Source organism: Lissotriton helveticus, chromosome 4_1, assembly GCF_964261635.1.
Source record: "Lissotriton helveticus chromosome 4_1, aLisHel1.1, whole genome shotgun sequence".
Classification (NCBI taxonomy): Eukaryota; Metazoa; Chordata; class Amphibia; order Caudata; family Salamandridae; genus Lissotriton; species Lissotriton helveticus.
Window position 1 is genome coordinate 970947238 of NC_136063.1, and position 141465 is coordinate 971088702.

The 141465-nt window shown below is 36.3% G+C and overlaps 62 non-coding genes across 62 annotated transcripts; all 62 read left to right on the top strand.

Moving 5' to 3' along the window:
• The first annotated feature begins 7395 nt into the window (after positions 1-7395).
• Positions 7396-7469, top strand: TRNAI-AAU (transfer RNA isoleucine (anticodon AAU)). Its single transcript has one exon. It is a non-coding gene; the product is annotated as a tRNA-Ile (tRNA).
• A 790-nt stretch (positions 7470-8259) lies between these two features.
• TRNAI-AAU (transfer RNA isoleucine (anticodon AAU)) lies at positions 8260-8333 on the top strand. The gene has a single exon. It is a non-coding gene; the product is annotated as a tRNA-Ile (tRNA).
• Positions 8334-8913: 580 nt separating this feature from the next.
• TRNAI-AAU (transfer RNA isoleucine (anticodon AAU)) lies at positions 8914-8987 on the top strand. Its single transcript has one exon. It is a non-coding gene; the product is annotated as a tRNA-Ile (tRNA).
• Positions 8988-9777: 790 nt separating this feature from the next.
• Positions 9778-9851, top strand: TRNAI-AAU (transfer RNA isoleucine (anticodon AAU)). Its single transcript has one exon. It is a non-coding gene; the product is annotated as a tRNA-Ile (tRNA).
• Positions 9852-13468: 3617 nt separating this feature from the next.
• Positions 13469-13542, top strand: TRNAI-AAU (transfer RNA isoleucine (anticodon AAU)). Its single transcript has one exon. It is a non-coding gene; the product is annotated as a tRNA-Ile (tRNA).
• A 789-nt stretch (positions 13543-14331) lies between these two features.
• TRNAI-AAU (transfer RNA isoleucine (anticodon AAU)) lies at positions 14332-14405 on the top strand. The gene has a single exon. It is a non-coding gene; the product is annotated as a tRNA-Ile (tRNA).
• Positions 14406-14985: 580 nt separating this feature from the next.
• On the top strand, positions 14986-15059 carry TRNAI-AAU (transfer RNA isoleucine (anticodon AAU)). The gene has a single exon. It is a non-coding gene; the product is annotated as a tRNA-Ile (tRNA).
• A 1444-nt stretch (positions 15060-16503) lies between these two features.
• Positions 16504-16577, top strand: TRNAI-AAU (transfer RNA isoleucine (anticodon AAU)). The gene has a single exon. It is a non-coding gene; the product is annotated as a tRNA-Ile (tRNA).
• Positions 16578-17367: 790 nt separating this feature from the next.
• TRNAI-AAU (transfer RNA isoleucine (anticodon AAU)) lies at positions 17368-17441 on the top strand. Its single transcript has one exon. It is a non-coding gene; the product is annotated as a tRNA-Ile (tRNA).
• A 580-nt stretch (positions 17442-18021) lies between these two features.
• TRNAI-AAU (transfer RNA isoleucine (anticodon AAU)) lies at positions 18022-18095 on the top strand. Its single transcript has one exon. It is a non-coding gene; the product is annotated as a tRNA-Ile (tRNA).
• A 789-nt stretch (positions 18096-18884) lies between these two features.
• Positions 18885-18958, top strand: TRNAI-AAU (transfer RNA isoleucine (anticodon AAU)). The gene has a single exon. It is a non-coding gene; the product is annotated as a tRNA-Ile (tRNA).
• Positions 18959-19538: 580 nt separating this feature from the next.
• Positions 19539-19612, top strand: TRNAI-AAU (transfer RNA isoleucine (anticodon AAU)). Its single transcript has one exon. It is a non-coding gene; the product is annotated as a tRNA-Ile (tRNA).
• A 790-nt stretch (positions 19613-20402) lies between these two features.
• Positions 20403-20476, top strand: TRNAI-AAU (transfer RNA isoleucine (anticodon AAU)). Its single transcript has one exon. It is a non-coding gene; the product is annotated as a tRNA-Ile (tRNA).
• A 3617-nt stretch (positions 20477-24093) lies between these two features.
• On the top strand, positions 24094-24167 carry TRNAI-AAU (transfer RNA isoleucine (anticodon AAU)). Its single transcript has one exon. It is a non-coding gene; the product is annotated as a tRNA-Ile (tRNA).
• Positions 24168-24956: 789 nt separating this feature from the next.
• TRNAI-AAU (transfer RNA isoleucine (anticodon AAU)) lies at positions 24957-25030 on the top strand. Its single transcript has one exon. It is a non-coding gene; the product is annotated as a tRNA-Ile (tRNA).
• A 580-nt stretch (positions 25031-25610) lies between these two features.
• Positions 25611-25684, top strand: TRNAI-AAU (transfer RNA isoleucine (anticodon AAU)). The gene has a single exon. It is a non-coding gene; the product is annotated as a tRNA-Ile (tRNA).
• A 1444-nt stretch (positions 25685-27128) lies between these two features.
• TRNAS-ACU (transfer RNA serine (anticodon ACU)) lies at positions 27129-27202 on the top strand. The gene has a single exon. It is a non-coding gene; the product is annotated as a tRNA-Ser (tRNA).
• A 1442-nt stretch (positions 27203-28644) lies between these two features.
• On the top strand, positions 28645-28718 carry TRNAI-AAU (transfer RNA isoleucine (anticodon AAU)). Its single transcript has one exon. It is a non-coding gene; the product is annotated as a tRNA-Ile (tRNA).
• A 790-nt stretch (positions 28719-29508) lies between these two features.
• Positions 29509-29582, top strand: TRNAI-AAU (transfer RNA isoleucine (anticodon AAU)). The gene has a single exon. It is a non-coding gene; the product is annotated as a tRNA-Ile (tRNA).
• A 580-nt stretch (positions 29583-30162) lies between these two features.
• Positions 30163-30236, top strand: TRNAI-AAU (transfer RNA isoleucine (anticodon AAU)). Its single transcript has one exon. It is a non-coding gene; the product is annotated as a tRNA-Ile (tRNA).
• Positions 30237-31025: 789 nt separating this feature from the next.
• On the top strand, positions 31026-31099 carry TRNAI-AAU (transfer RNA isoleucine (anticodon AAU)). The gene has a single exon. It is a non-coding gene; the product is annotated as a tRNA-Ile (tRNA).
• A 2962-nt stretch (positions 31100-34061) lies between these two features.
• TRNAI-AAU (transfer RNA isoleucine (anticodon AAU)) lies at positions 34062-34135 on the top strand. The gene has a single exon. It is a non-coding gene; the product is annotated as a tRNA-Ile (tRNA).
• A 1444-nt stretch (positions 34136-35579) lies between these two features.
• Positions 35580-35653, top strand: TRNAI-AAU (transfer RNA isoleucine (anticodon AAU)). The gene has a single exon. It is a non-coding gene; the product is annotated as a tRNA-Ile (tRNA).
• Positions 35654-38614: 2961 nt separating this feature from the next.
• TRNAI-AAU (transfer RNA isoleucine (anticodon AAU)) lies at positions 38615-38688 on the top strand. The gene has a single exon. It is a non-coding gene; the product is annotated as a tRNA-Ile (tRNA).
• A 1444-nt stretch (positions 38689-40132) lies between these two features.
• On the top strand, positions 40133-40206 carry TRNAI-AAU (transfer RNA isoleucine (anticodon AAU)). Its single transcript has one exon. It is a non-coding gene; the product is annotated as a tRNA-Ile (tRNA).
• A 2962-nt stretch (positions 40207-43168) lies between these two features.
• On the top strand, positions 43169-43242 carry TRNAI-AAU (transfer RNA isoleucine (anticodon AAU)). The gene has a single exon. It is a non-coding gene; the product is annotated as a tRNA-Ile (tRNA).
• A 580-nt stretch (positions 43243-43822) lies between these two features.
• TRNAI-AAU (transfer RNA isoleucine (anticodon AAU)) lies at positions 43823-43896 on the top strand. Its single transcript has one exon. It is a non-coding gene; the product is annotated as a tRNA-Ile (tRNA).
• A 790-nt stretch (positions 43897-44686) lies between these two features.
• Positions 44687-44760, top strand: TRNAI-AAU (transfer RNA isoleucine (anticodon AAU)). Its single transcript has one exon. It is a non-coding gene; the product is annotated as a tRNA-Ile (tRNA).
• A 3167-nt stretch (positions 44761-47927) lies between these two features.
• TRNAI-AAU (transfer RNA isoleucine (anticodon AAU)) lies at positions 47928-48001 on the top strand. Its single transcript has one exon. It is a non-coding gene; the product is annotated as a tRNA-Ile (tRNA).
• A 16522-nt stretch (positions 48002-64523) lies between these two features.
• TRNAI-AAU (transfer RNA isoleucine (anticodon AAU)) lies at positions 64524-64597 on the top strand. Its single transcript has one exon. It is a non-coding gene; the product is annotated as a tRNA-Ile (tRNA).
• A 580-nt stretch (positions 64598-65177) lies between these two features.
• On the top strand, positions 65178-65251 carry TRNAI-AAU (transfer RNA isoleucine (anticodon AAU)). The gene has a single exon. It is a non-coding gene; the product is annotated as a tRNA-Ile (tRNA).
• Positions 65252-66902: 1651 nt separating this feature from the next.
• TRNAI-AAU (transfer RNA isoleucine (anticodon AAU)) lies at positions 66903-66976 on the top strand. The gene has a single exon. It is a non-coding gene; the product is annotated as a tRNA-Ile (tRNA).
• A 580-nt stretch (positions 66977-67556) lies between these two features.
• On the top strand, positions 67557-67630 carry TRNAI-AAU (transfer RNA isoleucine (anticodon AAU)). The gene has a single exon. It is a non-coding gene; the product is annotated as a tRNA-Ile (tRNA).
• Positions 67631-70798: 3168 nt separating this feature from the next.
• TRNAI-AAU (transfer RNA isoleucine (anticodon AAU)) lies at positions 70799-70872 on the top strand. Its single transcript has one exon. It is a non-coding gene; the product is annotated as a tRNA-Ile (tRNA).
• A 1445-nt stretch (positions 70873-72317) lies between these two features.
• TRNAI-AAU (transfer RNA isoleucine (anticodon AAU)) lies at positions 72318-72391 on the top strand. The gene has a single exon. It is a non-coding gene; the product is annotated as a tRNA-Ile (tRNA).
• Positions 72392-76871: 4480 nt separating this feature from the next.
• Positions 76872-76945, top strand: TRNAI-AAU (transfer RNA isoleucine (anticodon AAU)). Its single transcript has one exon. It is a non-coding gene; the product is annotated as a tRNA-Ile (tRNA).
• Positions 76946-79907: 2962 nt separating this feature from the next.
• On the top strand, positions 79908-79981 carry TRNAI-AAU (transfer RNA isoleucine (anticodon AAU)). Its single transcript has one exon. It is a non-coding gene; the product is annotated as a tRNA-Ile (tRNA).
• A 2100-nt stretch (positions 79982-82081) lies between these two features.
• Positions 82082-82155, top strand: TRNAI-AAU (transfer RNA isoleucine (anticodon AAU)). The gene has a single exon. It is a non-coding gene; the product is annotated as a tRNA-Ile (tRNA).
• Positions 82156-85976: 3821 nt separating this feature from the next.
• On the top strand, positions 85977-86050 carry TRNAI-AAU (transfer RNA isoleucine (anticodon AAU)). The gene has a single exon. It is a non-coding gene; the product is annotated as a tRNA-Ile (tRNA).
• A 1444-nt stretch (positions 86051-87494) lies between these two features.
• Positions 87495-87568, top strand: TRNAI-AAU (transfer RNA isoleucine (anticodon AAU)). Its single transcript has one exon. It is a non-coding gene; the product is annotated as a tRNA-Ile (tRNA).
• A 1444-nt stretch (positions 87569-89012) lies between these two features.
• On the top strand, positions 89013-89086 carry TRNAI-AAU (transfer RNA isoleucine (anticodon AAU)). The gene has a single exon. It is a non-coding gene; the product is annotated as a tRNA-Ile (tRNA).
• A 5329-nt stretch (positions 89087-94415) lies between these two features.
• TRNAI-AAU (transfer RNA isoleucine (anticodon AAU)) lies at positions 94416-94489 on the top strand. Its single transcript has one exon. It is a non-coding gene; the product is annotated as a tRNA-Ile (tRNA).
• Positions 94490-102000: 7511 nt separating this feature from the next.
• On the top strand, positions 102001-102074 carry TRNAI-AAU (transfer RNA isoleucine (anticodon AAU)). Its single transcript has one exon. It is a non-coding gene; the product is annotated as a tRNA-Ile (tRNA).
• A 1444-nt stretch (positions 102075-103518) lies between these two features.
• Positions 103519-103592, top strand: TRNAI-GAU (transfer RNA isoleucine (anticodon GAU)). Its single transcript has one exon. It is a non-coding gene; the product is annotated as a tRNA-Ile (tRNA).
• Positions 103593-104172: 580 nt separating this feature from the next.
• Positions 104173-104246, top strand: TRNAI-AAU (transfer RNA isoleucine (anticodon AAU)). Its single transcript has one exon. It is a non-coding gene; the product is annotated as a tRNA-Ile (tRNA).
• A 787-nt stretch (positions 104247-105033) lies between these two features.
• On the top strand, positions 105034-105107 carry TRNAI-AAU (transfer RNA isoleucine (anticodon AAU)). The gene has a single exon. It is a non-coding gene; the product is annotated as a tRNA-Ile (tRNA).
• A 3618-nt stretch (positions 105108-108725) lies between these two features.
• On the top strand, positions 108726-108799 carry TRNAI-AAU (transfer RNA isoleucine (anticodon AAU)). Its single transcript has one exon. It is a non-coding gene; the product is annotated as a tRNA-Ile (tRNA).
• Positions 108800-110242: 1443 nt separating this feature from the next.
• On the top strand, positions 110243-110316 carry TRNAI-AAU (transfer RNA isoleucine (anticodon AAU)). Its single transcript has one exon. It is a non-coding gene; the product is annotated as a tRNA-Ile (tRNA).
• Positions 110317-111760: 1444 nt separating this feature from the next.
• On the top strand, positions 111761-111834 carry TRNAI-AAU (transfer RNA isoleucine (anticodon AAU)). Its single transcript has one exon. It is a non-coding gene; the product is annotated as a tRNA-Ile (tRNA).
• A 580-nt stretch (positions 111835-112414) lies between these two features.
• On the top strand, positions 112415-112488 carry TRNAI-AAU (transfer RNA isoleucine (anticodon AAU)). Its single transcript has one exon. It is a non-coding gene; the product is annotated as a tRNA-Ile (tRNA).
• A 1650-nt stretch (positions 112489-114138) lies between these two features.
• TRNAI-AAU (transfer RNA isoleucine (anticodon AAU)) lies at positions 114139-114212 on the top strand. Its single transcript has one exon. It is a non-coding gene; the product is annotated as a tRNA-Ile (tRNA).
• A 580-nt stretch (positions 114213-114792) lies between these two features.
• On the top strand, positions 114793-114866 carry TRNAI-AAU (transfer RNA isoleucine (anticodon AAU)). Its single transcript has one exon. It is a non-coding gene; the product is annotated as a tRNA-Ile (tRNA).
• Positions 114867-115653: 787 nt separating this feature from the next.
• On the top strand, positions 115654-115727 carry TRNAI-AAU (transfer RNA isoleucine (anticodon AAU)). Its single transcript has one exon. It is a non-coding gene; the product is annotated as a tRNA-Ile (tRNA).
• A 3618-nt stretch (positions 115728-119345) lies between these two features.
• Positions 119346-119419, top strand: TRNAI-AAU (transfer RNA isoleucine (anticodon AAU)). Its single transcript has one exon. It is a non-coding gene; the product is annotated as a tRNA-Ile (tRNA).
• A 1442-nt stretch (positions 119420-120861) lies between these two features.
• TRNAI-AAU (transfer RNA isoleucine (anticodon AAU)) lies at positions 120862-120935 on the top strand. The gene has a single exon. It is a non-coding gene; the product is annotated as a tRNA-Ile (tRNA).
• A 1444-nt stretch (positions 120936-122379) lies between these two features.
• Positions 122380-122453, top strand: TRNAI-AAU (transfer RNA isoleucine (anticodon AAU)). The gene has a single exon. It is a non-coding gene; the product is annotated as a tRNA-Ile (tRNA).
• Positions 122454-123033: 580 nt separating this feature from the next.
• TRNAI-AAU (transfer RNA isoleucine (anticodon AAU)) lies at positions 123034-123107 on the top strand. The gene has a single exon. It is a non-coding gene; the product is annotated as a tRNA-Ile (tRNA).
• Positions 123108-124757: 1650 nt separating this feature from the next.
• TRNAI-AAU (transfer RNA isoleucine (anticodon AAU)) lies at positions 124758-124831 on the top strand. The gene has a single exon. It is a non-coding gene; the product is annotated as a tRNA-Ile (tRNA).
• Positions 124832-127793: 2962 nt separating this feature from the next.
• On the top strand, positions 127794-127867 carry TRNAI-AAU (transfer RNA isoleucine (anticodon AAU)). The gene has a single exon. It is a non-coding gene; the product is annotated as a tRNA-Ile (tRNA).
• Positions 127868-131690: 3823 nt separating this feature from the next.
• Positions 131691-131764, top strand: TRNAI-AAU (transfer RNA isoleucine (anticodon AAU)). Its single transcript has one exon. It is a non-coding gene; the product is annotated as a tRNA-Ile (tRNA).
• A 2960-nt stretch (positions 131765-134724) lies between these two features.
• Positions 134725-134798, top strand: TRNAI-AAU (transfer RNA isoleucine (anticodon AAU)). Its single transcript has one exon. It is a non-coding gene; the product is annotated as a tRNA-Ile (tRNA).
• Positions 134799-137759: 2961 nt separating this feature from the next.
• Positions 137760-137833, top strand: TRNAI-AAU (transfer RNA isoleucine (anticodon AAU)). The gene has a single exon. It is a non-coding gene; the product is annotated as a tRNA-Ile (tRNA).
• The last annotated feature ends 3632 nt before the right edge of the window (positions 137834-141465 follow it).

The window sequence follows — 141465 nt, forward strand, 5'->3', positions numbered from 1 at the left end:
GGTCGTCCGGGCCCTAGAGCTCCGGTGGTCCAACCTCCGCCTGAGGCCCTGCCGGGGTCCAAGAGCCCTGCCTTGCGTGGGCAGGCAGTCAGGAACCCTACCGCGAAGGCTTGGGATGGATGGGGAGCTGGGAGTCCTTTCGATCCCGGCCATCTGGTCGCCCGCGATGCTTTCCAATGGGGCGACCAGATGGCCGGGCTTCCCTGTAAGTCCCGATGAGGTGCCATTCGCCTCCCGGATCCCAGCTAGGGCTCCATGAGGTCGGGTTCTTTTACGCCTTGGGTCCCCTCTGTCACCTCGCGTGCACGGATTGCAAGAAAGGGGGGTAATTTCCCTCTGGATTACTAGGGGCAGGGTACGCCCGGACACCCCTCCTGGGCTGGTGGTTCTCTGCCCGGGGGACCAGATGAGATATGCCTGGGCAACACCTCCCCCGGGCGTCTGGGGGCTCCATTCTCCGGGCCAACGGCATGGCTCAATGCCCAGGACGGGCTCCACGTGTCCCGGACAGACCTCCCCTGGGCGTCCGGGGCACCCATCTCCAGGAGGCCAAAGGGATGGCAAAGTACCCGGGAATGGCTCCACGGGTCCCGGGCAGCCTTCCCCCGGGCGTCCGGGGCTTCCACCTCCAGGCCGACGGCATGTCACACTGCCCAGGACGGGCTCCATGGGCCCCGGACAGACCTCCCCCGGGCGTCCGGGGCACCCATCTCCAGGAGGCCAACGGGATGGCAAAGTACCCGGGAAGGGCTCCACGGGTCCCGGGCAGCCTTCCCCCGGGCGTCCGGGGCTCCCACCTCCAGGCCGACGGCATGTCACACTGCCCAGGACGGGCTCCATGGGCCCCAGACAGACCTCCCCCGGGCGTCCGGGGCACCCATCTCCAGGAGGCCAACAGGATGGCAGAGTAACCGGGAAGGGCTCCATGGGTCGCGGGCAGCCCTCCCCCGGGCATCCGGGGCTCCCACCTCCAGGACGACGGCATGTCAAAGTGCCCAAGACGGGCTCCACGGGCCCCGGGCAGCCCTCCCCCCGGGCGTTCGGGGCACACATCTCCAGGAGGCCAACGGCGTTGCAAAGTACCCGGGAAGGGCTCCACGGGTACCGGGCAGTCCTCCCCCGGGCGTCCAGGGCACCCATCTCCATGAGGCCAACGGCATTGGCAAAGTACCCGGGAAGGGCTCCACGGGTCCCGGACAGGCCTCCCCCGGGCGTCCCGGGCACCCTCCTCCAGGCCGACGGCATGTCAAAGTGTCCAGGACGGGCTCCATGGGTCCCGGGCAGCCCGCTCCCGGGCGTCCGGGGCTCCCACCTCCAGGCCAACAGCATGGCTCAATGCCCAGGACGGGCTCCATGGGTCCGGGGAGGCGTCCCATGCGCCTCCGGGCTTGGGAGCCCCGGCTGGGTCCAGGGGCCCGGCCGGGCCCCGGGTCAGGTGCTCCAGCCCTGGTCCCTGTCTCCCAGCCTACCGCACTGCCAAGGGCCTAAGAAGGGGTTCCGTTGTGCCCGGGGAGCCTCCCCTTGCTTGTCTGGGTTCAGGAGCTCTGTCCGGGGCCCCTAGGGGCCCGGAGGAGGGCGGCCTCCCCACCCCGGGCTCTGTCCTTGGTCCTGCTGCGTGGCAGGGTGCCCGGGACGGGGTCCGGAGGGACCGGGGAGGCGTCCCATGCACCTCCGGGCTTGGGAGCCCAGGCTGCGACCAGGGGCCCGGCCGGGCCCCGGGTCGGGTGCTCCGGCCCTGGTCCCTGTCTCCCAGCCTGCCGCACTGCCAAGGGCCCGGGAAGGGGTTCCTATGTGCCCAGGGAGCCTCCCCTTGCTTGGCTGGGTTCAGGAGCAGTGGCTAGGGCCCCTGAGGGCCCGGGGAGGGCGGCCTCCCCACCCCGGGCTCTGTCCTTGGTCCTGCTGCGTGGCAGGGTGCCCGGGACGGGGTCCGGAGGGACCAGGGAGGCCGGGCCCCGGGTGGGGTGCTTGGGAGCCCCGGCTGGGTCCAGGGGCCCGGCCGGGCCCCGGGTGGGGTGCTCCGGCCCCGGGTCCTGTCCCCCGGCCTGCCGCACTGCCAAAGTCCCGGGACGGGGTTCCGTGGTGCCCGGGGAGCCTCCCCGTGCTTGGCTGGGTTCAGGAGCCCCACCCGGGGCCCCTGAGGGCCACGGGGAGGGTGGCCTCCCCACCCCGGGCTCCGTCCTGGGTCCTGCCGCGGGGCAGGGTGCCGGGGACGGGGTCCCGCGGGCCCGGGGAGGCTTCCCCTGCGCCTCCGGGCCTGGGAGCCTCGGGCTGGGTCCAGGGGCCCGGTCGGGGCCCCGGGTCGGGCGCTCCGGCCCTGGGCCCGGTCCCCCGGGCTGCCGCTCCACCCAGGGCCCAGGACAGGGGCCCGTCGGTCCCTTGCAGGCCTCCCCTGCTTGTCAAGGTGTAAGCGGGCCCCGGGTCGGAGGGCCCGCCGGCCCCTGGCAGCCTCCATGGCTGTGGCCCGGCTGGGGCCCCGGGCCTCCGGCCCGCCATGCCCCGGGCGCCCGCTCCCTCCTTCGTCGGGGCACGGGGCGACCAGATGGCGTCCCTTTCGTGCCCGGCCATCTGGTCGCCCGTATCCCCTCGGCCATCTGGTCGCTCCTCTCCCCTCGGCCATCTGGTCGCCCCTCTCCCCTCGGCCATCTGGTCGCCCGGATCGCCTCGGCCATCTGGTCGCCCGCAATGCTTTCCAATGGGGGCGACCAGATGGCCGAACTTCCCTGGAAGTCCCGATGAGGTGCCATTTGCCTCCCGGATCCCAGCGAGGGCTCCAGGAGGTCGGGTACTTTCGCGCCTTGGGTCCCCTCTGTCACCTCTAGTGCACGGATTACAAGAAAGGGGGGTAATTTTCCTCCGGATTACTAGGGAGAGGGTCAGTCAGACCTCCGTGTGGTCTGGCGATTCTGAATCAGGGGAAGGCAGGACCCGGGCCCTCTGAGCCAAGCTTTTGTCTCTCCCTCCGGGGCCGCGTGGGCGCCCGCGCACGCCCTCTTCCACCACACCCAGGGGTGGGTCCCTCTGCTGCCGGGCCGGCGGGAGGGACGCGGAGGGGGTAGCGTGGGCCCGCGGGAGGCTGCCTCCACCACGTGCCCTTGCGGCACGGGGGCCTCCCCCTCCCGTCCCTGCCCCACCGGGGAGCGGGGATGGGGGCCACATTCCTCTTGCAGGTCGGCGGGGTGACCAGATGGCCTGGGCCTGGGCCTGGGCCTGGTGCTCACGAGCAAGCCGGGCAGGGAGGCGTGCAGCAGCCACCCAGAGGAAGGAGCCTCCAGAGCGGCAGGCCTCGGGGCACCTAGCCACCCTCGCCGGACTGCTGGGGCGACTGGGTAGGGCACCCTTCTAGGCCATCCGGATGCAGGGTCGTCCCGGGCCATCTGGTCGCCCCGGCTGCGCGACCAGATGACCCTGCGGGCTGGGGCGACCAGATGGCCCTACGGACTGGGGCGACCAGATGGCCCTGCGGGCCGGGCGACCGATTGGCCCTGCGGGCTGGGTGACCAGATGGCCCTGCGGGCTGGCGGCCGGGCTAACTCCAACTTTTGTCCTTCCCCAAAGTTCTGTAAGCCCGTAGTGGGGGCTTAATAGTCGAGGAAAATGGGCTCCCCGGGCAGGCCGTCGGGGAGTGGATGTGGCCTGGGCTTAACCCTCCTTGGGTCCGGGCGCTGGGGACAGGGCACCACCGGGGCCCGGGGAGGCTCTCCCCAGCATGGCTAGGGTTCGGAAGGTGGGACCGGGCCCGGGACTTGAGCTCCGGCGGCCAGCCCCGGGGTGCGCGAGCCCCCCGTCCCGCAGGCCATCAGAGGGTCCAGGCGCCGGGGACGGGGCTCCACCGGGTCCCGGGGAGGCTCTCCCCAGCCTGGCTAGGGTTCGGAAGGTGGGACCGGGCCCGGGGCTTGAGCTCCGGCCGGCCGGCCCCGGGGTGCGTAAGCCCCCCGTCCCGCAGGCCACCAGAGGGTCCGGGCGCTGGGGATGGGGCTCCACCGGGGCCCGGGGAGGCTCTCCCCAGCCTGGCTAGGGTTCGGAAGCTGGGACCGGACCCGGGGCTTGAGCTCCATCTGGCCAGGCCCCGAGGGTGCTGGAGCCCCCTGTCCCGCAGGCCACCAGAGGGTCCGGGTGCTGGGGACGGGGCTCCACTGGGGCCCGGGGAGGTTCTCCCCAGCCTGGCTAGGGTTTCGGAAGGTGGGACCGGACCAGGGGCTTGAACTCCATCTGGCCAGGCCCCGAGGGTGCTGGTACCCCTCCGTCCTGCAAGCCGGCCGGGGGTCCGGGGCGCCTGGGATGGAGGGTCCACCGGGGGCCCAGGGGAGGCTCTCCCCGGCCCGGCCTAGGGTTCGGAAAGCCGGGACTGGGGCCGGGGACTGGGCCCGGGGTTTGAGCCCCGTCCGGCAGGGCCCGGTGGTGCGGGAACCCCCCCTCCGTCCTGCAAGCCGGCCGGGGGTCGGAGGCACCCAGGACGGAGGGTCCATCAGGGCCCGGGGAGGCCTGAAGCCCCGGAGCCCTGCAGCCCCAGAGACCTGCAGCTCTGCAGCCCCCGGAACCCTGCAGCCCCAGAGCCCTGCAGCTCCGGGGCAGGCAGATTGGCGTCATTTTGGTCCCGGCCATCTGGTCGCCCCTCTCGCCTCGGCCATCTGGTCGCCCTGGAAGTCCCGATGAGGTGCCATTCGCCTCCCGGATCCCAGCGAGGGCTCCAGGAGGTCGGGTACTTTCACGCCTTGGGTCCCCTCTGTCACCTCACGTGCACAGATTGCAAGAAAGGGGGGTAATTTCCCTCCGGATTACTAGGGGCAGGGTACGCCCGGACACCCCTCCGAGGCTGGTGGTTCTCTGCCAGGGGGACCAGATGGGCTATGCCTGGGTAACACCTCCCTAGGCCACCCGGGGCTTCCTTCCTCCAGGCCAACGGCTTGTCAAATTGCCCAGGACGGGCTCCATGGCTCTTGGGCAGTCGTCCCCCGGGCGCCCGGGGCTCCATCCCTGCCGACGGCATGGAAAAGTGCCCGGGACGGGCTCCATAAGTCCCGGGCAGTCCTCCCACGGGCGTCCGGGGCACCCATCTCCAGGAGGCCAACAGCATGGCAAAGTACCCGGGACGGGCTCCATGGGTCCCGGGCAGTCCTCCCCCGGGCGTCCGGGGCTTCCATCTCCAGGCCAACGGCAGGTCAAAGTGCCCAGGACGGGCTCCACGGGTCCCTGGCAGTCCTCCCCCCGGGCGTCCGGGGCTCCCTTCCCCAGGCCAACGGCATGTCAAAGTGCCCAGGATGGGTTCCACGGGCCTCGGGCGTCCGGGGCTCCCTTCCCCGGGCCAACGGCATGCCAGAGTGCCCAGGACGGGCTCCACGAGTCCCGGTCGTCCGGGGCTCCCTTCCCCGGGACAACGGCTACTCAGAGTGCCCAGGACGGGCTCCACGGTTCCCGGGCGTCCGGGGTTCCCTTCCCCGGGTCAGCGGCATGTCAGAGTGCCCAGGACGAGTTCCACGGGTCCCGGGCAGTCCTCCCCCGGGCATCCGGGGCTCCCTTCCCCGGGCCGACGGCAGGTCAGAGTGCCCATGACGGGCTCCACGGGTCCTGGGTATCTGGGACTCCCTTCCCTGGGCCAGCGGCATGCCGGAGTTCCCAGGACGGGCTCCACGAGTCCCGGGCAGTCCTCCCCCGGGCGTCCGGGGCTCCCTTCCCCGGGCCGACGGCAGGTCAGAGTGCCCATGACGGGCTCCACGGGTCCTGGGTATCTGGGACTCCCTTCCCCGGGCCAACGGCATGCCGGAGTTCCCAGGACGGGCTCCACGGGTCCCGGGCGTCCGGGGCTCCCTTCCCCGGTCCAACGGCTTGTCAGAGTGCCCAGGACGGGCTCCACGGTTCCCAGGCATCCGGGGTTCCCTTCCCCGGGTCAGCGGCATGTCAGAGTGCCCAGGACGGGCTCCACGGGTCCCGGGCAGTCCTCCCCCTGGGCGTCCGGCGCTCCCTTCTCCAGGCCGATGGCAGGTCAGAGTGACCAGGACGGGCTCCACGGGTCCCGGGCAGTCCTCTCCCGGGCGTACGTGGTTGTCTGACAGATTCGGGCGGATGTGCTTTTACGAACCGGATCGGAATCGGCCCAAATAATAATTTTAATATTCCACATTTGTAAAGTGCACAATCGCCCGTAAGGGTCTCTAGGCGCTAGGGGCCGTCGGGAAGATTAAGCAAGCTATTGCCCAGAGTCACATGGTGCTGGGCTAATCTGCCGCCGGTGCCGGGGATCGAACCGTGATCCCCAGATGGGGATATCCCAAAAATCTGGCATGGATACGGCCCGCCAGGACGGGTTTGGACACCCCTGGTTTAGTCTGTTAGAGCATGACGTTAAAAACGCCAAGGACATACTTTCAATCAGTCTCCAAGCCAATACTTGATGCTCCTTTAAATGTTGAAAATAGATGTATTTTATACTGTATCATGTTTATCTCTATATTTCCTTTGAGGAGAAGCTGATAAAATGATTAGATGAATCAATTCAATATAGGTGATGAATATTTATTTATTGCTTAACCACATGGAAAAAACGTTAATGTTCTAAGTTCTAACACTAAGTATGAAAATCTCTTTTGTATTGTAATTTTTTTTAAGTCATATTAGTTTCTTCATGTTGATAATTTATAACAATAACTTCATGGTAAACTGCTAAAATTAAGCTTTCCAAATCTCCTGGGTTAACTATCATTTGCCCTTCTTCATTTGCTGGACCTCCAGGTAGTTGTGCAAAATGGCCTGTTAGCTCAGATGATTAGAGCGTGGTGCTAATAACGCCAAGGTCACAGGTTCGATCCCTGTACAGGCCAAGTTTAATTGTTTGAAAAAAGATTAATTTTTCTAGTGTCTCATTTTGGAATGTTTATCTCCTTGAATCACACGCTGCTTGAAGGATTGGATGGAATCAGTAGCATTTCATCATCTGCTAATTCTTCAAAAATATTCTATATATTTAGTGAGCCTATTAGTTTAGTCTGTTAGAGCATGAAGTTAAAAACGCAAAGGACATAATTTCAATCAGTCTCCAAGCCAATACTTGATTCTCCTTTAATGTTGAAAATAGATGTATTTTCTTCTGTATCATGTTTACCTCTATATTTCCTTTGCGCAGAAGCTGATAGAATGATTAGATGAATCAATTGAATATAGGTGATGAATATTTATTTATTGCTAAACCACGTGGAAAAGACGTTAGTGGTTCAAAATTCTAACACTAAGTATGGAAATCTCTTTTGTATTGCAATTTTTTTGAAGTCATATTAGTTTCTTCATGTTGATAATATGAAAGTTAATTCATATTAAACAGCTGAAATTAAGCTTTCCAAATCTCCCGGTTGAACTATCATTAGCACTGCTTCCTGTGCTGGTCCTCCAGCAGATGTGCAAATTGGCCTGTTAGCTCAGTTGGTTAGAGTGTGGTGCTAATGACGCCAAGGTCACAGGTTCGATCCCTGTACAGGCCAAGTTTAATTCTTTGAAAAAAGATGAATATTTCTTGTGTCTCATTTTGGACTGTTTATCTCCTTGGATCAAACGCTGCATGAAGGATTGGATGAATACATTTGATATATTTATAGAATTAATTACTATTCTTAAAGCGCCTGGAATAACTATTAATGGTTCTAAGTTCTAACGCCAAGTAACTAAATCTCTTATTTATTGCAATTTATTGAGATCATTTTTGTTTAGTCTTGTTGATAATATATAAAGATACTATGAATGTAAACAGCTGAATATTAGCTTTCCAACTATCCAGGATTAACAATCAGTAGGACTTCATCATCTGCTTCATCTTCAGTAGTATGCTATATATTTAGTGACTCTATTAGTTTAGTCTGTTAGAGCATGAAGTTAAAAACGCCAAGGACATACTTTCAATCAGTCTCCAAGCCAATACTTGATGCTCCTTTAATGTTGAAAATAGATGTATTTTCTACTGTATCATGTTTATCTCTATATTTCCTTTGAGGAGAAGCTGATAAAATGATTAGATGAATCAATTCAATATAGGTGATGAATATTTATTTATTGCTTAACCACATGGAAAAAACGTTAATGGTTCTAAGTTCTAACACTAAGTATGAAAATCTCTTTTGTATTGTAATTTTTTTTAAGTCATATTAGTTTCTTCATGTTGATAATATATAACAATAACTTCATGGTAAACTGCTGAAATTAAGCTTTCCAAACATCCTGGGTTAACTATCATTTGCCCTTCTTCATTTGCTGGACCTCCAGGTTGTTGTGCAAAATGGCCTGTTAGCTCAGATGGTTAGAGCGTGGTGCTAATAACGCCAAGGTCACAGGTTCGATCCCTGTACAGGCCAAGTTTAATTGTTCGAACAAAGATGAATTTTTCTTGTGTCTCATTTTGGACTGTTTATCTCCTTGAATCACACGCTGCTTGAAGGATTGGATGGAATCAGTAGCATTTCATCATCTGCTAATTCTTCAAAAGTATTCTATATATTTAGTGAGCCTATTAGTTTAGTCTGTTAGAGCATGAAGTTAAAAACGCAAAGGACATAATTTCAATCAGTCTCCAAGCCAATATTTGAAGCTCCTTTAATGTTGAAAATAGATGTATTTTCTTCTGTATCATGTTTACCTCCATATTTCCTTTGCGCAGAAGCTGATAGAATGATTAGATGAATCAATTGAATATAGGTGATGAATATTTATTTATTGCTAAACCACGTGGAAAAAACTTTACTGGTTCAAAATTCTAACACTAAGTATGGAAATCTCTTTTGTATTGCAATTTTTTTGAAGTCATATTAGTTTCTTCATGTTGATAATATGAAAGTTAATTCATATTAAACAGCTGAAATTAAGCTTTCCAAATCTCCCGGTTGAACTATCATTAGCACTGCTTCCTGTGCTGGTCCTCCAGAAGATGTGCAAATTGGCCTGTTAGCTCAGTTGATTAGAGCGTGGTGCTAATAACGCCAAGGTCACAGGTTCGATCCCTGTACAGGCCAAGTTTAATTCTTTGAAAAAAGATGAATTTTTCTTGTGTCTCATTTTGGACTGTTTATCTCCTTGGATCAAACGCTGCTTGAAGGATTGGATGAATACATTTGATATAATTATAGAATTAATTACTATTCTTAAAGCGCCTGGAATATCTATTAATGGTTCTAAGTTCTAACGCCCAGTAACTAAATCTCTTATTTATTGCAATTTATTGAGATCATTTTTGTTTAGTCTTGTTGATAATATATAAAGATACTATGAATGTAAACAGCTGAATATTAGCTTTCCAACTATCCAGGATTAACAATCAGTAGGACTTCATCATCTGCTTCATCTTCAGTAGTATGCTATATATTTAGTGACTCTATTAGTTTAGTCTGTTAGAGCATGAAGTTATAAACGCCAAGGACATACTTTCAATCAGTCTCCAAGCCAATACTTGATGCTCCTTTAATGTTGAAAATAGATGTATTTTCTACTGTATCATGTTTATCTCTATATTTCCTTTGAGGAGAAGCTGATAAAATGATTAGATGAATCAATTCAATATAGGTGATGAATATTTATTTATTGCTTAACCACATGGAAAAAATGTTAATGGTTCTAAGTTCTAACACTTAGTATGAAAATCTCTTTTGTATTGTAATTTTTTTTAAGTCATATTAGTTTCTTCATGTTGATAATATATAACAATAACTTCATGGTAAACTGCTGAAATTAAGCTTTCCAAATCTCCTGGGTTAACTATCATTTGCCCTTCTTCATTTGCTGGACCTCCAGGTAGTTGTGCAAAATGGCCTGTTAGCTCAGATGGTTAGAGCGTGGTGCTAATAACGCCAAGGTCACAGGTTCGATCCCTGTACAGGCCAAGTTTAATTGTTTGAAAAAATATTAATTTTTCTAGTGTCTCATTTTGGACTGTTTATCTCCTTGAATCACACACTGCTTGAAGGATTGGATGGAATCAGTAGCATTTCATTATCTGCTAATTCTTCAAAAGTATTCTATATATTTAGTGAGCCTATTAGTTTAGTCTGTTAGAGCATGAAGTTAAAAACGCAAAGGACATAATTTCAATCAGTCTCCAAGCCAATACTTGAAGCTCCTTTAATGTTGAAAATATATGTATTTTCTTCTGTATCATGTTTACCTCCATATTTCCTTTGCGCAGAAGCTGATAGAATGATTAGATGAATCAATTGAATATAGGTGATGAATATTTATTTATTGCTAAACCACGTGGAAAAAACTTTACTGGTTCAAAATTCTAACACTAAGTATGGAAATCTCTTTTGTATTGCAATTTTTTTGAAGTCATATTAGTTTCTTCATGTTGATAATATGAAAGTTAATTCATATTAAACAGCTGAAATTAAGCTTTCCAAATCTCCCGGTTGAACTATCATTAGCACTGCTTCCTGTGCTGGTCCTCCAGAAGATGTGCAAATTGGCCTGTTAACTCAGTTGGTTAGAGCGTGGTGCTAATAACGCCAAGGTCACAGGATCGATCCCTGTACAGGCCAAGTTTAATTCTTTGAAAAAAGATGAATTTTTCTTGTGTCTCATTTTGAACTGTTTATCTCCTTGGATCAAACGCTGCTTGAAGGATTGGATGAATACATTTGATATAATTATAGAATTAATTACTATTCTTAAAGCGCCTGGAATATCTATTAATGGTTCTAAGTTCTAACGCCCAGTAACTAAATCTCTTATTTATTGCAATTTATTGAGATCATTTTTGTTTAGTCTTGTTGATAATATATAAAGATACTATGAATGTAAACAGCTGAATATAAGCTTTCCAACTATCCCGGATTAACAATCAGTAGGACTTCATCATATGCATCATCTTCAGTAGTATGCTATATATTTAGTGACTCTATTAGTTTAGTCTGTTAGAGCATGAAGTTAAAAACGCCAAGGACATACTTTCAATCAGTCTCCAAGCCAATACTTGATGCTCCTTTAATGTTGAAAATAGATGTATTTTCTACTGTATCATGTTTATCTCTATATTTCCTTTGAGGAGAAGCTGATAAAATGATTAGATGAATCAATTCAATATAGGTGATGAATATTTATTTATTGCTTAACCACATGGAAAAAACGTTAATGGTTCTAAGTTCTAACACTAAGTATGAAAATCTCTTTTGTATTGTAATTTTTTTTAAGTCATATTAGTTTCTTCATGTTGATAATATATAACAATAACTTCATGGTAAACTGCTGAAATTAAGCTTTCCAAATCTCCTGGGTTAACTATCATTTGCCCTTCTTCATATGCTGGACCTCCAGCTAGCTGTGCAAAATGGCCTGTTAGCTCAGATGGTTAGAGCGTGGTGCTAATAACGCCAAGGTCACAGGTTTGATCCCTGTACAGGCCAAGTTTAATTGTTTGAACAAAGATGAATTTTTCTTGTGTCTCATTTTGGACTGTTTATCTCCTTGAATCACACGCTGCTTGAAGGATTGGATGGAATCAGTAGCATTTCATCATCTGCTAATTCTTCAAAAGTATTCTATATATTTAGTGAGCCTATTAGTTTAGTCTGTTAGAGCATGAAGTTAAAAACGCAAAGGACATAATTTCAATCAGTCTCCAAGCCAATACTTGAAGCTCCTTTAATGTTGAAAATAGATGTATTTTCTTCTGTATCATGTTTACCTCTATATTTCCTTTGCGCAGAAGCTGATAGAATGATTAGATGAATCAATTGAATATAGGTGATGAATATTTATTTATCGCTAAACCACGTGGAAAAAACGTTAGTGGTTCAAAATTCTAACACTAAGTATGGAAATCTCTTTTGAATTGCAATTTATTTGAAGTCATATTAGTTTCTTCATGTTGATAATATGAAAGTTAATTCATATTAAACAGCTGAAATTAAGCTTTCCAAATCTCCCGGTTGAACTATCATTAGCACTGCTTCCTGTGCTGGTCCTCCAGAAGATGTGCAAATTGGCCTGTTAGGTCAGTTGGTTAGAGAGCGTGGTGCTAATAACGCCAATGTCACAGGTTCGATCCCTGTACAGGCCAGTTTTAATTCTTTGAAAAAAGATGAATTTTTCTTGTGTCTCATTTTGGACTGTTTATCTCCTTGGATCAAACGCTGCTTGAAGGATTGGATGAATACATTTGATATAATTATAGAATTAATTACTATTCTTAAAGCACCTGGAATATCTATTAATGGTTCTAAGTTCTAACGCCAAGTAACTATATCTCCTATTTATTGCAATTCATTGAGATCATTTTTGTTTAGTCTTGTTGATAATATATAAAGATACTATGAATGTAAACAGCTGAATATAAGCTTTCCAACTATCCCGGATTAACAATCAGTAGGACTTCATCATCTGCTTCATCTTCAGTAGTATGCTATATATTTAGTGACTCTATTAGCTTAGTCTGTTAGAGCATGAAGTTAAAAACGCCAAGGATATACTTTCAATCAGTCTCCAAGCCAATACTTGATGCTCCTTTAATGTTGAAAATAGATGTATTTTCTACTGTATCATGTTTATCTCTATATTTCCTTTGAGGAGAAGCTGATAAAATGATTAGATGAATCAATTCAATATAGGTGATGAATATTTATTTATTGCTTAACCACATGGAAAAACATTAATGGTTCTAAGTTCTAACACTAAGTATGAACATCTCTTTTGTATTGTAATTTTTTTTAAGTCATATTAGTTTCTTCATGTTGATAATATATAACAATAACTTCATGGTAAACTGCTGAAATTAAGCTTTCCAAATCTCCTGGGTTAACTATCATTTGCCCTTCTTCATATGCTGGACCTCCAGCTAGCTGTGCAAAATGGCCTGTTAGCTCAGATGGTTAGAGCGTGGTGCTAATAACGCCAAGGTCACAGGTTTGATCCCTGTACAGGCCAAGTTTAATTGTTTGAACAAAGATGAATTTTTCTTGTGTCTCATTTTGGACTGTTTATCTCCTTGAATCACACGCTGCTTGAAGGATTGGATGGAATCAGTAGCATTTCATCATCTGCTAATTCTTCAAAAGTATTCTATATATTTAGTGAGCCTATTAGTTTAGTCTGTTAGAGCATGAAGTTAAAAACGCAAAGGACATAATTTCAATCAGTCTCCAAGCCAATACTTGAAGCTCCTTTAATGTTGAAAATAGATGTATTTTCTTCTGTATCATGTTTACCTCCATATTTCCTTTGCGCAGAAGCTGATAGAATGATTAGATGAATCAATTGAATATAGGTGATGAATATTTATTTATTGCTAAACCACGTGGAAAAAACGTTAGTGGTTCAAAATTCTAACACTAAGTATGGAAATCTCTTTTGTATTGCAATTTTTTTGAAGTCATATTAGTTTCTTCATGTTGATAATATGAAAGTTAATTCATATTAAACAGCTGAAATTAAGCTTTCCAAATCTCCCGGTTGAAATATCATTAGCAGTGCTTCCTGTGCTGGTCCTCCAGAAGCTGTGCAAATTGGCCTGTTAGCTCAGTTGGTTAGAGCGTGGTGCTAATAACGCCAAGGTCACAGGTTCGATCCCTGTACAGGCCAAGTTTAAATCTTTGAAAAAAGATGAATTTTTCTTGTGTCTCATTTTGGACTGTTTATCTCCTTGGATCAAACGCTGCTTGAAGGATTGGATGAATACATTTGATATAATTATAGAATTAATTACTATTCTTAAAGCACCTGGAATATCTATTAATGGTTCTAAGTTCTAACGCCAAGTAACTATATCTCCTATTTATTGCAATTCATTGAGATCATTTTTGTTTAGTCTTGTTGATAATATATAAAGATACTATGAATGTAAACAGCTGAATATAAGCTTTCCAACTATCCCGGATTAACAATCAGTAGGACTTCATCATCTGCTTCATCTTCAGTAGTATGCTATATATTTAGTGACTCTATTAGCTTAGTCTGTTAGAGCATGAAGTTAAAAACGCCAAGGATATACTTTCAATCAGTCTCCAAGCCAATACTTGATGCTCCTTTAATGTTGAAAATAGATGTATTTTCTACTGTATCATGTTTATCTCTATATTTCCTTTGAGGAGAAGCTGATAAAATGATTAGATGAATCAATTCAATATAGGTGATGAATATTTATTTATTGCTTAACCACATGGAAAAACGTTAATGGTTCTAAGTTCTAACACTAAGTATGAAAATCTCTTTTGTATTGTAATTTTTTTTAAGTCATATTAGTTTCTTCATGTTGATAATATATAACAATAACTTCATGGTAAACTGCTGAAATTAAGCTTTCCAAATCTCCTGGGTTAACTATCATTTGCCCTTCTTCATTTGCTGGACCTCCAGGTAGATGTGCAAAATGGCCTGTTAGCTCAGATGGTTAGAGCGTGGTGCTAATAACGCCAAGGTCACAGGTTCGATCCCTGTACAGGCCAAGTTTAATTGTTTGAACAAAGATGAATTTTTCTTGTGTCTCATTTTGGACTGTTTATCTCCTTGAATCACACGCTGCTTGAAGGATTGGATGGAATCAGTAGCATTTCATCATCTGCTAATTCTTCAAAAGTATTCTATGTATTTAGTGAGCCTATTAGTTTAGTCTGTTAGAGCATGAAGTTAAAAACGCAAAGGACATAATTTCAATCAGTCTCCAAGCAAATACTTGAAGCTCCTTTAATGTTGAAAATAGATTTATTTTCTTCTGTATCATGTTTACCTCCATATTTCCTTTGCGCAGAAGCTGATAGAATGATTAGATGAATCAATTGAATATAGGTGATGAATATTTATTTATTGCTAAACCACGTGGAAAAAACGTTACTGGTTCAAAATTCTAACACTAAGTATGGAAATCTCTTTTGTATTGCAATTTTTTTGAAGTCATATTAGTTTCTTCATGTTGATAATATGAAAGTTAATTCATATTAAACAGCTGAAATTAAGCTTTCCAAAGCTCCCGGTTGAACTATCATTAGCACTGCTTCCTGTGCTGGTCCTCCAGAAGATGTGCAAATTGGCCTGTTAGCTCAGTTGGTTAGAGCGTGGTGCTAATAACGCCAAGGTCACAGGTTCGATCCCTGTACAGGCCAAGTTTAATTCTTTGAAAAAAGATTAATTTTTCTTGTGTCTCATTTTGGACTGTTTATCTCCTTGGATCAAACGCTGCTTGAAGGACTGGATGAATACATTTGATATAATTATAGAATTAATTACTATTCTTGAAGCGCCTGGAATATCTATTAATGGTTCTAAGTTCTAACGCCAAGTAACTAAATCTCTTATTTATAGCAATTTATTGAGATCATTTTTGTTTAGTCTTGTTGATAATATATAAAGATACTATGAATGTAAACAGCTGAATATAAGCTTTCCAACTATCCCGGATTAACAATCAGTAGGACTTCATCATCTGCTTCATCTTCAATAGTATGCTATATAATTAGTGACTCTATTAGTTTAGTCTGTTAGAGCATGAAGTTAAAAACGAAAGGGACATACTTTCAATCAGTCTCCAAGCCAATACTTGATGCTCCTTTAATGTTGAAAATAGATGTATTTTCTACTGTATCATGTTTATCTCTATATTTCCTTTGAGGAGAAGCTGATAAAATGATTAGATGAATCAATTCAATATAGGTGATGAATATTTATTTATTGCTTAACCACATGGAAAAAACGTTAATGGTTCTAAGTTCTAACACTAAGTATGAAAATCTCTTTTGTATTGTAATTTTTTTTAAGTCATATTAGTTTCTTCATGTTGATAATATATAACAATAACTTCATGGTAAACTGCTGAAATTAAGCTTTCCAAATATCCTGGGTTAACTATCATTTGCCCTTCTTCATTTGCTGGACCTCCAGGTAGTTGTGCAAAATGACCTGTTAGCTCAGATGGTTAGAGCGTGGTGCTAATAATGCCAAGGTCACAGGTTCGATCCCTGTACAGGCCAAGTTCAATTGTTTGAACCTGGATGAATTTTTCTTGTGTCTCATTTTGGACTGTTAATCTTCTTGAATCACACGCTGCTTGAAGGATTGGATGGAATCAGTAGCATTTCATCATCTGCTAATTCTTCAAAACTATTCTATATATTTAGTGAGCCTATTAGTTTAGTCTGTTAGAGCATGAAGTTAAAAACGCAAAGGACATAATTTCAATCAGTCTCCAAGCCAATATTTGAAGCTCCTTTAATGTTGAAAATAGATGTATTTTCTTCTGTATCATGTTTACCTCCATATTTCCTTTGCGCAGAAGCTGATAGAATGATTAGATGAATCAATTGAATACAGGTGATGAATATTTATTTATTGCTAAACCACGTGGAAAAAACGTTACTGGTTCAAAATTCTAACACTAAGTATGGAAATCTCTTTTGTATTGCAATTTTTTTGAAGTCATATTAGTTTCTTCATGTTGATAATATGAAAGTTAATTCATATTAAACAGCTGAAATTAAGCTTTCCAAATCTCCCGGTTGAACTATCATTAGCACTGCTTCCTGTGCTGGTCCTCCAGAAGATGTGCAAATTGGCCTGTTAGCTCAGTTGGTTAGAGCATGGTGCTAATAACGCCAAGGTCACAGGTTCGATCCCTGTACAGGCCAAGTTTAATTCTTTGAAAAAAGATGAATTTTTCTTGTGTCTCATTTTGGACTGTTTATCTCCTTGGATCAAACGCTGCTTGAAGGATTGGATGAATACATTTGATATAATTATAGAATTAATTACTATTCTTAAAGCGCCTGGAATATCTATTAATGGTTCTAAGTTCTAACGCCAAGTAACTAAATCTTTTATTTATTGCAATTTATTGAGATCATTTTTGTTTAGTCTTGTTGATAATATATAAAGATACTATGAATGTAAACAGCTGAATATAAGCTTTCCAACTATCCCGGATTAACAATCAGTAGGACTTCATCATCTGCTTCATCTTCAATAGTATGCTATATATTTAGTGACTCTATTAGTTTAGTCTGTTAGAGCATGAAGTTAAAAACGACAAGGACATACTTTCAATCAGTCTCCAAACCAATACTTGATGCTCCTTTAATGTTGAAAATAGATGTATTTTCTACTGTATCATGTTTATCTCTATATTTCCTTTGAGGAGAAGCTGATAAAATGATTAGATGAATCAATTCAATATAGGTGATGAATATTTATTTATTGCTTAACCACATGGAAAAAATTTTAATGGTTCCAAGTTCTAACTCTAAGTATGTAAATCTCTTTTGTATTGTAATTTTTTTTAAGTCATATTAGTTTCTTCATGTTGATAATATATAACAATAACTTCATGGTAAACTGCTGAAATTAAGCTTTCCAAATCTCCTGGGTTAACTATCATTTGCCCTTCTTCATATGCTGGACCTCCAGCTAGCTGTGCAAAATGGCCTGTTAGCTCAGATGGTTAGAGCGTGGTGCTAATAACGCCAAGGTCACAGGTTCGATCCCTGTACAGGCCAAGTTTAATTGTTTGAACAAAGATGAATTTTTCTTGTGTCTCATTTTGGACTGTTTATCTCCTTGAATCACACGCTGCTTGAAGGATTGGATGGAATCAGTAGCATTTCATCATCTGCAAATTCTTCAAAAGTATTCTATATATTTATTGAGCCTATTAGTTTAGTCTGTTAGAGCATGAAGTTAAAAACGCAAAGGACATAATTTCAACCAGTCTCCAAGCCAATACTTGATGCTCCTTTAATGTTGAAAATAGATGTATTTTCTTCTGTATCAGGTTTACCTCTATATTTCCTTTGCGCAGAAGCTGATAGAATGATTAGATGAATCAATTGAATATAGGTAATGAATATTTATTTATTGCTAAACCACGTGGAAAAAACTTTACTGGTTCAAAATTCTAACACTAAGTATGGAAATCTCTTTTGTATTGCAATTTTTTTGAAGTCATATTAGTTTCTTCATGTTGATAATATGAAAGTTAATTCATATTAAACAGCTGAAATTAAGCTTTCCAAATCTCCCGGTTGAACTATCATTAGCACTGCTTCCTGTGCTGGTCCTCCTGAAGATGTGCAAATTGGCCTGTTAGCTCAGTTGGTTAGAGCGTGGTGCTAATAACGCCAAGGTCACAGGTTCGATCCCTGTACAGGCCAAGTTTAATTCTTTGAAAAAAGATGAATTTTTCTTGTGTCTCATTTTGTACTGTTTATCTCCTTGGATCAAACGCTGCTTGAAGGATTGGATGAATACATTTGATATAATTATAGAATTAATTACTATTCTTAAAGCGCCTGGAATATCTATTAATGGTTCTAAGTTCTAACGCCAAGTAACTAAATCTCTTATTTATAGCAATTTAGTGAGATCATTTTTGTTTAGTCTTGTTGATAATATATAAAGATACTATGAATGTAAACAGCTGAATATAAGCTTTCCAACTATCCCGGATTAACAATCAGTAGGACTTCATCATCTGCTTCATCTTCAGTAGTATGCTATATATTTAGTGACTCTATTAGTTTAGTCTGTTAGAGCATGAAGTTGAAAACGCCAAGGACATACTTTCAATCAGTCTCCAAGCCTATACTTGATGCTCCTTTAATGTTGAAAACAGATGTATTTTCTACTGTATCATGTTTATCTCTATATTTCCTTTGAGGAGAAGCTGATAAAATGATTAGATGAATCAATTCAATATAGGTGATGAATATTTATTTATTGCTTAACCACATGGAAAAAACGTTAATGTTCTAAGTTCTAACACTAAGTATGAAAATCTCTTTTGTATTGTAATTTTTTTTAAGTCATATTAGTTTCTTCATGTTGATAATATATAACAATAACTTCATGGTAAACTGCTGAAATTAAGCTTTCCAAATCTCCTGGGTTAACTATCATTTGCCCTTCTTCATTTGCTGGACCTCCAGGTAGTTGTGCAAAATGGCCTGTTAGCTCAGATGGTTAGAGCGTGGTGCTAATAACGCCAAGGTCACAGGTTCGATCCCTGTACAGGCCAAGTTCAATTGTTTGAAAAAAGATTAATTTTTCTAGTGTCTCATTTTGGACTGTTTATCTCCTTGAATCACACGCTGCTTGAAGGATTGGATGGAATCAGTAGCATTTCATCATCTGCTATTTCTTCAAAAGTATTCTATATATTTAGTGAGCCTATTAGTTTAGTCTGTTAGAGCATGAAGTTAAAAACGCAAAGGACATAATTTCAATCAGTCTCCAAGCAAATACTTGATTCTCCTTTAATGTTGAAAATAGATGTATTTTCTTCTGTATCATGTTTACCTCCATATTTCCTTTGCGCAGAAGCTGATAGAATGATTAGATGAATCAATTGAATATAGGTGATGAATATTTATTTATTGCTAAACCACGTGGAAAAAACTTTACTGGTTCAAAATTCTAACACTAAGTATGGAAATCTCTTTTGTATTGCAATTTTTTTGAAGTCATATTAGTTTCTTCATGTTGATAATATGAAAGTTAATTCATATTAAACAGCTGAAATTAAGCTTTCCAAATCTCCCGGTTGAACTATCATTAGCACTGCTTCCTGTGCTGGTCCTCCAGAAGATGTGCAAATTGGCCTGTTAGCTCAGTTGATTAGAGCGTGGTGCTAATAACGCCAAGGTCACAGGTTCGATCCCTGTACAGGCCAAGTTTAATTCTTTGAAAAAAGATGAATTTTTCTTGTGTCTCATTTTGGACTGTTTATCTCCTTGGATCAAACGCTGCTTGAAGGATTGGATGAATACATTTGATATAATTATAGAATTAATTACTATTCTTAAAGCGCCTGGAATATCTATTAATGGTTCTAAGTTCTAACGCCCAGTAACTAAATCTCTTATTTATTGCAATTTATTGAGATCATTTTTGTTTAGTCTTGTTGATAATATATAAAGATACTATGAATGTAAACAGCTGAATATTAGCTTTCCAACTATCCAGGATTAACAATCAGTAGGACTTCATCATCTGCTTCATCTTCAGTAGTATGCTATATATTTAGTGACTCTATTAGTTTAGTCTGTTAGAGCATGAAGTTAAAAACGCCAAGGACATACTTTCAATCAGTCTCCAAGCCAATACTTGATGCTCCTTTAATGTTGAAAATAGATGTATTTTCTACTGTATCATGTTTATCTCTATATTTCCTTTGAGGAGAAGCTGATAAAATGATTAGATGAATCAATTCAATATAGGTGATGAATATTTATTTATTGCTTAACCACATGGAAAAAATGTTAATGGTTCTAAGTTCTAACACTTAGTATGAAAATCTCTTTTGTATTGTAATTTTTTTTAAGTCATATTAGTTTCTTCATGTTGATAATATATAACAATAACTTCATGGTAAACTGCTGAAATTAAGCTTTCCAAATCTCCTGGGTTAACTATCATTTGCCCTTCTTCATTTGCTGGACCTCCAGGTAGTTGTGCAAAATGGCCTGTTAGCTCAGATGGTTAGAGCGTGGTGCTAATAACGCCAAGGTCACAGGTTCGATCCCTGTACAGGCCAAGTTTAATTGTTTGAAAAAATATTAATTTTTCTAGTGTCTCATTTTGGACTGTTTATCTCCTTGAATCACACACTGCTTGAAGGATTGGATGGAATCAGTAGCATTTCATTATCTGCTAATTCTTCAAAAGTATTCTATATATTTAGTGAGCCTATTAGTTTAGTCTGTTAGAGCATGAAGTTAAAAACGCAAAGGACATAATTTCAATCAGTCTCCAAGCCAATACTTGAAGCTCCTTTAATGTTGAAAATATATGTATTTTCTTCTGTATCATGTTTACCTCCATATTTCCTTTGCGCAGAAGCTGATAGAATGATTAGATGAATCAATTGAATATAGGTGATGAATATTTATTTATTGCTAAACCACGTGGAAAAATCTTTACTGGTTCAAAATTCTAACACTAAGTATGGAAATCTCTTTTGTATTGCAATTTTTTTGAAGTCATATTAGTTTCTTCATGTTGATAATATGAAAGTTAATTCATATTAAACAGCTGAAATTAAGCTTTCCAAATCTCCCGGTTGAACTATCATTAGCACTGCTTCCTGTGCTGGTCCTCCAGAAGATGTGCAAATTGGCCTGTTAACTCAGTTGGTTAGAGCGTGGTGCTAATAACGCCAAGGTCACAGGATCGATCCCTGTACAGGCCAAGTTTAATTCTTTGAAAAAAGATGAATTTTTCTTGTGTCTCATTTTGAACTGTTTATCTCCTTGGATCAAACGCTGCTTGAAGGATTGGATGAATACATTTGATATAATTATAGAATTAATTACTATTCTTAAAGCGCCTGGAATATCTATTAATGGTTCTAAGTTCTAACGCCCAGTAACTAAATCTCTTATTTATTGCAATTTATTGAGATCATTTTTGTTTAGTCTTGTTGATAATATATAAAGATACTATGAATGTAAACAGCTGAATATAAGCTTTCCAACTATCCCGGATTAACAATCAGTAGGACTTCATCATATGCATCATCTTCAGTAGTATGCTATATATTTAGTGACTCTATTAGTTTAGTCTGTTAGAGCATGAAGTTAAAAACGCCAAGGACATACTTTCAATCAGTCTCCAAGCCAATACTTGATGCTCCTTTAATGTTGAAAATAGATGTATTTTCTACTGTATCATGTTTATCTCTATATTTCCTTTGAGGAGAAGCTGATAAAATGATTAGATGAATCAATTCAATATAGGTGATGAATATTTATTTATTGCTTAACCACATGGAAAAAACGTTAATGGTTCTAAGTTCTAACACTAAGTATGAAAATCTCTTTTGTATTGTAATTTTTTTTAAGTCATATTAGTTTCTTCATGTTGATAATATATAACAATAACTTCATGGTAAACTGCTGAAATTAAGCTTTCCAAATCTCCTGGGTTAACTATCATTTGCCCTTCTTCATATGCTGGACCTCCAGCTAGCTGTGCAAAATGGCCTGTTAGCTCAGATGGTTAGAGCGTGGTGCTAATAACGCCAAGGTCACAGGTTTGATCCCTGTACAGGCCAAGTTTAATTGTTTGAACAAAGATGAATTTTTCTTGTGTCTCATTTTGGACTGTTTATCTCCTTGAATCACACGCTGCTTGAAGGATTGGATGGAATCAGTAGCATTTCATCATCTGCTAATTCTTCAAAAGTATTCTATATATTTAGTGAGCCTATTAGTTTAGTCTGTTAGAGCATGAAGTTAAAAACGCAAAGGACATAATTTCAATCAGTCTCCAAGCCAATACTTGAAGCTCCTTTAATGTTGAAAATAGATGTATTTTCTTCTGTATCATGTTTACCTCTATATTTCCTTTGCGCAGAAGCTGATAGAATGATTAGATGAATCAATTGAATATAGGTGATGAATATTTATTTATCGCTAAACCACGTGGAAAAAACGTTAGTGGTTCAAAATTCTAACACTAAGTATGGAAATCTCTTTTGAATTGCAATTTATTTGAAGTCATATTAGTTTCTTCATGTTGATAATATGAAAGTTAATTCATATTAAACAGCTGAAATTAAGCTTTCCAAATCTCCCGGTTGAACTATCATTAGCACTGCTTCCTGTGCTGGTCCTCCAGAAGATGTGCAAATTGGCCTGTTAGGTCAGTTGGTTAGAGAGCGTGGTGCTAATAACGCCAATGTCACAGGTTCGATCCCTGTACAGGCCAAGTTTAATTCTTTGAAAAAAGATGAATTTTTCTTGTGTCTCATTTTGGACTGTTTATCTCCTTGGATCAAACGCTGCTTGAAGGATTGGATGAATACATTTGATATAATTATAGAATTAATTACTATTCTTAAAGCACCTGGAATATCTATTAATGGTTCTAAGTTCTAACGCCAAGTAACTATATCTCCTATTTATTGCAATTCATTGAGATCATTTTTGTTTAGTCTTGTTGATAATATATAAAGATACTATGAATGTAAACAGCTGAATATAAGCTTTCCAACTATCCCGGATTAACAATCAGTAGGACTTCATCATCTGCTTCATCTTCAGTAGTATGCTATATATTTAGTGACTCTATTAGCTTAGTCTGTTAGAGCATGAAGTTAAAAACGCCAAGGATATACTTTCAATCAGTCTCCAAGCCAATACTTGATGCTCCTTTAATGTTGAAAATAGATGTATTTTCTACTGTATCATGTTTATCTCTATATTTCCTTTGAGGAGAAGCTGATAAAATGATTAGATGAATCAATTCAATATAGGTGATGAATATTTATTTATTGCTTAACCACATGGAAAAACATTAATGGTTCTAAGTTCTAACACTAAGTATGAACATCTCTTTTGTATTGTAATTTTTTTTAAGTCATATTAGTTTCTTCATGTTGATAATATATAACAATAACTTCATGGTAAACTGCTGAAATTAAGCTTTCCAAATCTCCTGGGTTAACTATCATTTGCCCTTCTTCATATGCTGGACCTCCAGCTAGCTGTGCAAAATGGCCTGTTAGCTCAGATGGTTAGAGCGTGGTGCTAATAACGCCAAGGTCACAGGTTTGATCCCTGTACAGGCCAAGTTTAATTGTTTGAACAAAGATGAATTTTTCTTGTGTCTCATTTTGGACTGTTTATCTCCTTGAATCACACGCTGCTTGAAGGATTGGATGGAATCAGTAGCATTTCATCATCTGCTAATTCTTCAAAAGTATTCTATATATTTAGTGAGCCTATTAGTTTAGTCTGTTAGAGCATGAAGTTAAAAACGCAAAGGACATAATTTCAATCAGTCTCCAAGCCAATACTTGAAGCTCCTTTAATGTTGAAAATAGATGTATTTTCTTCTGTATCATGTTTACCTCCATATTTCCTTTGCGCAGAAGCTGATAGAATGATTAGATGAATCAATTGAATATAGGTGATGAATATTTATTTATTGCTAAACCACGTGGAAAAAACGTTAGTGGTTCAAAATTCTAACACTAAGTATGGAAATCTCTTTTGTATTGCAATTTTTTTGAAGTCATATTAGTTTCTTCATGTTGATAATATGAAAGTTAATTCATATTAAACAGCTGAAATTAAGCTTTCCAAATCTCCCGGTTGAAATATCATTAGCAGTGCTTCCTGTGCTGGTCCTCCAGAAGCTGTGCAAATTGGCCTGTTAGCTCAGTTGGTTAGAGCGTGGTGCTAATAACGCCAAGGTCACAGGTTCGATCCCTGTACAGGCCAAGTTTAAATCTTTGAAAAAAGATGAATTTTTCTTGTGTCTCATTTTGGACTGTTTATCTCCTTGGATCAAACGCTGCTTGAAGGATTGGATGAATACATTTGATATAATTATAGAATTAATTACTATTCTTAAAGCACCTGGAATATCTATTAATGGTTCTAAGTTCTAACGCCAAGTAACTATATCTCCTATTTATTGCAATTCATTGAGATCATTTTTGTTTAGTCTTGTTGATAATATATAAAGATACTATGAATGTAAACAGCTGAATATAAGCTTTCCAACTATCCCGGATTAACAATCAGTAGGACTTCATCATCTGCTTCATCTTCAGTAGTATGCTATATATTTAGTGACTCTATTAGCTTAGTCTGTTAGAGCATGAAGTTAAAAACGCCAAGGATATACTTTCAATCAGTCTCCAAGCCAATACTTGATGCTCCTTTAATGTTGAAAATAGATGTATTTTCTACTGTATCATGTTTATCTCTATATTTCCTTTGAGGAGAAGCTGATAAAATGATTAGATGAATCAATTCAATATAGGTGATGAATATTTATTTATTGCTTAACCACATGGAAAAACGTTAATGGTTCTAAGTTCTAACACTAAGTATGAAAATCTCTTTTGTATTGTAATTTTTTTTAAGTCATATTAGTTTCTTCATGTTGATAATATATAACAATAACTTCATGGTAAACTGCTGAAATTAAGCTTTCCAAATCTCCTGGGTTAACTATCATTTGCCCTTCTTCATTTGCTGGACCTCCAGGTAGATGTGCAAAATGGCCTGTTAGCTCAGATGGTTAGAGCGTGGTGCTAATAACGCCAAGGTCACAGGTTCGATCCCTGTACAGGCCAAGTTTAATTGTTTGAACAAAGATGAATTTTTCTTGTGTCTCATTTTGGACTGTTTATCTCCTTGAATCACACGCTGCTTGAAGGATTGGATGGAATCAGTAGCATTTCATCATCTGCTAATTCTTCAAAAGTATTCTATGTATTTAGTGAGCCTATTAGTTTAGTCTGTTAGAGCATGAAGTTAAAAACGCAAAGGACATAATTTCAATCAGTCTCCAAGCAAATACTTGAAGCTCCTTTAATGTTGAAAATAGATTTATTTTCTTCTGTATCATGTTTACCTCCATATTTCCTTTGCGCAGAAGCTGATAGAATGATTAGATGAATCAATTGAATATAGGTGATGAATATTTATTTATTGCTAAACCACGTGGAAAAAACGTTACTGGTTCAAAATTCTAACACTAAGTATGTAAATCTCTTTTGTATTGCAATTTTTTTGAAGTCATATTAGTTTCTTCATGTTGATAATATGAAAGTTAATTCATATTAAACAGCTGAAATTAAGCTTCCCAAATCTCCCGGTTGAACTATCATTAGCACTGCTTCCTGTGCTGGTCCTCCAGAAGATGTGCAAATTGGCCTGTTAGCTCAGTTGGTTAGAGCGTGGTGCTAATAACGCCAAGGTCACAGGTTCGATCCCTGTACAGGCCAAGTTTAATTCTTTGAAAAAAGATTAATTTTTCTTGTGTCTCATTTTGGACTGTTTATCTCCTTGGATCAAACGCTGCTTGAAGGACTGGATGAATACATTTGATATAATTATAGAATTAATTACTATTCTTGAAGCGCCTGGAATATCTATTAATGGTTCTAAGTTCTAACGCCAAGTAACTAAATCTCTTATTTATAGCAATTTATTGAGATCATTTTTGTTTAGTCTTGTTGATAATATATAAAGATACTATGAATGTAAACAGCTGAATATAAGCTTTCCAACTATCCCGGATTAACAATCAGTAGGACTTCATCATCTGCTTCATCTTCAATAGTATGCTATATAATTAGTGACTCTATTAGTTTAGTCTGTTAGAGCATGAAGTTAAAAACGAAAGGGACATACTTTCAATCAGTCTCCAAGCCAATACTTGATGCTCCTTTAATGTTGAAAATAGATGTATTTTCTACTGTATCATGTTTATCTCTATATTTCCTTTGAGGAGAAGCTGATAAAATGATTAGATGAATCAATTCAATATAGGTGATGAATATTTATTTATTGCTTAACCACATGGAAAAAACGTTAATGGTTCTAAGTTCTAACACTAAGTATGAAAATCTCTTTTGTATTGTAATTTTTTTTAAGTCATATTAGTTTCTTCATGTTGATAATATATAACAATAACTTCATGGTAAACTGCTGAAATTAAGCTTTCCAAATATCCTGGGTTAACTATCATTTGCCCTTCTTCATTTGCTGGACCTCCAGGTAGTTGTGCAAAATGACCTGTTAGCTCAGATGGTTAGAGCGTGGTGCTAATAATGCCAAGGTCACAGGTTCGATCCCTGTACAGGCCAAGTTCAATTGTTTGAACCTGGATGAATTTTTCTTGTGTCTCATTTTGGACTGTTAATCTTCTTGAATCACACGCTGCTTGAAGGATTGGATGGAATCAGTAGCATTTCATCATCTGCTAATTCTTCAAAACTATTCTATATATTTAGTGAGCCTATTAGTTTAGTCTGTTAGAGCATGAAGTTAAAAACGCAAAGGACATAATTTCAATCAGTCTCCAAGCCAATATTTGAAGCTCCTTTAATGTTGAAAATAGATGTATTTTCTTCTGTATCATGTTTACCTCTATATTTCCTTTGCGCAGAAGCTGATAGAATGATTAGATGAATCAATTGAATATAGGTGATGAATATTTATTTATTGCTAAACCACGTGGAAAAAACGTTAGTGGTTCAAAATTCTAACACTAAGTATGGAAATCTCTTTTGTATTGCAATTTTTTTGAAGTCATATTAGTTTCTTCATGTTGATAATATGAAAGTTAATTCATATTAAACAGCTGAAATTAAGCTTTCCAAATCTCCCGGTTGAACTATCATTAGCACTGCTTCCTGTGCTGGTCCTCCAGAAGATGTGCAAATTGGCCTTTTAGCTCAGTTGGTTAGAGCGTGGTGCTACTAACGCCAAGGTCACAGGTTCGATCCCTGTACAGGCCAAGTTTAATTCTTTGAAAAAGATTAATTTTTCTTTTGTCTCATTTTGGACTGTTTATCTCCTTGGATCAAACACTGCTTGAAGGACTGGATGAATACATTTGATATAATTATAGAATTAATTACTATTCTTAAAGCGCCTGGAATATCTATTAATGGTTCTAAGTTCTAACGCCAAGTAACTAAATCTCTTATTTATAGCAATTTATTGAGATCATTTTTGTTTAGTCTTGTTGATAATATATAAATATACTATGAATGTAAACAGCTGAATATAAGCTTTCCAACTATCCCGGATTAACAATCAGTAGGACTTCATCATCTGCTTCATCTTCAATAGTATTCTATATATTTAGTGACTCTATTAGTTTAGTCTGTTAGAGCATGAAGTTAAAAACGACAAGGACATACTTTCAATCAGTCTCCAAGCCAATACTTGATGCTCCTTTAATGTTGAAATAGATGTATTTTCTACTGTATCATGTGTATCTCTATATTTCCTTTGAGGAGAAGCTGATAAAATGATTAGATGAATCAATTCAATATAGGTGATGAATATTTATTTATTGCTTAACCACATGGAAAAAACGTTAATGGTTCTAAGTTCTAACACTAAGTATGAAAATCTCTTTTGTATTGTAATTTTTTTTAAGTCATATTAGTTTCTTCATGTTGATAATATATAACAATAACTTCATGGTTAACTGCTGAAATTAAGCTTTCCAAATCTCCTGGGTTAACTATCATTTGCCCTTCTTCATTTGCTGGACCTCCAGGTAGTTGTGCAAAATGACCTGTTAGCTCAGATGGTTAGAGCATGGTGCTAATAACGCCAAGGTCACAGGTTCGATCCCTGTACAGGCAAAGTTCAATTGTTTGAACAAAGATTAATTTTTCTTGTGTCTCATTTTGGACTGTTAATCTTCTTGAATCACACGCTGCTTGAAGGATTGGATGGAATCAGTAGCATTTCATCATCTGCTAATTCTTCAAAAGTATTCTATATATTTAGTGAGCCTATTAGTTTAGTCTGTTAGAGCATTAAGTTAAAAACGCAAAGGACATAATTTCAATCAGTCTCCAAGCCAATATTTGAAGCTCCTTTAATGTTGAAAATAGATGTATTTTCTTCTGTATCATGTTTACCTCCATATTTCCTTTGCGCAGAAGCTGATAGAATGATTAGATGAATCAATTGAATACAGGTGATGAATATTTATTTATTGCTAAACCACGTGGAAAAAACGTTACTGGTTCAAAATTCTAACACTAAGTATGGAAATCTCTTTTGTATTGCAATTTTTTTGAAGTCATATTAGTTTCTTCATGTTGATAATATGAAAGTTAATTCATATTAAACAGCTGAAATTAAGCTTTCCAAATCTCCCGGTTGAACTATCATTAGCACTGCTTCCTGTGCTGGTCCTCCAGAAGATGTGCAAATTGGCCTGTTAGCTCAGTTGGTTAGAGCATGGTGCTAATAACGCCAAGGTCACAGGTTCGATCCCTGTACAGGCCAAGTTTAATTCTTTGAAAAAAGATGAATTTTTCTTGTGTCTCATTTTGGACTGTTTATCTCCTTGGATCAAACGCTGCTTGAAGGATTGGATGAATACATTTGATATAATTATAGAATTAATTACTATTCTTAAAGCGCCTGGAATATCTATTAATGGTTCTAAGTTCTAACGCCAAGTAACTAAATCTTTTATTTATTGCAATTTATTGAGATCATTTTTGTTTAGTCTTGTTGATAATATATAAAGATACTATGAATGTAAACAGCTGAATATAAGCTTTCCAACTATCCCGGATTAACAATCAGTAGGACTTCATCATCTGCTTCATCTTCAATAGTATGCTATATATTTAGTGACTCTATTAGTTTAGTCTGTTAGAGCATGAAGTTAAAAACGACAAGGACATACTTTCAATCAGTCTCCAAACCAATACTTGATGCTCCTTTAATGTTGAAAATAGATGTATTTTCTACTGTATCATGTTTATCTCTATATTTCCTTTGAGGAGAAGCTGATAAAATGATTAGATGAATCAATTCAATATAGGTGATGAATATTTATTTATTGCTTAACCACATGGAAAAAATTTTAATGGTTCCAAGTTCTAACTCTAAGTATGTAAATCTCTTTTGTATTGTAATTTTTTTTAAGTCATATTAGTTTCTTCATGTTGATAATATATAACAATAACTTCATGGTAAACTGCTGAAATTAAGCTTTCCAAATCTCCTGGGTTAACTATCATTTGCCCTTCTTCATATGCTGGACCTCCAGCTAGCTGTGCAAAATGGCCTGTTAGCTCAGATGGTTAGAGCGTGGTGCTAATAACGCCAAGGTCACAGGTTCGATCCCTGTACAGGCCAAGTTTAATTGTTTGAACAAAGATGAATTTTTCTTGTGTCTCATTTTGGACTGTTTATCTCCTTGAATCACACGCTGCTTGAAGGATTGGATGGAATCAGTAGCATTTCATCATCTGCAAATTCTTCAAAAGTATTCTATATATTTATTGAGCCTATTAGTTTAGTCTGTTAGAGCATGAAGTTAAAAACGCAAAGGACATAATTTCAACCAGTCTCCAAGCCAATACTTGATGCTCCTTTAATGTTGAAAATAGATGTATTTTCTTCTGTATCAGGTTTACCTCTATATTTCCTTTGCGCAGAAGCTGATAGAATGATTAGATGAATCAATTGAATACAGGTGATGAATATTTATTTATTGCTAAACCACGTGGAAAAAACTTTACTGGTTCAAAATTCTAACACTAAGTATGGAAATCTCTTTTGTATTGCAATTTTTTTGAAGTCATATTAGTTTCTTCATGTTGATAATATGAAAGTTAATTCATATTAAACAGCTGAAATTAAGCTTTCCAAATCTCCCGGTTGAACTATCATTAGCACTGCTTCCTGTGCTGGTCCTCCTGAAGATGTGCAAATTGGCCTGTTAGCTCAGTTGGTTAGAGCGTGGTGCTAATAACGCCAAGGTCACAGGTTCGATCCCTGTACAGGCCAAGTTTAATTCTTTGAAAAAAGATGAATTTTTCTTGTGTCTCATTTTGTACTGTTTATCTCCTTGGATCAAACGCTGCTTGAAGGATTGGATGAATACATTTGATATAATTATAGAATTAATTACTATTCTTAAAGCGCCTGGAATATCTATTAATGGTTCTAAGTTCTAACGCCAAGTAACTAAATCTCTTATTTATAGCAATTTAGTGAGATCATTTTTGTTTAGTCTTGTTGATAATATATAAAGATACTATGAATGTAAACAGCTGAATATAAGCTTTCCAACTATCCCGGATTAACAATCAGTAGGACTTCATCATCTGCTTCATCTTCAGTAGTATGCTATATATTTAGTGACTCTATTAGTTTAGTCTGTTAGAGCATGAAGTTGAAAACGCCAAGGACATACTTTCAATCAGTCTCCAAGCCTATACTTGATGCTCCTTTAATGTTGAAAACAGATGTATTTTCTACTGTATCATGTTTATCTCTATATTTCCTTTGAGGAGAAGCTGATAAAATGATTAGATGAATCAATTCAATATAGGTGATGAATATTTATTTATTGCTTAACCACATGGAAAAAACGTTAATGTTCTAAGTTCTAACACTAAGTATGAAAATCTCTTTTGTATTGTAATTTTTTTTAAGTCATATTAGTTTCTTCATGTTGATAATATATAACAATAACTTCATGGTAAACTGCTGAAATTAAGCTTTCCAAATCTCCTGGGTTAACTATCATTTGCCCTTCTTCATTTGCTGGACCTCCAGGTAGTTGTGCAAAATGGCCTGTTAGCTCAGATGGTTAGAGCGTGGTGCTAATAACGCCAAGGTCACAGGTTCGATCCCTGTACAGGCCAAGTTCAATTGTTTGAAAAAAGATTAATTTTTCTAGTGTCTCATTTTGGACTGTTTATCTCCTTGAATCACACGCTGCTTGAAGGATTGGATGGAATCAGTAGCATTTCATCATCTGCTATTTCTTCAAAAGTATTCTATATATTTAGTGAGCCTATTAGTTTAGTCTGTTAGAGCATGAAGTTAAAAACGCAAAGGACATAATTTCAATCAGTCTCCAAGCAAATACTTGATTCTCCTTTAATGTTGAAAATAGATGTATTTTCTACTGTATCATGTTTACCTCTATATTTCCTTTGCGCAGAAGCTGATAGAATGATTAGATGAATCAATTGAATATAGTTGATGAATATTTATTTATTGCTAAACCACGTGGAAAAAACGTTAGTGGTTCAAAATTCTAACACTAAGTGTGGAAATCTCTTTTGTATTGCAATTTTTTTGAAGTCATATTAGTTTCTTCATGTTGATAATATGAAAGTTAATTCATATTAAACAGCTGAAATTAAGCTTTCCAAATCTCCCGGTTGAACTATCATTAGCACTGCTTCGTGTGCTGGTCCTCCAGAAGATGTGCAAATTGGCCTTTTAGCTCAGTTGGTTAGAGCGTGGTGCTAATAATGCCAAGGTCACAGGTTCGATCCCTGTACAGGCCAAGTTTAATTCTTTGAAAAAAGATAAATTTTTCTTGTGTCTCATTTTGGACTGTTTATCTCCTTGGATCAAACGCTGCTTGAAGGACTGGATGAATACATTTAATATAATTATAGAATTAATTACTATTCTTAAAGCGCTTGGAATATCTATTAATGGTTCTAAGTTCTAACACCAAGTAACTAAATCTCTTATTTATAGCAATTTATTGGGATCATTTTTGTTTAGTCTTGTTGATAATATATAAAGATACTATGAATGTAAACAGCTGAATATAAGCTTTCCAACTATCCCGGATTAACAATCAGTAGGACTTCATCATCTGCTTCATCTTCAATAGTATGCTATATATTTAGTGACTCTATTAGTTTAGTCTGTTAGAGCATGAAGTTAAAAACGACAAGGACATACTTTCAATCAGTCTCCAAACCAATACTTGATGCTCCTTTAATGTTGAAAATAGATGTATTTTCTACTGTATCATGTTTATCTCTATATTTCCTTTGAGGAGAAGCTGATAAAATGATTAGATGAATCAATTCAATATAGGTGATGAATATTTATTTATTGCTTAACCACATGGAAAAAATTTTAATGGTTCTAAGTTCTAACACTAAGTATGTAAATCTCTTTTGTATTGTAATTTTTTTTAAGTCATATTAGTTTCTTCATGTTGATAATATATAACAATAACTTCATGGTAAACTGCTGAAATTAAGCTTTCCAAATCTCCTGGGTTAACGATCATTTGCCCTTCTTCATATGCTGGACCTCCAGCTAGCTCTGCAAAATGGCCTGTTAGCTCAGATGGTTAGAGCGTGGTGCTAATAACGCCAAGGTCACAGGTTCGATCCCTGTGCAGGCCAAGTTTAATTGTTGGAACAAAGATGAATTTTTCTTGTGTCTCATTTTGGACTGTTTATCTCCTTGAATCACACGCTGCTTGAAGGATTGGATGGAATCAGTAGCATTTCATCATCTGCAAATTCTTCAAAAGTATTCTATATATTTAGTGAGCCTATTAGTTTAGTCTGTTAGAGCATGAAGTTAAAAACGCAAAGGACATAATTTCAATCAGTCTCCAAGCCAATACTTGATGCTCCTTTAATGTTGAAAATAGATGTATTTTCTTCTGTATCATGTTTACCTCCATATTTCCTTTGCGCAGAAGCTGATAGAATGATTAGATGAATCAATTGAATATAGGTGATGAATATTTATTTATTGCTAAACCACGTGGAAAAAACGTTACTGGTTCAAAATTCTAACACTAAGTATGGAAATCTCTTTTGTATTGCAATTTTTTTGAAGTCATATTAGTTTCTTCATGTTGATAATATGAAAGTTAATTCATATTAAACAGCTGAAATTAAGCTTTCCAAATCTCCCGGTTGAACTATCATTAGCACTGCTTCCTGTGCTGGTCCTCCAGAAGATGTGCAAATTGGGCCGTTAGCTCAGTTGGTTAGTGCGTGGTGCTAATAACGCCAAGGTCACAGGTTCGATCCCTGTACAGGCCAAGTTTAATTCTTTGAAAAAAGATGAATATTTCTTGTGTCTCATTTTGGACTGTTTATCTCCTTGGATCAAACGCTGCTTGAAGGATTGGATGAATACATTTGACATATTTATAGAATTAATTACTATTCTTAAAGCGCCTGGAATATCTATTAATGGTTCTAAGTTCTAACGCCAAGTAACTAAATATTTTATTTATTGCAATTTATTGAGATCATTTTTGTTTAGTCTTGTTGATAATATATAAAGATACTATGAATGTAAACAGCTGAATATAAGCTTTCCAACTATCCCGGATTAACAATCAGTAGGACTTCATCATCTGCTTCATCTTCAATAGTATGCTATATATTTAGTGACTCTATTAGTTTAGTCTGTTAGAGCATGAAGTTAAAAACGACAAGGACATACTTTCAATCAGTCTCCAAACCAATACTTGATGCTCCTTTAATGTTGAAAATAGATGTATTTTCTACTGTATCATGTTTATCTCTATATTTCCTTTGAGGAGAAGCTGATAAAATGATTAGATGAATCAATTCAATATAGGTGATGAATATTTATTTATTGCTTAACCACATGGAAAAAAATTTAATGGTTCTAAGTTCTAACACTAAGTATGTAAATCTCTTTTGTATTGTAATTTTTTTTAAGTCATATTAGTTTCTTCATGTTGATAATATATCACAATAACTTCATGGTAAACTGCTGAAATTAAGCTTTCCAAATCTCCTGGGTTAACTATCATTTGCCTTTCTTCATATGCTGGACCTCCAGCTAGCTGTGCAAAATGGCCTGTTAGCTCAGATGGTTAGAGCGTGGTGCTAATAACGCCAAGGTCACAGGTTCGATCCCTGTACAGGCCAAGTTTAATTGTTTGAACAAAGATGAATTTTTCTTGTGTCTCATTTTGGACTGTTTATCTCCTTGAATCACACGCTGCTTGAAGGATTGGATGGAATCAGTAGCATTTCATCATCTGCAAATTCTTCAAAAGTATTCTATATATTTATTAAACCTATTAGTTTAGTCTGTTAGAGCATGAAGTTAAAAACACAAAGGACATAATTTCAACCAGTCTCCAAGCCAATACTTGATGCTCCTTTAATGTTGAAAATAGATGTATTTTCTTCTGTATCATGTTTACCTCCATATTTCCTTTGCGCAGAAGCTGATAGAATGATTAGATGAATCAATTGAATATAGGTGATGAATATTTATTTATTGCTAAACCACGTGGAAAAAACGTTACTGGTTCAAAATTCTAACACTAAGTATGGAAATCTCTTTTGTATTGCAATTTTTTTGAAGTCATATTAGTTTCTTCATGTTGATAATATGAAAGTTAATTCATATTAAACAGCTGAAATTAAGCTTTCCAAATCTCCCGGTTGAACTATCATTAGCACTGCTTCCTGTGCTGGTCCTCCAGAAGATGTGCAAATTGGGCCGTTAGCTCAGTTGGTTAGTGCGTGGTGCTAATAACGCCAAGGTCACAGGTTCGATCCCTGTACAGGCCAAGTTTAATTCTTTGAAAAAAGATGAATATTTCTTGTGTCTCATTTTGGACTGTTTATCTCCTTGGATCAAACGCTGCTTGAAGGATTGGATGAATACATTTGACATATTTATAGAATTAATTACTATTCTTAAAGCGCCTGGAATATCTATTAATGGTTCTAAGTTCTAACGCCAAGTAACTAAATATTTTATTTATTGCAATTTATTGAGATCATTTTTGTTTAGTCTTGTTGATAATATATAAAGATACTATGAATGTAAACAGCTGAATATAAGCTTTCCAACTATCCCGGATTAACAATCAGTAGGACTTCATCATCTGCTTCATCTTCAATAGTATGCTATATATTTAGTGACTCTATTAGTTTAGTCTGTTAGAGCATGAAGTTAAAAACGACAAGGACATACTTTCAATCAGTCTCCAAACCAATACTTGATGCTCCTTTAATGTTGAAAATAGATGTATTTTCTACTGTATCATGTTTATCTCTATATTTCCTTTGAGGAGAAGCTGATAAAATGATTAGATGAATCAATTCAATATAGGTGATGAATATTTATTTATTGCTTAACCACATGGAAAAAAATTTAATGGTTCTAAGTTCTAACACTAAGTATGTAAATCTCTTTTGTATTGTAATTTTTTTTAAGTCATATTAGTTTCTTCATGTTGATAATATATCACAATAACTTCATCGTAAACTGCTGAAATTAAGCTTTCCAAATCTCCTGGGTTAACTATCATTTGCCTTTCTTCATATGCTGGACCTCCAGCTAGCTGTGCAAAATGGCCTGTTAGCTCAGATGGTTAGAGCGTGGTGCTAATAACGCCAAGGTCACAGGTTCGATCCCTGTACAGGCCAAGTTTAATTGTTTGAACAAAGATGAATTTTTCTTGTGTCTCATTTTGGACTGTTTATCTCCTTGAATCACACGCTGCTTGAAGGATTGGATGGAATCAGTAGCATTTCATCATCTGCAAATTCTTCAAAAGTATTCTATATATTTATTAAACCTATTAGTTTAGTCTGTTAGAGCATGAAGTTAAAAACACAAAGGACATAATTTCAACCAGTCTCCAAGCCAATACTTGATGCTCCTTTAATGTTGAAAATAGATGTATTTTCTACTGTATCATGTTTACCTCTATATTTCCTTTGCGCAGAAGCTGATAGAATGATTAGATGAATCAATTGAATATAGTTGATGAATATTTATTTATTGCTAAACCACGTGGAAAAAACGTTAGTGGTTCAAAATTCTAACACTAAGTGTGGAAATCTCTTTTGTATTGCAATTTTTTTGAAGTCATATTAGTTTCTTCATGTTGATAATATGAAAGTTAATTCATATTAAACAGCTGAAATTAAGCTTTCCAAATCTCCCGGTTGAACTATCATTAGCACTGCTTCGTGTGCTGGTCCTCCAGAAGATGTGCAAATTGGCCTTTTAGCTCAGTTGGTTAGAGCGTGGTGCTAATAATGCCAAGGTCACAGGTTCGATCCCTGTACAGGCCAAGTTTAATTCTTTGAAAAAAGATAAATTTTTCTTGTGTCTCATTTTGGACTGTTTATCTCCTTGGATCAAACGCTGCTTGAAGGACTGGATGAATACATTTAATATAATTATAGAATTAATTACTATTCTTAAAGCGCTTGGAATATCTATTAATGGTTCTAAGTTCTAACACCAAGTAACTAAATCTCTTATTTATAGCAATTTATTGGGATCATTTTTGTTTAGTCTTGTTGATAATATATAAAGATACTATGAATGTAAACAGCTGAATATAAGCTTTCCAACTATCCCGGATTAACAATCAGTAGGACTTCATCATCTGCTTCATCTTCAATAGTATGCTATATATTTAGTGACTCTATTAGTTTAGTCTGTTAGAGCATGAAGTTAAAAACGACAAGGACATACTTTCAATCAGTCTCCAAACCAATACTTGATGCTCCTTTAATGTTGAAAATAGATGTATTTTCTACTGTATCATGTTTATCTCTATATTTCCTTTGAGGAGAAGCTGATAAAATGATTAGATGAATCAATTCAATATAGGTGATGAATATTTATTTATTGCTTAACCACATGGAAAAAATTTTAATGGTTCTAAGTTCTAACACTAAGTATGTAAATCTCTTTTGTATTGTAATTTTTTTAAGTCATATTAGTTTCTTCATGTTGATAATATATAACAATAACTTCATGGTAAACTGCTGAAATTAAGCTTTCCAAATCTCCTGGGTTAACGATCATTTGCCCTTCTTCATATGCTGGACCTCCAGCTAGCTCTGCAAAATGGCCTGTTAGCTCAGATGGTTAGAGCGTGGTGCTAATAACGCCAAGGTCACAGGTTCGATCCCTGTGCAGGCCAAGTTTAATTGTTGGAACAAAGATGAATTTTTCTTGTGTCTCATTTTGGACTGTTTATCTCCTTGAATCACACGCTGCTTGAAGGATTGGATGGAATCAGTAGCATTTCATCATCTGCAAATTCTTCAAAAGTATTCTATATATTTAGTGAGCCTATTAGTTTAGTCTGTTAGAGCATGAAGTTAAAAACGCAAAGGACATAATTTCAATCAGTCTCCAAGCCAATACTTGATGCTCCTTTAATGTTGAAAATAGATGTATTTTCTTCTGTATCATGTTTACCTCCATATTTCCTTTGCGCAGAAGCTGATAGAATGATTAGATGAATCAATTGAATATAGGTGATGAATATTTATTTATTGCTAAACCACGTGGAAAAAACGTTACTGGTTCAAAATTCTAACACTAAGTATGGAAATCTCTTTTGTATTGCAATTTTTTTGAAGTCATATTAGTTTCTTCATGTTGATAATATGAAAGTTAATTCATATTAAACAGCTGAAATTAAGCTTTCCAAATCTCCCGGTTGAACTATCATTAGCACTGCTTCCTGTGCTGGTCCTCCAGAAGATGTGCAAATTGGGCCGTTAGCTCAGTTGGTTAGTGCGTGGTGCTAATAACGCCAAGGTCACAGGTTCGATCCCTGTACAGGCCAAGTTTAATTCTTTGAAAAAAGATGAATATTTCTTGTGTCTCATTTTGGACTGTTTATCTCCTTGGATCAAACGCTGCTTGAAGGATTGGATGAATACATTTGACATATTTATAGAATTAATTACTATTCTTAAAGCGCCTGGAATATCTATTAATGGTTCTAAGTTCTAACGCCAAGTAACTAAATCTTTTATTTATTGCAATTTATTGAGATCATTTTTGTTTAGTCTTGTTGATAATATATAAAGATACTATGAATGTAAACAGCTGAATATAAGCTTTCCAACTATCCCGGATTAACAATCAGTAGGACTTCATCATCTGCTTCATCTTCAATAGTATGCTATATATTTAGTGACTCTATTAGTTTAGTCTGTTAGAGCATGAAGTTAAAAACGACAAGGACATACTTTCAATCAGTCTCCAAACCAATACTTGATGCTCCTTTAATGTTGAAAATAAATGTATTTTCTACTGTATCATGTTTATCTCTATATTTCCTTTGAGGAGAAGCTGATAAAATGATTAGATGAATCAATTCAATATAGGTGATGAATATTTATTTATTGCTTAACCACATGGAAAAAAATTTAATGGTTCTAAGTTCTAACACTAAGTATGTAAATCTCTTTTGTATTGTAATTTTTTTTAAGTCATATTAGTTTCTTCATGTTGATAATATATCACAATAACTTCATGGTAAACTGCTGAAATTAAGCTTTCCAAATCTCCTGGGTTAACTATCATTTGCCTTTCTTCATATGCTGGACCTCCAGCTAGCTGTGCAAAATGGCCTGTTAGCTCAGATGGTTAGAGCGTGGTGCTAATAACGCCAAGGTCACAGGTTCGATCCCTGTACAGGCCAAGTTTAATTGTTTGAACAAAGATGAATTTTTCTTGTGTCTCATTTTGGACTGTTTATCTCCTTGAATCACACGCTGCTTGAAGGATTGGATGGAATCAGTAGCATTTCATCATCTGCAAATTCTTCAAAAGTATTCTATATATTTATTAAACCTATTAGTTTAGTCTGTTAGAGCATGAAGTTAAAAACACAAAGGACATAATTTCAACCAGTCTCCAAGCCAATACTTGATGCTCCTTTAATGTTAAAAATAGATGTATTTTCTACTGTATCATGTTTACCTCTATATTTCCTTTGCGCAGAAGCTGATAGAATGATTAGATGAATCAATTGAATATAGTTGATGAATATTTATTTATTGCTAAACCACGTGGAAAAAACGTTAGTGGTTCAAAATTCTAACACTAAGTGTGGAAATCTCTTTTGTATTGCAATTTTTTTGAAGTCATATTAGTTTCTTCATGTTGATAATATGAAAGTTAATTCATATTAAACAGCTGAAATTAAGCTTTCCAAATCTCCCGGTTGAACTATCATTAGCACTGCTTCGTGTGCTGGTCCTCCAGAAGATGTGCAAATTGGCCTTTTAGCTCAGTTGGTTAGAGCGTGGTGCTAATAATGCCAAGGTCACAGGTTCGATCCCTGTACAGGCCAAGTTTAATTCTTTGAAAAAAGATAAATTTTTCTTGTGTCTCATTTTGGACTGTTTATCTCCTTGGATCAAACGCTGCTTGAAGGACTGGATGAATACATTTAATATAATTATAGAATTAATTACTATTCTTAAAGCGCTTGGAATATCTATTAATGGTTCTAAGTTCTAACACCAAGTAACTAAATCTCTTATTTATAGCAATTTATTGGGATCATTTTTGTTTAGTCTTGTTGATAATATATAAAGATACTATGAATGTAAACAGCTGAATATAAGCTTTCCAACTATCCCGGATTAACAATCAGTAGGACTTCATCATCTGCTTCATCTTCAATAGTATGCTATATATTTAGTGACTCTATTAGTTTAGTCTGTTAGAGCATGAAGTTAAAAACGACAAGGACATACTTTCAATCAGTCTCCAAACCAATACTTGATGCTCCTTTAATGTTGAAAATAGATGTATTTTCTACTGTATCATGTTTATCTCTATATTTCCTTTGAGGAGAAGCTGATAAAATGATTAGATGAATCAATTCAACATAGGTGATGAATATTTATTTATTGCTTAACCACATGGAAAATTTTTTAATGGTTCTAAGTTCTAACACTAAGTATGTAAATCTCTTTTGTATTGTAATTTTTTTTAAGTCATATTAGTTTCTTCATGTTGATAATATATAACAATAACTTCATGGTAAACTGCTGAAATTAAGCTTTCCAAATCTCCTGGGTTAACTATCATTTGCCCTTCTTCATATGCTGGACCTCCAGCTAGCTCTGCAAAATGGCCTGTTAGCTCAGATGGTTAGAGCGTGGTGCTAATAACGCCAAGGTCACAGGTTCGATCCCTGTACAGGCCAAGTTTAATTGTTTGAACAAAGATGAATTTTTCTTGTGTCTCATTTTGGACTGTTTATCTCCTTGAATCACACGCTGCTTGAAGGATTGGATGGAATCAGTAGCATTTCATCATCTGCAAATTCTTCAAAAGTATTCTATATATTTAGTGAGCCTATTAGTTTAGTCTGTTAGAGCATGAAGTTAAAAACGCAAAGGACATAATTTCAATCAGTCTCCAAGCCAATACTTGATGCTCCTTTAATGTTGAAAATAGATGTATTTTCTTCTGTATCATGTTTACCTCCATATTTCCTTTGCGCAGAAGCTGATAGAATGATTAGATGAATCAATTGAATATAGGTGATGAATATTTATTTATTGCTAAACCACGTGGAAAAAACGTTACTGGTTCAAAATTCTAACACTAAGTATGGAAATCTCTTTTGTATTGCAATTTTTTTGAAGTCATATTAGTTTCTTCATGTTGATAATATGAAAGTTAATTCATATTAAACAGCTGAAATTAAGCTTTCCAAATCTCCCGGTTGAACTATCATTAGCACTGCTTCGTGTGCTGGTCCTCCAGAAGATGTGCAAATTGGCCTTTTAGCTCAGTTGGTTAGAGCGTGGTGCTAATAATGCCAAGGTCACAGGTTCGATCCCTGTACAGGCCAAGTTTAATTCTTTGAAAAAAGATTAATTTTTCTTGTGTCTCATTTTGGACTGTTTATCTCCTTGGATCAAACGCTGCTTGAAGGACTGGATGAATACATTTAATATAATTATAGAATTAATTACTATTCTTAAAGCGCTTGGAATATCTATTAATGGTTCTAAGTTCTAACGCCAAGTAACTAAATCTCTTATTTATAGCAATTTATTGGGATCATTTTTGTTTAGTCTTGTTGATAATATATAAAGATACTATGAATGTAAACAGCTGAATATAAGCTTTCCAACTATCCCGGATTAACAATCAGTAGGACTTCATCATCTGCTTCATCTTCAATAGTATGCTATATATTTAGTGACTCTATTAGTTTAGTCTGTTAGAGCATGAAGTTAAAAACGACAAGGACATACTTTCAATCAGTCTCCAAACCAATACTTGATGCTCCTTTAATGTTGAAAATAGATGTATTTTCTACTGTATCATGTTTATCTCTATATTTCCTTTGAGGAGAAGCTGATAAAATGATTAGATGAATCAATTCAATATAGGTGATGAATATTTATTTATTGCTTAACCACATGGAAAAAATTTTAATGGTTCTAAGTTCTAACACTAAGTATGTAAATCTCTTTTGTATTGTAATTTTTTTTAAGTCATATTAGTTTCTTCATGTTGATAATATATAATAATAACTTCATGGTAAACTGCTGAAATTAAGCTTTCCAAATCTCCTGGGTTTACGATCATTTGCCCTTCTTCATATGCTGGACCTCCAGCTAGCTCTGCAAAATGGCCTGTTAGCTCAGATGGTTAGAGCGTGGTGCTAATAACGCCAAGGTCACAGGTTCGATCCCTGTGCAGGCCAAGTTTAATTGTTGGAACAAAGATAAATTTTTCTTGTGTCTCATTTTGGACTGTTTATCTCCTTGAATCACACGCTGCTTGAAGGATTGGATGGAATCAGTAGCATTTCATCATCTGCAAATTCTTCAAAAGTATTCTATATATTTAGTGAGCCTATTAGTTTAGTCTGTTAGAGCATGAAGTTAAAAACGCAAAGGACATAATTTCAATCAGTCTCCAAGCCAATACTTGATGCTCCTTTAATGTTGAAAATAGATGTATTTTCTTCTGTATCATGTTTACCTCCATATTTCCTTTGCGCAGAAGCTGATAGAATGATTAGATGAATCAATTGAATATAGGTGATGAATATTTATTTATTGCTAAACCACGTGGAAAAAACGTTACTGGTTCAAAATTCTAACACTAAGTATGGAAATCTCTTTTGTATTGCAATTTTTTTGAAGTCATATTAGTTTCTTCATGTTGATAATATGAAAGTTAATTCATATTAAACAGCTGAAATTAAGCTTTCCAAATCTCCCGGTTGAACTATCATTAGCACTGCTTCCTGTGCTGGTCCTCCAGAAGATGTGCAAATTGGGCCGTTAGCTCAGTTGGTTAGTGCGTGGTGCTAATAACGCCAAGGTCACAGGTTCGATCCCTGTACAGGCCAAGTTTAATTCTTTGAAAAAAGATGAATATTTCTTGTGTCTCATTTTGGACTGTTTATCTCCTTGGATCAAACGCTGCTTGAAGGATTGGATGAATACATTTGACATATTTATAGAATTAATTACTATTCTTAAAGCGCCTGGAATATCTATTAATGGTTCTAAGTTCTAACGCCAAGTAACTAAATCTTTTATTTATTGCAATTTATTGAGATCATTTTTGTTTAGTCTTGTTGATAATATATAAAGATACTATGAATGTAAACAGCTGAATATAAGCTTTCCAACTATCCCGGATTAACAATCAGTAGGACTTCATCATCTGCTTCATCTTCAATAGTATGCTATATATTTAGTGACTCTATTAGTTTAGTCTGTTAGAGCATGAAGTTAAAAACGACAAGGACATACTTTCAATCAGTCTCCAAACCAATACTTGATGCTCCTTTAATGTTGAAAATAGATGTATTTTCTACTGTATCATGTTTATCTCTATATTTCCTTTGAGGAGAAGCTGATAAAATGATTAGATGAATCAATTCAATATAGGTGATGAATATTTATTTATTGCTTAACCACATGGAAAAAAATTTAATGGTTCTAAGTTCTAACACTAAGTATGTAAATCTCTTTTGTATTGTAATTTTTTTTAAGTCATATTAGTTTCTTCATGTTGATAATATATCACAATAACTTCATGGTAAACTGCTGAAATTAAGCTTTCCAAATCTCCTGGGTTAACTATCATTTGCCTTTCTTCATATGCTGGACCTCCAGCTAGCTGTGCAAAATGGCCTGTTAGCTCAGATGGTTAGAGCGTGGTGCTAATAACGCCAAGGTCACAGGTTCGATCCCTGTACAGGCCAAGTTTAATTGTTTGAACAAAGATGAATTTTTCTTGTGTCTCATTTTGGACTGTTTATCTCCTTGAATCACACGCTGCTTGAAGGATTGGATGGAATCAGTAGCATTTCATCATCTGCAAATTCTTCAAAAGTATTCTATATATTTATTAAACCTATTAGTTTAGTCTGTTAGAGCATGAAGTTAAAAACACAAAGGACATAATTTCAACCAGTCTCCAAGCCAATACTTGATGCTCCTTTAATGTTGAAAATAGATGTATTTTCTTCTGTATCATGTTTACCTCCATATTTCCTTTGCGCAGAAGCTGATAGAATGATTAGATGAATCAATTGAATATAGGTGATGAATATTTATTTATTGCTAAACCACGTGGAAAAAACGTTACTGGTTCAAAATTCTAACACTAAGTATGGAAATCTCTTTTGTATTGCAATTTTTTTGAAGTCATATTAGTTTCTTCATGTTGATAATATGAAAGTTAATTCATATTAAACAGCTGAAATTAAGCTTTCCAAATCTCCCGGTTGAACTATCATTAGCACTGCTTCCTGTGCTGGTCCTCCAGAAGATGTGCAAATTGGCCTGTTAGCTCAGTTGGTTAGAGCGTGGTGCTAATAACGCCAAGGTCACAGGTTCGATCCCTGTACAGGCCAAGTTTAATGCTTTGAAAAAAGATGAATATTTCTTGTGTCTCATTTTGGACTGTTTATCTCCTTGGATCAAACGCTGCTTGAAGGATTGGATGAATACATTTGATATATTTATAGAATTAATTACTATTCTTAAAGCGCCTGGAATATCTATTAATGGTTCTAAGTTCTAACGCCAAGTAACTAAATCTTTTATTTATTGCAATTTATTGAGATCATTTTTGTTTAGTCTTGTTGATAATATATAAAGATACTATGAATGTAAACAGCTGAATATAAGCTTTCCAACTATCCCGGATTAACAATCAGTAGGACTTCATCATCTGCTTCATCTTCAATAGTATGCTATATATTTAGTGACTCTATTAGTTTAGTCTGTTAGAGCATGAAGTTAAAAACGCCAAGGACATACTTTCAATCAGTCTCCAAGCCAATACTTGATGCTCCTTTAATGTTGAAAATAGATGTATTTTCTACTCTATCATGTTTATCTCTATATTTCCTTTGAGGAGAAGCTGATAAAATGATTAGAAGAATCAATTCAATATAGGTGATGAATATTTTTTTATTGCTTAACCACATGAAAAAAACGTTAATGGTTCTAAGTTCTAACACTAAGTATGAAAATCTCTTTTGTATTGTATTTTTTTTTAAGTCATATTAGTTTCTTCATGTTGATAATATATAACAATAACTTCATGGTAAACTGCTGAAATTAAGTTTTCCAAATCTCCTGGGTTAACTATTATTTGCCCTTCTTCATTTGCTGGACCTCCAGGTAGTTGTGCAAAATGGCCTGTTAGCTCAGATGGTTAGAGCGTGGTGCTAATAACGCCAAGGTCACAGGTTCGATCCCTGTACAGGCCAAGTTCAATTGTTTGAACAAAGATGAATTTTTCTTGTGTCTCATTTTGGACTGTTAATCTTCTTGAATCACACGCTGCTTGAAGGATTGGATGGAATCAGTAGCATTTCATCATCTGCTAATTCTTCAAAAGTATTCTATATATTTAGTGAGCCTATTAGTTTAGTCTGTTAGAGCATGAAGTTAAAAACGCAAAGGACATAATTTCAATTTGGGAGAGGTGTGGCGCCGCGGCCAGGGCGACTGACGCTGGAATCTGGGGACCACGGTTCGATCCCCGGCTCCGGCGGCAGGTTAGCCCAGCACCATGTGACTCTGGGCAATAGCTCGCTTAATCTTCCCGACGGCCCCCCAGCGCCTAGAGACCCTTACGGGTGATTGCGCGCTTTACAAATGTGGACTTTACTTTACTTTATCAGTCTCCTAGCCAATATTTGAAGCTCCTTTAATGTTGAAAATAGATGTATTTCCTTCTGTATCATGTTTACATCCATATTTCCTTTGCGCAGAAGCTGATAGAATGATTAGATGAATCAATTGAATATAGGTGATGAATATTTATTTATTGCTAAACCACGTGGAAAAAACGTTACTGGTTCAAAATTCTAACACTAAGTATGGAAATCTCTTTTGTATTGCAATTTTTTTGAAGTCATATTAGTTTCTTCATGTTGATAATATGAAAGTTAATTCATATTAAACAGCTGAAATTAAGCTTTCCAAATCTCCCGGTTGAACTATCATTAGCACTGCTTCCTGTGCTGGTCCTCCAGAAGATGTGCAAATTGGCCTGTTAGCTCAGTTGGTTAGAGCATGGTGCTAATAACGCCAAGGTCACAGATTCGATCCCTGTACAGGCCAAGTTTAATTCTTTGAAAAAAGATGAATTTTTCTTGTGTCTCATTTTGGACTGTTTATCTCCTTGGATCAAACGCTGCTTGAAGGATTGGATGAATACATTTGATATAATTATAGAATTAATTACTATTCTTAAAGCGCCTAGAATATCTATTAATGGTTCTAAGTTCTAACGCCAAGTAACTAAATCTCTTATTTATTGCAATTTATTGAGATCATTTTTGTTTAGTCTTGTTGATAATATATAAAGATACTATGAATGTAAACAGCTGAATATAAGCTTTCCAACTATCCCGGATTAACAATCAGTAGGACTTCATCATCTGCTTCATCTTCAGTAGTATGCTATATATTTAGTGACTCTATTAGTTTAGTCTGTTAGAGCATGAAGTTAAAAACGCCAAGGACATACTTTCAATCAGTCTCCAAGCCAATACTTGATGCTCCTTTAATGTTGAAAATAGATGTATTTTCTACTGTATCATGTTTATCTCTATATTTCCTTTGAGGAGAAGCTGATACAATGATTAGATGAATTAATTCAATATAGGTGATGAATATTTATTTATTGCTTAACCACATGGAAAAAACGTTAATGGTTCTAAGTTCTAACACTAAGTATGAAAATCTCTTTTGTATTGTAATTTTTTTTAAGTCATATTAGTTTCTTCATGTTGATAATATATAACAATAACTTCATGGTAAACTGCTGAAATTAAGCTTTCCAAATCTCCTGGGTTAACTATCATTTGCCCTTCTTCATTTGCTGGACCTCCAGGTAGTTGTGCAAAATGGCCTGTTAGCTCAGATGGTTACAGCGTGGTGCTAATAACGCCAAGGTCACAGGTTCGATCCCTGTACAGGCCAAGTTTAATTGTTTAAACAAAGATGAATTTTTCTTGTGTCTCATTTTGGACTGTTTATCTCCTTGGATCAAACGCTGCTTGAAGGACTGGATGAATACATTTGATATAATTATAGAATTAATTACTATTCTTAAAGCGCCTGGAATATCTATTAATGGTTCTAAGTTCTAACGCCAAGTAACTAAATCTCTTATTTATAGCAATTTATTGAGATCATTTTTGTTTAGTTTGGTTGATAATATATAAAGATACTATGAATGTAAACAGCTGAATATAAGCTTTCCAACTATCCCGGATTAACAATCAGTAGGACTTCATCATCTGCTTCATCTTCAATAGTATGCTATATATTTAGTGACTCTATTAGTTTAGTCTGTTAGAGCATGAAGTTAAAAACGACAAGGACATACTTTCAATCAGTCTCCAAGCCAATACTTGATGCTCCTTTAATGTTGAAAATAGATGTATTTTCTACTGTATCATGTTTATCTCTATATTTCCTTTGAGGAGAAGCTGATAAAATGATTAGATGAATCAAATCAATATAGGTGATGAATATTTATTTATTGCTTAACCACATGGAAAAAACGTTAATGGTTCTAAGTTCTAACACTAAGTATGTAAATCTCTTTTGTATTGTAATTTTTTTTAAGTCATATTAGTTTCTTCATGTTGATAATATATAACAATAACTTCATGGTAAACTGCTGAAATTAAGCTTTCCAAATCTCCTGGGTTAACTATCATTTGCCCTTCTTCATATGCTGGACCTCCAGCTAGCTGTGCAAAATGGCCTGTTAGCTCAGATGGTTAGAGCGTGGTGCTAATAACGCCAAGGTCACAGGTTTGATCCCTGTACAGGCCAAGTTTAATTGTTTGAACAAAGATGAATTTTTCTTGTGTCTCATTTTGGACTGTTTATCTCCTTGAATCACACGCTGCTTGAAGGATTGGATGGAATCAGTAGCATTTCATCATCTGCTAATTCTTCAAAAGTATTCTATATATTTAGTGAGCCTATTAGTTTAGTCTGTTAGAGCATGAAGTTAAAAACGCAAAGGACATAATTTCAATCAGTCTCCAAGCCAATACTTGATGCTCCTTTAATGTTGAAAATAGATGTATTTTCTTCTGTATCATGTTTACCTCCATATTTCCTTTGCGCAGAAGCTGATAGAATGATTAGATGAATCAATTGAATATAGGTGATGAATATTTATTTATTGCTAAACCACGTGGAAAAAACTTTACTGGTTCAAAATTCTAACACTAAGTATGGAAATCTCTTTTGTATTGCAATTTTTTTGAAGTCATATTAGTTTCTTCATGTTGATAATATGAAAGTTAATTCATATTAAACAGCTGAAATTAAGCTTTCCAAATCTCCCGGTTGAACTATCATTAGCACTGCTTCCTGTGCTGGTCCTCCAGAAGATGTGCAAATTGGCCTGTTAGCTCAGTTGGTTAGAGCGTGGTGCTAATAACGCCAAGGTCACAGGTTCGATCCCTGTACAGGCCAAGTTTAATTCTTTGAAAAAAGATGAATATTTCTTGTGTCTCATTTTGGTCTGTTTATCTCCTTGGATCAAACGCTGCTTGAAGGATTGGATGAATACATTTGATATATTTATAGAATTAATTACTATTCTTAAAGCGCCTAGAATATCTATTAATGGTTCTAAGTTCTAACGCCAAGTAACTAAATCTTTTATTTATTGCAATTTATTGAGATCATTTTTGTTTAGTCTTGTTGATAATATATAAAGATACTATGAATGTAAACAGCTGAATATAAGCTTTCCAACTATCCCGGATTAACAATCAGTAGGACTTCATCATCTGCTTCATCTTCAATAGTATGCTATATATTTAGTGACTCTATTAGTTTAGTCTGTTAGAGCATGAAGTTAAAAACGCCAAGGACATACTTTCAATCAGTCTCCAAGCCAATACTTGATGCTCCTTTAATGTTGAAAATAGATGTATTTTCTACTGTATCATGTTTATCTCTATATTTCCTTTGAGGAGAAGCTGATAAAATGATTAGATGAATCAATTCAATATAGGTGATGAATATTTATTTATTGCTTAACCACATGAAAAAAACGTTAATGGTTCTAAGTTCTAACACTAAGTATGAAAATCTCTTTTGTATTGTATTTTTTTTAAGTCATATTAGTTTCTTCATGTTGATAATATATAACAATAACTTCATGGTAAACTGCTGAAATTAAGTTTTCCAAATCTCCTGGGTTAACTATCATGTGCCCTTCTTCATTTGCTGGACCTCCAGGTAGTTGTGCAAAATGGCCTGTTAGCTCAAATGGTTAGAGCGTGGTGCTAATAACGCCAAGGTCACAGGTTCGATCCCTGTACAAACCAAGTTCAATTGTTTGAACAAAGATGAATTTTTCTTGTGTCTCATTTTGGACTGTTAATCTTCTTGAATCACACGCTGCTTGAAGGATTGGATGGAATCAGTAGCATTTCATCATCTGCTAATTCTTCAAAAGTATTCTATATATGTAGTGAGCCTATTAGTTTAGTCTGTTAGAGCATGAAGTTAAAAACGCAAAGGACATAATTTCAATCAGTCTCCTAGCCAATATTTGAAGCTCCTTTAATGTTGAAAATAGATGTATTTTCTTCTGTATCATGTTTACACCCATATTTCCTTTGCGCAGAAGCTGATAGAATGATTAGATGAATCAATTGAATATAGGTGATGAATATTTATTTATTGCTAAACCACGTGGAAAAAACGTTACTGGTTCAAAATTCTAACACTAAGTATGGAAATCTCTTTTGTATTGCAATTTTTTTGAAGTCATATTAGTTTCTTCATGTTGATAATATGAAAGTTAATTCATATTAAACAGCTGAAATTAAGCTTTCCAAATCTCCCGGTTGAACTATCATTAGCACTGCTTCCTGTGCTGGTCCTCCAGAAGATGTGTAAATTGGCCTGTTAGCTCACTTGGTTAGAGCGTGGTGCTAATAATGCCAAGGTCACAGGTTCGATCCCTGTACAGGCCAAGTTTAATTCTTTTAAAAAAGATGAATTTTTCTTGTGTCTCATTTTGGATTGTTTATCTCCTTGGATCAAACGCTGCTTGAAGGATTGGATGAATACATTTGATATAATTATAGAATTAATTACTATTCTTAAAGCGCCTGGAATATCTATTAATGGTTCTAAGTTCTAACGCCAAGTAACTAAATCTCTTATTTATTGCAATTTATTGAGATCATTTTTGTTTAGTCTTGTTGATAATATATAAAGATACTATGAATGTAAACAGCTGAATATAAGCTTTCCAACTATCCCGGATTAACAATCAGTAGGACTTCATCATCTGCTTCATCTTCAGTAGTATGCTATATATTTAGTGACTCTATTAGTTTAGTCTGTTAGAGCATCAAGTTAAAAACGCCAAGGACATACTTTCAATCAGTCTCCAAGCCAATACTTGATGCTCCTTTAATGTTGAAAATAGATGTATTTTCTACTGTATCATGTTTATCTCTATATTTCCTTTGAGGAGAAGCTGATAAAATGATTAGATGAATCAATTCAATATAGGTGATGAATATTTATTTATTGCTTAACCACATGGAAAAAACGTTAATGGTTCTAAGTTCTAACACTAAGTATGAAAATCTCTTTTGTATTGTAATTTTTTTTAAGTCATATTAGTTTCTTCATGTTGATAATATATAACAATAACTTCATGGTAAACTGCTGAAATTAAGCTTTCCAAATCTCCTGGGTTAACTATCATTTGCCCTTCTTCATATGCTGGACCTCCAGGTAGTTGTGCAAAATGGCCTGTTAGCTCAGATGGTTAGAGCGTGGTGCTAATAACGCCAAGGTCACAGGTTCGATCCCTGTACAGACCAAGTTTAATTGTTTGAACAAAGATGAATTTTTCTTGTGTCTCATTTTGGACTGTTTATCTTCTTGAATCACACGCTGCTTGAAGGATTGGATGGAATCAGTAGCATTTCCTCATCTGCTAATTCTTCAAAAGTATTCTATATATTTAGTTAGCCTATTAGTTTAGTCTGTTAGAGCATGGAGTTAAAAACGCAAAGGACATAATTTCAATCAGTCTCCAAGCCAATATTTGATGCTCCTTTAATGTTGAAAATAGATGTATTTTCTTCTGTATCATGTTTACCTTCATATTTCCTTTGCGCAGAAGCTGATAGAATGATTAGATGAATCAATTGAATATAGGTGATGAATATTTATTTATTGCTAAACCACGTGGAAAAAATGTTACTGGTTCAAAATTCTAACACTAAGTATGGAAATCTCTTTTGTATTGCAATTTTTTTGAAGTCATATTAGTTTCTTCATGTTGATAATATGAAAGTTAATTCATATTAAACAGTTGAAATTAAGCTTTCCAAATCTCCCGGTTGAACTATCATTAGCACTGCTTCCTGTGCTGGTCCTCCAGAATATGTGCAAAGTGGCCTGTTAGCTCAGTTTGTTAGAGCGTGGTGCTAATAACGCCAAGGTCACAGGTTCGATCCCTGTACAGGCCAAGTTTAATTCTTTGAAAAAAGATGAATGTTTCTTGTGTCTCATTTTGGGCTGTTTATCTCCTTGGATCAAACGCTGCTTGAAGGACTCGATGAATACATTTGATATAATTATAGAATTAATTACTATTCTTAAAGCGCCTGGAATATCTATTAATGGTTCTAAGTTCTAACGCCAAGTAACTAAATCTCTTATTTATAGCAATTTATTGAGATCATTTTTGTTTAGTCTTGTTGATAATATATAAAGATACTATGAAAGTAAACAGCTGAATATAAGCTTTCCAACTATCCCGGATTAACAATCAGTAGGACTTCATCATCTGCTTCATCTTCAATAGTATGCTATATATTTAGTGACTCTATTAGTTTAGTCTGTTAGAGCATGAAGTTAAAAACGTAAAGGACATAATTTCAATCAGTCTCCAAGCCAATACTTAATGCTCCTTTAATGTTGAAAATAGATGTATTTTCTTCTGTATCATGATTACCTCCATATTTCCTTTGCGCAGAAGCTGATAGAATGATTAGATGAATCAATTGAATATAGTTGATGAATATTTATTTATTGCTAAACCACGTGGAAAAAACGTTACTGGTTCAAAATTCTAACACTAAGTATGGAAATCTCTTTTGTATTGCAATTTTTTTGAAGTCATATTAGTTTCTTCATGTTGATAATATGAAAGTTAATTCATATTAAACAGCTGAAATTAAGCTTTCCAAATCTCCCGGTTGAACTATCATTAGCACTGCTTCCTGTGCTGGTCCTCCAGAAGATGTGCAAATTGGCCTGTTAGCTCAGTTGGTTAGAGAGTGGTGCTAATAACGCCAAGGTCACAGGTTCGATCCCTGTACAGGCCAAGTTTAATTCTTTGGAAAAAGATGAATTTTTCTTGTGTCTCATTTTGGACTGTTTATCTCCTTGGATCAAACGCTGCTTGAAGGATTGGATGAATACATTTGATATAATTATAGAATTAATTACTATTCTTAAAGCGCCTGGAATATCTATTAATGGTTCTAAGTTCTAACGCCAAGTAACTAAATCTCTTATTTATTGCAATTTATTGAGATCATTTTTGTTTAGTCTTGTTGATAATATATAAAGATACTATGAATGTAAACAGCTGAATATAAGCTTTCCAACTATCCCGGATTAACAATCAGTAGGACTTCATCATCTGCTTCATCTTCAATAGTATGCTATATATTTAGTGACTCTATTAGTTTAGTCTGTTAGAGCATGAAGTTAAAAACGACAAGGACATACTTTCAATCAGTCTCCAAGCCAATACTTGATGCTCCTTTAATGTTGAAAATAGATGTATTTTCTACTGTATCATGTTTATCTCTATATTTCCTTTGAGGAGAAGCTGATAAAATGATTAGATTAATCAATTCAATATAGGTGATGAATATTTATTTATTGCTTAACCACATGGAAAAAACGTTAATGGTTCTAAGTTCTAACACTAAGTATGAAAATCTCTTTTGTATTGTAATTTTTTAGTCATATTAGTTTCTTCATGTTGATAATATATAACAATAACTTCATGGTAAACTGCTGAAATTAAGCTTTCCAAATCTCCTGGGTTAACTATCATTTGCCCTTCTTCATATTCTGGACCTCCAGGTAGTTGTGCAAAATGGCATGTTAGCTCACATGGTTAGAGCGTGGTGCTAATAACGCCAAGGTCACAGGTTCGATCACTGTACAGGCCAAGTTTAATTGTTTGAACAAAGATGAATTTTTCTTGTGTCTCATTTTGGACTGTTTATCTCCTTGAATCACACGCTGCTTGAAGGATTGGATGGAATCAGTAGCATTTCATCATCTGCTAATTCTTCAAAAGTATTCTATATATTTAGTGAGCCTATTAGTTTAGTCTGTTAGAGCATGAAGTTAAAAACGCAAAGGACATAATTTCAATCTGTCTCCAAGCCAATACTTGATGCTCCTTTAATGTTGAAAATAGATGTATTTTCTTCTGTATCATGTTTACCTCCATATTTCCTTTGCGCAGAAGCTGATAGAATGATTAGATGAATCAATTGAATATAGGTGATGAATATTTATTTATTGCTAAACCACGTGGAAAAAACGTTACTGGTTCAAAATTCTAACACTAAGTATGGAAATCTCTTTTGTTTTGCAATTTTTTTGAAGTCATATTAGTTTCTTCATGTTGATAATATGAAAGTTGATTCATATTAAACAGCTGAAATTAAGCTTTCCAAATCTCCCAGTTGAACTATCATTAGCACTGCTTCCTGTGCTGGTCTTCCAGAAGATGTGCAAATTGGCTTGTTAGCTCAGTTGGTTAGAGTGTGGTGCTAATTACGCCAAGGTCACAGGTTCAATCCCTGTACAGGCCAAGTTTAATTCTTTGAAAAAAGATGAATGTTTCTTGTGTCTCATTTTGGACTGTTTATCTCCTTGGATCAAACGCTGCTTGAAGGACTCGATGAATACATTTGATATAATTATAGAATTAATTACTATTCTTAAAGCGCCTGGAATATCTATTAATGGTTCTAAGTTCTAACGCCAAGTAACTAAATCTCTTATTTATAGCAATTTATTGAGATCATTTTTGTTTAGTCTTGTTGATAATATATAAAGATACTATGAATGTAAACAGCTGAATATAAGCTTTCCAACTATCCCGGATTAACAATCAGTAGGACTTCATCATCTGCTTCATCTTCAATAGTATGCTATATATTTAGTGACTCTATTAGTTTAGTCTGTTAGAGCATGAAGTTAAAAACAACAAGGACATACTTTCAATCAGTCTCCAAGCCAATACTTGATGCTCCTTTAATGTTGAAAATAGATGTATTTTCTACTGTATCATGTTTATCTCTATATTTCCTTTGAGGAGAAGCTGATAAAATGATTAGATGAATCAATTCAATATAGGTGATAAATATTTATTTATTGCTTAACCACATGGAAAAAACGTTAATGGTTCTAAGTTCTAACACTAAGTATGAAAATCTCTTTTGTATTGTAATTTTTTTTAAGTCATATTAGTTTCTTCATGTTGATAATATATAACAATAACTTCATGGTAAACTGCTGAAATTAAGCTTTCCAAATCTCCTGGGTTAACTATCATTTGCCCTTCTTCATATGCTGGACCTCCAGGTAGTTGTGCAAAATGGCCTGTTAGCTCATATGGTTAGAGCGTGGTGCTAATAACGCCAAGGTCACAGGTTCGATCCCTGTACAGGCCAAGTTTAATTGTTTGAACAAAGATGAATTTTTCTTGTGTCTCATTTTGGACTGTTTATCTCCTTGAATCACACGCTGCTTGAAGGATTGGATGGAATCAGTAGCATTTCCTCATCTGCTAATTCTTCAAAAGTATTCTATATATTTAGTTAGCCTATTAGTTTAGTCTGTTAGAGCATGGAGTTAAAAACGCAAAGGACATAATTTCAATCAGTCTCCAAGCCAATATTTGATGCTCCTTTAATGTTGAAAATAGATGTATTTTCTTCTGTATCATGTTTACCTTCATATTTCCTTTGCGCAGAAGCTGATAGAATGATTAGATGAATCAATTGAATATAGGTGATGAATATTTATTTATTGCTAAACCAAGTGGAAAAAATGTTACTGGTTCAAAATTCTAACACTAAGTATGGAAATCTCTTTTGTATTGCAATTTTTTTGAAGTCATATTAGTTTCTTCATGTTGATAATATGAAAGTTAATTCATATTAAACAGTTGAAATTAAGCTTTCCAAATCTCCCGGTTGAACTATCATTAGCACTGCTTCCTGTGCTGGTCCTCCAGAATATGTGCAAAGTGGTCTGTTAGCTCAGTTTGTTAGAGCGTGGTGCTAATAACGCCAAGGTCACAGGTTCGATCCCTGTACAGGCCAAGTTTAATTCTTTGAAAAAAGATGAATGTTTCTTGTGTCTCATTTTGGGCTGTTTATCTCCTTGGATCAAACGCTGCTTGAAGGACTCGATGAATACATTTGATATAATTATAGAATTAATTACTATTCTTAAAGCGCCTGGAATATCTATTAATGGTTCTAAGTTCTAACGCCAAGTAACTAAATCTCTTATTTATAGCAATTTATTGAGATCATTTTTGTTTAGTCTTGTTGATAATATATAAAGATACTATGAATGTAAACAGCTGAATATAAGCTTTCCAACTATCCCGGATTAACAATCAGTAGGACTTCATCATCTGCTTCATCTTCAATAGTATGCTATATATTTAGTGACTCTATTAGTTTAGTCTGTTAGAGCATGAAGTTAAAAACGTAAAGGACATAATTTCAATCAGTCTCCAAGCCAATACTTAATGCTCCTTTAATGTTGAAAATAGATGTATTTTCTTCTGTATCATGATTACCTCCATATTTCCTTTGCGCAGAAGCTGATAGAATGATTAGATGAATCAATTGAATATAGTTGATGAATATTTATTTATTGCTAAACCACGTGGAAAAAACGTTACTGGTTCAAAATTCTAACACTAAGTATGGAAATCTCTTTTGTATTGCAATTTTTTTGAAGTCATATTAGTTTCTTCATGTTGATAATATGAAAGTTAATTCATATTAAACAGCTGAAATTAAGCTTTCCAAATCTCCCGGTTGAACTATCATTAGCACTGCTTCCTGTGCTGGTCCTCCAGAAGATGTGCAAATTGGCCTGTTAGCTCAGTTGGTTAGAGAGTGGTGCTAATAACGCCAAGGTCACAGGTTCGATCCCTGTACAGGCCAAGTTTAATTCTTTGGAAAAAGATGAATTTTTCTTGTGTCTCATTTTGGACTGTTTATCTCCTTGGATCAAACGCTGCTTGAAGGATTGGATGAATACATTTGATATAATTATAGAATTAATTACTATTCTTAAAGCGCCTGGAATATCTATTAATGGTTCTAAGTTCTAACGCCAAGTAACTAAATCTCTTATTTATTGCAATTTATTGAGATCATTTTTGTTTAGTCTTGTTGATAATATATAAAGATACTATGAATGTAAACAGCTGCATATAAGCTTTCCAACTATCCCGGATTAACAATCAGTAGGACTTCATCATCTGCTTCATCTTCAATAGTATGCTATATATTTAGTGACCTATTAGTTTAGTCTGTTAGAGCATGAAGTTAAAAACGCCAAGGACATACTTTCAATCAGTCTCCAAGCCAATACTTGATGCTCCTTTAATTTTGAAAATAGATGTATTTTCTACTGTATCATGTTTATCTCTATATTTCCTTTGAGGAGAAGCTGATAAAATGATTAGATGAATCAATTCAATATAGGTGATGAACATTTATTTATTGCTTAACCTCATGGAAAAAACGTTAATGGTTCTAAGTTCTAACACTAAGTATGAAAATCTCTTTTGTATTGTAATTTTTTTTAAGTCATATTAGTTTCTTCATGTTGATAATATATAACAATAACTTCATGGTAAACTGCTGAAATTAAGCTTTCCAAATCTCCTGGGTTAACTATCATTTGCCCTTCTTCATATGCTGGACCTCCAGGTAGTTGTGCAAATTGGCCTGTTAGCTCAGATGGTTAGAGCGTGGTGTTAATAACGCCAAGGTCACAGGTTCGATCACTGTACAGGCCAAGTTTAATTTTTTGAACAAAGATGAATTTTTCTTGTGTCTCATTTTGGACTGTTTATCTTCTTGAATCACACGCTGCTTGAAGGATTGGATGGAATCAGTAGCATTTCATCATCTGCTAATTCTTCTAAAGTATTCTATATATTTAGTGAGCCTATTAGTTTAGTCTGTTAGAGCATGAAGTTAAAAACGCAAAGGACATCATTTCAATCAGTCTCCAAGCCAATATTTGATGCTCCTTTAATGTTGAAAATAGATGTATTTTCTTCTGTATCATGTTTACCTCCATATTTCCTTTGCGCAGAAGCTGATAGAATGATTTGATGAATCAATTGAATATAGGTGATGAATATTTATTTATTGCTAAACCACGTGGAAAAAACGTTACTGGTTCAAAATTCTAACACTAGCAGCCTGATTCATGTACGGGCCGTTTTGCGTGTCCCTAATAGAGATTAATAGCGACTCGCTATTGAGGAAACGCAAAACGGCATTCATGTACTTTTCGGGGAAAAAATAGCGACTCGCACGCGGGCGCTAAAGCCGTTAGCGACCTACAAAAAACGCAGAAAAATCGCTATTTCCGGCTACCTGCGATCGGGATTGCGACTCGCAATCCCGATCGCACGGGATAGTGACTCGCAATCCCGATCGCACGGGATAGCGACTCGCAATCCCGTGCGATCGGGAATGCGAGTCGCAATCCTGCGGGATCTGGAAAACGGGAAGACGCATTCCGAGCACCGTGATGACATCACAACCAGGAAGCAGCCAAATCCCACCCCCAAACACCACAGTGACGCTATCGGTCGAGTGTTCACGACGGAAAGCTGCCGCTAAACCGCCGTTAGCGACTCCCGACCCCGCAGAAATAGCGACCGCCATGTCCGACGAACCTCAGCCAGGCCCCAGCAACAGCGCTGGCCGCAAGCGCAAACTGAAATTCTCCGAGCTGGAGAACCTTATAGAAGGGGTGGTGGCCAACCACGACCAGCTGTTTGGTGCCAACTCCCGGAGGGTCCCAGAGCAGGAGAAGCGGAGGATCTGGGTGGGGATTGCCTCCAGCTCCAACTCTGTGGGCGTTGCGGACAGGTCTCTGGAGGAGCTGAAAAAGCGGTGGTACGACCTCCGAGGGCGTGCCAAGGAGAGGGTGGCGGAGCGCCTTGGTGAGACATCAGGCACCGGAGGTGGTGGACCGACTGTCCCACCCAACACCCCCCTGGAGGACCAGGTAGAGGACACCTTGGAGAGGGAGGCGTGTGTTGGCGTGACCCCTCTGGACTCCTCCCGCCCCACCCAAGACACCCAAGGTAAGTGGCATGCGACTGCGACCCTGTCCCCTATGACCGCCCCTGACCAAATAGGCTCACTCATTGGCCCTTAGGCATGCCTATGTTGTGCATCAGGAAATGCCCTGAAGCATTGTGGGAGACGTAGTATGTCCACAATGTAGTAGTACCACAATGCGGCCAGAAAGGTTCCAAAGTGCGCAAATACACAGCCACCCAGGGAATGACACCCAGCATGCATGTAACATCTGCACGTCTGACAGTCACATGCACCTAATGAGTATCCACTTACCCTCACAGGTGCGGGTGATAGCAGTGACAGCGAGAGGCTGCTGATTGATGAGGAGGCCCAGGAGGAGGAATCCCTACCTGATACCCAGCCACCAGCCCCTGCGGCAGCGCCAACACCAGCAGCCAGGCCCCCCGCCTTACCTGCTGCAACATCTGCAGGCCCACCGGCTGCCAAGGCCAGGCCCCCCGCCTTACCTGCGGCAACATCTGCAGGCCCACCGGCTGCCAAGGCCAGGCCCCCCGCCTTACCTGCGGCAACATCTGCAGGCCCACCGGCTGCCAAGGCCAGGCCCCCCGCCTTACCTGCTGCAACATCTGCAGGCCCACCGGCTGCCAGAGCCAGGCACCCCACCAATGTGCCTCCAGTGCCTGCCGCACCTGCAACACCAGCTGCTACAACACCTGCAGCACGTCCAACAAGATCTGGGCCAGCCACATCCGCTACACAGCGGCCCAACAGCAGGAGGGGCAATGGGCATCTCCATGCCTGCATGAGCGTGGAGCGGCGCATGCTCCGAATACACCAGCGCCAGTCGCAGCAGCAAGGAGCCATCCAGCTCCAGCTGCATAAGATTGGCCGCAATGTGGCGGGAGTGGGCGAGCGGATGGACCGCATGACGGCGGCCATGGACCGCATGACGGCGGCTATGGAGGACAATACTGCAGCGCTGGTGAAGCACCGCAGTGTTGCAAGCAGGCGCCACCACCAGCTGCTGAGCCGGCTGTCCACCTATAGTCGCTCCAATTATGTGTCAGCAAATGCCACCACCCAGCTGGCGCGGCGCTCGTTGACCCAGCAGCACCAACTGGTCCAGTGCTGCGAGGACATTACCCGGGTGCTGGAGCACTTGACCACCGCCGTCACCGCACTGCATGCACCTGTGCTACCGGCCATTGTGGGGGGAGATGATGCGAGTGAGGGTGCCTCGAGTGTCAGCAGCCACTCTGCCACGCAGGCCCCCCCACCTAGGCGCAGCACCAGGGCTACGCCTGGTACAGCTGCCCAGGATGAGGAAGAGCCTCACAGGCGCCTGGGAATTGTGCGCCGGAGGCGCCAATGACATTGTGTCAGGGACACAGGCGCAGGCTGAAGCTAAGCCTGCCATGAACCGTCTCATGCAGTATGCAGGAATACTGCATTTTGTAAATAGTTGTTACCATGACCCTTTTTTCTTGTGAATCAAACAAATACATTTATTTTGCTGCACACATTCGCCTTGTGTAATCATTACATTTTGCATGCAATTGTGATATGTGGGGTGGGGGAAGGGGGTGGGCTAGAAATTGTTAGCTGTGATGTGGTTGCGACGTCTGTGGCCTTCAGCTGGGTTCTCCCCGCGTGCATGGTGCGCATGTGCTGGTGGCCGGTCGTCCCCCTCAGATTCACTGCCTGATATGTCAACTGGTATCCGGCGCTTGGTTGCAATGTTATGAAGCATTGCACAGACAGCCACAATGCGGCAGCACGCTGCAGGACTGTAATACATGGCCCCACCTGTCTTGTGCAGTATACGGAACCTGCTCTTGAGCAGGCCAAATGTCCTTTCAATACAGTTCCTTGTCCGGATGTGCGCAACATTGTAGCGGCGTTGCTGAGGTGTGGCAGGGTTGAGGTAAGGGGTCAGGAGGTATTCCCGTAGGGCGTAGCCACTGTCACCTGAATGAGAGGAGCAGATGTTGATTGCCTGTGCAGCGCAGTTACTTCATAGCAATGTGACATTGTCGACAAAGTGTACTTACCAAGTAGGTGTCCTTCCCCAAACTCTCCCCTGATCAGTCGTGTGTGGAGTCCGCTGTGCCTGAAGATAAAGGAGTCATGGGTACTCCCTGGGTACTGGGCCACAATGTCAGTGATGATGGTCTTGGCATTGCAGACCATCTGTATGTTGAGGGAGTGGTAGGACTTCCTGTTGCGGTACATATACTCCGTGCCAGCTGGTGGGCAGATGGCGACGTGGGTACAGTCTATGCAGCCGAGGACATGGGGAAAATGGGCAACATTATAAAATTGTAGTTTTGTCAGGTCCAATTCCTGTTGGCTCGTGGGAAATGTGATGTGCCGGTGGAGCTGGCTGAGCATGGCGTCAACAAAAGTGTGGAGGCAGCGTGACATGGTGGGCTGGGATATCCCCCCAGCAGCGGCTACTATGCCCTGGAAACTGCCGGAGGCCAGGAGGTGCAGGCTGCACAATACCTGCACATGTGTGGGCACAGAATTGTTTCGCCTTGTTGGGTGCTGCATGATGGGGTCGAGTTCTTGTATCAGCCAGGTGATTATTTCCCCATTCAGCCTGTATTTTGCATAAATCTGTTCTCTGGTCTGGCCCAGCAAGGTGACCCGCTGCCGGTAAATCCTTGCATGCCTCATGCGTCTCCTCCGTGCTGCTCGCTGTAGCCTTCGCCACCTCACCACCATGTACATCCCAGGCATTGTGGAACGCCTAATGCTGCTGCTGAATGTCCTTATGTGTGATTGGTCAGGCCTGGACCTGTTGGTGATTGGCTAACAGTTTTTCAAATGTTGGTTAATCATGGCTTTTATGGTTACCACCTGCTTTGAGTTGTCCTTAAATTGCGCCGCGCAAACGTGCGATTTAGCGCTTTTTCGCTAATGTATTTCTTTCATGAATGCCGATTGAGACAATATTGCGTTTCGCTATTGATTTCGCAGATTCCGTGGTTGGTCGCTATTTCCGTATCGCTATTGCTCGACTTCCCGGAGTCTGCGACTATTACAGCGTAATCGCTATTCCGATCGCTATTATTTTTTAGCGATTTCGCTATTTCGTACTTGAATGCCGATTCCGTGTTTTGCACCCGCAATTGCGTTTTCGCAGCCATTGCGGGCGCTATTTCGCTTCATGAATCAGGCTGTAAGTATGGAAATCTGTTTTGTATTGCAATTTTTTTGAAGTCATATTAGTTTCTTCATGTTGATAATATGAAAGTTAATTCATATTAAACAGCTGAAATTAAGCTTTCCAAATCTCCCGGTTGAACTATCATTAGCACTGCTTCCTGTGCTGGTCCTCCAGAAGATGTGCAAATTGGCCTGATAGCTCAGTTGGTTAGAGTGTGGTGCTAATAACGCCAAGGTCACAGGTTCGATCCCTCTACAGGCCAAACTTAATTCTTTGAAAAAAGATGAATTTTTCTTGTGTCTCATTTTGGACTGTTTATCTCCTTGGATCAAACGCTGCTTGAAGGACTCGATGAATACATTTGATATAATTATAGAATGAATTACTATTCTTAAAGCGCCTGGAATATCTATTAATGGTTCTAAGTTCTAACGCCAAGTAACTAAATCTCTTATTTATAGCAATTTATTGAGATCATTTTTGTTTAGTCTTGTTGATAATATATAAAGATACTATGAATGTAAACAGCTGAATATAAGCTTTCCAACTATCCCGGATTAACAATCAGTAGGACTTCATTATCTGCTTCATCTTCAATAGTATGCTATATATTTAGTGACTCTATTAGTTTAGTCTGTTAGAGCATGAAGTTAAAAAAGACAAGGACATACTTTCAATCAGTCTCCAAGCCAATACTTGATGCTCCTTTAATGTTGAAAATAGATGTATTTTCTACTGTATCATGTTTACCTTCATATTTCCTTTGCGCAGAAGCTGATAGAATGATTAGATGAATCAATTGAATATAGGTGATGAATATTTATTTATTGCTAAACCACGTGGAAAAAACGTTACTGGTTCAAAATTCTAACACTAAGTATGGAAATCTCTTTTGTATTGCAATTTTTTTGAAGTCATATTAGTTTCTTCATGTTGATAATATGAAAGTTAATTCATATTAAACAGCTGAAATTAAGCTTTCCAAATCTCCCGGTTGAACTATCATTAGCACTGCTTTCTGTGCTGGTCCTCCAGAAGATGTGCAAATTGGCCTGTTAGCTCAGTTGGTTAGAGAGTGATGCTAATAACACCAAGGTATCAGGTTCAATCCCTGTACAGGCCAAGTTTAATTCTTTGAAAAAAGATGAATTTTTCTTGTGTCTCATTTTGGACTGTTTATCTCCTTGGATCAAACGCTGCTTGAAGGATTGGATGAATAAATTTGATATAATTATAGAATTAATTACTATTCTTAAAGCGCCTGGAATATCTATTAATGGTTCTAAGTTCTAACGCCAAGTAACTAAATCTCTTATTTATTGCAATTTATTGAGATCATTTTTGTTTAGTCTTGTTGATAATATATAAAGATACTATGAATGTAAACAGCTGAATATAAGCTTTCCAACTATCCCGGATTAACAATCAGTAGGACTTCATCATCTGCTTCATCTTCAATAGTATGCTATATATTTAGTGACCTATTAGTTTAGTCTGTTAGAGCATGAAGTCAAAAATGCCAAGGACATACTTTGAATCAGTCTCCAAGCCAATACTTGATGCTCCTTTAATGTTGAAAATAGATGTATTTTCTACTGTATCATGTTTATATCTATATTTCCTTTGAAGAGAAGCTGATAAAATGATTAGATGAATCAATTCAATATAGGTGATGAATATTTATTTATTGCTTAACCACATGGAAAAAACGTTAATGGTTCTAAGTTCTAACACTAAGTATGAAAATCTCTTTTGTATTGTAATTTTTTTTAAGTCATATTAGTTTCTTCATGTTGATAATATATAACAATAACTTCATGGTAAACTGCTGAAATTAAGCTTTCCAAATCTCCTGGGTTAACTATCATTTGCCCTTCTTCATATGCTGGACCTCCAGGTAGTTGTGCAAAATGGCCTGTTATCTCAGATGGTTAGAGCGTGGTGCTAATAACGCCAAGGTCACAGGTTCGATCCCTGTACAGGACAAGTTTAATTGTTTGAACAAAGATGAATTTTTCTTGTGTCTCATTTGGGACTGTTTATCTCCTTGAATCACACGCTGCTTGAAGGATTGGATGGAATCAGTAGCATTTCCTCATCTGCTAATTCTTCAAAAGTATTCTATATATTTAGTGAGCCTATTAGTTTAGTCTGTTAGAGCATGAAGTTAAAAACGCAAAGGACATAATTTCAATCAGTCTCCAAGCCAATACTTGATGCTCCTTTAATGTTGAAAATAGATGTATTTTCTTCTGTATCATGTTTACCTCCATATTTCCTTTGCGCAGAAGCTGATAGAATGATTAGATGAATCAATTGAATATAGTTGATGAATATTTATTTATTGCTAAACCACGTGGAAAAAACGTTACTGGTTCAAAATTCTAACACTAAGTATGGAAATCTCTTTTGTATTGCAATTTTTTTGAAGTCATATTAGTTTCTTCATGTTGATAATATGAAAGTTAATTCATATTAAACAGCTGAAATTAAGCTTTCCAAATCTCCCGGTTGAACTATCATTAGTACTGCTTCCTGTGCTGGTCCTCCAGAAGATGTGCAAATTGGCTTGTTAGCTCAGTTGGTTAGAGAGTGGTGCTAATAACGCCAATGTCACAGGTTCGATCCCTGTACAGGCCAAGTTTAATTCTTTGGAAAAAGATGAATTTTTCTTGTGTCTCATTTTGGACTGTTTATCTCCTTGGATCAAACGCTGCTTGAAGGATTGGATGAATACATTTGATATAATTATAGAATTAATTACTATTCTTAAAGCGCCTGGAATATCTATTAATGGTTCTAAGTTCTAACGCCAAGTAACTAAATCTCTTATTTATTGCAATTTATTGAGATCATTTTTGTTTAGTCTTGTTGATAATATATAAAGATACTATGAATGTAAACAGCTGAATATAAGCTTTCCAACTATCCCGGATTAACAATCAGTAGGACTTCATCATCTGCTTCATCTTCAATAGTATGCTATATATTTAGTGACTCTATTAGTTTAGTCTGTTAGAGCATGAAGTTAAAAACGACAAGGACATACTTTCAATCAGTCTCCAAGCCAATACTTGATGCTCCTTTAATGTTGAAAATAGATGTATTTTCTACTGTATCATGTTTATCTCTAAATTTCCTTTGAGGAGAAGCTGATAAAATGATTAGATGAATCAATTCAATATAGGTGATGAATATTTATTTATTGCTTAATCACATGGAAAAAACTTTAATGGTTCTAAGTTCTAACACTAAGTATGAAAATCTCTTTTGTATTGTAATTTTTTTTAAGTCATATTAGTTTCTTCATGTTGATAATATATAACAATAACTTCATGGTAAACTGCTGAAATTAAGCTTTCCAAATCTCCTGGGTTAACTATCATTTGCCCTTCTTCATATGCTGGACCTCCAGGTAGTTTTACAAAATGGCCTGTTAGCTCAGATGGTTAGAGCGTGGTGCTAATAACGCCAAGGTCACAGGTTCGATCCCTGTACAGGCCAAGTTTAATTGTTTGAACAAAGATGAATTTTTCTTGTGTCTCATTTTGGACTGTTTATCTTCTTGAATCACACGCTGCTTGAAGGATTGGATGGAATCAGTAGCATTTCCTCATCTGCTAATTCTTCAAAAGTATTCTATATATTTAGTTAGCCTATTAGTTTAGTCTGTTAGAGCATGAAGTTAAAAACGCAAAGGACATAATTTCAATCAGTCTCCAAGCCAATATTTGATGCTCCTTTAATGTTGAAAATAGATGTATTTTCTTCTGTATCATGTTTACCTTCATATTTCCTTTGCACAGAAGCTGATAGAATGATTAGATGAATCAATTGAATATAGGTGATGAATATTTATTTATTGCTAAACCACGTGGAAAAAACGTTACTGGTTCAAAATTCTAACACTAAGTATGGAAATCTCTTTTGTATTGCAATTTTTTTGAAGTCATATTAGTTTCTTCATGTTGATAATATGAAAGTTAATTCATATTAAACAGCTGAAATTAAGCTTTCCAAATCTCCCGGTTGAACTATCATTAGCACTGCTTCCTGTGCTGGTCCTCCAGAATATGTGCAAATTGGCCTGTTAGCTCAGTTGGTTAGAGCATGGTGCTAATAACGCCAAGGTCACAGGTTCGATCCCTGTACAGGCCAAGTTTACTTCTTTGAAAAAAGATGAATGTTTCTTGTGTCTCATTTTGGGCTGTTTATCTCCTTGGATCAAACGCTGCTTGAAGGACTCGATGAATACATTTGATATAATTATAGAATTAATTACTATTCTTAAAGCGCCTGGAATATCTATTAATGGTTCTAAGTTCTAACGCCAAGTAACTAAATCTCTTATTTATAGCAATTTATTGAGATCATTTTTGTTTAGTCTTGTTGATAATATATAAAGATACTATGAATGTAAACAGCTGAATATAAGCTTTCCAACTATCCCGGATTAACAATCAGTAGGACTTCATCATCTGCTTCATCTTCAATAGTATGCTATATATTTAGTGACTCTATTAGTTTAGTCTGTTAGAGCATGAAGTTAAAAACGTAAAGGACATAATTTCAATCAGTCTCCAAGCCAATACTTGATGCTCCTTTAATGTTGAAAATAGATGTATTTTCTTCTGTATCATGTTTACCTCCATATTTCCTTTGCGCAGAAGCTGATAGAATGATTAGATGAATCAATTGAATATAGTTGATGAATATTTATTTATTGCTAAACCACGTGGAAAAAACGTTACTGGTTCAAAATTCTAACACTAAGTATGGAAATCTCTTTTGTATTGCAATTTTTTTGAAGTCATATTAGTTTCTTCATGTTGATAATATGAAAGTTAATTCATATTAAACAGCTGAAATTAAGCTTTCCAAATCTCCCGGTTGAACTATCATTAGCACTGCTTCCTGTGCTGGTCCTCCAGAAGATGTGCAAATTGGCCTGTTAGCTCAGTTGGTTAGAGAGTGGTGCTAATAACGCCAAGGTCACAGGTTCGAACCCTGTACAGACCAAGTTTAATTCTTTGGAAAAAGATGAATTTTTCTTGTGTCTCATTTTGGACTGTTTATCTCCTTGGATCAAACGCTGCTTGAAGGATTGGATGAATACATTTGATATAATTATAGAATTAATTACTATTCTTAAAGCGCCTGGAATATCTATTAATGGTTCTAAGTTCTAACGCCAAGTAACTAAATCTCTTATTTATTGCAATTTATTGAGATCATTTTTGTTTAGTCTTGTTGATAATATATAAAGATACTATGAATGTAAACAGCTGAATATAAGCTTTCCAACTATCCCGGATTAACAATCAGTAGGACTTCATCATCTGCTTCATCTTCAATAGTATGCTATATATTTAGTGACTCTATTAGTTTAGTCTGTTAGAGCATGAAGTTAAAAACGACAAGGACATACTTTCAATCAGTCTCCAAGCCAATACTTGATGCTCCTTTAATGTTGAAAATAGATGTATTTTCTACTGTATCATGTTTATCTCTAAATTTCCTTTGAGGAGAAGCTGATAAAATGATTAGATGAATCAATTCAATATAGGTGATGAATATTTATTTATTGCTTAATCACATGGAAAAAACGTTAATGGTTCTAAGTTCTAACACTAAGTATGAAAATCTCTTTTGTATTGTAATTTTTTTTAAGTCATATTAGTTTCTTCATGTTGATAATATATAACAATAACTTCATGGTAAACTGCTGAAATTAAGCTTTCCAAATCTCCTGGGTTAACTATCATTTGCCCTTCTTCATATGCTGGACCTCCAGGTAGTTTTACAAAATGGCCTGTTAGCTCAGATGGTTAGAGCGTGGTGCTAATAACGCCAAGGTCACAGGTTCGATCCCTGTACAGGCCAAGTTTAATTGTTTGAACAAAGATGAATTTTTCTTGTGTCTCATTTTGGACTGTTTATCTTCTTGAATCACACGCTGCTTGAAGGATTGGATGGAATCAGTAGCATTTCCTCATCTGCTAATTCTTCAAAAGTATTCTATATATTTAGTTAGCCTATTAGTTTAGTCTGTTAGAGCATGAAGTTAAAAACGCAAAGGACATAATTTCAATCAGTCTCCAAGCCAATATTTGATGCTCCTTTAATGTTGAAAATAGATGTATTTTCTTCTGTATCATGTTTACCTTCATATTTCCTTTGCACAGAAGCTGATAGAATGATTAGATGAATCAATTGAATATAGGTGATGAATATTTATTTATTGCTAAACCACGTGGAAAAAACGTTACTGGTTCAAAATTCTAACACTAAGTATGGAAATCTCTTTTGTATTGCAATTTTTTTGAAGTCATATTAGTTTCTTCATGTTGATAATATGAAAGTTAATTCATATTAAACAGCTGAAATTAAGCTTTCCAAATCTCCCGGTTGAACTATCATTAGCACTGCTTCCTGTGCTGGTCCTCCAGAATATGTGCAAATTGGCCTGTTAGCTCAGTTGGTTAGAGCGTGGTGCTAATAACGCCAAGGTCACAGGTTCGATCCCTGTACAGGCCAAGTTTACTTCTTTGAAAAAAGATGAATGTTTCTTGTGTCTCATTTTGGGCTGTTCATCTCCTTGGATCAAACGCTGCTTGAAGGACTCGATGAATACATTTGATATAATTATAGAATTAATTACTATTCTTAAAGCGCCTGGAATATCTATTAATGGTTCTAAGTTCTAACGCCAAGTAACTAAATCTCTTATTTATAGCAATTTATTGAGATCATTTTTGTTTAGTCTTGTTGATAATATATAAAGATACTATGAATGTAAACAGCTGAATATAAGCTTTCCAACTATCCCGGATTAACAATCAGTAGGACTTCATCATCTGCTTCATCTTCAATAGTATGCTATATATTTAGTGACTCTATTAGTTTAGTCTGTTAGAGCATGAAGTTAAAAACGTAAAGGACATAATTTCAATCAGTCTCCAAGCCAATACTTGATGCTCCTTTAATGTTGAAAATAGATGTATTTTCTTCTGTATCATGTTTACCTCCATATTTCCTTTGCGCAGAAGCTGATAGAATGATTAGATGAATCAATTGAATATAGTTGATGAATATTTATTTATTGCTAAACCACGTGGAAAAAACGTTACTGGTTCAAAATTCTAACACTAAGTATGGAAATCTCTTTTGTATTGCAATTTTTTTGAAGTCATATTAGTTTCTTCATGTTGATAATATGAAAGTTAATTCATATTAAACAGCTGAAATTAAGCTTTCCAAATCTCCCGGTTGAACTATCATTAGCACTGCTTTCTGTGCTGGTCCTCCAGAAGATGTGCAAATTGGCCTGTTAGCTCAGTTGGTTAGAGAGTGGTGCTAATAACGCCAAGGTCACAGGTTCGAACCCTGTACAGACCAAGTTTAATTCTTTGGAAAAAGATGAATTTTTCTTGTGTCTCATTTTGGACTGTTTATCTCCTTGGATCAAACGCTGCTTGAAGGATTGGATGAATACATTTGATATAATTATAGAATTAATTACTATTCTTAAAGCGCCTGGAATATCTATTAATGGTTCTAAGTTCTAACGCCAAGTAACTAAATCTCTTATTTATTGCAATTTATTGAGATCATTTTTGTTTAGTCTTGTTGATAATATATAAAGATACTATGAATGTAAACAGCTGAATATAAGCTTTCCAACTATCCCAGATTAACAATCAGTAGGACTTCATCATCTGCTTCATCTTCAATAGTATGCTATATATTTAGTGACTCTATTAGTTTAGTCTGTTAGAGCATGAAGTTAAAAACGACAAGGACATACTTTCAATCAGTCTCCAAGCCAATACTTGTTGCTCCTTTAACGTTGAAAATAGATGTATTTTCTACTGTATCATGTTTATCTCTATATTTCCTTTGAGGAGAAGCTGATAAAATGATTAGATGAATCAATTCAATATAGGTGATGAATATTTATTTATTGCTTAACCACATGGAAAAAACGTTAATGGTTCTAAGTTCTAACACTAAGTATGAATTTCTCTTTTGTATTGTAATTTTTTTTAAGTCATATTAGTTTCTTCATGTTGATAATATATAACAATAACTTCATGGTAAACTGCTGAAATTAAGCTTTCCAAATCTCCTGGGTTAACTATCATTTGCCCTTCTTCATTTGCTGGACCTCCAGGTAGTTGTGCAAAATGGCCTGTTAGCTCAGATGGTTAGAGCGTGGTGCTAATAACTCCAAGGTCACAGGTTCGATCCCAGGACAGGCCAAGTTTAATTGTTTGAACAAAGAGGAATTTTTCTTGTGTCTCATTTTGGACTGTTTATCTTCTTGAATCACACGCTGCTTGAAGGATTGGATGGAATCAGTAGCATTTCATCATCTGCTAATTCTTCTAAAGTATTCTATATATTTAGTGAGCCTATTAGTTTAGTCTGTTAGAGCATGAAGTTAAAAACGCAAAGGACATAATTTCAATCAGTCTCCAAGCCAATATTTGATGCTCCTTTAATGTTGAAAATAGATGTATTTTCTTCTGTATCATGTTTACCATCATATTTCCTTTGCGCAGAAGCTGATAGAATGATTAGATGAATCAATTGAATATAGGTGATGAATATTTATTTATTGCTAAACCACGTGGAAAAAACGTTACTGGTTCAAAATTCTAACACTAAGTATGGAAATCTCTTTTGTATTGCAATTTTTTTGAAGTCATATTAGTTTCTTCATGTTGATAATATGAAAATGAATTCATATTAAACAGCTGAAATTAAGCTTTCCAAATCTCCCGGTTGAACTATCATTAGCACTGCTTTCTGTGCTGGTCCCCCAGAAGATGTGCAAATTGGCCTGTTAGCTCAGTTGGTTAGAGAGTGATGCTAATAACACCAAGGTGTCAGGTTCGATCCCTGTACAGGCCAAGTTTAATTCTTTGAAAAAAGATGAATTTTTCTTGTGTCTCATTTTGGACTGTTTATCTCCTTGGATCAAACGCTGCTTGAAGGATTGGATGAATACATTTGATATAATTATAGAATTAATTACTATTCTTAAAGCGCCTGGAATATCTATTAATGGTTCTAAGTTCTAACGCCAAGTAACTAAATCTCTTATTTATTGCAATTTATTGAGATCATTTTTGTTTAGTCTTGTTGATAATATATAAAGATACTATGAATGTAAACAGCTGAATATAAGCTTTCCAACTATCCCGGATTAACAATCAGTAGGACTTCATCATCTGCTTCATCTTCAATAGTATGCTATATATTTAGTGACCTATTAGTTTAGTCTGTTAGAGCATGAAGTTAAAAACGCCAAGGACATACTTTCAATCAGTCTCCAAGCCAATACTTGATGCTCCTTTAATGTTGAAAATAGATGTATTTTCTACTGTATCATGTTTATCTCTATATTTCCTTTGAGAAGAAGCTGATAAAATGATTAGATGAATCAATTCAATATAGGTGATGAATATTTATTTATTGCTTAACCACATGGAAAAAATGTTAATGGTTCTAAGTTCTAACACTAAGTATGAAAATCTCTTTTGTATTGTAATTTTTTTTAAGTCATATTAGTTTCTTCATGTTGATAATATATAACAATAACTTCATGGTAAACTGCTGAAATTAAGCTTTCCAAATCTCCTGGGTTAACTATCATTTGCCCTTCTTCATATGCTGGACCTCCAGGTAGTTGTGCAAAATGGCCTGTTAGCTCAGATGGTTAGAGTGTGGTGCTAATAACGCCAAGGTCACAGGTTCGATCCCTGTACAGGCCAAGTTTAATTGTTTGAACAAAGATGAATTTTTCTTGTGTCTCATTTTGGACTGTTTATCTTCTTGAATCACACGCTGCTTGAAGGATTGGATGGAATCAGTAGCATTTCCTCATCTGCTAATTCTTCAAAAGTATTCTATATATTTAGTTAGCCTATTAGTTTAGTCTGTTAGAGCATGAAGTTAAAAACGCAAAGGACATAATTTCAATCAGTCTCCAAGCCAATATTTGATGCTCCTTTAATGTTGAAAATAGATGTATTTTCTTCTGTATCATGTTTACCATCATATTTCCTTTGCGAAGAAGCTGATAGAATGATTAGATGAATCAATTGAATATAGGTGATGAATATTTATTTATTGCTAAACCACGTGCAAAAAACGTTACTGGTTCAAAATTCTAACACTAAGTATGGAAATCTCTTTTGTATTGCAATTTTTTTGAAGTCATATTAGTTTCTTCATGTTGATAATATGAAAGTTAATTCATATTAAACAGCTGAAATTAAGCTTTCCAAATCTCCCGGTTGAACTATCATTAGCACTGCTTCCTGTGCTGGTCCTCCAGAAGATGTGCAAATTGGCCTGTTAGCTCAGTTGGTTAGAGAGTAATGCTAATAACGCCAAGGTCACAGGTTCGAACCCTGTACAGACCAAGTTTAATTCTTTGGAAAAAGATGAATTTTTCTTGTGTCTCATTTTGGACTGTTTATCTCCTTGGATCAAACGCTGCTTGAAGGATTGGATGAATACATTTGATATAATTATAGAATTAATTACTATTCTTAAAGCGCCTGGAATATCTATTAATGGTTCTAAGTTCTAACGCCAAGTAACTAAATCTCTTATTTATTGCAATTTATTGAGATCATTTTTGTTTAGTCTTGTTGATAATATATAAAGATACTATGAATGTAAACAGCTGAATATAAGCTTTCCAACTATCCCAGATTAACAATCAGTAGGACTTCATCATCTGCTTCATCTTCAATAGTATGCTATATATTTAGTGACTCTATTAGTTTAGTCTGTTAGAGCATGAAGTTAAAAACGACAAGGACATACTTTCAATCAGTCTCCAAGCCAATACTTGTTGCTCCTTTAACGTTGAAAATAGATGTATTTTCTACTGTATCATGTTTATCTCTATATTTCCTTTGAGGAGAAGCTGATAAAATGATTAGATGAATCAATTCAATATAGGTGATGAATATTTATTTATTGCTTAACCACATGGAAAAAACGTTAATGGTTCTAAGTTCTAACACTAAGTATGAATTTCTCTTTTGTATTGTAATTTTTTTTAAGTCATATTAGTTTCTTCATGTTGATAATATTGTAACAATAACTTCATGGTAAACTGCTGAAATTAAGCTTTCCAAATCTCCTGGGTTAACTATCATTTGCCCTTCTTCATTTGCTGGACCTCCAGGTAGTTGTGCAAAATGGCCTGTTAGCTCAGATGGGTAGAGCGTGGTGCTAATAACGCCAAGGTCACAGGTTCGATCCCTGTACAGGCCAAGTTTAATTGTTTGAACAAAGATGAATTTTTCTTGTGTCTCATTTTGGACTGTTTATCTTCTTGAATCACACGCTGCTTGAAGGATTGGATGGAATCAGTAGCATTTCCTCATCTGCTAATTCTTCAAAAGTATTCTATATATTTAGTTAGCCTATTAGTTTAGTCTGTTAGAGCATGAAGTTAAAAACGCAAAGGACATAATTTCAATCAGTCTCCAAGCCAATATTTGATGCTCCTTTAATGTTGAAAATAGATGTATTTTCTTCTGTATCATGTTTACCATCATATTTCCTTTGCGAAGAAGCTGATAGAATGATTAGATGAATCAATTGAATATAGGTGATGAATATTTATTTATTGCTAAACCACGTGCAAAAAACGTTACTGGTTCAAAATTCTAACACTAAGTATGGAAATCTCTTTTGTATTGCAATTTTTTTGAAGTCATATTAGTTTCTTCATGTTGATAATATGAAAGTTAATTCATATTAAACAGCTGAAATTAAGCTTTCCAAATCTCCCGGTTGAACTATCATTAGCACTGCTTCCTGTGCTGGTCCTCCAGAAGATGTGCAAATTGGCCTGTTAGCTCAGTTGGTTAGAGAGTAATGCTAATAACGCCAAGGTCACAGGTTCGAACCCTGTACAGACCAAGTTTAATTCTTTGGAAAAAGATGAATTTTTCTTGTGTCTCATTTTGGACTGTTTATCTCCTTGGATCAAACGCTGCTTGAAGGATTGGATGAATACATTTGATATAATTATAGAATTAATTACTATTCTTAAAGCGCCTGGAATATCTATTAATGGTTCTAAGTTCTAACGCCAAGTAACTAAATCTCTTATTTATTGCAATTTATTGAGATCATTTTTGTTTAGTCTTGTTGATAATATATAAAGATACTATGAATGTAAACAGCTGAATATAAGCTTTCCAACTATCCCAGATTAACAATCAGTAGGACTTCATCATCTGCTTCATCTTCAATAGTATGCTATATATTTAGTGACTCTATTAGTTTAGTCTGTTAGAGCATGAAGTTAAAAACGACAAGGACATACTTTCAATCAGTCTCCAAGCCAATACTTGTTGCTCCTTTAACGTTGAAAATAGATGTATTTTCTACTGTATCATGTTTATCTCTATATTTCCTTTGAGGAGAAGCTGATAAAATGATTAGATGAATCAATTCAATATAGGTGATGAATATTTATTTATTGCTTAACCACATGGAAAAAACGTTAATGGTTCTAAGTTCTAACACTAAGTATGAATTTCTCTTTTGTATTGTAATTTTTTTTAAGTCATATTAGTTTCTTCATGTTGATAATATTGTAACAATAACTTCATGGTAAACTGCTGAAATTAAGCTTTCCAAATCTCCTGGGTTAACTATCATTTGCCCTTCTTCATTTGCTGGACCTCCAGGTAGTTGTGCAAAATGGCCTGTTAGCTCAGATGGGTAGAGCGTGGTGCTAATAACGCCAAGGTCACAGGTTCGATCCCAGGACAGGCCAAGTTTAATTGTTTGAACAAAGAGGAATTTTTCTTGTGTCTCATTTTGGACTGTTTATCTTCTTGAATCACACGCTGCTTGAAGGATTGGATGGAATCAGTAGCATTTCATCATCTGCTAATTCTTCTAAAGTATTCTATATATTTAGTGAGCCTATTAGTTTAGTCTGTTAGAGCATGAAGTTAAAAACGCAAAGGACATCATTTCAATCAGTCTCCAAGCCAATATTTGATGCTCCTTTAATGTTGAAAATAGATGTATTTTCTTCTGTATCATGTTTACCTCCATATTTCCTTTGCGCAGAAGCTGATAGAATGATTTGATGAATCAATTGAATATAGGTGATGAATATTCATTTATTGCTAAACCGCGTGGAAAAAACGTTACTGGTTCAAAATTCTAACACTAAGTATGGAAATCTCTTTTGTATTGCAATTTTTTTGAAGTCATATTAGTTTCATCATGTTGATAATATGAAAGTTAATTCATATTAAACAGCTGAAATTAAGCTTTCCAAATCTCCCGGTTGAACTATCATTAGCACTGCTTTCCGTGCTGGTCCCCCAGAAGATGTGCAAATTGGCCTGTTAGCTCAGTTGGTTAGAGTGTGGTGCTAATAACGCCACGGTCACAGGTTCGATCCCTCTACAGGCCAAGCTTAATTCTTTGAAAAAAGATTAATTTTTCTTGTATCTCATTTTGGACTGTTTATCTCCTTGGATCAAACGCTGCTTGAAGGACTCGATGAATACATTTGATATAATTATAGAATGAATTACTATTCTTAAAGCGCCTGGAATATCTATTAATGGTTCTAAGTTCTAACGCCAAGTAACTAAATCTCTTATTTATAGCAATTTATTGAGATCATTTTTGTTTAGTCTTGTTGATAATATATAAAGATACTATGAATGTAAACAGCTGAATATAAGCTTTCCAACTATCCCGGATTAACAATCAGTAGGACTTCATCATCTGCTTCATCTTCAATAGTATGCTATATATTTAGTGACTCTATTAGTTTAGTCTGTTAGAGCATGAAGTTAAAAACGACAAGGACATACTTTCAATCAGTCTCCAAGCCAATACTTGATGCTCCTTTAATGTTGAAAATAGATGTATTTTCTACTGTATCATGTTTATCTCTATATTTCCTTTGAGGAGAAGCTGATAAAATGATTAGATGAATCAATTCAATATAGGTGATGAATATTTATTTATTGCTTAACCACATGGAAAAAACATTAATGGTTCTAAGTTCTAACACTAAGTATGAAAATCTCTTTTGTATTGTAATTTTTTTTAAGTCATATTAGTTTCTTCATGTTGATAATATATAACAATAACTTCATGGTAAACTGCTGAAATTAAGCTTTCCAAATCTCCTGGGTTAACTATCATTTGCCCTACTTCATATGCTGGACCTCCAGGTAGTTGTGCAAAATGGCCCTTTAGCTCAGATGGTTAGAGTGTGGTGCTAATAACGCCAAGGTCACAGGTTCGATCCCTGTACAGGCCAAGTTTAATTGTTTGAACAAAGATGAATTTTTCTTGTGTCTCATTTTGGACTGTTTATCTTCTTGAATCACACGCTGCTTGAAGGATTGGATGGAATCAGTAGCATTTCCTCATCTGCTAATTCTTCAAAAGTATTCTATATATTTAGTTAGCCTATTAGTTTAGTCTGTTAGAGCATGAAGTTAAAAACGCAAAGGACATAATTTCAATCAGTCTCCAAGCCAATATTTGATGCTCCTTTAATGTTGAAAATAGATGTATTTTCTTCTGTATCATGTTTACCATCATATTTCCTTTGCGCAGAAGCTGATAGAATGATTAGATGAATCAATTGAATATAGGTGATGAATATTTATTTATTGCTAAACCACGTGGAAAAAACGTTACTGGTTCAAAATTCTAACACTAAGTATGGAAATCTCTTTTGTATTGCAATTTTTTTGAAGTCATATTAGTTTCTTCATGTTGATAATATGAAAATTAATTCATATTAAACAGCTGAAATTAAGCTTTCCAAATCTCCCGGTTGAACTATCATTAGCACTGCTTTCTGTGCTGGTCCCCCAGAAGATGTGCAAATTGGCCTGTTAGCTCAGTTGGTTAGAGAGTGATGCTAATAACGCCAAGGTGTCAGGTTCGATCCCTGTACAGGCCAAGTTTAATTCTTTGAAAAAAGATGAATTTTTCTTGTGTCTCATTTTGGACTGTTTATCTCCTTGGATCAAACGCTGCTTGAAGGATTGGATGAATACATTTGATATAATTATAGAATTAATTACTATTCTTAAAGCGCCTGGAATATCTATTAATGGTTCTAAGTTCTAACGCCAAGTAACTAAATCTCTTATTTATTGCAATTTATTGAGATCATTTTTGTTTAGTCTTGTTGATAATATATAAAGATACTATGAATGTAAACAGCTGAATATAAGCTTTCCAACTATCCCGGATTAACAATCAGTAGGACTTCATCATCTGCTTCATCTTCAATAGTATGCTATATATTTAGTGACCTATTAGTTTAGTCTGTTAGAGCATTAAGTTAAAAACGCCAAGGACATACTTTCAATCAGTCTCCAAGCCAATACTTGATGCTCCTTTAATGTTGAAAATAGATGTATTTTCTACTGTATCATGTTTATCTCTATATTTCCTTTGAGAAGAAGCTGATAAAATGATTAGATGAATCAATTCAATATAGGTGATGAATATTTATTTATTGCTTAACCACATGGAAAAAATGTTAATGGTTCTAAGTTCTAACACTAAGTATGAAAATCTCTTTTGTATTGTAATTTTTTTTAAGTCATATTAGTTTCTTCATGTTGATAATATATAACAATAACTTCATGGTAAACTGCTGAAATTAAGCTTTCCAAATCTCCTGGGTTAACTATCATTTGCCCTTCTTCATATGCTGGACCTCCAGGTAGTTGTGCAAAATGGCCTGTTAGCTCAGATGGTTAGAGTGTGGTGCTAATAACGCCAAGGTCACAGGTTCGATCCCTGTACAGGCCAAGTTTAATTGTTTGAACAAAGATGAATTTTTCTTGTGTCTCATTTTGGACTGTTTATCTTCTTGAATCACACGCTGCTTGAAGGATTGGATGGAATCAGTAGCATTTCCTCATCTGCTAATTCTTCAAAAGTATTCTATATATTTAGTTAGCCTATTAGTTTAGTCTGTTAGAGCATGAAGTTAAAAACGCAAAGGACATAATTTCAATCAGTCTCCAAGCCAATATTTGATGCTCCTTTAATGTTGAAAATAGATGTATTTTCTTCTGTATCATGTTTACCATCATATTTCCTTTGCGAAGAAGCTGATAGAATGATTAGATGAATCAATTGAATATAGGTGATGAATATTTATTTATTGCTAAACCACGTGGAAAAAACGTTACTGGTTCAAAATTCTAACACTAAGTATGGAAATCTCCTTTGTATTGCAATTTTTTTGAAGTCATATTAGTTTCTTCATGTTGATAATATGAAAGTTAATTCATATTAAACAGCTGAAATTAAGCTTTCCAAATCTCCCGGTTGAACTATCATTAGCACTGCTTCCTGTGCTGGTCCTCCAGAAGATGTGCAAATTGGCCTGTTAGCTCAGTTGGTTAGAGCGTGGTGTTAATAACGCCAAGGTCACAGGTTCGATCCCTCTACAGGCCAAGCTTAATTCTTTGAAAAAAGATGAATTTTTCTTGTGTCTCATTTTGGACTGTTTATCTCCTTGGATCAAACGCTGCTTGAAGGACTCGATGAATACATTTGATATAATTATAGAATTAATTACTATTCTTAAAGCGCCTGGAATATCTATTAATGGTTCTAAGTTCTAACGCCAAGTAACTAAATCTCTTATTTATTGCAATTTATTGAGATCATTTTTGTTTAGTCTTGTTGATAATATATAAAGATACTATGAATGTAAACAGCTGCATATAAGCTTTCCAACTATCCCGGATTAACAATCAGTAGGACTTCATCATCTGCTTCATCTTCAATAGTATGCTATATATTTAGTGACCTATTAGTTTAGTCTGTTAGAGCATGAAGTTAAAAACGCCAAGGACATACTTTCAATCAGTCTCCAAGCCAATACTTGATGCTCCTTTAATGTTGAAAATAGATGTATTTTCTACTGTATCATGTTTATCTCTATATTTCCTTTGAGGAGAAGCTGATAAAATGATTAGATGAATCAATTCAATATAGGTGATGAATATTTATTTATTGCTTAACCACGTGGAAAAAACGTTAATGGTTCTAAGTTCTAACACTAAGTATGAAAATCTCTTTTGTATTGTAATTTTTTTTTAAGTCATATTAGTTTCTTCATGTTGATAATATATAACAATAACTTCATGGTAAACTGCTGAAATTAAGCTTTCCAAATCTCCTGGGTTAACTATCATTTGCCCTTCTTCATTTGCTGGACCTCCAGGTGGTTGTGCAAAATGGCCTGTTAGCTCAGATGGTTAGAGCGTGGTGCTAATAACGCCAAGGTCACAGGTTCGATCCCAGGACAGGCCAAGTTTAATTGTTTGAACAAAGAGGAATTTTTCTTGTGTCTCATTTTGGACTGTTTATCTTCTTGAATCACACGCTGCTTGAAGGATTGGATGGAATCAGTAGCATTTCATCATCTGCTAATTCTTCTAAAGTATTCTATATATTTAGTGAGCCTATTAGTTTAGTCTGTTAGAGCATGAAGTTAAAAACGCAAAGGACATCATTTCAATCAGTCTCCAAGCCAATATTTGATGCTCCTTTAATGTTGAAAATAGATGTATTTTCTTCTGTATCATGTTTACCTCCATATTTCCTTTGCGCAGAAGCTGATAGAATGATTTGATGAATCAATTGAAAATAGGTGATGAATATTCATTTATTGCTAAACCACATGGAAAAAACGTTACTGATTCAAAATTCTAACACTAAGTATGGAAATCTCTTTTGTATTGCAATTTTTTTGAAGTCATATTAGTTTCTTCATGTTGATAATATGAAAGTTAATTCATATTAAACAGCTGAAATTAAGCTTTCCAAATCTCCCGGTTGAACTATCATTAGCACTGCTTCCTGTGCTGGTCCTCCAGAAGATGTGCAAATTGGCCTGTTAGCTCAGATGGTTAGAGCGTGGTGTTAATAACGCGAAGGTCACAGGTTCGATCCCTCTACAGGCCACGCTTAATTCTTTGAAAAAAGATGAATTTTTCTTGTGTCTCATTTTGAACTGTTTATCTCCTTGGATCAAACGCTGCTTGAAGGACTCGATGAATACATTTGATATAATTATAGAATTAATTACTATTCTTAAAGCGCCTGGAATATCTATTAATGGTTCTAAGTTCTAACGCCAAGTAACTAAATCTCTTATTTATAGCAATTTATTGAGATCATTTTTGTTTAGTCTTGTTGATAATATATAAAGATACTATGAATGTAAACAGCTGAATATAAGCTTTCCAACTATCCCGGATTAACAATCAGTAGGACTTCATCATCTGCTTCATCTTCAATAGTATGCTATATATTTAGTGACTCTATTAGTTTAGTCTGTTAGAGCATGAAGTTAAAAACAACAAGGACATACTTTCAATCAGTCTCCAAGCCAATACTTGATGCTCCTTTAATGTTGAAAATAGATGTATTTTCTACTGTATCATGTGTATCTCTATATTTCCTTTGAGGAGAAGCTGATAAAATGATTAGATGAATCAATTCAATATAGGTGATGAATATTTATTTATTGCTTAACCACATGGAAAAAACGTTAATGGTTCTAAGTTCTAACACTAAGTATGAAAATCTCTTTTGTATTGTAATTTTTTTTAAGTCATATTAGTTTCTTCATGTTGATAATATATAACAATAACTTCATGGTAAACTGCTGAAATTAAGCTTTCCAAATCTCCTGGGTTAACTATCATTTGCCCTTCTTCATATGCTGGACCTCCAGGTAGCTGTGCAAAATGGCCTGTTAGCTCAGATGGTTAGAGCGTGGTGCTAATAACGCCAAGGTCACAGGTTCGATCCCTGTACAGGCCAAGTTTAATTGTTTGAACAAAGATGAATTTTTCTTGTGTCTCATTTTGGACTGTTTATCTTCTTGAATCACACGCTGCTTGAAGGATTGGATGGAATCAGTAGCATTTCATCATCTGCTAATTCTTCTAAAGTATTCTATATATTTAGTGAGCCTATTAGTTTAGTCTGTTAGAGCATGAAGTTAAAAACGCAAAGGACATCATTTCAATCAGTCTCCAAGCCAATATTTGATGCTCCTTTAATGTTGAAAATAGATGTATTTTCTTCTGTATCATGTTTACCTCCATATTTCCTTTGCGCAGAAGCTGATAGAATGATTTGATGAATCAATTGAATATAGGTGATGAATATTTATTTATTGCTAAACCACGTGGAAAAAACGTTACTGGTTCAAAATTCTAACACTAAGTATGGAAATCTCTTTTGTATTGCAATTTTTTTGAAGTCATATTAGTTTCTTCATGTTGATAATATGAAAGTTAATTCATATTAAACAGCTGAAATTAAGCTTTCCAAATCTCCCGGTTGAACTATCATTAGCACTGCTTCCTGTGCTGGTCCTCCAGAAGATGTGCAAATTGGCCTGTTAGCTCAGTTGGTTAGAGAGTGATGCTAATAACGCCAAGGTGTCAGGTTCGATCCCTGTACAGGCCAAGTTTAATTCTTTGAAAAAAGATGAATTTTTCTTGTGTCTCATTTTGGACTGTTTATCTCCTTGGATCAAACGCTGCTTGAAGGATTGGATGAATACATTTGATATAATTATAGAATTAATTACTATTCTTAAAGCGCCTGGAATATCTATTAATGGTTCTAAGTTCTAACGCCAAGTAACTAAATCTCTTATTTATTGCAATTTATTGAGATCATTTTTGTTTAGTCTTGTTGATAATATATAAAGATACTATGAATGTAAACAGCTGAATATAAGCTTTCCAACTATCCCGGATTAACAATCAGTAGGACTTCATCATCTGCTTCATCTTCAATAGTATGCTATATATTTAGTGACCTATTAGTTTAGTCTGTTAGAGCATGAAGTTAAAAACGCCAAGGACATACTTTCAATCAGTCTCCAAGCCAATACTTGATGCTCCTTTAATGTTGAAAATAGATGTATTTTCTACTGTATCATGTTTATCTCTATATTTCCTTTGAGAAGAAGCTGATAAAATGATTAGATGAATCAATTCAATATAGGTGATGAATATTTATTTATTGCTTAACCACATGGAAAAAATGTTAATGGTTCTAAGTTCTAACACTAAGTATGAAAATCTCTTTTGTATTGTAATTTTTTTTAAGTCATATTAGTTTCTTCATGTTGATAATATATAACAATAACTTCATGGTAAACTGCTGAAATTAAGCTTTCCAAATCTCCTGGGTTAACTATCATTTGCCCTTCTTCATATGCTGGACCTCCAGGTAGTTGTGCAAAATGGCCTGTTAGCTCAGATCGTTAGAGTGTGGTGCTAATAACGCCAAGGTCACAGTTTCGATCCCTGTACAGGCCAAGTTTAATTGTTTGAACAAAGATGAATTTTTCTTGTGTCTCATTTTGGACTGTTTATCTTCTTGAATCACACGCTGCTTGAAGGATTGGATGGAATCAGTAGCATTTCCTCATCTGCTAATTCTTCAAAAGTATTCTATATATTTAGTTAGCCTATTAGTTTAGTCTGTTAGAGCATGAAGTTAAAAACGCAAAGGACATAATTTCAATCAGTCTCCAAGCCAATATTTGATGCTCCTTTAATGTTGAAAATAGATGTATTTTCTTCTGTATCATGTTTACCATCATATTTCCTTTGCGAAGAAGCTGATATAATGATTAGATGAATCAATTGAATATAGGTGATGAATATTTATTTATTGCTAAACCACGTGGAAAAAACGTTACTGGTTCAAAATTCTAACACTAAGTATGGAAATCTCTTTTGTATTGTAATTTTTTTTAAGTCATATTAGTTTCTTCATGTTGATAATATATAACAATAACTTCATGGTAAACTGCTGAAATTAAGCTTTCCAAATCTCCTGGGTTAACTATCATTTGCCCTTCTTCATATGCTGGACCTCCAGGTAGTTGTGCAAAATGGCCTGTTAGCTCAGATGGTTAGAGCGTGGTGCTAATAACGCCAAGGTCACAGGTTCGATCCCTGTACAGGCCAAGTTTAATTGTTTGAACAAAGATGAATTTTTCTTGTGTCTCATTTTGGACTGTTTATCTTCTTGAATCACACGCTGCTTGAAGGATTGGATGGAATCAGTAGCATTTCATCATCTGCTAATTCTTCTAAAGTATTCTATATATTTAGTGAGCCTATTAGTTTAGTCTGTTAGAGCATGAAGTTAAAAATGCAAAGGACATCATTTCAATCAGTCTCCAAGCCAATATTTGATGCTCCTTTAATGTTGAAAATAGATGTATTTTCTTCTGTATCATGTTTACCTCCATATTTCCTTTGCGCAGAAGCTGATAGAATGATTTGATTAATCAATTGAATATAGGTGATGAATATTTATTTATTGCTAAACCACGTGGAAAAAACGTTACTGGTTCAAAATTCTAACACTAAGTATGGAAATCTCTTTTGTATTGCAATTTTTTTGAAGTCATATTAGTTTCTTCATGTTGATAATATGAAAGTTAATTCATATTAAACAGCTGAAATTAAGCTTTCCAAATCTCCCGGTTGAACTATCATTAGCACTGCTTTCTGTGCTGGTCCCCCAGAAGATGTGCAAATTGGCCTGTTAGCTCAGTTGGTTAGAGAGTGATGCTAATAACGCCAAGGTGTCAGGTTCGATCCCTGTACAGGCCAAGTTTAATTCTTTGAAAAAAGATGAATTTTTCTTGTGTCTCATTTTGGACTGTTTATCTCCTTGGATCAAACGCTGCTTGAAGGATTGGATGAATACATTTGATATAATTAAAGAATTAATTACTATTCTTAAAGTGCCTGGAATATCTATTAATGGTTCTAAGTTCTAACGCCAAGTAACTAAATCTCTTATTTATTGCAATTTATTGAGATCATTTTTGTTTAGACTTGTTGATAATATATAAAGATACTATGAATGTAAACAGCTGAATATAAGCTTTCCAACTATCCCGGATTAACAATCAGTAGGACTTCATCATCTGCTTCATCTTCAATAGTATGCTATATATTTAGTGACCTATTAGTTTAGTCTGTTAGAGCATGAAGTTAAAAACGCCAAGGACATACTTTCAATCAGTCTCCAAGCCAATACTTGATGCTCCTTTAATGTTAAAAATAGATGTATTTTCTTCTGTATCATGTTTACCTCCATATTTCCTTTGCGCAGAAGCTGATAGAATGATTAGATGAATCAATTGAATATAGTTGATGAATATTTATTTATTGCTAAACCACGTGGAAAAAACGTTACTGGTTCAAAATTCTAACACTAAGTATGGAAATCTCTTTTGTATTGCAATTTTTTTGAAGTCATATTAGTTTCTTCATGTTGATAATATGAAAGTTAATTCATATTAAACAGCTGAAATTAAGCTTTCCAAATCTCCCGGTTGAACTATCATTAGCACTGCTTCCTGTGCTGGTCCTCCAGAAGATGTGCAAATTGGCCTGTTAGCTCAGTTGGTTAGAGAGTGGTGCTAATAACGCCAAGGTCACAGGTTCGATCCCTGTACAGACCAAGTTTAATTCTTTGGAAAAAGATGAATTTTTCTTGTGTCTCATTTTGGACTGTTTATCTCCTTGGATCAAACGCTGCTTGAAGGATTGGATGAATACATTTGATATAATTATAGAATTAATTACTATTCTTAAAGCGCCTGGAATATCTATTAATGGTTCTAAGTTCTAACGCCAAGTAACTAAATCTCTTATTTATTGCAATTTATTGAGATCATTTTTGTTTAGTCTTGTTGATAATATATAAAGATACTATGAATGTAAACAGCTGCATATAAGCTTTCCAACTATCCCGGATTAACAATCAGTAGGACTTCATCATCTGCTTCATCTTCAATAGTATGCTATATATTTAGTGACCTATTAGTTTAGTCTGTTAGAACATGAAGTTAAAAACGCCAAGGACATACTTTCAATCAGTCTCCAAGCCAATACTTGATGCTCCTTTAATGTTGAAAATAGATGTATTTTCTACTGTATCATGTTTATCTCTATATTTCCTTTGAGGAGAAGCTGATAAAATGATTAGATGAATCAATTCAATATAGGTGATGAATATTTATTTATTGCTTAACCACATGGAAAAAACGTTAATGGTTCTAAGTTCTAACAATAAGTATGAAAATCTCTTTTGTATTGTAATTTTTTTTAAGTCATATTAGTTTCTTCATGTTGATAATATATAACAATAACTTCATGGTAAACTGCTGAAATTAAGCTTTCCAAATCTCCTGGGTTAACTATCATTTGCCCTTCTTCATTTGCTGGACCTCCAGGTAGTTGTGCAAAATGGCCTGTTAGCTCAGATGGTTAGAGCGTGGGGCTAATAACGCCAAGGTCACAGGTTCGATCCCAGGACAGGCCAAGTTTAATTGTTTGAACAAAGAGGAATTTTTCTTGTGTCTCATTTTGGACTGTTTATCTTCTTGAATCACACGCTGCTTGAAGGATTGGATGGAATCAGTAGCATTTCATCATCTGCTAATTCTTCTAAAGTATTCTATATATTTAGTGAGACTATTAGTTTAGTCTGTTAGATCATGAAGTTAAAAACGCAAAGGACATCATTTCAATCAGTCTCCAAGCCAATATTTGATGCTCCTTTAATGTTGAAAATAGATGTATTTTCTTCTGTATCATGTTTACCTCCATATTTCCTTTGCGCAGAAGCTGATAGAATGATTTGATGAATCAATTGAATATAGGTGATGAATATTCATTTATTGCTAAACCACGTGGAAAAAACGTTACTGGTTCAAAATTCTAACACTAAGTATGGAAATCTCTTTTGTATTGCAATTTTTTTGAAGTCATATTAGTTTCTTCATGTTGATAATATGAAAGTTAATTCATATTAAACAGCTGAAATTAAGCTTTCCAAATCTCCCGGTTGAACTATCATTAGCACTGCTTCCTGTGCTGGTCCTCCAGAAGATGTGCAAATTGGCTTGTTAGCTCAGTTGGTTAGAGCGTGGTGTTAATAACGCCAAGGTCACAGGTTCGATCCCTCTACAGGCCAAGCTTAATTCTTTGAAAAAAGATGAATTTTTCTTGTGTCTCATTTTGGACTGTTTATCTCCTTGGATCAAACGCTGCTTGAAGGACTCGATGAATACATTTGATATAATTATAGAATTAATTACTATTCTTAAAGCGCCTGGAATATCTATTAATGGTTCTAAGTTCTAACGCCAAGTAACTAAATCTCTTATTTATAGCAATTTATTGAGATCATTTTTGTTTAGTCTTGTTGATAATATATAAAGATACTATGAATGTAAACAGCTGAATATAAGCTTTCCAACTATCCCGGATTAACAATCAGTAGGACTTCATCATCTGCTTCATCTTCAATAGTATGCTATATATTTAGTGACTCTATTAGTTTAGTCTGTTAGAGCATGAAGTTAAAAACGACAAGGACATACTTTCAATCAGTCTCCAAGCCAATACTTGATGCTCCTTTAATGTTGAAAATAGATGTATTTTCTACTGTATCATGTGTATCTCTATATTTCCTTTGAGGAGAAGCTGATAAAATGATTAGATGAATCAATTCAATATAGGTGATGAATATTTATTTATTGCTTAACCACATGGAAAAAACGTTAATGGTTCTAAGTTCTAACACTAAGTATGAAAATCTCTTTTGTATTGTAATTTTTTTTAAGTCATATTAGTTTCTTCATGTTCATAATATATAACAATAACTTCATGGTAAACTGCTGAAATTAAGCTTTCCAAATCTCCTGGGTTAACTATCATTTGCCCTTCTTCATATGCTGGACCTCCATGTAGTAGTGCAAAATGGCCTGTTAGCTCAGATGGTTAGAGCGTGGTGCTAATAACGCCAAGGTCACAGGTTCGATCCCTGTACAGGCCAATTTTAATTGTTTGAACAAAGATGAATTTTTCTTGTGTCTCATTTTGGACTGTTTATCTTCTTGAATCACACGCTGCTTGAAGGATTGGATGGAATCAGTAGCATTTCATCATCTGCTAATTCTTCTAAAGTATTCTATATATTTAGTGAGCCTATTAGTTTAGTCTGTTAGAGCATGAAGTTAAAAACGCAAAGGACATCATTTCAATCAGTCTCCAAGCCAATATTTGATGCTCCTTTAATGTTGAAAATAGATGTATTTTCTTCTGTATCATGTTTACCTCCATATTTCCTTTGCGCAGAAGCTGATAGAATGATTTGATGAATCAATTGAATATAGGTGATGAATATTCATTTATTGCTAAACCACGTGGAAAAAACGTTACTGGTTCAAAATTCTAACACTAAGTATGGAAATCTCTTTTGTATTGCAATTTTTTTGAAGTCATATTAGTTTCTTCATGTTGATAATATGAAAGTTAATTCATATTAAACAGCTGAAATTAAGCTTTCCAAATCTCCCGGTTGAACTATCATTAGCACTGCTTCCTGTGCTGGTCCTCCAGAAGATGTGCAAATTGGCCTGTTAGCTCAGTTGGTTAGAGAGTGGTGTTAATAACGCCAAGGTCACAGGTTCGATCCCTCTACAGGCCAAGCTTAATTCTTTGAAAAAAGATGAATTTTTCTTGTGTCTCATTTTGGACTGTTTATCTCCTTGGATCAAACGCTGCTTGAAGGACTCGATGAATACATTTGATATAATTATAGAATTAATTACTATTCTTAAAGCGCCTGGAATATCTATTAATGGTTCTAAGTTCTAACGCCAAGTAACTAAATCTCTTATTTATAGCAATTTATTGAGATCATTTTTGTTTAGTCTTGTTGATAATATATAAAGATACTATGAATGTAAACAGCTGAATATAAGCTTTCCAACTATCCCGGATTAACAATCAGTAGGACTTCATCATCTGCTTCATCTTCAATAGTATGCTATATATTTAGTGACTCTATTAGTTTAGTCTGTTAGAGCATGAAGTTAAAAACGACAAGGACATACTTTCAATCAGTCTCCAAGCCAATACTTGATGCTCCTTTAATGTTGAAAATAGATGTATTTTCTACTGTATCATGTGTATCTCTATATTTCCTTTGAGGAGAAGCTGATAAAATGATTAGATGAATCAATTCAATATAGGTGATGAATATTTATTTATTGCTTAACCACATGGAAAAAACGTTAATGGTTCTAAGTTCTAACACTAAGTATGAAAATCTCTTTTGTATTGTAATTTTTTTTAAGTCATATTAGTTTCTTCATGTTGATAATATATAACAATAACTTCATGGTAAACTGCTGAAATTAAGCTTTCCAAATCTCCTGGGTTAACTATCATTTGCCCTTCTTCATATGCTGGACCTCCAGGTAGTTGTGCAAAATGGCCTGTTAGCTCAGATGGTTAGAGCGTGGTGCTAATAACGCCAAGGTCACAGGTTCGATCCCTGTACAGGCCAAGTTTAATTGTTTGAACAAAGATTAATTTTTCTTGTGTCTCATTTTGGACTGTTTATCTTCTTGAATCACACGCTGCTTGAAGGATTGGATGGAATCAGTAGCATTTCATCATCTGCTAATTCTTCTAAAGTATTCTATATATTTAGTGAGCCTATTAGTTTAGTCTGTTAGAGCATGAAGTTAAAAATGCAAAGGACATCATTTCAATCAGTCTCCAAGCCAATATTTGATGCTCCTTTAATGTTGAAAATAGATGTATTTTCTTCTGTATCATGTTTACCTCCATATTTCCTTTGCGCAGAAGCTGATAGAATGATTTGATGAATCAATTGAATATAGGTGATGAATATTTATTTATTGCTAAACCACGTGGAAAAAACGTTACTGGTTCAAAATTCTAACACTAAGTATGGAAATCTCTTTTGTATTGCAATTTTTTTGAAGTCATATTAGTTTCTTCATGTTGATAATATGAAAGTTAATTCATATTAAACAGCTGAAATTAAGCTTTCCAAATCTCCCGGTTGAACTATCATTAGCACTGCTTCCTGTGCTGGTCTTCCAGAAGATGTGCAAATTGGCCTGTTAGCTCGGTTGGTTAGAGTGTGGTGCTAATAACGCCAAGGTCACAGGTTCGATCCCTCTACAGGCCAAGCTTAATTCTTTGAAAAAAGATTAATTTTTCTTGTATCTCATTTTGGACTGTTTATCTCCTTGGATCAAACGCTGCTTGAAGGACTCGATGAATACATTTGATATAATTATAGAATGAATTACTATTCTTAAAGCGCCTGGAATATCTATTAATGGTTCTAAGTTCTAACGCCAAGTAACTAAATCTCTTATTTATAGCAATTTATTGAGATCATTTTTGTTTAGTCTTGTTGATAATATATAAAGATACTATGAATGTAAACAGCTGAATATAAGCTTTCCAACTATCCCGGATTAACAATCAGTAGGACTTCATCATCTGCTTCATCTTCAATAGTATGCTATATATTTAGTGACTCTATTAGTTTAGTCTGTTAGAGCATGAAGTTCAAAAAGACAAGGACATACTTTCAATCAGTCTCCAAGCCAATACTTGATGCTCCTTTAATGTTGAAAATAGATGTATTTTCTACTGTATCATGTTTATCTCTATATTTCCTTTGAGGAGAAGCTGATAAAATGATTAGATGAATCAATTCAATATAGGTGATGAATATTTATTTATTGCTTAACCACATGGAAAAATCATTAATGGTTCTAAGTTCTAACACTAAGTATGAAAATCTCTTTTGTATTGTAATTTTTTTTAAGTCATATTAGTTTCTTCATGTTGATAATATATAACAATTACTTCATGGTAAACTGCTGAAATTAAGCTTTCCAAATCTCCTGGGTTAACTATCATTTGCCCTACTTCATATGCTGGACCTCCAGGTAGTTGTGCAAAATGGCCTGTTAGCTCAGATGGTTAGAGTGTGGTGCTAATAACGCCAAGGTCACAGGTTCGATCCCTGTACAGGCCAAGTTTAATTGTTTGAACAAAGATGAATTTTTCTTGTGTCTCATTTTGGACTGTTTATCTTCTTGAATCACACGCTGCTTGAAGGATTGGATGGAATCAGTAGCATTTCCTGATCCGCTAATTCTTCAAAAGTATTCTATATATTTAGTTAGCCTATTAGTTTAGTCTGTTAGAGCATGAAGTTAAAAACGCAAAGGACATAATTTCAATCAGTCTCCAAGCCAATATTTGATGCTCCTTTAATGTTGAAAATAGATGTATTTTCTTCTGTATCATGTTTACCATCATATTTCCTTTGCGCAGAAGCTGATAGAATGATTAGATGAATCAATTGAATATAGGTGATGAATATTTATTTATTGCTAAACCACGTGGAAAAAACGTTACTGGTTCAAAATTCTAACACTAAGTATGGAAATCTCTTTTGTATTGCAATTTTTTTGAAGTCATATTAGTTTCTTCATGTTGATAATATGAAAATTAATTCATATTAAACAGCTGAAATTAAGCTTTCCAAATCTCCCGGTTGAACTATCATTAGCACTGCTTTCTGTGCTGGTACTCCAGAAGATGTGCAAATTGGCCTGTTAGCTCAGTTGGTTAGAGAGTGATGCTAATAACACCAAGGTATCAGGTTCAATCCCTGTACAGGCCAAGTTTAATTCTTTGAAAAAAGATGAATTTTTCTTGTGTCTCATTTTGGACTGTTTATCTCCTTGGATCAAACGCTGCTTGAAGGATTGGATGAATACATTTGATATAATTATAGAATTAATTACTATTCTTAAAGCGCCTGGAATATCTATTAATGGTTCTAAGTTCTAACGCCAAGTAACTAAATCTCTTATTTATTGCAATTTATTGAGATCATTTTTGTTTAGTCTTGTTGATAATATATAAAGATACTATGAATGTAAACAGCTGAATATAAGCTTTCCAACTATCCCGGATTAACAATCAGTAGGACTTCATCATCTGCTTCATCTTCAATAGTATGCTATATATTTAGTGACCTATTAGTTTAGTCTGTTAGAGCATGAAGTCAAAAATGCCAAGGACATACTTTGAATCAGTCTCCAAGCCAATACTTGATGCTCCTTTAATGTTGAAAATAGATGTATTTTCTACTGTATCATGTTTATCTCTATATTTCCTTTGAGGAGAAGCTGATTAAATGATTAGATGAATCAATTCAATATAGGTGATGAATATTTATTTATTGCTTAACCACATGGAAAAAACGTTAATGGTTCTAAGTTCTAACACTAAGTATGAAAATCTCTTTTGTATTGTAATTTTTTTTAGTTTCTTCATGTTGATAATATATAACAATAAGTTCATGGTAAACTGCTGAAATTAAGCTTTCCAAATCTCCTGGGTTAACTATCATTTGCCCTTCTTCATATGCTGGACCTCCAGGTAGTTGTGCAAAATGGCCTGTTATCTCAGATGGTTAGAGCGTGGTGCTAATAACGCCAAGGTCACAGGTTCGATCCCTGTACAGGACAAGTTTAATTGTTTGAACAAAGATGAATTTTTCTTGTGTCTCATTTGGGACTGTTTATCTCCTTGAATCACACGCTGCTTGAAGGATTGGATGGAATCAGTAGCATTTCCTCATCTGCTAATTCTTCAAAAGTATTCTATATATTTAGTGAGCCTATTAGTTTAGTCTGTTAGAGCATGAAGTTAAAAACGCAAAGGACATAATTTCAATCAGTCTCCAAGCCAATACTTGATGCTCCTTTAATGTTGAAAATAGATGTATTTTCTTCTGTATCATGTTTACCTCCATATTTCCTTTGCGCAGAAGCTGATAGAATGATTAGATGAATCAATTGAATATAGTTGATGAATATTTATTTATTGCTAAACCACGTGGAAAAAACGTTACTGGTTCAAAATTCTAACACTAAGTATGGAAATCTCTTTTGTATTGCAATTTTTTTGAAGTCATATTAGTTTCTTCATGTTGATAATATGAAAGTTAATTCATATTAAACAGCTGAAATTAAGCTTTCCAAATCTCCCGGTTGAACTATCATTAGCACTGCTTCCTGTGCTGGTCCTCCAGAAGATGTTCAAATTGGCCTGTTAGCTCAGTTGGTTAGAGAGTGGTGCTAATAACGCCAATGTCACAGGTTCGATCCCTGTACAGGCCAAGTTTAATTCTTTGGAAAAAGATGAATTTTTCTTGTGTCTCATTTTGGACTGTTTATCTCCTTGGATCAAACGCTGCTTGAAGGATTGGATGAATACATTTGATATAATTATAGAATTAATCACTATTCTTAAAGCGCCTGGAATATCTATTAATGGTTCTAAGTTCTAACGCCAAGTAACTAAATCTCTTATTTATAGCAATTTATTGAGATCATTTTTGTTTAGTCTTGTTGATAATATATAAAGATACTATGAATGTAAACAGCTGAATATAAGCTTTCCAACTATCCCGGATTAACAATCAGTAGGACTTCATCATCTGCTTCATCTTCAATAGTATGCTATATATTTAGTGACTCTATTAGTTTAGTCTGTTAGAGCATGAAGTTAAAAACGTAAAGGACATACTTTCAATCAGTCTCCAAGCCAATACTTGATGCTCCTTTAATGTTGAAAATAGATGTATTTTCTTCTGTATCATGTTTACCTCCATATTTCCTTTGCGCAGAAGCTGATAGAATGATTAGATGAATCAATTGAATATAGTTGATGAATATTTATTTATTGCTAAACCACGTGGAAAAAACGTTACTGGTTCAAAATTCTAACACTAAGTATGGAAATCTCTTTTGTATTGCAATTTTTTTGAAGTCATATTAGTTTCTTCATGTTGATAATATGAAAATTAATTCATATTAAACAGCTGAAATTAAGCTTTCCAAATCTCCCGGTTGAACTATCATTAGCACTGCTTTCTGTGCTGGTCCCCCAGAATATGTGCAAATTGGCCTGTTAGCTCAGTTGGTTAGAGAGTGATGCTAATAACGCCAAGGTGTCAGGTTCGATCCCTGTACAGGCCAAGTTTAATTCTTTGAAAAAAGATGAATTTTTCTTGTGTCTCATTTTGGACTGTTTATCATCTTGGATCAAACGCTGCTTGAAGGATTGGATGAATACATTTGATATAATTATAGAATTAATTACTATTCTTAAAGCGCCTGGAATATCTATTAATGGTTCTAAGTTCTAACGCCAAGTAACTAAATCTCTTATTTATTGCAATTTATTGAGATCATTTTTGTTTAGTCTTGTTGATAATATATAAAGATACTATGAATGTAAACAGCTGAATATATAAGCTTTCCAACTATCCCGGATTAACAATCAGTAGGACTTCATCATCTGCTTCATCTTCAATAGTATGCTATATATTTAGTGACCTATTAGTTTAGTCTGTTAGAGCATGAAGTTAAAAATGCCAAGGACATACTTTGAATCAGTCTCCAAGCCAATACTTGATGCTCCTTTAATGTTGAAAATAGATGTATTTTCTACTGTATCATGTTTATCTCTATATTTCCTTTGAGGAGAAGCTGATAAAATGATTAGATGAATCAACTCAATATAGGTGATGAATATTTATTTATTGCTTAACCACATGGAAAAAACGTTAATGGTTCTAAGTTCTAACACTAAGTATGAAAATCTCTTTTGTATTGTAATTTTTTTAAGTCATATTAGTTTCTTCATGTTGATAATATATAACAATAACTTCATGGTAAACTGCTAAAATTAAGCTTTCCAAATCTCCTGGGTTAACTATCATTTGCCCTTCTTCATATGCTGGACCTCCAGGTAGTTGTGCAAAATGGCCTGTTAGCTCAGATGGTTAGAGCGTGGTGCTAATAACGCCAAGGTCACATGTTCGATCCCTGTACAGGCCAAGTTTAATTGTTTGAACAAAGATGAATTTTTCTTGTGTCTCATTTGGGACTGTTTATCTCCTTGAATCACACGCTGCTTGAAGGATTGGATGGAATCAGTAGCATTTCCTCATCTGCTAATTCTTCAAAAGTATTCTATATATTTAGTGAGCCTATTAGTTTAGTCTGTTAGAGCATGAAGTTAAAAACGCAAAGGACATAATTTCAATCAGTCTCCAAGCCAATACTTGATGCTCCTTTAATGTTGAAAATAGATGTATTTTCTTCTGTGTCATGTTTACCTCCATATTTCCTTTGCGCAGAAGCTGATAGAATGATTAGATGAATCAATTGAATATAGTTGATGAATATTTATTTATTGCTAAACCACGTGGAAAAAACGTTACTGGTTCAAAATTCTAACACTAAGTATGGAAATCTCTTTTGTATTGCAATTTTTTTGAAGTCATATTAGTTTCTTCATGTTGATAATATGAAAATTAATTCATATTAAACAGCTGAAATTAAGCTTTCCAAATCTCCCGGTTGAACTATCATTAGCACTGCTTTCTGTGCTGGTCCCCCAGAAGATGTGCAAATTGGCCTGTTAGCTCAGTTGGTTAGAGAGTGATGCTAATAACGCCAAGGTGTCAGGTTCGATCCCTGTACAGGCCAAGTTTAATTCTTTGAAAAAAGATGAATTTTTCTTGTGTCTTATTTTGGACTGTTTATCTCCTTGGATCAAACGCTGCTTGAAGGATTGGATGAATACATTTGATATAATTATAGAATTAATTACTATTCTTAAAGTGCCTGGAATATCTATTAATGGTTCTAAGTTCTAACGCCAAGTAACTAAATCTCTTATTTATTGCAATTTATTGAGATCATTTTTGTTTAGTCTTGTTGATAATATATAAAGATACTATGAATGTAAACAGCTGAATATAAGCTTTCCAACTATCCCGGATTAACAATCAGTAGGACTTCATCATCTGCTTCATCTTCAATAGTATGCTATATATTTAGTGACCTATTAGTTTAGTCTGTTAGAGCATGAAGTTAAAAACGCCAAGGACATACTTTCAATCAGTCTCCAAGCCAATACTTGATGCTCCTTTAATGTTGAAAATAGATGTATTTTCTACTGTATCATGTTTATCTCTATATTTCCTTTGAGAAGAAGCTGACAAAATGATTAGATGAATCAATTCAATATAGGTGATGAATATTTATTTATTGCTTAACCACATGGAAAAAATGTTAATGGTTCTAAGTTCTAACACTAAGTATGAAAATCTCTTTTGTATTGTAATTTTTTTTAAGTCATATTACTTTCTTCATGTTGATAATATATAACAATAACTTCATGGTAAACTGCTGAAATTAAGCTTTCCAAATCTCCTGGGTTAACTATCATTTGCCCTTCTTCATATGCTGGACCTCCAGGGAGTTGTGCAAAATGGCCTGTTAGCTCAGATGGTTAGAGCATGGTGCTAATAACGCCAAGGTCACAGGTTCGATCCCTGTACAGGCCAAGTTTAATTGTTTAAACAAAGATGAATTTTTCTTGTGTCTCATTTTGGACTGTTTATCTCCTTGAATCACACGCTGCTTGAAGGATTGGATGGAATCAATAGCATTTCCTCATCTGCTAATTCTTCAAAAGTATTCTATATATTTAGTGAGCCTATTAGTTTAGTCTGTTAGAGCATGAAGTTAAAAACGCAAAGGACATAATTTCAATCAGTCTCCAAGCCAATACTTTTTTTTTTTTTTTTTTTTAAAACCTTTATTGGAGTAAGCAAGAAAATACAAGGATGGGCCTACAACCACACGGGCTGGCCGCTAAAGAGGGTTCGGAATACAAGATACCTGCCCGCAGAGGCAACAATCGACCAACAATGCAATACTCCCCACGAAATACAGGACAAAACAGATTTTATTTTATATGAAAGAACAAGCACACAAAAAGGCGAAAGTATAGTACTGTCAGTCAGCCCAAAGGACGTAAAGGGGGTATAGCAGCAGGAGAACATAAACGGAGCTCCAAGCTCCAAGGAGATCGGGGGGGGGGGGAGGGGCGAGGAGATCAGAGGGGAGAACCGGAAACACCAGTACAACCCCTATATGAAAGGTTCCAGGAACGCTCGCCTAGGGAGACAGGGTAATCTCAGCAGTGCCTACAAGGGGAGGAGTACAAATGTCGCCACGGTAGTCATTCCATTGACCCCAAACCTTCGTCCACGCCCTGGGTCTGCCCCTGGCCACATAGACAGTCTTCTCACGGAACATGGACCAGTCCATATTATCCTCCCATTTCGAGACGTCAGGGGGCCTAGAGGCCCCCCAGAGTTGCGCGATATCCCGCTTCGCAACCATATAACCCAGGGTGGCCCATCTGGTCTGGGCCACCGAATAGTCGGTGGGTTCCCAAACATTCAAAAGACAGCGACGAGGTTCCGGACGCAAGGACACACCTGTCACCACAGCCATCACTTCAAGCACAGCCGTCCAATAAGCAGCCACCATCGGGCACTCCCAAAGAATATGCAAAAAAGTTGCACTCAAACCACAGCCACGCTTGCAGAACCCGTCGGAGGAAAATCCCATCACCACCAGACGCGGTCCCGTAACATACACCCGATGAAGGATCTTAAGTTGAACCAGACGGAGACGAGCCGGAATAGCCACCTCCTTCGGGGAGGAGAGGGCCGATTGCCAGTCCTCATCATCAAGTTCCAACCCATCGCCCACCCACGCTTCCCGAAGTCGGACCAGTAGGTCGGCCCGATTATTAATCAACTTTTTATAGATCAGGGAGATAGTGCTATCAGGAAGATGCCCGTCAAGGATACGGTCTTCAAGGGGGGAAGAATCAGGCGGAATCTCACCAGGAGCAATTACCGAAGCAAGGGCGTGTCTGACCTGTAGATAACGAAAGAATTCCCGACCATTCAGGCCATAGTCAGCCTGGAGGGCCTGAAACGACCGCACAGAACCCTTAGTGTATACATCCCCCACCTTACAAATCCCAATCACATCCCAACGGTCGAAACCCTTGGTAGACCAGAGACCGCCCAGACGTTCCGAAGCATAAAGCGGTGTCGCCAACGTCAAGCGATCTTCCCAGCCCAAGCTCACATTCGCAGCGCGCCACACAGTCAAAGCAGTCAATGTAGGTCCCACAAGATGGCGCCCAGCGGAGCGAGAGTAAAGCACTCTGTTAAAATCACCTCCCGGAAGCTGAAGTTTATCCATCTCGAACGCCGGATTACGACCCGGCGAAAACATAACGTGATTGATAGCAGACAGGTGGGAGGCCCAATAATATCTCTTAATGTCGGGGAGCGCCATGCCCCCGTCATACCACGGGATGGAAAGTTTCGCGAGAGCAATGCGCGGACGCCCATCCCAAATAAGCTGTCTCTGAAGACTCTCAATCTCCCGAAAATAGGTCTTAGGGATAGGATCATAAAAGTTCTGGAGAGCGTAGAGAAATCGCGGCAATGACATCATTTTAAACAGGGCCGCCCGACCCATAGGAGATAAGGGAAGTTTACGCCAGCGGGCAACGTCCAAACGTAGTCTAAGCAACGGGGGAAGGAGATTACGATCAAAGCGAAGGGACGAGTCCAAAGTAACAAAAATCCCCAAGTATTTGAAGCCATCCTGGGCCACCTGAATGGGAAGTCTACTCGGCAACGGAGGCAAGACACCAGATAAAACATATACACAGGACTTGGTCCAGTTAATTACAAGGCCCGAGTTAGCACCAAAGGACGCGAGAACGTCAAATAAAATGGATAAAGACTTACGAGGGGAGGTAAGATACAAGAGGATATCGTCCGCATAAAGCGAGACACGGTCTTCAAAGTCCGGGGCCCAACGAATCCCTTTAAGGGACGGTTCCCACCGAAGCCAGGCCGCCAATGGTTCAAGAGCGAGTGCAAACAGCAGCGGAGACAAGGGGCAACCCTGGCGGGTGCCCCTGCCCAAGGAGAAGGGAGCCGACACCCTACCATTCACCACAACTTGCGCCAGAGGTTCCGCGTACAACAATTTAATCCAGCTAATAAACTCGCACCCGAATCCGAATTTCTCAAGAGTCGCCCATAAATAGGGCCACTCCACAGTATCGAAGGCCATAGAGGCATCCAAAGACGCCAAAATGGCCGGTTCCGTCAACAGCCCCGCCCTCGCTATCACGCCGTGAAGGCGACGTAGATTCAAAGCAGTGTTGCGATGCGGGATAAAGCCAGATTGATCTGGATGGACCAGGTCACCAAGAACCGACAGAAGACGGGACGCCAAAAGTTTCGCCAAAACCTTGGGTTCAACATTTAACAGGGATATAGGCCTATATGAGGAACAAAGGTCCCGCGGTTTACCATCTTTGGGGATGACGACTATCGTCGCCAGACGCTGATCGTAGGGAAGGATGTTCCGCTCTCGGGATTCTAAAAACATATCGCGGAGATACGGCGCCATCTTATCGGGACGTAACTTGTACAACTCAATAGGCAACCCGTTCGGGCCCAATGCTTTGCCCGAGCGGAGCGAACGGATAGCAGTAGCTATCTCATCAGCCATAAAAGGGGAGTCCAAAGCAATACGGTCCAAGTCGGAGACACAGGGCAGAGTTATATCACGCAACAGAAGGCGAGAATCAGCCACATCCCTCACAGACACGGGAGCATACACAACACGGAAGTATTCGGCAAAACGGTCAACAATGGCAATCGGGTCAGTCACATTCTCACCACTCGCAGACTGAATCACGGGCACCACACGATTAACTCTTTCTTTCTTGTCCAACCACGCTAGGAGTTTACCCGCTTTATCACCCACATCATATAACCTGCCTTGTTGTTCTCGAAACATCACCTTTGCAGCGTCCGTGACCAGGGATTTATAGGCAAATTGTTTCAAACCCAGGGCGTGAAGTTTCTCAGGCGTGACACCAGAGTCCAGTTCGTCCTCCAAAGCCGAAATCTCCCCCTCAAGGTCTACCACCTCCCTCTTCCCGGCTTTCTTAGCTTCAACAATCAAGGAAAGGGCCTGTCCACGAATCACCGTTTTAAAAGCTTCCCACAGGGACACAGCCGAAGAGACCGACCCCTCGTTGTCCAGGAAATACGCATCCATGGACTTGAGCAAGAGGCTACGGGTCTCAGGGGAGGAAAGGTACCATGGGTTAATGGGAGCTACTCGGCCCGCTGCCTCTACCCCAACCTCAAAACGAAGCCAGAGCGGCGAGTGGTCAGAGATACCCCTTGGCAAATGCAAAATCTCACTGACCGCCGACGACTGGGCCGCGGGCATCAGGAAATAATCCAGCCGAGACAAACTGCCATGTGCCCCAGAGTGGAATGTGTATTGAAGCTGAGTGGGATGCAACAGTCGCCAGCAGTCCACAAGGCCAAAGGTATCTAGAAACCCACCCAACCACTGCTGAGCAGCCGGAGTATCCCTAGGGGGATGGCGATCATGAAGGCCGGAAAGCACCGAATTAAAATCACCGGCCAGGAAGAGAGTACTATTAGGGAGATCTAACAAGACGCGGCCCAAATCAGTGAAAGTAGAAGTCTGCAAACCCGGGGGGACATAAACATTGAAGAGAGATAGGGTGCGGCCCTCATATCTACCCACCAAGACCGCATACCTCCCTCGGTCATCTTGAATCACCTCATCAATTGCCAGGGGGAGGGAGGTTCGAACAAGGATACCCACACCCCTGGAACCAGAGGTAAACCCCGAGTGTGCCACAAGGCGGTAGCCCCACCTATTCATTGCATAACAAACATTTCCAATCAAATGAGTTTCTTGCAGGAAAACAATGTCCGGTGATAAACGTCGTATACATTTCAAAACCACACTGCGCTTAATACGATCTCCCAGACCGTTAACGTTCCAGGAAACGAATTTTAACCCTCTACCCCCCATCCCATCCACCCGAGCCAAGACCCCACGTCCATGAGCACGACATCAGAAACAGCAGCAAACACAGGAGCAATCCGCCTTGAAAACAACACACAGAAAAGAAAGAACTTCCCAACCCCCCTCCCCCAAACTGAAAAGGAACACCCCCCACCCTGCACCCCTGCAAAAAGCTAAAGAGCCACCCCAACCTGCAGTGTGCCTGTCGCCCTAGGACCCCTATTCTACACAAAGACCCCGGAGGAGGAAAGGCCCCCGTTCCACCCGCCCCCCGACCACACCAAGAACTAAAAGGAACAAACTAAAGACAAAATAATTATGCTGTAGAGGAACGCCGGCCAACACTCCTGAAAACGTATTCAAAGTAAGACATGAGAGCCGAACAGTCAGATCTCCGCACCACCTTCGGCACCACCAGGGTGAGCGGCGGGCTCAGTCTCAGGAGGACGGTCAGGCAAGGAGTCCAGCCAGTCATTAACAACATCTGGTCGATCAAAGAAAAGGGTACGCTCGTTATACTCGACCCGAAGCCTGGTGGGAAAGAGCATAGCATAGCGTAGGCCCCGGTCCCGAAGACGTTTCTTGGCACCACGAAATTCCATCCGTTGTCTCTGAACTTGTTGGGAAAAGTCCGGGTAAAAGTTCACCGTGGCATTTTCAAAGGCCACCGGGCCCTTCACCCGCGAAGCCTGCAGGATAGCGTCCCGGTCTCTATAGTGGAAAAGCTTCGCCACAATAGGTCTCGGCGGGGCTCCCGGCTTACCTTTGCCCCCCGGAACACGATGTGCACGTTCCACTGTGAAAAACTTAGTAAGACCAGAAGGGGCAAGATGGTTCAAGACCAGATCTTCAACCAGGAGATCCACCGAGTGGGGTTCTGGGTTCTCCGGTACACCAACCAGACGGACATTGCAGCGACGTGCCCTATTTTCAAAATCCTCCAGGCGTCGGGTCATGAAGTCGTTCACCCGACGGAGATTCCCAACCTCCGTCTGGAGCTCCGATACGTCCTTCGTGAGGCTGGATGATTTAATATCCAATGATTGTACCCTTTCATTCGTCTTGCCGAGATCAGCACGAATCAGATTCACTTCAATAGCCACAGTGTCAAGTTTATGGGCCAAGGCCTCGTACTGCAGGCCAATGGATTCCCTCACGCCCGAAATGGCGCCCATAATGTCCTGCAGGGAGGGCTCCGCTGACTCCTCCAAAACTCGATCGGACGCTGTAATAGGACCAGGCAGGGCAGCTCCGGGGGACCCCTTAGAATGGGTATAGCGGTCCATAACATTTGTTTGAACCGGAGCTCCGCGCAGAGGTGTTTTCGTCTTGCGCGTCTCCCTGTCCCCTCTGCCCGCCATTTTGAAGATGCGTCACAAGGCGAGCCACCAGGGTCAACGGGCCCGACACCCAAATCGCAGGACCAAAGGTTCCAAAAAGGGCACCACTCGGGTAGAGGTCGCCAAACCAGCAAATAGTCCACAGGAAGGCCCAATAGCCGATCTGCCTCCAAGTATCAGCCCCTGCACGACACGCACACTGTCGGCCCAAGTCGAAACAGAATCAAAACCGAAACTTAGGAGGGGGACCCACAAGGCTAGTTCTCCTGCCGCTGTTGTTCAATTCCAGGACGGCCACAGAACCGCACCCCGTCCCGGGCGCACCTCAAGGGCGGAGCCCAAAAGTTCAGATCACCATATCTCAGGAATCAAATGTCCAAATCGATTTCTGAAAAGTGCCAGGGTCATCAGCCAAACGTCCTCCACATGAATTCTTGCAGGAAATCAGGATTCAGTCAGGATAAAACGCCGGGAGCGGCGAGGGTCCGGAGAGCGCTGTGCTCAAGCGGCCATCTCGGATGCCCGCCAAGCTCCTCCCCTCCAAGCCAATACTTGATGCTCCTTTAATGTTGAAAATAGATGTATTTTCTTCTGTATCATGTTTACCTCCATATTTCCTTTGCGCAGAAGCTGATAGAATGATTAGATGAATCAATTGAATATAGTTGATGAATATTTATTTATTGCTAAACCACGTGGAAAAAACGTTACTGGTTCAAAATTCTAACACTAAGTATGGAAATCTCTTTTGTATTGCAATTTTTTTGAAGTCATATTAGTTTCTTCATGTTGATAATATGAAAGTTAATTCATATTAAACAGCTGAAATTAAGCTTTCCAAATCTCCCGGTTGAACTATCATTAGCACTGCTTTCTGTGCTGGTCCTCCATAAGATGTGCAAATTGGCCTGTTAGCTCAGTTGGTTAGAGAGTGATGCTAATAACACCAAGGTATCAGGTTCAATCCCTGTACAGGCCAAGTTTAATTCTTTGAAAAAAGATGAATTTTTCTTGTGTCTCATTTTGGACTGTTTATCTCCTTGGATCAAACGCTGCTTGAAGGATTGGATGAATACATTTGATATAATGATAGAATTAATTACTATTCTTAAAGCGCCTGGAATATCTATTAATGGTACTAAGTTCTAACGCCAAGTAACTAAATCTCTTATTTATTGCAATTTATTGAGATCATTTTTGTTTAGTCTTGTTGATAATATATAAAGATACTATGAATGTAAACAGCTGAATATAAGCTTTCCAACTATCCCGGATTAACAATCAGTAGGACTTCATCATCTGCTTCATCTTCAATAGTATGCTATATATTTAGTGACTCTATTAGTTTAGTCTGTTAGAGCATGAAGTTAAAAACGCAAAGGACATAATTTCAATCAGTCTCCAAGCCAATACTTGATGCTCCTTTAATGTTGAAAATAGATGTATTTTCTACTGTATCATGTTTATCTCTATATTTCCTTTGAGGAGAAGCTGATAAAATGATTAGATGAATCAAGTCAATATAGGTGATGAATATTTATTTATTGCTTAACCACATGGAAAAAACGTTAATGGTTCTAAGTTCTAACACTAAGTATGAAAATCTCTTTTGTATTGTAATTTTTTTTAAGTCATATTAGTTTCTTCATGTTGATAATATATAACAATAACTTCATGGTAAACTGCTGAAATTAAGCTTTCCAAATCTCCTGGGTTAACTATCATTTGCCCTTCTTCATTTGCTGGACCTCCAGGTAGTTGTGCAAAATGGCCTGTTAGCTCAGATGGTTAGAGCGTGGTGCTAATAACGCCAAGGTCACAGGTTCGATCCCTGTACAGGCCAAGTTTAATTGTTTGAACAAAGAGGAATTTTTCTTGTGTCTCATTTTGGACTGTTTATCTCCTTGAATCACACGCTGCTTGAAAGATTGGATGGAATCAGTAGCATTTCATCATCTGCTAATTCTTCAAAAGTATTCTATATATTTAGTGAGCCTATTAGTTTAGTCTGTTAGCGCATGAAGTTAAAAACGCAAAGGACATAATTTCAATCAGTCTCCAAGCCAATACTTGATTCTCCTTTAATGTTGAAAATAGATGTATTTTCTTCTGTATCATGTTTACCTCTATATTTCCTTTGCGCAGAAGCTGATAGAATGATTAGATGAATCAATTGAATATAGGTGATGAATTTTTATTTATTGCTAAACCACGTGGAAAAAACGTTACTGGTTCAAAATTCGAACACTAAGTATGGAAATCTCTTTTGTATTGCAATTTTTTTGAAGTCATATTAGTTTCTTCATGTTGATAATATGAAAGTTAATTCATATTAAACAGCTGAAATTAAGCTTTCCAAATCTCCTGGTTGAACTATCATTAGCACTGCTTCCTGTGCTGGTCCTCCAGAAGATGTGCAAATTGCCCTGTTAGCTCAGTTGGTTAGAGCGTGGTGCTAATAACGCCAAGGTCACAGGTTCGATCCCTCTACAGGCCAAGCTTAATTCTTTGAAAAAAGATGAATTTTTCTTGTGTCTCATTTTGGACTGTTTATCTCCTTGGATCAAACGCTGCTTGAAGGACTCGATGAATACATTTGATATAATTATAGAATTAATTACTAGTCTTAAAGCGCCTGGAATATCTATTAATGGTTCTAAGTTCTAACGCCAAGTAACTAAATCTCTTATTTATAGCAATTTATTGAGATCATTTTTGTTTAGTCTTGTTGATAATATATAAAGATACTATGAATGTAAACAGCTGAATATAAGCTTTCCAACTATCCCGGATTAACAATCAGTAGGACTTCATCATCTGCTTCATCTTCAATAGTATGCTATATATTTAGTGACTCTATTAGTTTAGTCAGTTAGAGCATGAAGTTAAAAACGACAAGGACATACTTTCAATCAGTCTCCAAGCCAATACCTGATGCTCCTTTAATGTTGAAAATAGATGTATTTTCTACTGTATCATGTTTATCTCTATATTTCCTTTGAGGAGAAGCTGATAAAATGATTAGATGAATCATTTCAATATAGGTGATGAATATTTATTTATTGCTTAACCACATGGAAAAAACGTTAATGGTTCTAAGTTTTAACACTAAGTATGAAAATCTCTTTTGTATTGTAATTTTTTTTAAGTCAAATTAGTTTCTTCATGTTGATAATATATAACAATAACTTCATGGTAAACTGCTGAAATTAAGCTTTCCAAATCTCCTGGGTTAACTATCATTTGCCCTTCTTCATTTGCTGGACCTCCAGGTAGTTGTGCAAAATGGCCTGTTAGCTCAGATGGTTAGAGCGTGGTGCAGATAACGCCAAGGTCGCAGGTTAGAACCCTGTACAGGCCAAGTTTAATTGTTTGAACAAAGATGAATTTTTCTTGTGTCTCATTTTGGACTGTTTATCTCCTTGAATCACACGCTGCTTGAAGGATTGGATGGAATCAGTAGCATTTCATCATCTGCTAATTTTTCAAAAGTATTCTACATATTCAGTGAGCCTATTAGTTTAGTCTGTTAGAGCATGAAGTTAAAAACGCAAAGGACATAATTTCAATCAGTCTCCAAGCCAATACTTGATGCTCCTTTAATGTTGAAAATAGATGTATTTTCTCCTGTATCATGTTTACCTCCATATTTCCTTTGCGCAGAAGCTGATAGAATGATTAGATGAATCAATTGAATATAGGTGATGAATATTTATTTATTGCTAAACCACGTGGAAAAAACGTTACTGGTTCAAAATTCTAACACTAAGTATGGAAATCTCTTTTGTATTGCAATTTTTTTGAAGTCATATTAGTTTCTTCATGTTGATAATATGAAAGTTAATTCATATTAAACATCTGAAATTAAGCTTTCCAAATCTCCCGGTTGAACTATCATTAGCACTGCTTCCTGTGCTGATCCTCCAGAAGATGTGCAAATTGGCCTGTTAGCTCAGTTGGTTAGAGCGTGGTGCTAATAACGCCAAGGTCACAGGTTCGATCCCTGTACAGGCCAAGTTTAATTCTTTGAAAAAAGAGGAATTTTTCTTGTGTCTCATTTTGGACTGTTTATCTCGTTGGATCAAACGCTGCTTGAAGGATTGGATGAATACATTTGATATAATTATAGAATTAATTACTATTCCTAAAGCGCCTGGAATATCTATTAATGGTTCTAAGTTCTAACGCAAAGTAACTAAATCTCTTATTTATTGCAATTTATTGAGATCATTTTTGTTTAGTCTTGTTGATAATATATAAAGATACTATGAATGTAAACAGCTGAATATAAGCTTTCCAACTATCCCGGATTAACAATCAGTAGGACTTCATCATCTGCTTCATCTTCAATAGTATGCTATATATTTAGTGAGACTATTAGTTTAGTCTGTTAGAGCATGAAGTTAAAAACGCCAAGGACATACTTTCAATCAGTCTCCAAGCCAATACTTGATGCCTCTTTAATGTTGAAAATAGATGTATTTTCTACTGTATCATGTTTATCTCTATATTTCCTTTGAGGAGAAGCTGATAAAATGATTAGATGAATCAATTCAATATCGGTGATGAATATTTATTTATTGCTTAACCACATGGAAAAAACGTTAATGGTTCTAAGTTCTAACACTAAGTATGAAAATCTCTTTTGTATTGCAATTTTTTTGAAGTCATATTAGTTTTCTCATGTTGATAATATGAAAGTTAATTCATATTAAACAGCTGAAATTAAGCTTTCCAAATCTCCCGGTTGAACTATCATTAGCACTGCTTCCTGTGCTGGTCCTCCAAATGATGTGCAAATTGGCCTGCTAGCTCAGTTGGTTAGAGCGTGGTGCTAATAACGCCAAGGTCACAGGTTCGATCCCTGTACAGGCCAAGTTTAATTCTTTGAAAAAAGATGATTTTTTCTTGTGTCTCATTTTGGACTGTTTATCTCCTTGAATCACACGCTGCTTGAAGGATTGGATGGAATCAGTAGCATTTCATCATCTGCTAATTCTTCAAAAGTATTCTATATATTTAGTGAGCCTATTAGTTTAGTCTGTTAGAGCATGAAGTTAAAAACGCAAAGGACATAATTTTAATCAGTCTCCAAGCCAATACTTGATGCTCCTTTAATGTTGAAAATAGATGTATTTTCTTCTGTATCATGTTTACCTCCATATTTCCTTTGCGCAGAAGCTGATAGAATGATTAGATGAATCAATTGAATATAGGTGATGAATATTTATTTATTGCTAAACCACGTGGAAAAAACGTTACTGGTTCAAAATTCTAACACTAAGTATGGAAATCTCTTTTGTATTGCAATTTTTTTGAAGTCATATTAGTTTCTTCATGTTGATAATATGAAAATTAATTCATATTAAACAGCTGAAATTAAGCTTTCCAAATCTCCCGGTTGAACAATCATTAGCACTGCTTTCTGTGCTGGTCCTCCAGAAGATGTGCAAATTGGCCTGTTAGCTCAGTTGGTTAGAGAGTGATGCTAATAACACCAAGGAATCAGGTTCAATCCCTGTACAGGCCAAGTTTAATTCTTTGAAAAAAGATGAATTTTTCTTGTGTCTCATTTTGGACTGTTTATCTCCTTGGATCAAACGCTGCTTGAAGGATTGGATGAATACATTTGATATAATTATAGAATTAATTACTATTCTTAAAGCGCCTGGAATATCTATTAATGGTTCTAAGTTCTAACGCCAAGTAACTAAATCTCTTATTTATTGCAATTTATTGAGATCATTTTTGTTTAGTCTTGTTGATAATATATAAAGATGCTATGAATGTTAACAGCTGAATATAAGCTTTCCAACTATCCCGGATTAACAATCAGTAGGACTTCATCATCTGCTTCATCTTCAATAGTATGCTATATATTTAGTGACCTATTAGTTTAGTCTGTTAGAGCATGAAGTTAAAAATGCCAAGGACATACTTTGAATCAGTCTCCAAGCCAATACTTGATGCTCCTTTAATGTTGAAAATAGATGTATTTTCTACTGTATCATGTTTATCTCTATATTTCCTTTGAGGAGAAGCTGATAAAATGATTAGATGAATCAATTCAATATAGGTGATGAATATTTATTTATTGCTTAACCACATGGAAAAAACGTTAATGGTTCTAAGTTCTAACACTAAGTATGAAAATCTCTTTTGTATTGTAATTTTTTTTAAGTCATATTAGTTTCTTCATGTTGATAATATATAACAATAACTTAATGGTAAACTGCTGAAATTAAGCTTTCCAAATCTCCTGGGTTAACTATCATTTGCCCTTCTTCATATGCTGGACCTCCAGGTAGTTGTGCAAAATGGCCTGTTATCTCAGATGGTTAGAGCGTGGTGCTAATAACGCCAAGGTCACAGGTTCGATCCCTGTACAGGCCAAGTTTAATTGTTTGAACAAAGATGAATTTTTCTTGTGTCTCATTTGGGACTGTTTATCTCCTTGAATCACACGCTGCTTGAAGGATTGGATGGAATCAGTAGCATTTCCTCATCTGCTAATTCTTCAAAAGTATTCTATATATTTAGTGAGCCTATTAGTTTAGTCTGTTAGAGCATGAAGTTAAAAACGCAAAGGACATAATTTCAATCAGTCTCCAAGCCAATACTTGATGCTCCTTTAATGTTGAAAATAGATGTATTTTCTTCTGTATCATGTTTACCTTCATATTTCCTTTGCGCAGAAGCTGATAGAATGATTAGATGAATCAATTGAATGTAGGTGATGAATATTTATTTATTGCTAAACCACGTGGAAAAAACGTTAATGGTTCTAAGTTCTAACACTAAGTATGAAAATCTCTTTTGTATTGTAATTTTTTTTAAGTCATATTAGTTTCTTCATGTTGATAATATATAACAATAACTTCATGGTAAACTGCTGAAATTAAGCTTTCCAAATCTCCTGGGTTAACTATCATTTGCCCTTCTTCATTTGCTGGACCTCCAGGTAGTTGTGCAAAATGGCCTGTTAGCTCAGATGGTTAGAGCGTGGTGCTAATAACGCCAAGGTCACAGGTTCGATCCCAGGACAGGCCAAGTTTAATTGTTTGAACAAAGAGGAATTTTTCTTGTGTCTCATTTTGGACTGTTTATCTTCTTGAATCACACGCTGCTTGAAGGATTGGATGGAATCAGTAGCATTTCATCATCTGCTAATTCTTCTAAAGTATTCTATATATTTAGTGAGCCTATTAGTTTAGTCTGTTAGAGCATGAAGTTAAAAACGCAAAGGACATCATTTCAATCAGTCTCCAAGCCAATATTTGATGCTCCTTTAATGTTGAAAATAGATGTATTTTCTTCTGTATCATGTTTACCTCCATATTTCCTTTGCGCAGAAGCTGATAGAATGATTTGATGAATCAATTGAATATAGGTGATGAATATTCATTTATTGCTAAACCACGTGGAAAAAACGTTACTGGTTCAAAATTCTAACACTAAGTATGGAAATCTCTTTTGTATTGCAATTTTTTTGAAGTCATATTAGTTTCTTCATGTTGATAATATGAAAGTTAATTCATATTAAACAGCTGAAATTAAGCTTTCCAAATCTCCCGGTTGAACTATCATTAGCACTGCTTCCTGTGCTGGTCCTCCAGAAGATGTGCAAATTGGCCTGTTAGCTCAGTTGGTTAGAGGGTGGTGTTAATAACGCCAAGGTCACAGGTTCGATCCCTCTACAGGCCAAGCTTAATTCTTTGAAAAAAAATGAATTTTTCTTGTGTCTCATTTTGGACTGTTTATCTCCTTGGATCAAACGCTGCTTGAAGGACTCGATGAATACATTTGATATAATTATAGAATTAATTACTATTCTTAAAGCGCCTGGAATATCTATTAATGGTTCTAAGTTCTAACGCCAAGTAACTAAATCTCTTATTTATAGCAATTTATTGAGATCATTTTTGTTTAGTCTTGTTGATAATATATAAAGATACTATGAATGTAAACAGCTGAATATAAGCTTTCCAACTATCCCGGATTAACAATCAGTAGGACTTCATCATCTGCTTCATCTTCAATAGTATGCTATATATTTAGTGACTCTATTAGTTTAGTCTGTTAGAGCATGAAGTTAAAAACGACAAGGACATACTTTCAATCAGTCTCCAAGCCAATACTTGATGCTCCTTTAATGTTGAAAATAGATGTATTTTCTACTGTATCATGTTTATCTCTATATTTCCTTTGAGGAGAAGCTGATAAAATGATTAGATGAATCAATTCAATATAGGTGATGAATATTTATTTATTGCTTAACCACATGGAAAAAACATTAATGGTTCTAAGTTCTAACACTAAGTATGAAAATCTCTTTTGTATTGTAATTTTTTTTAAGTCATATTAGTTTCTTCATGTTGATAATATATAACAATAACTTCATGGTAAACTGCTGAAATTAAGCTTTCCAAATCTCCTGGGTTAACTATCATTTGCCCTACTTCATATGCTGGACCTCCAGGTAGTTGTGCAAAATGGCCTGTTAGCTCAGATGGTTAGAGTGTGGTGCTAATAACGCCAAGGTCACAGGTTCGATCCCTGTACAGGCCAAGTTTAATTGTTTGAACAAAGATGAATTTTTCTTGTGTCTCATTTTGGACTGTTTATCTTCTTGAATCACACGCTGCTTGAAGGATTGGATGGAATCAGTAGCATTTCCTCATCTGCTAATTCTTCAAAAGTATTCTATATATTTAGTTAGCCTATTAGTTTAGTCTGTTAGAGCATGAAGTTAAAAACGCAAAGGACATAATTTCAATCAGTCTCCAAGCCAATATTTGATGCTCCTTTAATGTTGAAAATAGATGTATTTTCTTCTGTATCATGTTTACCATCATATTTCCTTTGCGCAGAAGCTGATAGAATGATTAGATGAATCAATTGAATATAGGTGATGAATATTTATTTATTGCTAAACCACGTGGAAAAAACGTTACTGGTTCAAAATTCTAACACTAAGTATGGAAATCTCTTTTGTATTGCAATTTTTTTTAAGTCATATTAGTTTCTTCATGTTGATAATATGAAAATTAATTCATATTAAACAGCTGAAATTAAGCTTTCCAAATCTCCCAGTTGAACTATCATTAGCACTGCTTTCTGTGCTGGTCCCCCAGAAGATGTGCAAATTGGCCTGTTAGCTCAGTTGGTTAGAGAGTGATGCTAATAACGCCAAGGTGTCAGGTTCGATCCCTGTACAGGCCAAGTTTAATTCTTTGAAAAAAGATGAATTTTTTTTGTGTCTCATTTTGGACTGTTTATCTCCTTGGATCAAACGCTGCTTGAAGGATTGGATGAATACATTTGATATAATTATAGAATTAATTACTATTCTTAAAGCGCCTGGAATATCTATTAATGGTTCTAAGTTGTAACGCCAAGTAACTAAATCTCTTATTTATTGCAATTTATTGAGATCATTTTTGTTTAGTCTTGTTGATAATATATAAAGATACTATGAATGTAAACAGCTGAATATAAGCTTTCCAACTATCCCGGATTAACAATCAGTAGGACTTCATCATCTGCTTCATCTTCAATAGTATGCTATATATTTAGTGACCTATTAGTTTAGTCTGTTAGAGCATGAAGTTAAAAACGCCAAGGACATACTTTCAATCAGTCTCCAAGCCAATACTTGATGCTCCTTTAATGTTGAAAATAGATGTATTTTCTACTGTATCATGTTTATCTCTATATTTCCTTTGAGAAGAAGCTGATAAAATGATTAGATGAATCAATTCAATATAGGTGATGAATATTTATTTATTGCTTAACCACATGGAAAAAATTTTAATGGTTCTAAGTTCTAACACTAAGTATGAAAATCTCTTTTGTATTGTAATTTTTTTTAAGTCATATTAGTTTCTTCATGTTGATAATATATAACAATAACTTCATGGTAAACTGCTGAAATTAAGCTTTCCAAATCTCCTGGGTTAACTATCATTTGCCCTTCTTCATATGCTGGACCTCCAGGTAGTTGTGCAAAATGGCCTGTTAGCTCAGATGGTTAGAGCGTGGTGCTAATAACGCCAAGGTCACAGGTTCGATCCCTGTACAGGCCAAGTTTAATTGTTTAAACAAAGATGAATTTTTCTTGTGTCTCATTTTGGACTGTTTATCTCCTTGAATCACACGCTGCTTGAAGGATTGGATGGAATCAGTAGCATTTCCTCATCTGCTAATTCTTCAAAAGTATTCTATATATTTAGTGAGCCTATTAGTTTAGTCTGTTAGAGCATGAAGTTAAAAACGCAAAGGACATAATTTCAATCAGTCTCCAAGCCAATACTTGATGCTCCTTTAATGTTGAAAATAGATGTATTTTCTTCTGTATCATGTTTACCTCCATATTTCCTTTGCGCAGAAGCTGATAGAATGATTAGATGAATCAATTGAATATAGTTGATGAATATTTATTTATTGCTAAACCACGTGGAAAAAACTTTACTGGTTCAAAATTCTAACACTAAGTATGGAAATCTCTTTTGTATTGCAATTTTTTTGAAGTCATATTAGTTTCTTCATGTTGATAATATGAAAGTTAATTCATATTAAACAGCTGAAATTAAGCTTTCCAAATCTCCCGGTTGAACTATCATTAGCACTGCTTCCTGTGCTGGTCCTCCAGAAGATGTGCAAATTGGCCTGTTAGCTCAGTTGGTTAGAGAGTGGTGCTAATAACGCCAATGTCACAGGTTTGATCCCTGTACAGGCCAAGTTTAATTCTTTGGAAAAAGATGAATTTTTCTTGTGTCTCATTTTGGACTGTTTATCTCCTTGGATCAAACGCTGCTTGAAGGATTGGATGAATACATTTGATATAATTATAGAATTAATTACTATTCTTAAAGCGCCTGGAATATCTATTAATGGTTCTAAGTTCTAACGCCAAGTAACTAAATCTCTTATTTATTGCAATTTATTGAGATCATTTTTGTTTAGTCTTGTTGATAATATATAAAGATACTATGAATGTAAACAGCTGAATATAAGCTTTCCAACTATCCCGGATTAACAATCAGTAGGACTTCATCATCTGCTTCATCTTCAATAGTATGCTATATATTTAGTGACTCTATTAGTTTAGTCTGTTAGAGCATGAAGTTAAAAACGACAAGGACATACTTTCAATCAGTCTCCAAGCCAATACTTGATGCTCCTTTAATGTTGAAAATAGATGTATTTTCTACTGTATCATGTTTATCTCTATATTTCCTTTGAGGAGAAGCTGATAAAATGATTAGATGAATCACTTCAATATAGGTGATGAATATTTATTTATTGCTTAATCACATGGAAAAAACGTTAATGGTTCTAAGTTCTAACACTAAGTATGAAAATCTCTTTTGTATTGTAATTTTTTTTAAGTCATATTAGTTTCTTCATGTTGATAATATATAACAATAACTTCATGGTAAACTGCTGAAATTAAGCTTTCCAAATCTCCTGGGTTGACTATCATTTGCCCTTCTTCATATGCTGGACCTCCAGGTAGTTTTACAAAATGGCCTGTTAGCTCAGATGGTTAGAGCGTGGTGCTAATAACGCCAAGGTCACAGGTTCGATCCCTGTACAGGCCAAGTTTAATTGTTTGAACAAAGATGAATTTTTCTTGTGTCTCATTTTGGACTGTTTATCTTCTTGAATCACACGCTGCTTGAAGGATTGGATGGAATCAGTAGCATTTCCTCATCTGCTAATTCTTCAAAAGTATTCTATATATTTAGTTAGCCTATTAGTTTAGTCTGTTAGAGCATGAAGTTAAAAACGCAAAGGACATAATTTCAATCAGTCTCCAAGCCAATATTTGATGCTCCTTTAATGTTGAAAATAGATGTATTTTCTTCTGTATCATGTTTACCTTCATATTTCCTTTGCACAGAAGCTGATAGAATGATTAGATGAATCAATTGAATATAGGTGATGAATATTTATTTATTGCTAAACCACGTGGAAAAAACGTTACTGGTTCAAAATTCTAACACTAAGTATGGAAATCTCTTTTGTATTGCAATTTTTTTGAAGTCATATTAGTTTCTTCATGTTGATAATATGAAAGTTAATTCATATTAAACAGCTGAAATTAAGCTTTCCAAATCTCCCGGTTGAACTATCATTAGCACTGCTTCCTGTGCTGGTCCTCCAGAAGATGTGCAAATTGGCCTGTTAGCTCAGTTGGTTAGAGCGTGGTGCTAATAACGCCAAGGTCACAGGTTCGATCCCTGTACAGGCCAAGTTTACTTCTTTGAAAAAAGATGAATGTTTCTTGTGTCTCATTTTGGGCTGTTTATCTCCTTGGATCAAACGCTGATTGAAGGACTCGATGAATACATTTGATATAATTATAGAATTAATTACTATTCTTAAAGCGCCTGGAATATCTATTAATGGTTCTAAGTTCTAACGCCAAGTAACTAAATCTCTTATTTATAGCAATTTATTGAGATCATTTTTGTTTAGTCTTGTTGATAATATATAAAGATACTATGAATGTAAACAGCTGAATATAAGCTTTCCAACTATCCCGGATTAACAATCAGTAGGACTTCATCATCTGCTTCATCTTCAATAGTATGCTATATATTTAGTGACTCTATTAGTTTAGTCTGTTAGAGCATGAAGTTAAAAACGTAAAGGACATAATTTCAATCAGTCTCCAAGCCAATACTTGATGCTCCTTTAATGTTGAAAATAGATGTATTTTCTTCTGTATCATGTTTACCTCCATATTTCCTTTGCGCAGAAGCTGATAGAATGATTAGATGAATCAATTGAATATAGTTGATGAATATTTATTTATTGCTAAACCACGTGGAAAAAACGTTACTGGTTCAAAATTCTAACACTAAGTATGGAAATCTCTTTTGTATTGCAATTTTTTTGAAGTCATATTAGTTTCTTCATGTTGATAATATGAAAGTTAATTCATATTAAACAGCTGAAATTAAGCTTTCCAAATCTCCCGGTTGAACTATCATTAGCACTGCTTCCTGTGCTGGTCCTCCAGAAGATGTGCAAATTGGCCTGTTAGCTCAGTTGGTTAGAGAGTGGTGCTAATAACGCCAAGGTCACAGGTTCGATCCCTGTACAGACCAAGTTTAATTCTTTGGAAAAAGATGAAATTTTCTTGTGTCTCATTTTGGACTGTTTATCTCCTTGGATCAAACGCTGCTTGAAGGATTGGATGAATACATTTGATATAATTATAGAATTAATTACTATTCTTAAAGCGCCTGGAATATCTATTAATGGTTCTAAGTTCTAACGCCAAGTAACTAAATCTCTTATTTATTGCAATTTATTGAGATCATTTTTGTTTAGTCTTGTTGATAATATATAAAGATACTATGAATGTAAACAGCTGCATATAAGCTTTCCAACTATCCCGGATTAACAATCAGTAGGACTTCATCATCTGCTTCATCTTCAATAGTATGCTATATATTTAGTGACCTATTAGTTTAGTCTGTTAGAGCATGAAGTTAAAAACGCCAAGGACATACTTTCAATCAGTCTCCAAGCCAATACTTGATGCTCCTTTAATGTTGAAAATAGATGTATTTTCTACTGTATCATGTTTATCTCTATATTTCCTTTGAGGAGAAGCTGATAAAATGATTAGATGAATCAATTCAATATAGGTGATGAATATTTATTTATTGCTTAACCACATGGAAAAAACTTTAATGGTTCTAAGTTCTAACACTAAGTATGAAAATCTCTTTTGTATTGTAATTTTTTTTAAGTCATATTAGTTTCTTCATGTTGATAATATATAACAATAACTTCATGGTAAACTGCTGAAATTAAGCTTTCCAAATCTCCTGGGTTAACTATCATTTGCCCTTCTTCATTTGCTGGACCTCCAGGTAGTTGTGCAAAATGGCCTGTTAGCTCAGATGGTTAGAGCGTGGTGCTAATAACGCCAAGGTCACAGGTTCGATCCCTGTACAGGCCAAGTTTAATTGTTTGAACAAAGAGGAATTTTTCTTGTGTCTCATTTTGGACTGTTTATCTTCTTGAATCACACGCTGCTTGAAGGATTGGATGGAATCAGTAGCATTTCATCATCTGCTAATTCTTCTAAAGTATTCTATATATTTAGTGAGCCTATTAGTTTAGTCTGTTAGAGCATGAAGTTAAAAACGCAAAGGACATCATTTCAATCAGTCTCCAAGCCAATATTTGATGCTCCTTTAATGTTGAAAATAGATGTATTTTCTTCGGTATCATGTTTACCTCCATATTTCCTTTGCGCAGAAGCTGATAGAATGATTTGATGAATCAATTGAATATAGGTGATGAATATTCATTTATTGCTAAACCACGTGGAAAAAACGTTACTGGTTCAAAATTCTAACACTAAGTATGGAAATCTCTTTTGTATTGCAATTTTTTTGAAGTCATATTAGTTTCTTCATGTTGATAATATGAAAGTTAATTCATATTAAACATCTGAAATTAAGCTTTCCAAATCTCCCGGTTGAACTATCATTAGCACTGCTTCCTGTGCTGATCCTCCAGAAGATGTGCAAATTGGCCTGTTAGCTCAGTTGGTTAGAGCGTGGTGCTAATAACGCCAAGGTCACAGGTTCGATCCCTGTACAGGCCAAGTTTAATTCTTTGAAAAAAGAGGAATTTTTCTTGTGTCTCATTTTGGACTGTTTATCTCGTTGGATCAAACGCTGCTTGAAGGATTGGATGAATACATTTGATATAATTATAGAATTAATTACTATTCCTAAAGCGCCTGGAATATCTATTAATGGTTCTAAGTTCTAACGCAAAGTAACTAAATCTCTTATTTATTGCAATTTATTGAGATCATTTTTGTTTAGTCTTGTTGATAATATATAAAGATACTATGAATGTAAACAGCTGAATATAAGCTTTCCAACTATCCCGGATTAACAATCAGTAGGACTTCATCATCTGCTTCATCTTCAATAGTATGCTATATATTTAGTGAGACTATTAGTTTAGTCTGTTAGAGCATGAAGTTAAAAACGCCAAGGACATACTTTCAATCAGTCTCCAAGCCAATACTTGATGCCTCTTTAATGTTGAAAATAGATGTATTTTCTACTGTATCATGTTTATCTCTATATTTCCTTTGAGGAGAAGCTGATAAAATGATTAGATGAATCAATTCAATATCGGTGATGAATATTTATTTATTGCTTAACCACATGGAAAAAACGTTAATGGTTCTAAGTTCTAACACTAAGTATGAAAATCTCTTTTGTATTGCAATTTTTTTGAAGTCATATTAGTTTCCTCATGTTGATAATATGAAAGTTAATTCATATTAAACAGCTGAAATTAAGCTTTCCAAATCTCCCGGTTGAACTATCATTAGCACTGCTTCCTGTGCTGGTCCTCCAAATGATGTGCAAATTGGCCTGCTAGCTCAGTTGGTTAGAGCGTGGTGCTAATAACGCCAAGGTCACAGGTTCGATCCCTGTACAGGCCAAGTTTAATTCTTTGAAAAAAGATGATTTTTTCTTGTGTCTCATTTTGGACTGTTTATCTCCTTGAATCACACGCTGCTTGAAGGATTGGATGGAATCAGTAGCATTTCATCATCTGCTAATTCTTCAAAAGTATTCTATATATTTAGTGAGCCTATTAGTTTAGTCTGTTAGAGCATGAAGTTAAAAACGCAAAGGACATAATTTTAATCAGTCTCCAAGCCAATACTTGATGCTCCTTTAATGTTGAAAATAGATGTATTTTCTTCTGTATCATGTTTACCTCCATATTTCCTTTGCGCAGAAGCTGATAGAATGATTAGATGAATCAATTGAATATAGGTGATGAATATTTATTTATTGCTAAACCACGTGGAAAAAACGTTACTGGTTCAAAATTCTAACACTAAGTATGGAAATCTCTTTTGTATTGCAATTTTTTTGAAGTCATATTAGTTTCTTCATGTTGATAATATGAAAATTAATTCATATTAAACAGCTGAAATTAAGCTTTCCAAATCTCCCGGTTGAACAATCATTAGCACTGCTTTCTGTGCTGGTCCTCCAGAAGATGTGCAAATTGGCCTGTTAGCTCAGTTGGTTAGAGAGTGATGCTAATAACACCAAGGTATCAGGTTCAATCCCTGTACAGGCCAAGTTTAATTCTTTGAAAAAAGATGAATTTTTCTTGTGTCTCATTTTGGACTGTTTATCTCCTTGGATCAAACGCTGCTTGAAGGATTGGATGAATACATTTGATATAATTATAGAATTAATTACTATTCTTAAAGCGCCTGGAATATCTATTAATGGTTCTAAGTTCTAACGCCAAGTAACTAAATCTCTTATTTATTGCAATTTATTGAGATCATTTTTGTTTAGTCTTGTTGATAATATATAAAGATACTATGAATGTTAACAGCTGAATATAAGCTTTCCAACTATCCCGGATTAACAATCAGTAGGACTTCATCATCTGCTTCATCTTCAATAGTATGCTATATATTTAGTGACCTATTAGTTTAGTCTGTTAGAGCATGAAGCTAAAAATGCCAAGGACATACTTTGAATCAGTCTCCAAGCCAATACTTGATGCTCCTTTAATGTTGAAAATAGATGTATTTTCTACTGTATCATGTTTATCTCTATATTTCCTTTGAGGAGAAGCTGATAAAATGATTAGATGAATCAATTCAATATAGGTGATGAATATTTATTTATTGCTTAACCACATGGAAAAAACGTTAATGGTTCTAAGTTCTAACACTAAGTATGAAAATCTCTTTTGTATTGTAATTTTTTTTAAGTCATATTAGTTTCTTCATGTTGATAATATATAACAATAACTTAATGGTAAACTGCTGAAATTAAGCTTTCCAAATCTCCTGGGTTAACTATCATTTGCCCTTCTTCATATGCTGGACCTCCAGGTAGTTGTGCAAAATGGCCTGTTATCTCAGATGGTTAGAGCGTGGTGCTAATAACGCCAAGGTCACAGGTTCGATCCCTGTACAGGCCAAGTTTAATTGTTTGAACAAAGATGAATTTTTCTTGTGTCTCATTTGGGACTGTTTATCTCCTTGAATCACACGCTGCTTGAAGGATTGGATGGAATCAGTAGCATTTCCTCATCTGCTAATTCTTCAAAAGTATTCTATATATTTAGTGAGCCTATTAGTTTAGTCTGTTAGAGCATGAAGTTAAAAACGCAAAGGACATAATTTCAATCAGTCTCCAAGCCAATACTTGATGCTCCTTTAATGTTGAAAATAGATGTATTTTCTTCTGTATCATGTTTACCTTCATATTTCCTTTGCGCAGAAGCTGATAGAATGATTAGATGAATCAATTGAATGTAGGTGATGAATATTTATTTATTGCTAAACCACGTGGAAAAAACGTTAATGGTTCTAAGTTCTAACACTAAGTATGAAAATCTCTTTTGTATTGTAATTTTTTTTAAGTCATATTAGTTTCTTCATGTTGATAATATATAACAATAACTTCATGGTAAACTGCTGAAATTAAGCTTTCCAAATCTCCTGGGTTAACTATCATTTGCCCTTCTTCATTTGCTGGACCTCCAGGTAGGTTTGCAAAATGGCCTGTTAGCTCAGATGGTTAGAGCGTGGTGCTAATAACGCCAAGGTCACAGGTTCGATCCCAGGACAGGCCAAGTTTAATTGTTTGAACAAAGAGGAATTTTTCTTGTGTCTCATTTTGGACTGTTTATCTTCTTGAATCACACGCTGCTTGAAGGATTGGATGGAATCAGTAGCATTTCATCATCTGCTAATTCTTCTAAAGTATTCTATATATTTAGTGAGCCTATTAGTTTAGTCTGTTAGAGCATGAAGTTAAAAACGCAAAGGACATCATTTCAATCAGTCTCCAAGCCAATATTTGATGCTCCTTTAATGTTGAAAATAGATGTATTTTCTTCTGTATCATGTTTACCTCCATATTTCCTTTGCGCAGAAGCTGATAGAATGATTTGATGAATCAATTGAATATAGGTGATGAATATTCATTTATTGCTAAACCACGTGGAAAAAACGTTACTGGTTCAAAATTCTAACACTAAGTATGGAAATCTCTTTTGTATTGCAATTTTTTTGAAGTCAAATTAGTTTCTTCATGTTGATAATATGAAAGTTAATTCATATTAAACAGCTGAAATTAAGCTTTCCAAATCTCCCGGTTGAACTATCATTAGCACTGCTTCCTGTGCTGGTCCTCCAGAAGATGTGCAAATTGGCCTGTTAGCTCAGTTGGTTAGAGGGTGGTGTTAATAACGCCAAGGTCACAGGTTCGATCCCTCTACAGGCCAAGCTTAATTCTTTGAAAAAAAATGAATTTTTCTTGTGTCTCATTTTGGACTGTTTATCTCCTTGGATCAAACGCTGCTTGAAGGACTCGATGAATACATTTGATATAATTATAGAATTAATTACTATTCTTAAAGCGCCTGGAATATCTATTAATGGTTCTAAGTTCTAACGCCAAGTAACTAAATCTCTTATTTATAGCAATTTATTGAGATCATTTTTGTTTAGTCTTGTTGATAATATATAAAGATACTATGAATGTAAACAGCTGAATATAAGCTTTCCAACTATCCCGGATTAACAATCAGTAGGACTTCATCATCTGCTTCATCTTCAATAGTATGCTATATATTTAGTGACTCTATTAGTTTAGTCTGTTAGAGCATGAAGTTAAAAACGACAAGGACATACTTTCAATCAGTCTCCAAGCCAATACTTGATGCTCCTTTAATGTTGAAAATAGATGTATTTTCTACTGTATCATGTTTATCTCTATATTTCCTTTGAGGAGAAGCTGATAAAATGATTAGATGAATCAATTCAATATAGGTGATGAATATTTATTTATTGCTTAACCACATGGAAAAAACATTAATGGTTCTAAGTTCTAACACTAAGTATGAAAATCTCTTTTGTATTGTAATTTTTTTTAAGTCATATTAGTTTCTTCATGTTGATAATATATAACAATAACTTCATGGTAAACTGCTGAAATTAAGCTTTCCAAATCTCCTGGGTTAACTATCATTTGCCCTACTTCATATGCTGGACCTCCAGGTAGTTGTGCAAAATGGCCTGTTAGCTCAGATGGTTAGAGTGTGGTGCTAATAACGCCAAGGTCACAGGTTCGATCCCTGTACAGGCCAAGTTTAATTGTTTGAACAAAGATGAATTTTTCTTGTGTCTCATTTTGGACTGTTTATCTTCTTGAATCACACGCTGCTTGAAGGATTGGATGGAATCAGTAGCATTTCCTCATCTGCTAATTCTTCAAAAGTATTCTATATATTTAGTTAGCCTATTAGTTTAGTCTGTTAGAGCATGAAGTTAAAAACGCAAAGGACATAATTTCAATCAGTCTCCAAGCCAATATTTGATGCTCCTTTAATGTTGAAAATAGATGTATTTTCTTCTGTATCATGTTTACCATCATATTTCCTTTGCGCAGAAGCTGATAGAATGATTAGATGAATCAATTGAATATAGGTGATGAATATTTATTTATTGCTAAACCACGTGGAAAAAACGTTACTGGTTCAAAATTCTAACACTAAGTATGGAAATCTCTTTTGTATTGCAATTTTTTTGAAGTCATATTAGTTTCTTCATGTTGATAATATGAAAATTAATTCATATTAAACAGCTGAAATTAAGCTTTCCAAATCTCCCGGTTGAACTATCATTAGCACTGCTTTCTGTGCTGGTCCCCCAGAAGATGTGCAAATTGGCCTGTTAGCTCAGTTGGTTAGAGAGTGATGCTAATAACGCCAAGGTGTCAGGTTCGATCCCTGTACAGGCCAAGTTTAATTCTTTGAAAAAAGATGAATTTTTCTTGTGTCTCATTTTGGACTGTTTATCTCCTTGGATCAAACGCTGCTTGAAGGATTGGATGAATACATTTGATATAATTATAGAATTAATTACTATTCTTAAAGCGCCTGGAATATCTATTAATGGTTCTAAGTTCTAACGCCAAGTAACTAAATCTCTTATTTATTGCAATTTATTGAGATCATTTTTGTTTAGTCTTGTTGATAATATATAAAGATACTATGAATGTAAACAGCTGAATATAAGCTTTCCAACTATCCCGGATTAACAATCAGTAGGACTTCATCATCTGCTTCATCTTCAATAGTATGCTATATATTTAGTGACCTATTAGTTTAGTCTGTTAGAGCATGAAGTTAAAACGCCAAGGACATACTTTCAATCAGTCTCCAAGCCAATACTTGATGCTCCTTTAATGTTGAAAATAGATGTATTTTCTACTGTATCATGTTTATCTCTATATTTCCTTTGAGAAGAAGCTGATAAAATGATTAGATGAATCAATTCAATATAGGTGATGAATATTTATTTATTGCTTAACCACATGGAAAAAATGTTAATGGTTCTAAGTTCTAACACTAAGTATGAAAATCTCTTTTGTATTGTAATTTTTTTTAAGTCATATTAGTTTCTTCATGTTGATAATATATAACAATAACTTCATGGTAAACTGCTGAAATTAAGCTTTCCAAATCTCCTGGGTTAACTATCATTTGCCCTTCTTCATATGCTGGACCTCCAGGTAGTTGTGCAAAATGGCCTGTTAGCTCAGATGGTTAGAGCGTGGTGCTAATAACGCCAAGGTCACAGGTTCGATCCCTGTACAGGCCAAGTTTAATTGTTTAAACAAAGATGAATTTTTCTTGTGTCTCATTTTGGACTGTTTATCTCCTTGAATCACACGCTGCTTGAAGGATTGGATGGAATCAGTAGCATTTCCTCATCTGCTAATTCTTCAAAAGTATTCTATATATTTAGTGAGCCTATTAGTTTAGTCTGTTAGAGCATGAAGTTAAAAACGCAAAGGACATAATTTCAATCAGTCTCCAAGCCAATACTTGATGCTCCTTTAATGTTGAAAATAGATGTATTTTCTTCTGTATCATGTTTACCTCCATATTTCCTTTGCGCAGAAGCTGATAGAATGATTAGATGAATCAATTGAATATAGTTGATGAATATTTATTTATTGCTAAACCACGTGGAAAAAACTTTACTGGTTCAAAATTCTAACACTAAGTATGGAAATCTCTTTTGTATTGCAATTTTTTTGAAGTCATATTAGTTTCTTCATGTTGATAATATGAAAGTTAATTCATATTAAACAGCTGAAATTAAGCTTTCCAAATCTCCCGGTTGAACTATCATTAGCACTGCTTCCTGTGCTGGTCCTCCAGAAGATGTGCAAATTGGCCTGTTAGCTCAGTTGGTTAGAGAGTGGTGCTAATAACCCCAATGTCACAGGTTTGATCCCTGTACAGGCCAAGTTTAATTCTTTGGAAAAAGATGAATTTTTCTTGTGTCTCATTTTGGACTGTTTATCTCCTTGGATCAAACGCTGCTTGAAGGATTGGATGAATACATTTGATATAATTATAGAATTAATTACTATTCTTAAAGCGCCTGGAATATCTATTAATGGTTCTAAGTTCTAACGCCAAGTAACTAAATCTCTTATTTATTGCAATTTATTGAGATCATTTTTGTTTAGTCTTGTTGATAATATATAAAGATACTATGAATGTAAACAGCTGAATATAAGCTTTCCAACTATCCCGGATTAACAATCAGTAGGACTTCATCATCTGCTTCATCTTCAATAGTATGCTATATATTTAGTGACTCTATTAGTTTAGTCTGTTAGAGCATGAAGTTAAAAACGACAAGGACATACTTTCAATCAGTCTCCAAGCCAATACTTGATGCTCCTTTAATGTTGAAAATAGATGTATTTTCTACTGTATCATGTTTATCTCTATATTTCCTTTGAGGAGAAGCTGATAAAATGATTAGATGAATCAATTCAATATAGGTGATGAATATTTATTTATTGCTTAATCACATGGAAAAAACGTTAATGGTTCTAAGTTCTAACACTAAGTATGAAAATCTCTTTTGTATTGTAATTTTTTTTAAGTCATATTAGTTTCTTCATGTTGATAATATATAACAATAACTTCATGGTAAACTGCTGAAATTAAGCTTTCCAAATCTCCTGGGTTGACTATCATTTGCCCGTCTTCATATGCTGGACCTCCAGGTAGTTTTACAAAATGGCCTGTTAGCTCAGATGGTTAGAGCGTGGTGCTAATAACGCCAAGGTCACAGGTTCGATCCCTGTACAGGCCAAGTTTAATTGTTTGAACAAAGATGAATTTTTCTTGTGTCTCATTTTGGACTGTTTATCTTCTTGAATCACACGCTGCTTGAAGGATTGGATGGAATCAGTAGCATTTCCTCATCTGCTAATTCTTCAAAAGTATTCTATATATTTAGTTAGCCTATTAGTTTAGTCTGTTAGAGCATGAAGTTAAAAACGCAAAGGACATAATTTCAATCAGTCTCCAAGCCAATATTTGATGCTCCTTTAATGTTGAAAATAGATGTATTTTCTTCTGTATCATGTTTACCTTCATATTTCCTTTGCACAGAAGCTGATAGAATGATTAGATGAATCAATTGAATATAGGTGATGAATATTTATTTATTGCTAAACCACGTGGAAAAAACGTTACTGGTTCAAAATTCTAACACTAAGTATGGAAATCTCTTTTGTATTGCAATTTTTTTGAAGTCATATTAGTTTCTTCATGTTGATAATATGAAAGTTAATTCATATTAAACAGCTGAAATTAAGCTTTCCAAATCTCCCGGTTGAACTATCATTAGCACTGCTTCCTGTGCTGGTCCTCCAGAATATGTGCAAATTGGCCTGTTAGCTCAGTTGGTTAGAGCGTGGTGCTAATAACGCCAAGGTCACAGGTTCGATCCCTGTACAGGCCAAGTTTACTTCTTTGAAAAAAGATGAATGTTTCTTGTGTCTCATTTTGGGCTGTTTATCTCCTTGGATCAAACGCTGATTGAAGGACTCGATGAATACATTTGATATAATTATAGAATTAATTACTATTCTTAAAGCGCCTGGAATATCTATTAATGGTTCTAAGCTCTAACGCCAAGTAACTAAATCTCTTATTTATAGCAATTTATTGAGATCATTTTTGTTTAGTCTTGTTGATAATATATAAAGATACTATGAATGTAAACAGCTGAATATAAGCTTTCCAACTATCCCGGATTAACAATCAGTAGGACTTCATCATCTGCTTCATCTTCAATAGTATGCTATATATTTAGTGACTCTATTAGTTTAGTCTGTTAGAGCATGAAGTTAAAAACGTAAAGGACATAATTTCAATCAGTCTCCAAGCCAATACTTGATGCTCCTTTAATGTTGAAAATAGATGTATTTTCTTCTGTATCATGTTTACCTCCATATTTCCTTTGCGCAGAAGCTGATAGAATGATTAGATGAATCAATTGAATATAGTTGATGAATATTTATTTATTGCTAAACCACGTGGAAAAAACGTTACTGGTTCAAAATTCTAACACTAAGTATGGAAATCTCTTTTGTATTGCAATTTTTTTGAAGTCATATTAGTTTCTTCATGTTGATAATATGAAAGTTAATTCATATTAAACAGCTGAAATTAAGCTTTCCAAATCTCCCGGTTGAACTATCATTAGCACTGCTTCCTGTGCTGGTCCTCCAGAAGATGTGCAAATTGGCCTGTTAGCTCAGTTGGTTAGAGAGTGGTGCTAATAACGCCAAGGTCACAGGTTCGATCCCTGTACAGACCAAGTTTAATTCTTTGGAAAAAGATGAAATTTTCTTGTGTCTCATTTTGGACTGTTTATCTCCTTGGATCAAACGCTGCTTGAAGGATTGGATGAATACATTTGATATAATTATAGAATTAATTACTATTCTTAAAGCGCCTGGAATATCTATTAATGGTTCTAAGTTCTAACGCCAAGTAACTAAATCTCTTATTTATTGCAATTTATTGAGATCATTTTTGTTTAGTCTTGTTGATAATATATAAAGATACTATGAATGTAAACAGCTGCATATAAGCTTTCCAACTATCCCGGATTAACAATCAGTAGGACTTCATCATCTGCTTCATCTTCAATAGTATGCTATATATTTAGTGACCTATTAGTTTAGTCTGTTAGAGCATGAAGTTAAAAACGCCAAGGACATACTTTCAATCAGTCTCCAAGCCAATACTTGATGCTCCTTTAATGTTGAAAATAGATGTATTTTCTACTGTATCATGTTTATCTCTATATTTCCTTTGAGGAGAAGCTGATAAAATGATTAGATGAATCAATTCAATATAGGTGATGAATATTTATTTATTGCTTAACCACATGGAAAAAACTTTAATGGTTCTAAGTTCTAACACTAAGTATGAAAATCTCTTTTGTATTGTAATTTTTTTTAAGTCATATTAGTTTCTTCATGTTGATAATATATAACAATAACTTCATGGTAAACTGCTGAAATTAAGCTTTCCAAATCTCCTGGGTTAACTATCATTTGCCCTTCTTCATTTGCTGGACCTCCAGGTAGTTGTGCAAAATGGCCTGTTAGCTCAGATGGTTAGAGCGTGGTGCTAATAACGCCAAGGTCACAGGTTCGATCCCTGTACAGGCCAAGTTTAATTGTTTGAACAAAGAGGAATTTTTCTTGTGTCTCATTTTGGACTGTTTATCTTCTTGAATCACACGCTGCTTGAAGGATTGGATGGAATCAGTAGCATTTCATCATCTGCTAATTCTTCTAAAGTATTCTATATATTTAGTGAGCCTATTAGTTTAGTCTGTTAGAGCATGAAGTTAAAAACGCAAAGGACATCATTTCAATCAGTCTCCAAGCCAATATTTGATGCTCCTTTAATGTTGAAAATAGATGTATTTTCTTCGGTATCATGTTTACCTCCATATTTCCTTTGCGCAGAAGCTGATAGAATGATTTGATGAATCAATTGAATATAGGTGATGAATATTCATTTATTGCTAAACCACGTGGAAAAAACGTTACTGGTTCAAAATTCTAACACTAAGTATGGAAATCTCTTTTGTATTGCAATTTTTTTGAAGTCATATTAGTTTCTTCATGTTGATAATATGAAAGTTAATTCATATTAAACAGCTGAAATTAAGCTTTCCAAATCTCCCGGTTGAACTATCATTAGCTCTGCTTCCTGTGCTGGTCCTCCAGAAGATGTGCAAATTGGCCTGTTAGCTCAGTTGGTTAGAGCGTGGTGTTAATAATGCCAAGGTCACAGGTTCGATCCCTCTACAGGCCAAGCTTAATTGTTTGAAAAAAGATGAATTTTTATTGTGTCTCTTTTTGGACTGTTTATCTCCTTGGATCAAACGCTGCTTGAAGGACTCGATGAATACATTTGATATAATTATAGAATTAATTACTATTCTTAAAGCGCCTGGAATATCTATTAATGGTTCTAAGTTCTAACGCCAAGTAACTAAATCTCTTATTTATAGCAATTTATTGAGATCATTTTTGTTTAGTCTTGTTGATAATATATAAAGATACTATGAATGTAAACAGCTGAATATAAGCTTTCCAACTATCCCGGATTAACAATCAGTAGGACTTCATCATCTGCTTCATCTTCAATAGTATGCTATATATTTAGTGACTCTATTAGTTTAGTCTGTTAGAGCATGAAGTTAAAAACGACAAGGACATACTTTCAATCAGTCTCCAAGCCAATACTTGATGCTCCTTTAATGTTGAAAATAGATGTATTTTCTACTGTATCATGTGTATCTCTATATTTCCTTTGAGGAGAAGCTGATAAAATGATTAGATGAATCAATTCAATATAGGTGATGAATATTTATTTATTGCTTAACCACATGGAAAAAACGTTAATGGTTCTAAGTTCTAACACTAAGTATGAAAATCTCTTTTGTATTGTAATTTTTTTTAAGTCATATTAGTTTCTTCATGTTGATAATATATAACAATAACTTCATGGTAAACTGCTGAAATTAAGCTTTCCAAATCTCCTGGGTTAACTATCATTTGCCCTTCTTCATATGCTGGACCTCCAGGTAGTTGTGCAAAATTGCCTGTTAGCTCAGATGGTTAGAGCGTGGTGCTAATAACGCCAAGGTCACAGGTTCGATCCCTGTACAGGCCAAGTTTAATTGTTTGAACAAAGATGAATTTTTCTTGTGTCTCATTTTGGACTGTTTATCTTCTTGAATCACACGCTGCTTGAAGGATTGGATGGAATCAGTAGCATTTCATCATCTGCGAATTCTTCTAAAGTATTCTATATATTTAGTGAGCCTATTAGTTTAGTCTGTTAGAGCATGAAGTTAAAAACGCAAAGGACATCATTTCAATCAGTCTCCAAGCCAATATTTGATGCTCCTTTAATGTTGAAAATAGATGTATTTTCTTCTGTATCATGTTTACCTCCATATTTCCTTTGCGCAGAAGCTGATAGAATGATTTGATGAATCAATTGAATATAGGTGATGAATATTTATTTATTGCTAAACCACGTGGAAAAAACGTTACTGGTTCAAAATTCTAACACTAAGTATGGAAATCTCTTTTGTATTGCAATTTTTTTGAAGTCATATTAGTTTCTTCATGTTGATAATATGAAAGTTAATTCATATTAAACAGCTGAAATTAAGCTTTCCAAATCTCCCGGTTGAACTATCATTAGCACTGCTTCCTGTGCTGGTCCTCCAGAAGATGTGCAAATTGGCCTGTTAGCTCAGTTGGTTAGAGTGTGGTGCTAATAACGCCAAGGTCACAGGTTCGATCCCTCTACAGGCCAAGCTTAATTCTTTGAAAAAAGATTAATTTTTCTTGTATCTCATTTTGGACTGTTTATCTCCTTGGATCAAACGCTGCTTGAAGGACTCGATGAATACATTTGATATAATTATAGAATGAATTACTATTCTTAAAGCGCCTGGAATATCTATTAATGGTTCTAAGTTCTAACGCCAAGTAACTAAATCTCTTATTTATAGCAATTTATTGAGATCATTTTTGTTTAGTCTTGTTGATAATATATAAAGATACTATGAATGTAAACAGCTGAATATAAGCTTTCCAACTATCCCGGATTAACAATCAGTAGGACTTCATCATCTGCTTCATCTTCAATAGTATGCTATATATTTAGTGACTCTATTAGTTTAGTCTGTTAGAGCATGAAGTTAAAAACGACAAGGACATACTTTCAATCAGTCTGCAAGCCAATACTTGATGCTCCTTTAATGTTGAAAATAGATGTATTTTCTACTGTATCATGTTTATCTCTATATTTCCTTTGAGGAGAAGCTGATAAAATGATTAGATGAATCAATTCAATATAGGTGATGAATATTTATTTATTGCTTAACCACATGGAAAAAACATTAATGGTTCTAAGTTCTAACACTAAGTATGAAAATCTCTTTTGTATTGTAATTTTTTTTAAGTCATATTAGTTTCTTCATGTTGATAATATATAACAATAACTTCATGGTAAACTGCTGAAATTAAGCTTTCCAAATCTCCTGGGTTAACTATCATTTGCCCTACTTCATATGCTGGACCTCCAGGTAGTTGTGCAAAATGGCCTGTTAGCTCAGATGGTTAGAGTGTGGTGCTAATAACGCCAAGGTCACAGGTTCGATCCCTGTACAGGCCAAGTTTAATTGTTTGAACAAAGATGAATTTTTCTTGTGTCTCATTTTGGACTGTTTATCTTCTTGAATCACACGCTGCTTGAAGGATTGGATGGAATCAGTAGCATTTCCTCATCTGCTAATTCTTCAAAAGTATTCTATATATTTAGTTAGCCTATTAGTTTAGTCTGTTAGAGCATGAAGTTAAAAACGCAAAGGACATAATTTCAATCAGTCTCCAAGCCAATATTTGATGCTCCTTTAATGTTGAAAATAGATGTATTTTCTTCTGTATCATGTTTACCATCATATTTCCTTTGCCCAGAAGCTGATAGAATGATTAGATGAATCAATTGAATATAGGTGATGAATATTTATTTATTGCTAAACCACGTGGAAAAAACGTTACTGGTTCAAAATTCTAACACTAAGTATGGAAATCTCTTTTGTATTGCAATTTTTTTGAAGTCATATTAGTTTCTTCATGTTGATAATATGAAAATTAATTCATATTAAACAGCTGAAATTAAGCTTTCCAAATCTCCCGGTTGAACTATCATTAGCACTGCTTTCTGTGCTGGTCCCCCAGAAGATGTGCAAATTGGCCTGTTAGCTCAGTTGGTTAGAGAGTGATGCTAATAACGCCAAGGTGTCAGGTTTGATCCCTGTACAGGCCAAGTTTAATTCTTTGAAAAAAGATGAATTTTTCTTCTGTCTCATTTTGGACTGTTTATCTCCTTGGATCAAACGCTGCTTGAAGGATTGGATGAATACATTTGATATAATTATAGAATTAATTACTATTCTTAAAGCGCCTGGAATATCTATTAATGGTTCTAAGTTCTAACGCCAAGTAACTAAATCTCTTATTTATTGCAATTTATTGAGATCATTTTTGTTTAGTCTTGTTGATAATATATAAAGATACTATGAATGTAAACAGCTGAATATAAGCTTTCCAACTATCCCGGATTAACAATCAGTAGGACTTCATCATCTGCTTCATCTTCAATAGTATGCTATATATTTAGTGACTCTATTAGTTTAGTCTGTTAGAGCATGAAGTTAAAAACGTAAAGGACATAATTTCAATCAGTCTCCAAGCCAATACTTGATGCTCCTTTAATGTTGAAAATAGATGTATTTTCTTCTGTATCATGTTTACCTCCATATTTCCTTTGCGCAGAAGCTGATAGAATGATTAGATGAATCAATTGAATATAGTTGATGAATATTTATTTATTGCTAAACCACGTGGAAAAAACGTTACTGGTTCAAAATTCTAACACTAAGTATGGAAATCTCTTTTGTATTGCAAATTTTTTTGAAGTCATATTAGTTTCTTCATGTTGATAATATGAAAGTTAATTCATATTAAACAGCTGAAATTAAGCTTTCCAAATCTCCCGGTTGAACTATCATTAGCACTGCTTCCTGTGCTGGTCCTCCAGAAGATGTGCAAATTGGCCTGTTAGCTCAGTTGGTTAGAGAGTGGTGCTAATAACGCCAAGGTCACAGGTTCGATCCCTGTACAGACCAAGTTTAATTCTTTGGAAAAAGATGAATTTTTCTTGTGTCTCATTTTGGACTGTTTATCTCCTTGGATCAGACGCTGCTTGAAGGATTGGATGAATACATTTGATATAATTATAGAATTAATTACTATTCTTAAAGCGCCTGGAATATCTATTAATGGTTCTAAGTTCTAACGCCAAGTAACTAAATCTCTTATTTATTGCAATTTATTGAGATCATTTTTGTTTAGTCTTGTTGATAATATATAAAGATACTATGAATGTAAACAGCTGCATATAAGCTTTCCAACTATCCCGGATTAACAATCAGTAGGACTTCATCATCTGCTTCATCTTCAATAGTATGCTATATATTTAGTGACCTATTAGTTTAGTCTGTTAGAGCATGAAGTTAAAAACGCCAAGGACATACTTTCAATCAGTCTCCAAGCCAATACTTGATGCTCCTTTAATGTTGAAAATAGATGTATTTTCTACTGTATCATGTTTATCTCTATATTTCCTTTGAGGAGAAGCTGATAAAATGATTAGATGAATCAATTCAATATAGGTGATGAATATTTATTTATTGCTTAACCACATGGAAAAAACTTTAATGGTTCTAAGTTCTAACACTAAGTATGAAAATCTCTCTTGTATTGTAATTTTTTTTAAGTCATATTAGTTTCTTCATGTTGATAATATATAACAATAACTTCATGGTAAACTGCTGAAATTAAGCTTTCCAAATCTCCTGGGTTAACTATCATTTGCCCTTCTTCATTTGCTGGACCTCCAGGTAGTTGTGCAAAATGGCCTGTTAGCTCAGATGGTTAGAGCGTGGTGCTAATAACGCCAAGGTCACAGGTTCGATCCCAGGACAGGCCAAGTTTAATTGTTTGAACAAAGAGGAATTTTTCTTGTGTCTCATTTTGGACTGTTTATCTTCTTGAATCACACGCTGCTTGAAGGATTGGATGGAATCAGTAGCATTTCATCATCTGCTAATTCTTCTAAAGTATTCTATATATTTAGTGAGCCTATTAGTTTAGTCTGTTAGAGCATGAAGTTAAAAACGCAAAGGACATCATTTCAATCAGTCTCCAAGCCAATATTTGATGCTCCTTTAATGTTGAAAATAGATGTATTTTCTTCGGTATCATGTTTACCTCCATATTTCCTTTGCGCAGAAGCTGATAGAATGATTTGATGAATCAATTGAATATAGGTGATGAATATTCATTTATTGCTAAACCACGTGGAAAAAACGTTACTGGTTCAAAATTCTAACACTAAGTATGGAAATCTCTTTTGTATTGCAATTTTTTTGAAGTCATATTAGTTTCTTCATGTTGATAATATGAAAGTTAATTCATATTAAACAGCTGAAATTAAGCTTTCCAAATCTCCCGGTTGAACTATCATTAGCACTGCTTCCTGTGCTGGTCCTCCAGAAGATGTGCAAATTGGCCTGTTAGCTCAGTTGGTTAGAGCGTGGTGTTAATAACGCTAAGGTCACAGGTTCGATCCCTCTACAGGCCAAGCTTAATTCTTTGAAAAAAGATGAATTTTTCTTGTGTCTCATTTTGGACTGTTTATCTCCTTGGATCAAACGCTGCTTGAAGGACTCGATGAATACATTTGATATAATTATAGAATTAATTACTATTCTTAAAGCGCCTGGAATATCTATTAATGGTTCTAAGTTCTAACGCCAAGTAACTAAATCTCTTATTTATAGCAATTTATTGAGATCATTTTTGTTTAGTCTTGTTGATAATATATAAAGATACTATGAATGTAAACAGCTGAATATAAGCTTTCCAACTATCCCGGATTAACAATCAGTAGGACTTCATCATCTGCTTCATCTTCAATAGTATGCTATATATTTAGTGACTCTATTAGTTTAGTCTGTTAGAGCATGAAGTTAAAAACGACAAGGACATACTTTCAATCAGTCTCCAAGCCAATACTTGATGCTCCTTTAATGTTGAAAATAGATGTATTTTCTACTGTATCATGTGTATCTCTATATTTCCTTTGAGGAGAAGCTGATAAAATGATTAGATGAATCAATTCAATATAGGTGATGAATATTTATTTATTGCTTAACCACATGGAAAAAACGTTAATGGTTCTAAGTTCTAACACTAAGTATGAAAATCTCTTTTGTATTGTAATTTTTTTTAAGTCATATTAGTTTCTTCATGTTGATAATATATAACAATAACCTCATGGTAAACTGCTGAAATTAAGCTTTCCAAATCTCCTGGGTTAACTATCATTTGCCCTTCTTCATATGCTGGACCTCCAGGTAGTTGTGCAAAATGGCCTGTTAGCTCAGATGGTTAGAGCGTGGTGCTAATAACGCCAAGGTCACAGGTTCGATCCCTGTACAGGCCAAGTTTAATTGTTTGAACAAAGATGAATTTTTCTTGTGTCTCATTTTGGACTGTTTATCTTCTTGAATCACACGCTGCTTGAAGGATTGGATGGAATCAGTAGCATTTCATCATCTGCTAATTCTTCTAAAGTATTCTATATATTTAGTGAGCCTATTAGTTTAGTCTGTTAGAGCATGAAGTTAAAAACGCAAAGGACATCATTTCAATCAGTCTCCAAGCCAATATTTGATGCTCCTTTAATGTTGAAAATAGATGTATTTTCTTCTGTATCATGTTTACCTCCATATTTCCTTTGCGCAGAAGCTGATAGAATGATTTGATGAATCAATTGAATATAGGTGATGAATATTTATTTATTGCTAAACCACGTGGAAAAAACGTTACTGGTTCAAAATTCTAACACTAAGTATGGAAATCTCTTTTGTATTGCAATTTTTTTGAAGTCATATTAGTTTCTTCATGTTGATAATATGAAAGTTAATTCATATTAAACAGCTGAAATTAAGCTTTCCAAATCTCCCGGTTAAACTATCATTAGCACGGCTTCCTGTGCTGGTTCTCCAGAAGATGTGCAAATTGGCCTGTTAGCTCAGTTGGTTAGAATGTGGTGCTAATAACGCCAAGGTCACAGGTTCGATCCCTCTACAGGCCAAGCTTAATTCTTTGAAAAAAGATAAATTTTTCTTGTATCTCATTTTGGACTGTTTATCTCCTTGGATCAAACGCTGCTTGAAGGACTCGATGAATACATTTGATATAATTATAGAATGAATTACTATTCTTAAAGCGCCTGGAATATCTATTAATGGTTCTAAGTTCTAACGCCAAGTAACTAAATCTCTTATTTATAGCAATTTATTGAGATCATTTTTGTTTAGTCTTGTTGATAATATATAAAGATACTATGAATGTAAACAGCTGAATATAAGCTTTCCAACTATCCCGGATTAACAATCAGTAGGACTTCATCATCTGCTTCATCTTCAATAGTATGCTATATATTTAGTGACTCTATTAGTTTAGTCTGTTAGAGCATGAAGTTAAAAACGACAAGGACATACTTTCAATCAGTCTCCAAGCCAATACTTGATGCTCCTTTAATGTTGAAAATAGATGTATTTTCTACTGTATCATGTTTATCTCTATATTTCCTTTGAGGAGAAGCTGATAAAATGATTAGATGAATCAATTCAATATAGGTGATGAATATTTATTTATTGCTTAACCACATGGAAAAAACATTAATGGTTCTAAGTTCTAACACTAAGTATGAAAATCTCTTTTGTATTGTAATTTCTTTTAAGTCATATTAGTTTCTTCATGTTGATAATATATAACAATAACTTCATGGTAAACTGCTGAAATTAAGCTTTCCAAATCTCCTGGGTTAACTATCATTTGCCCTACTTCATATGCTGGACCTCCAGGTAGTTGTGCAAAATAGCCTGTTAGCTCAGATGGTTAGAGTGTGGTGCTAATAACGCCAAGGTCACAGGTTCGATCCCTGTACAGGCCAAGTTTAATTGTTTGAACAAAGATGAATTTTTCTTGTGTCTCATTTTGGATTGTTTATCTTCTTGAATCACACGCTGCTTGAAGGATTGGATGGAATCAGTAGCATTTCCTCATCTGCTAATTCTTCAAAAGTATTCTATATATTTAGTTAGCCTATTAGTTTAGTCTGTTAGAGCATGAAGTTAAAAACGCAAAGGACATAATTTCAATCAGTCTCCAAGCCAATATTTGATGCTCCTTTAATGTTGAAAATAGATGTATTTTCTTCTGTATCATGTTTACCATCATATTTCCTTTGCGCAGAAGCTGATAGAATGATTAGATGAATCAATTGAATATAGGTGATGAATATTTATTTATTGCTAAACCACGTGGAAAAAACGTTACTGGTTCAAAATTCTAACACTAAGTATGGAAATCTCTTTTGTATTGCAATTTTTTTGAAGTCATATTAGTTTCTTCATGTTGATAATATGAAAATTAATTCATATTAAACAGCTGAAATTAAGCTTTCCAAATCTCCCGGTTGAACTATCATTAGCACTGCTTTCTGTGCTGGTCCCCCAGAAGATGTGCAAATTGGCCTGTTAGCTCAGTTGGTTAGAGAGTGATGCTAATAACGCCAAGGTGTCAGGTTCGATCCCTGTACAGGCCAAGTTTAATTCTTTGAAAAAAGATGAATTTTTCTTGTGTCTCATTTTGGACTGTTTATCTCCTTGGATCAAACGCTGCTTGAAGGATTGGATGAATACATTTGATATAATTATAGAATTAATTACTATTCTTAAAGCGCCTGGAATATCTATTAATGGTTCTAAGTTCTAACGCCAAGTAACTAAATCTCTTATTTATTGCAATTTATTGAGATCATTTTTGTTTAGTCTTGTTGATAATATATAAAGATACTATGAATGTAAACAGCTGAATATAAGCTTTCCAACTATCCCGGATTAACAATCAGTAGGACTTCATCATCTGCTTCATCTTCAATAGTATGCTATATATTTAGTGACCTATTAGTTTAGTCTGTTAGAGCATGAAGTTAAAAACCCCAAGGACATACTTTCAATCAGTCTCCAAGCCAATACTTGATGCTCCTTTAATGTTGAAAATAGATGTATTTTCTACTGCATCATGTTTATCTCTATATTTCCTTTGAGAAGAAGCTGATAAAATGATTAGATGAATCAATTCAATATAGGTGATGAATATTTATTTATTGCTTAACCACATGGAAAAAATGTTAATGGTTCTAAGTTCTAACACTAAGTATGAAAATCTCTTTTGTATTGTAATTTTTTTTAAGTCATATTAGTTTCTTCATGTTGATAATATATAACAATAACTTCATGGTAAACTGCTGAAATTAAGCTTTCCAAATCTCCTGGGTTAACTATCATTTGCCCTTCTTCATATGCTGGACCTCCAGGAGTTATGCAAAATGGCCTGTTAGCTCAGATGGTTAGAGCGTGGTGCTAATAACGCCAAGGTCACAGGTTCGATCCCTGTACAGGCCAAGTTTAATTGTTTAAACAAAGATGAATTTTTCTTGTGTCTCATTTTGGACTGTTTATCTCCTTGAATCACACGCTGCTTGAATGATTGGATGGAATCAGTAGCATTTCATCATCTGCTAATTCTTCAAAAGTATTCTATATATTTAGTGAGCCTATTAGTTTAGTCTGTTAGAGCATGAAGTTAAAAACGCAAAGGACATAATTTCAATCAGTCTCCAAGCCAATACTTGATGCTCCTTTAATGTGGAAAATAGATGTATTTTCTTCTGTATCATGTTTACCTCCATATTTCCTTTGCGCAGAAGCTGATAGAATGATTAGATGAATCAATTGAATATAGTTGATGAATATTTATTTTTTGCTAAACCACGTGGAAAAAATGTTACTGGTTCAAAATTCTAACACTAAGTATGGAAATCTCTTTTGTATTGCAATTTTTTTGAAGTCATATTAGTTTCTTCATGTTGATAATATGAAAGTTAATTCATATTAAACAGCTGAAATTAAGCTTTCCAAATCTCCCGGTTGAACTATCATTAGCACTGCTTCCTGTGCTGGTCCTCCAGAAGATGTGCAAATTGGCCTGTTAGCTCAGTTGGTTAGAGAGTGGTGCTAATAACGCCAAGGTCACAGGTTCAATCCCTGTACAGACCAAGTTTAATTCTTTGGAAAAAGATGAATTTTTCTTGTGTCTCATTTTGGACTGTTTATCTCCTTGGATCAAACGCTGCTTGAAGGATTGGATGAATACATTTGATATAATTATAGAATTAATTACTATTCTTAAAGCGCCTGGAATATCTATTAATGGTTCTAAGTTCTAACGCCAAGTAACTAAATCTCTTATTTATTGCAATTTATTGAGATCATTTTTGTTTAGTCTTGTTGATAATATATAAAGATACTATGAATGTAAACAGCTGCATATAAGCTTTCCAACTATCCCGGATTAACAATCAGTAGGACTTCATCATCTGCTTCATCTTCAATAGTATGCTATATATTTAGTGACCTATTAGTTTAGTCTGTTAGAGCATGAAGTTAAAAACGCCAAGGACATACTTTCAATCAGTCTCCAAGCCAATACTTGATGCTCCTTTAATGTTGAAAATAGATGTATTTTCTACTGTATCATGTTTATCTCTATATTTCCTTTGAGGAGAAGCTGATAAAATGATTAGATGAATCAATTCAATATAGGTGATGAATATTTATTTATTGCTTAACCACATGGAAAAAACGTTAATGGTTCTAAGTTCTAACACTAAGTATGAAAATCTCTTTTGTATTGTAATTTTTTTTAAGTCATATCAGTTTCTTCATGTTGATAATATATAACAATAACTTCATGGTAAACTGCTGAAATTAAGCTTTCCAAATCTCCTGGGTTAACTATCATTTGCCCTTCTTCATTTGCTGGACCTCCAGGTAGTTGTGCAAAATGGCCTGTTAGCTCAGATGGTTAGAGCGTGGTGCTAATAACGCCAAGGTCACAGGTTCGATCCCAGGACAGGCCAAGTTTAATTGTTTGAACAAAGAGGAATTTTTCTTGTGTCTCATTTTGGACTGTTTATCTTCTTGAATCACACGCTGCTTGAAGGATTGGATGGAATCAGTAGCATTTCATCATCTGCTAATTCTTCTAAAGTATTCTATATATTTAGTGAGCCTATTAGTTTAGTCTGTTAGAGCATGAAGTTAAAAACGCAAAGGACATCATTTCAATCAGTCTCCAAGCCAATATTTGATGCTCCTTTAATGTTGAAAATAGATGTATTTTCTTCTGTATCATGTTTACCTCCATATTTCCTTTGCGCAGAAGCTGATAGAATGATTTGATAATTCAATTGAATATAGGTGATGAATATTCATTTATTGCTAAACCACGTGGAAAAAACGTTACTGGTTCAAAATTCTAACACTAAGTATGGAAATCTCTTTTGTATTGCAATTTTTTTGAAGTCATATTAGTTTCTTCATGTTGATAATATGAAAGTTAATTCATATTAAACAGCTGAAATTAAGCTTTCCAAATCTCCCGGTTGAACTATCATTAGCACTGCTTCCTGTGCTGGCCCTCCAGAAGATGTGCAAATTGGCCTGTTAGCTCAGTTGGTTAGAGCGTGGTGTTAATAACGCCAATGTCACAGGTTCAATCCCTCTACAGGCCAAGCTTAATTCTTTGAAAAAAGATGAATTTTTCTTGTGTCTCATTTTGGACTGTTTATCTCCTTGGATCAAACGCTGCTTGAAGGACTCGATGAATACATTTGATATAATTATAGAATTAATGACTATTCTTAAAGCGCCTGGAATATCTATTAATGGTTCTAAGTTCTAACGCCAAGTAACTAAATCTCTTATTTATAGCAATTTATTGAGATCATTTTTGTTTAGTCTTGTTGATAATATATAAAGATACTATGAATGTAAACAGCTGAATATAAGCTTTCCAACTATCCCGGATTAACAATCAGTAGGACTTCATCATCTGCTTCATCTTCAATAGTATGCTATATATTTAGTGACTCTATTAGTTTAGTCTGTTAGAGCATGAAGTTAAAAACGACAAGGACATACTTTCAATCAGTCTCCAAGCCAATACTTGATGCTCCTTTAATGTTGAAAATAGATGTATTTTCTACTGTATCATGTGTATCTCTATATTTCCTTTGAGGAGAAGCTGATAAAATGATTAGATGAATCAATTCAATATAGGTGATGAATATTCATTTATTGCTTAACCACATGGAAAAAACGTTAATGGTTCTAAGTTCTAACACTAAGTATGAAAATCTCTTTTGTATTGTAATTTTTTTTAAGTCATATTAGTTTCTTCATGTTGATAATATATAACAATAACTTCATGGTAAACTGCTGAAATTAAGCTTTCCAAATCTCCTGGGTTAACTATCATTTGCCCTTCTTCATATGCTGGACCTCCAGGTAGTTGTGCAAAATGGCCTGTTAGCTCAGATGGTTAGAGCGTGGTGCTAATAACGCCAAGGTCACAGGTTCGATCCCTGTACAGGCCAAGTTTAATTGTTTGAACAAAGATGAATTTTTCTTGTGTCTCATTTTGGACTGTTTATCTTCTTGAATCACACGCTGCTTGAAGGATTGGATGGAATCAGTAGCATTTCATCATCTGCTAATTCTTCTAAAGTATTCTATATATTTAGTGAGCCTATTAGTTTAGTCTGTTAGAGCATGAAGTTAAAAACGCAAAGGACATAATTTCAATCAGTCTCCAAGCCAATATTTGATGCTCCTTTAATGTTGAAAATAGATGTATTTTCTTCTGTATCATGTTTACCTCCATATTTCCTTTGCGCAGAAGCTGATAGAATGATTTGATGAATCAATTGAATATAGGTGATGAATATTTATTTATTGCTAAACCACGTGGAAAAAACGTTACTGGTTCAAAATTCTAACACTAAGTATGGAAATCTCTTTTGTATTGCAATTTTTTTGAAGTCATATTAGTTTCTTCATGTTGATAATATGAAAGTTAATTCATATTAAACAGCTGAAATTAAGCTTTCCAAATCTCCCGGTTGAACTATCATTAGCACTGCTTCCTGTGCTGGTCCTCCAGAAGATGTGCAAATTGGCCTGTTAGCTCAGTTGGTTAGAGTGTGGTGCTAATAACGCCAAGGTCACAGGTTGGATCCCTCTACAGGCCAAGCTTAATTCTTTGAAAAAAGATTAATTTTTCTTGTATCTCATTTTGGACTGTTTATCTCCTTGGATCAAACGCTGCTTGAAGGACTCGATGAATACATTTGATATAATTATAGAATAAATTACTATTCTTAAAGCGCCTGGAATATCTATTAATGGTTCTAAGTTCTAACGCCAAGTAACTAAATCTCTTATTTATTGCAATTTATTGAGATCATTTTTGTTTAGTCTTGTTGATAATATATAAAGATACTATGAATGTAAACAGCTGAATATAAGCTTTCCAACTATCCCGGATTAACAATCAGTAGGACTTCATCATCTGCTTCATCTTCAATAGTATGCTATATATTTAGTGACCTATTAGTTTAGTCTGTTAGAGCATGAAGTCAAAAATGCCAAGGACATACTTTGAATCAGTCTCCAAGCCAATACTTGATGCTCCTTTAATGTTGAAAATAGATGTATTTTCTACTGTATCATGTTTATCTCTATATTTCCTTTGAGGAGAAGCTGATAAAATGATTAGATGAATCAATTCAATATAGGTGATGAATATTTATTTATTGCTTAATCACATGGAAAAAACGTTAATGGTTCTAAGTTCTAACACTAAGTATGGAAATCTCTTTTGTATTGCAATTTTTTTGAAGTCATATTAGTTTCTTCATGTTGATAATATGAAAGTTAATTCATATTAAACAGCTGAAATTAAGCTTTCCAAATCTCCCGGTTGAACTATCATTAGCACTGCTTCCTGTGCTGGTCCTCCAGAAGATGTGCAAATTGGCCTGTTAGCTCAGTTGGTTAGAGAGTGGTGCTAATAACGCCAATGTCACAGGTTCGATCCCTGTACAGGCCAAGTTTAATTCTTTGGAAAAAGATGAATTTTTCTTGTGTCTCATTTTGGACTGTTTATCTCCTTGGATCAAACGCTGCTTGAAGGATTGGATGAATACATTTGATATAATTATAGAATTAATTACTATTCTTAAAGCGCCTGGAATATCTATTAATGGTTCTAAGTTCTAACGCCAAGTAACTAAATCTCTTATTTATTGCAATTTATTGAGATCATTTTTGTTTAGTCTTGTTGATAATATATAAAGATACTATGAATGTAAACAGCTGAATATAAGCTTTCCAACTATGCCGGATTAACAATCAGTAGGACTTCATCATCTGCTTCATCTTCAATAGTATGCTATATATTTAGTGACTCTATTAGTTTAGTCTGTTAGAGCATGAAGTTAAAAACGACAAGGACATACTTTCAATCAGTCTCCAAGCCAATACTTGATGCTCCTTTAATGTTGAAAATAGATGTATTTTCTACTGTATCATGTTTATCTCTATATTTCCTTTGAGGAGAAGCTGATAAAATGATTAGATGAATCAATTCAATATAGGTGATGAATATTTATTTATTGCTTAATCACATGGAAAAAACGTTAATGGTTCTAAGTTCTAACACTAAGTATGAAAATCTCTTTTGTATTGTAATTTTTTTTAAGTCATATTAGTTTCTTCATGTTGATAATATATAACAATAACTTCATGGTAAACTGCTGAAATTAAGCTTTCCAAATCTCCTGGGTTAACTATCATTTGCCCTTCTTCATATGCTGGACCTCCAGGTAGTTTTACAAAATAGCCTATTAGCTCAGATGGTTAGAGCGTGGTGCTAATAACGCCAAGGTCACAGGTTCGATCCCTGTACAGGCCAAATTTAATTGTTTGAACAAAGATGAATTTTTCTTGTGTCTCATTTTGGACTGTTTATCTTCTTGAATTACACGCTTCTTGAAGGATTGGATGGAATCAGTAGCATTTCCTCATCTGCTAATTCTTCAAAAGTATTCTATATATTTAGTTAGCCTATTAGTTTAGTCTGTTAGAGCATGAAGTTAAAAACGCAAAGGACATAATTTCAGTCAGTCTCCAAGCCAATATTTGATGCTCCTTTAATGTTGAAAATAGATGTATTTTCTTCTGTATCATGTTTACCTTCATATTTCCTTTGCACAGAAGCTGATAGAATGATTAGATGAATCAATTGAATATAGGTGATGAATATTTATTTATTGCTAAACCACGTGGAAAAAACGTTACTGGTTCAAAATTCTAACACTAAGTATGGAAATCTCTTTTGTATTGCAATTTTTTTGAAGTCATATTAGTTTCTTCATGTTGATAATATGAAAGTTAATTCATATTAAACAGCTGAAATTAAGCTTTCCAAATCTCCCGGTTGAACTATCATTAGCACTGCTTCCTGTGCTGGTCCTCCAGAAGATGTGCAAATTGGCCTGTTAGCTCAGTTGGTTAGAGAGTGGTGCTAATAACGCCAAGGTCACAGGTTCGATCCCTGTACAGACCAAGTTTAATTCTTTGGAAAAAGATGAATTTTTCTTGTGTCTCATTTTGGACTGTTTATCTCCTTGGATCAAACGCTGCTTGAAGGATTGGATGAATACATTTGATATAATTATAGAATTAATTACTATTCTTAAAGCGCCTGGAATATCTATTAATGGTTCTAAGTTCTAACGCCAAGTAACTAAATCTCTTATTTATTGCAATTTATTGAGATCATTTTTGTTTAGTCTTGTTGATAATATATAAAGATACTATGAATGTAAACAGCTGAATATAAGCTTTCCAACTATCCCGGATTAACAATCAGTAGGACTTCATCATCTGCTTCATCTTCAATAGTATGCTATATATTTAGTGACCTATTAGTTTAGTCTGTTAGAGCATGAAGTTAAAAACGCCAAGGACATACTTTCAATCAGTCTCCAAGCCAATACTTGATGCTCCTTTAATTTTGAAAATAGATGTATTTTCTACTGTATCATGTTTATCTCTATATTTCCTTTGAGGAGAAGCTGATAAAATGATTAGATCAATCAATTCAATATAGGTGATGAACATTTATTTATTGCTTAACCACATGGAAAAAACGTTAATGGTTCTA